At 41.9% G+C, this 113,713-nt stretch overlaps 4 protein-coding genes across 6 annotated transcripts; 2 read left to right on the top strand and 2 right to left on the bottom strand.

The window, feature by feature from the left end:
- Positions 1–22,315: 22,315 nt before the first annotated feature.
- Positions 22,316–28,776, top strand: C15H16orf46 (chromosome 15 C16orf46 homolog). Its single transcript, XM_036909346.2, has 2 exons — positions 22,316–22,603; positions 26,441–28,776. The coding sequence occupies exons 1-2, from the start codon at positions 22,394–22,396 to the stop codon at positions 27,422–27,424; spliced, it is 1,194 nt and encodes a 397-aa protein (XP_036765241.2). The 5' UTR covers positions 22,316–22,393; the 3' UTR covers positions 27,425–28,776.
- Positions 28,777–33,814: 5,038 nt separating this feature from the next.
- On the bottom strand, positions 33,815–47,258 carry ATMIN (ATM interactor). 2 transcript variants are annotated; one of them, XM_036909344.2, is made up of 4 exons: positions 46,906–47,258; positions 40,599–40,724; positions 39,620–39,819; positions 33,815–38,983 (listed from the first exon to the last, which is right to left on the bottom strand). In XM_036909344.2, exons 1-4 carry the CDS (start codon positions 47,233–47,235, stop codon positions 37,171–37,173), a joined length of 2,469 nt encoding a protein of 822 aa, XP_036765239.1. In that variant the 5' UTR covers positions 47,236–47,258; the 3' UTR covers positions 33,815–37,170. The 2 variants fall into 2 exon arrangements, with proteins under 2 accessions (XP_036765239.1, XP_057348940.1); XM_057492957.1 differs by having other exon boundaries at positions 40,599–44,150; positions 46,906–47,043.
- Positions 47,259–50,399: 3,141 nt separating this feature from the next.
- On the bottom strand, positions 50,400–69,778 carry CENPN (centromere protein N). 2 transcript variants are annotated; one of them, XM_036909338.2, is made up of 11 exons: positions 69,634–69,774; positions 66,069–66,249; positions 64,771–64,816; positions 62,684–62,743; positions 62,310–62,386; positions 56,958–57,134; positions 55,353–55,454; positions 54,000–54,063; positions 52,861–52,973; positions 50,724–50,850; positions 50,400–50,501 (listed from the first exon to the last, which is right to left on the bottom strand). In XM_036909338.2, the coding sequence occupies exons 2-11, from the start codon at positions 66,237–66,239 to the stop codon at positions 50,419–50,421; spliced, it is 1,020 nt and encodes a 339-aa protein (XP_036765233.2). In that variant the 5' UTR covers positions 66,240–66,249; positions 69,634–69,774; the 3' UTR covers positions 50,400–50,418. The 2 variants fall into 2 exon arrangements, with proteins under 2 accessions (XP_036765233.2, XP_057348941.1); XM_057492958.1 differs by lacking the exon at positions 55,353–55,454 and having other exon boundaries at positions 69,634–69,778.
- Positions 69,779–69,923: 145 nt separating this feature from the next.
- Positions 69,924–103,862, top strand: CMC2 (C-X9-C motif containing 2). The gene is made up of 4 exons (XM_057492961.1): positions 69,924–70,149; positions 94,929–95,044; positions 100,120–100,191; positions 103,758–103,862. The coding sequence occupies exons 2-4, from the start codon at positions 94,964–94,966 to the stop codon at positions 103,842–103,844; spliced, it is 240 nt and encodes a 79-aa protein (XP_057348944.1). The 5' UTR covers positions 69,924–70,149; positions 94,929–94,963; the 3' UTR covers positions 103,845–103,862.
- The last annotated feature ends 9,851 nt before the right edge of the window (positions 103,863–113,713 follow it).

The following is a 113,713-nucleotide window of genomic DNA, read 5'->3' as shown; positions in this document are numbered from 1 at the left end:
TACTCAGAAGAAACCATTCTTCCCAAGACTCAATGGCCATGTCACTGCTGAGCAATTTCCACTCTTACCAAGAAAATATCAGATATTCTAGATGGTAAACTCCCTGTTTGCATAGTTATTAATTAGGTTAATCAGACTATCTGCTTTGGAAATACGGATGTAAATACATACATTACTCTTGTTTTAAAAATACTCATATCTTTTGATCTCCACAGCAATAGCAAGAGCTAGGTAGGACATATCCATGACTACCATTATTTCACATGTAAGGTGATGGAAAGGAAAAAAGGTTGTTGAGCTGATCGATCATGGTTAGGGTGTTCACATTTCTTGATTCACTCTTAATAAGTACCTCAGCAATCAGTTCCTTAGCAAATATAACTATAAAAATACTTAAAATGGTGATCTTACTTGAGGAGGTGGTGAATGTTCTAAAGGTCAGAATCAGAAATGGCCACTCCAGAGTGAAAGCACATCAGTGACTGGGAGGCAGGAAAAAGAGGGCAGTGTGAGAAGTGAGCAGAAACCTCTCCAAATCATTTAAAAGCAGATACAACTAACTGAAAAAGTGACCCGAGGACTGCAGAACAGACTGCCTACATCTGGGGAAAAGAGAAGACCTCACAGAAAAGGGTAAAGTAGCAAAGCTGTGATCCAGTGGGATGCAAGCCCTCCCTCAACCCCAGCAGGCAGGCAGGAAGAAGAAAAACAGCGGGGAGGGAGTAGAAGCCCAGGACTGCTGAACACGTAGCCCTGGATATCTGCTACGGGAGCACAAACCCATGTTACATGGTGCTTTGGAGATTAGTGGGGTTGGAAAGCAAAGATGGACAGAATATTCAGAGAGACTGAGATGCCAGCCACTTGTGGAGAAAAGGAACACAACTGCCCCCCTGGGACAATAGAAAAGTGGGCAGTTTGAAAGACCTCCCAGCAGCGAGAGGGGTACTAAAGGGGCAAAGATTACACAGAGCTTGCTGCTCAGGAGAAAGGGCATGTAGACAAAACCTTCCCAGCACGCTCATATCAGCAGGTTGGGAACTCACAGGGGCTTCTGGCGCTCCATTCCCCTGGCTGGCAATGCAGCCCCGAGGCCCTCCAATGCAGTATGCAGCCTGACGCTCCTTCCTCCTGGAAGACACTGGGCACACCTGCTGACCCCGCCATCGTGCCAGGCGAGCCAGAGAGTGGCCCTGCCTATGAAAGCACAGAGGCTCCTCTCTGTGTGCTCAGCCCACTGGACCTGGCAATGGAGGCAGGAAGGAACCCTTTCCTCCCAGCAGGTGCTGGTTCCACTTGCCTGCTACCCCTACATTGCTGCAAGTGCTTGACAGCTCCAGAGAGTAGAGCTTCTGGGCACTGGAGGGTGCCACCTACACAGAGTTATTTCCATAGGAAACACTAAAAAAAAAAAGGCAAAATAATTTGGTTCAAACAAAATTGCAGGAAAAACCTGCAGAAGAAAGATGGCTCAGTGAAATTGAAATCACCAATCTTCCTGAAACTTGAAAAATAAAGTATCTGAAATGAAACATACAATAGAGGGATTTAAAAGATTAGATGAGGTAGAGGAGATGGTAAATGAAATTAGAGAACAGCAAAACAAGCTGAGGCACAGAGAGAAAAAGGATCTCTAGGAATGAGAGAATATAATGGTGTGACCAATCCAAACAATATTCACATTATAAGGATACCAGAAGAAGAAGAGAGAAAAAGGGATAGAAAGGCTCTCTGAAGAAATAATTGCTGAAAACTTCGCCAGTCTTGGGAAGGAAATAGTCTCTGAGGTCATGGAAGTGCAGAGATTTCCCAACAGTAGGAACTCTAGGAAGACAACACCAAGGCATATAATAATTAAAATGGCAAAGATCAAGGATAAGGAGACAGTATTGAATACAACCAGAGAGAGAAAAAAAGGTCACTTATAAAGGAAACCCCATCTGGCTATGAGCACACTTCTCAGCAGAAACCTTACAGGCCATAAGGGGGTGGCATGATATATTTACTGCAGTGAAGCAGAAGGGGCTCCAACCAAGAATACCCAGCAAGATTATCATTTAAATTTGAAGCAGGGATTAAACAATTTCCAGATAAGCAAAAGTTGAGGAAATTCACCACCCACAAACCATCTCTACAGTGTATCTTAAAGGGACTGCTCTAGATAGAAGTGTTCCTTAAGGCTAAATAGCTGTCACCAGAGAAAATAATAATAGCTGCCACCACAGTAAAGGAAGTAGACCAATTAATTACTAAGAAACACAAAGTTAAATCAACTACCCCCAAAGTTAGCCAAGGGATACACAAAGAGTACAGAATATGACACCTAATATATGAAGAGTGGAAGGAGAAGGGGAGAAAAAGAACAAGAACCTTCAGATTGTGTTTGAAATAGCATAATAAGCCAGTTAAGATAGACTGTTAGGTAGTAAGGAAGCTGCCCTTGAACCTTTGGTAACCACAAATCTATAGACTGCAATGGCAATAAGTATATATCTATCAATAATCACCCTAAATGTAAATGGACTGAATGCACCAATCAAAAGACATAGAGTGGCATAATGGATGAAAAAATAAGATCTACCTATATGCTGTCTACAAGAGACTCACTTTAAACACAAAGACATACACAGACTAAAAGTGAAGGGATGGAAAAAGATTTCATTCAAATAATAGGGAGAAAAAAGCAGGAGTACCAGGACTTATATCAGATAAAATAGATTTCAAAACAAAGTAAGAAGAGACAAAGAAGGACATTACAGAATGATAAAGGGGTCAGTCCAACAAGAGGATATAACCTTTATAAATATCTATGCACCCAGTACAGGAGCACCTAAATATGTGAAACAAAAACTAATAGAATTAAAGTAGGAAATAGAATGCAATGCATTCATTCTAGGAGGCTTCAACACACCACTCAGTCCAAAAGACAGATCAACTAGACAGAAAATAAGGAGACAGAGGCACTGAACAATGCATTAGAACAGATGGGTCTAACAGACATCTACAGAACACTCCACCCAAAAGCAGCAGGATATATCTTCCAGAATAGATAACATATTAGGCCACAAAAAGAGCCTCAGTAAAATCAGAAAGACAAATGGTACCAACCAGCTTCTAAGAACACAAAGGTATGAAACTAGAAATAAATTATGCAAAGAAAACAAAAAAGCCCACAAACACATGGAGGCTTAACAACGTGCTCCTAAATAATCAATGGATCAATGACCAAATAAAAACAGAGATCGAGCAATATGTGGAGACAAATGGAAACAACTCAACAACCCAAAACCTGTGGGATGCAGCAAAGCAGTTCTAAGAGGGAAATATATTGCAATACAGGCTTACATCAAGAAAGAAGATCCACCCAAATGAACAGTCTAGATTCACAAGTAATGAAACTAGGAAAAGAAGAACAAATGAGGCCCAAAGTCAGTAGGAGGAGGGACATAATAAAGATTACAGCAGAAATAAATAAAATTGAAAAGAATTAAACAATAGAAAGAATCAATGAAAGGAGCTGTTTCTTTGAGAAAATAAACAAAATAGATAAACCTCCAGGCAGACTTATCAAGAAAAAAAAAAAGAGTACACACATAAACAAAATCACAAATGAGAAAGGAAAAATCACTACAGACACCACGGAAATACAAAGAATTATTAGAGAATACTACGAAAAATTACATGCTAACAAATTGGATAACCTAGAAGAAATGGACAACTTTCTAGAATACAGCCTTCCAAGACTGACCCAGTCAGAAAATCTGATGGAAGAAACAGAAAATCTGAACAGACCAATTAACAGCAATGAAATTGAACTGATAATCAAAAAACTACCTAAGGAAAAAACCCCTGGACCAGATGGCTTACCTGCTGAATTTTATCAAACATTTAGAGAAGACCTAATACCCATCACCCTTAAAGTCTGCCAAAAAGTAGAAGAGGGAATACTCCCCAACTCATTCTATGAGGCCAGCACCACTTTAATACCAAAACCAGACAAACACACCACACACACAAAAAATTACAGACCAATATCCCTGATGAACAAAGATGCAGAAATACTCAACAAAATATTAGGAAACTGAATTCAAAAATACATAAAAAAAGATCATGACTAAGTGGGATTTATTCCAGGGATGCAAGGATGGTACAATATTCGAAAATCAATCAACACCATATGCCACATCAACCAAAAGGACAAAAACCACATGATCATTTCAATACATACTGAAAAAGCGTTTGACAAAATTCAACATCCATTCATGATAAAAACTCACAATAAAATGGGTATAGATGGTACATACCTCAACACAATAAAGCCCATATACGACAAACCCATAGCTAACATCATACCTCAGCGAAAAGCTGAAAGCTTTTCCTCTAAGATCAGGAACAAGACAAGGATGCCCACTCTCACCACTTTAATTCAGTATAGTACTGGAGGTCCTAGCCATGGCAATCAGACAACACAAAAAATAAAATGCATCCAGACTGGTAAGAAAGAAGTTAAACTGTCACTGTTTGCAGATGACATGATGTTGTACATAAAAAACCTTAAAGAATCCATCAAAAAACTACTAGAGGCAGAGAGAACCAAGATGGCGGCATGAGTAGAGCAGCTAAAATCTCCTCCCAAAACCATATATATTTTTGAAAATACAACAAATACAACTAATCCTAAAAGAGAGACCAGAAGACACAGGACAACAGCCAGACTACATCCACACCCATGAGAACCCAGCACCTCGCGAAGGGGGTAAGATACAAGCCGCGGCCCCACGGGAGCCGAGCGCCCCTCCCCCCAGCTCCCGGTGGGAGGAGAGGAGTCAGAGCGGGGAGGGAGAGGGAGCCCAGGACTGCTAATCACCCAGCCCTAGCCATCTGCACCCAGGCGTGGGGTGCTGGATACTAGGGAAACAGGACAGTAAGACCTGTGAGTGGGTCCCCGCAGGCGGCGTGCCTGGGACAAAGAAAAGCGAGTGCTTTTTGAAAGTCTTAAAGGAACAGGGACCCCACAGCTGGATGGAAGCACCCTGGGACACTTAGCCCAGCAGCTGTGAATCCTGGGAAACTCTGGGCGCCCGAACCCCCGCAGCGCAGCTTGGAGGCCCCTCACCGCTATAAACAGCCTCCTGCCTGTTCCCCCTCTGACGCGGCTTCGCCATATTGGAGCAGCAGCCCGAGGCAGGCCACACCCACAGCAACTGCAGAGCTAAATAAACTTCATAGCGGCCGGGCAAGATCAGAAGCCCCATCTGCACGCAGCTGCCCAGCACAAGCCGCTAGAGGCCACTGTTCTCCCAGGAGAGGAAGGGCATAAACTGGCAAGAAGGGACTTTCTCTTACCCAACACATGCGCCAGCTCGCCACAAATATATCTATCGCCATGAAAAGGCAGAAGAAATTGATACAGACCAAGATCACAGAGGCAAACCCTGAGGAGATAGACCTAACCAATCTTCCTGAAAAAGAATTAAAAATAAAGCTCATAACCATGCTGATGGAGCTGCAGAGAAATATGCAAGAGCTAAGGGATGAAGTCTGGAGGGAGATTACAGACGTCCGGAGGGAGATCACAGATTTCCGGAGGGAGATTACAGAAGTGAAACAAACTCTGAAAGGATTTATAAGCAGAATGGATAAGATGCAAGAGGCCATTGATGGAATGGAAACCAGAGAACAGGAACGCATAGAAGCTGATACAGAGAGAGATAAAAGGATCTCCAGGAATGAAACAATATTAAGAGAACTGTGTGACCAATCCAAAAGGAACAATATCCGCATTATAGGGGTACCAGAAGAAGAAGAGAGAGAGAAAGGGATAGAAAGAGTATTTGAAGAAATAATTGCTGAAAACTTCCCCAAACGGAGGGAGGAAATAATCGATCAGACCATGGAAGTGTACAGAACTTACAACAGAAAGGACCCAAGGAGGACAACACCAAGACACATAATAATTAAAATGGCAAAGATCAAGGACAAGGACAGAGTTTTAAAGGCAGCTAGAGAGAGGAAAAAGGTCACCTATAAAGGGAAACCCATCAGGCTCTCATCAGACTTCTCAACAGAAACCTTACAGGCCAGAAGAGAATGGCATGATATATTTAATGCAATGAAACAGAAGGGCCTTGAACCAAGAATACTGTATCCAGCATGACTATCATTTAAATATGAAGGAGGGATTAAACAATTTCCAGACAAGCAAAAGTTGAGGGAATTTGCCTCCCACAAACCACCTCTACAGGGTATTTTAGAGGGACTGCTCTAGATGGGAGCACATCTAAGACTAAATAGATGTCACCAGAGAAAATAAAATCACAGCAAAGAAAGCAGACCAACCAAATACTTAACTAAAGGCAAAAAATAAAATCAACTACCCACAAAAGCAGTTAAAGGAAGCACAAAAGAGCACAGAATAAAACCAACATATTAAGAACGGAGGAGGAGGAATAAGAAGGGAGAAAAATCAAGAATGACCAGACAGTGTTTAAAATAGCTCAATAAGTGAGTTAAGTTAGACAGTAAGATACTAAAGAAGCTAACCTTGAACCTTTGGCAACCATGAATCTAAAGCCTGCAATGGCAATAAGTACATATCTTTCAATAATCACCCTAAATGTAAATGGACTGAATGCACCAATCAAAAGACACAGAATAATAGAATGGATAAAAAAGCAAGACCCATCTCTATGCTGCTTACAAGAGACTCACCTCAAACCCAAAGACTACAGGAACAAAGAAAGAGTGAAGGAACAAAACAGCAGCAGAATCATAGAACCTAAGAATGGACTAACAGTTACCAAAGGGAAAGGGACTGGGGAGAAAGGGAGGGAAGGGAGGGATAAGAGTGGGGGAAAAAAGAAAGGGGACATTACGATTAGCATGTATAATGTGGGGGGGGCATGGGGAGGGCTGTGCAACACAGGGAAGACAAGTAGTGATTCTACAGCACCTTACTACGCTGATGGACAGTATTGTAATGGGGTTTGTGGGGGGGTTTTGGTGAAGGGGGGACCCTAGTAAACATAATACTCTTCATGTAATTGTAGATTAATGACAACAAAATAAATAAATAAATAAATAAGAGAAAAAAGCTACTAGAATAACTGAATTCAGTAAAGTTGCAGGATACAAAATACACAGAAATCTGTTGCATTCCTATATACTAACAACTAACTAGCAGAAAGAGAAACCAGGAAAACAACTCCATTTACAATTGCAAGAATAAACTACCTAGGAATAAACCTAACCAAGGAGGTGAAAGACTTATACCCTGAAAACTACAAGACACTCATGAGAGAAATTAAAGAAGACACCAATAAATGGAAATCTGTCCTGTGCTCATGGATGGAAGAATTAATATTGTCAAAATGGCCATCCTGCCTAAAGCAATCTACAGATTCAATGCAATCCCTATCAAAATATCAACAGCCTTCTTCAATGAACTAGAATAGTTCTAAAATTTATTTGGAACCATGAAATACCCCGAATAGCCAAAGCAATCCTGAGAAGGAAGAACAAAGCTGGGAGGATTATGCTCTCTAACTTCAAGCTCTACTACAAAGCCACAGTAATCAAAACAACTTGGTAGTGGCAGAAGTACAGACCCATATATCAATGGAACAGAATAGAGAGCACAGATATACACCCACACATACAGGGCCAATTAATGTATGATAAAGGAGTCATGGATATACAATGGAGAAATGACAGCCTGTTCAACAAATACTGTTGGCAAAACTGGACAGCTACATGTAAGGGAATGAAACTGGATTACTGTCTAACTCCATAAACAAAAGTAAACTCAAAATGGATCGAAGAACTGAATGTGTGTCATGAAACCATAAAACTCCTAGGCAAAAAATCTCTTGAATATAAGCATGAGCAACTTTTTCCTGAACACATCTCCTCAGGCAAAGGAAACAAAATAAAAAATGAACAAATGGGAGTACATAAAACTAAAATTCTTCTGTACAGTAAAGGACACCATCAGCAGAACAAAAAGGCATCCTATAGTATGGGAGAATATATTAATAAATGACTTATCTGATGAGGTATTAATATCTCAAATATATAAAGGATTCATATACCTCAACATCCAGAAAACAAATAACCTGATCAAAAAATGGGCAGAGGACCTAAACAGACACTTCTCCAAAGAAGAAATACAAATGGCCAACAGGCTCATAAAAAGATGCCCGAAATCACTAGTCATCAGGGAAATGCAAATTAAACCACAATGAAATATCACCTCATATCAGTTAGAATGGCCACTATCCAAAAGATAGGAAACAACAAATGCTGGTAAGGAGGTGGAGAAATGGGAACCTTCCTACACTGTTGGTGGGAATGGAAACTAGTTCAACCATTGTGGAAAGCAATATGGAAGTTCCTCAGAAAACTAAAACTAGCAATACCATTTGACCCAGTAATTCCACTCCTAGGAATTTATCTGAAGAAAACAAGATCCCTGATTCAAAAAGACATAATGCACCCCTATGTTAATAACAGCACTATTTACAATAGCTAAGATATGGAAGCAACCAAAGTGTCCATCAACAGATGAATGGATAAAGAAGATGTGGTACATATACACAATGAAATAATATTCAGCTACAAAAAGAAAAGAAATCCCACCATCTGCAACAACATGGTTGAAGCTAGAAGGTATTGTGCTCAGTGAAATAAGCCAGGCGGAAGAAAGTACTAAATGACTTCACTCATTTGTGGAGTACAACAACAAAGCAAAATCAAGGAACAAAATAGCAGCAGACTCACAGCCTCCAAGAAGGGACTAACAGTTACCAAAGGGAAGGGCTTGGGAAGGGTGGGTGGGGAGGGAGGAAGAAGGGGATTAAGGGGCATTATAATTAGCAATCACCATATAGGTAGACCATGGGGAAGGTAGTACAGCATAGAGAAGACAAGTAATGACTGTACAGCATCTTAGTACACTGACAGATAGTGACTGCAATGGTGGGGTGGGTAAGGATTGATAATATGGGTTAATGTTGAAACCACAATGTTGTTCATGTGAAACCCTAATAAAATTGTATATCGATGATACTTCAATTAAAAAAATATTTCAGAAAAAAAGTACATCAGTGACTGTAGTCTGAAAGAGAGGGGCAGTTTTTGATTCTACCCTTCCTCAAATAAAAACACGCACTTTCTCTGTTACACCTCCTTGAGTTTTTTCAAAAAGCAGAACATTAAGACAACTTGCTCTTTCACTATTTAGAATGTAGAGCCAATTCAGCCCTCATTTCTATTATAGTGCTGCCAAAAATAACAGATGCTGAATGGCCTTCCAAATGCACTAAATCAACAGAATTTCTCTGCCCTCACATTCCTTTTGAATGGTTTTGATCTTATCAGTGCAGCTTAATAAAGGTTTCAAATAATGCTTTCTAATTATTAATATTCAAGAGATGGAACAGATTACCCTGGAGGTGTTAAAAAAAATTTTTATATCACCTCAAAACTTTTTGTGTCAGGTCCCCAGGTAGTTTAAGGAAGTTGACAGCATGAAGTTTTGATAAACCACTAGAGGGCTCTCTGCATGGGTTTGCTAGCATGCAAAGGCAGGATTTTCAATAAACTCTCAGCAAATCAGAAATTCTGAATTTTTCTGAATTTCCACGATTTGAGGGAGCTGCTAAAATGCTAGAGAATCAACTACCTTCAGTTTAAAAAATTACGCTAACTGTAACTGTGCCCTCTGCTCAACAATCAACTGCATTCTTTACAGACCTAATCACACATCTATCTATGCCTTCCTCAGAGAGGGCCCTCAGTTTACAGAGATTACATTCTTTGTCTACAACATGGCTTTGTCTACAACATGTGCTGTCTACACACAGCATCAAACAAAAATTACTGCTCTCATTGCCACATCAGACTGCCCTCTGAAAGGCTGCTCCGAGCCTTTATACCTCCACTTTTCCTCCCTCCACTGAAGTGTTCACTAGCAGCTACCTTTATTCTCCCTACCTCTGCTTCCTCTATGACCAAAAACAAGCCTGTTGCAGGCAATGGCCAGACACCTACAGGGGATGTCCCTACTGGTCTTGCGCCATTCACTACATGGGTAACTCCCGGTACCCACAGTATTACTCCTCCAACCCATTCTCTTCAATACTAACAAACCCCTTCCTTACCTGGCTTTGGCCCATTGCAGGCCCTATAATAATCATTCTCCTTGCCTGTTTCTTCTTGCCTTGTAAAGTTTATCAAATCCCAAGTCGGTAAAATCTCTAATCAAACTTTCAACCAGCTTTTACTCACGAACTACCAGCTTTTAGCCACAGAAGATCCCTCACCCTCATGTAACCTCCTCATCACACGCTGAGATGGACCCCTCTCTCCGCTGGAAACTGTTCCTGGAAACAATGGCCGCAGACGCCTGGCTTCTGGCACCGGTATCCTCTTAGCACCATTAGAATCAACAAGTCCTCGACCTATGGTTACAGGGAACCTTCCAACAGATTTCCAACCTGAAGAAGTCCACATCTACTCGTCCTTACTGTGGGGAGTCCTATCAACCCTTTCCTCCCGGTCCTCAAGCCCTCACTCCCTTCTCCGCCCCCGTTCAGCAGGAAGCAGTCAGAAAGAAAGCAACGTCCACAACCCCATAGAGGAGAAAGGGGGGAATGAAGGGCCCCCACCCATAAGATGGCGAACTTTCTGCTTCTCTTCTGGGTCCTCGGTTCCCGCCGGCGCCACCTGAAGCCCAATCACCCCTCGCTCCCCTCCCAATCCCAGCACCTAGCCAATAGCCACTAGCCCCATAGAAGTAACACCACAATCACCCCATGCCCCTTCTTATATAACCCAGCACCTTTCCCTAATAAAGCGGAATTCTCCGGTGAATTGCTGCTGTGTGTCGCTCCTTTCCTTTCAGTAAGTATGCAAATGTATCATTACTTTCAGACTGAAATACAACACCATCCAAATATGCAGACTTTCCAGACTTCCTAATTCTGTTCTATAAAAAAGAAGTAATACACTGTCCAAACGCCTTTTATCACCGGTGCTGGTCAAGATGTATATTCTAATTATTTTATACAGCAGCAACACTCGTTTTTAAAACTAGAAAGCAGGTGGCGTTGGAAATCAGACCTTAGGTTCTGGCTCTACCACTTCAGGCCTGATCTCGGGCACAGGTTCCCAGCCCCGGCTGCCTCTCGAGGGACTCAAAAGTTCTGGGACCAAAGGTGGGAAGGGAGGAGCGCTGGCCTTGCATTGTCGTTCGCCGGTTGATTTATGGATGAGATGCTACTCTTCTTCAATAACGTGAAAGATCCCAACGCCCACTTCGCAGGTACTGCCACAGGCCGGAAGTGCGAGGGCTGGTACTGCCAACGGAGTCGCACCAGTGCTGCCCGGGCAAGGAAGCCCTGAAAGTTAAAGCCAACGAGAGCCCACTATGACGTCTGGCCTGCATCACCCTGTCACAGTCGTTCTCATGGTACAGGGGCGACTTGCGGACAGCTGGCATCTAGTGGGTGGAGGCCAGGGATGCTGCTAACCAACCGCCCTCCAACGCGCAGGACGGCCCCTTACAACATCCCGCCCGGCGGCAGGAGTGCGGAGGGTGGGACGCCCTGGGTCTCCGAGGGAAGCCGGCCTCACAGGCCCCAGCTTTCTAACTCCGGCGAGCGGCCGGCCTCACAGGCCAGTTCCCCGCCCGCGCTTCGGGCTACACCTTACCTCACAACGCAGCCTTCTGCGCTCACAGCTCTCCGGGGACGCCTGGAGCGCGGACGGACGGAACGCAGAGCGCAGAGCCTGTCGGGAGCACGCGCCACAGCCGTCCGCACGAGTCGCCTCCCGCGCTCAGCTTTGTTGCGCGAGGCGGGTCCTGCGTCACTTCCGCCACGAATCTCGTCCCCCGCCCCGCCCCCGCGGGTCTGTAACCAAGGGCAACTGTCGCCCTAGCCCTCCAGTCGGGACTGAGCTGTCCCGGGGCCTTACACCCGCCTGCGCCCGTGAGTGTGTGGGCAGCCGCGGCCGCTTCCCCGCCTCTGGGGCAAGACCCTAGACCACTCCCCTGGCGGCAGAGCGAGAGGTACCTGCCCGGTTGAAAGGCAGCAGCCCTCGAAGGCGCGGAGGCAAAAAGAAGAGGTAGTCGCGCCTGGGAGGTAATGAGTGGGCGGGGCCTGAGGGGGAGCGGTGCGGAGGGGGTGGGGCTGTGGGAAGGGCCGTTGGAGGGCGGAGCCCTGTGAGGGAGGAGCCACTGGGAGACGTTGGAGGGGCCTGGCGGGAGAGTAGAGACGTTTTGCTGGAGAGGCTAGCTCTTCAAAGAAGGGAGAGGTCTTTTGCGGCAAGGTAGGAGCCGCTGGAGAAAGGGAAGGAGCGAGATGAAGACGAAAGAGGGATCATGGGAGAAGGGGAGGAGCCTTCGGGGAAGGGGCGGGCTATTATAGGAAAGCAGGAGCTGGGCGTCAAGTGCCTGCTCTAGGAGCCACACGTGGAGTGTGTGTTTGATGACTTGCACTTTTGTGTAGACTGTCAGGGGTGTGACAGCTGGGAGGAGAGGCGTTGCTCTACTGTTTTATTCCCAGTGCTAGGCATTTAATTAGTGAATGGACGAATGTGGGTGGAAAAAGCGGGAGAGTTGGAGACTGGGATTGGAGTACAAATGGTCTGACAGGAAAGGATAGTTGTATAAAATGAACTCCTAGGAATTATTCTGTAACTAATCAAAGCTGCTGTGACCACAGAGTAAGCCTAAGACACAAATAGCACGGGGAGATTTATACTCTTGAAAATGTGAAAATTATGCAAGTTCAGTTGTACATGTGTGTGTAACTTTGAGACAAAGTTCGAACTCCCTGCGGAGTTGTGTTTCAAAACTGTAAAGATTGAAGTATCATTTTCTTAGAAACTATATCACCAGTGATCAGCATGCCAAAGGCCAATCTTCAAGCCCTAATTTAACCACTTCCTATGTGTGAAGACTTAGCTCTGTATTAAGAAATTTCACTTCTACTATGGCTGTTTCTATTTATTGATTTCTTTATTCAACACGTTGATAAGGATCTGCAGAAACATCCATTCAGAATTTCAAGTGAGGCTGCCAGAAAACCATCTTTCCTGGCCGAAATTCTGACATTGCTTCAAGATTCTTTTAAACCTGAAATTTTTAGGAAGATAACTGTAGGTGTGACGGCATGGTGTAGAGTCAGAGGTAGCAAGGAGTTTTGAGGGATAAACAGCCTTGGTTTTGACATAGGCAGCCTGTTGTTGACTGAAACACCCAGAGCTTTTCACCTGTCACAGCCCATCAATATTCTCCCCAAGTTAATTGATTAGGAATGTATTAACAAGGTGTAGAAATCTAGGGCAAGGCATTTGTATTTGTAGTTTGGATAGACAGGCAGTGGTAAATAGCGGCACATTAGCATCTGCTCTGCCTTCTTTATTCTCTGGCAGACATCATTAGTCAATTATAGGACTCTTTCCTGTAGTAACCAAGTCTTAAAATCCTCTCAACACAACACTCTAGTTGTGTTGGAACTATTTGGAACTGATATTTTGGGACCTATTCTTCATATCTAATATAGACAATAAATATTTTAAAAATTAATAGACATCACTGTAAATGTAAGTTTCTGTAATTGATAATTTTTTAAAATTAGGATTACCTAAATTGATGGATTGAGAATCCTGTAGATGATATTTAGACATGTAGGCCAGATAATTGTATAGTGAGGTGAACTTGGAGCTGGTTGGATCATTAGTAAACACGCAAGCACAAGGGATATCCACAGGACAGTGTCTTATTACAGGAGGTATGCTTGTTGAATTAATGGAGTTTTAAAATAGGAAGGAACAGGCCAAACTGTAGCATTTCAGAGTTAGATTCAGAATTATCTAAGCACGTTGGGATGATCCAAAAAGAGGAAACTGTAGAAGGATCTGATACAGTTGGAGGTCTAGCTAAAAAGAAGAAAAACAAAAAAATTTTAAAAGAAAATCAATGGCGTGGAGTGAATGATGTTGGAATGAAGAAGGCAGGGATTGTTAACAATTCATGTGAAAAAATTAGTAGTTGACTTTAAGCTCAGTGTCAACCAATCAGGATATAGCTTTTTAAAAACACAGAAGTTTTTGTTCAATTAACAGATGTAGATTTCACATCAAAGGGAGTCAGATTTCAAAACACATTTCTAGCCAGAGCACATTTGAAGTATTGCCCTCATTTCTAGGTACTACGTTTTAAAGACATTTACAAGCGATCGATCGTACATTCTTAAAATAAGGGAGTGTCTGAAGAAATGATAGCTGTCTTCAGGTATTTTTGGGATTATCCTATGTTGCTTTGGGAGGAACACCAAGAACTGAGGAGCAAAATTTTTAGTCTTGCAGATGTCTTGATTTGAAAACATTCTAATTTTCAGAGCTGCCAAAGGAATGAAAAAAAAATAAAGTAATGAATTCTCAGATACTAAAAATACTTAAGCGGAAGTTTTTATGCTGAATTATCACCTTGATTTTCCATTGCTGCCATGTTCTCTGTTTAGGATCTCAGGTTGAAATCAAGGTGTCAGACAGGCTAAGCTCTTTTATCTGGAGAGTCTAGGGAAGATCCACTTACAAGATTATTCAGTTTAGTGGCTGGAGATTCAGTTTCTGTGGTTGTAGGACTGAGGTCTCCATTTAATTCCTGACTATCAGTCAGAGACTGCTCTCAGTTCCTAAATGCTTTCTACATTCCTTGACACATAATCACCTTCAAAGCCAGCAACTTGCCTGGAATTCCTCTGATGCTTCAAATCTCTCACTGCTCTGCTGCAAGCCAGAGAAAACGCCCTTGCTTTTAAAAAGTTTGTATCATTAGATAAGGCCCAACCAGATGATCTAAGATAGTTTTCCTCTCTTCAGGTCAACTGATTAGTAGCCATAAGTACATCTGCAAAGTCCCTTTTGCCGTGTAATATAATATATTCTTGGATGTTATACCTTATATTTATAGTCTCAGGGATTACAATGGGAAAACTTGTGGAAGGAGGATTTACAGAATCCACTTTACATTATTTTTCAGGAATATTATAGAAAAGCTATTGCAACAGGTATTTTTACCCATTTTTTCTCTATTAACATAAATTAAACTTGTATGCTATTAATTCCACCTCTAATCAGAGTTTTGTCTTTGAACTAATTCAATCATACTCCTGGTCTTTCAAAGACATGGAGCTGTATTCCTGATACTTTCAATCTGTTATGTTCATATTTTGCTCTGATACATACTAACCTGACTTTGCACAGTAGAATATCTACAATCTGTTCCTTTCTATAGTGCTAAAATATTTTTATTTTTTATATTTTTCCCACAGAAGAACTATACATTTCTTTTCCTTCCTTACCTGAAGTTAGTTCTCTTTTGCTATCATCACATAGCTTCATATACAGTAGCTACAATTTAGAGGACTAACTAGCCCTATAGTTCCCTTTATCTAATTCACCATCCAGTTATTTAAAAAGCTATAGCTGGTTTCTTTCTTTTGCTTTAGGTATAATGGCAAATGCTCAGTGAAATAAGCCAGGCAGAGAAAGACAAGTACCAAATGATTTCCGTCATTTGTGGAGTATAACAATGATGCAAAACTGAAGGAACAAAACAGCAACAGATTCACAGACTCCAAGAAGGGACTAGCGGTTACCAAAAGGGAAGAGTAGGGGAGGGCAAGTGGGGAGGGAGGGAAAAGGGGACTGAGGGGTATTATGATTGGCACACATGGTGTGTGTGGGGGATCATGGGGAAGACAGTGTGGCACAGAGAAGGCAAATAGTGACTCTGTGGCATCTTGCTATACTGTTGGGCAGTGACTGCAGTGGGATATGGGGGGGACACAACGTGAGTGAATGTAGTAACCACATTGTTTTTTCATGCGAAACCTTCATAAGAGTGTATATCAATGATACCTTAATAAAAAAAAAGCTATATCCCAATCTTGAGTAACACCGAGCTTAAGGTCAGCAATATTAAATTTTCATCTTTAAAGCTAAACTCTTTTCCAAAGTATACCCATTTACTCTACTACAAGCAGCATTTAGATGTATTAACAGGCTTTTAAACCTTTACCAATATGTTGGGCATGTTGTGCTATCTCATTATAATTTTTTTTTAAATTATCACACTGTAAAATTAACTTACTGTTGCTGTAAAGTTCTGTGAATTTTAACATGTATAGATACCAATCTGTCACCATGTTTGGTGTCATGTTTAAGGACACTTTTCCTAACCCTAGGTTGTGAAGATTTTCTCATGTTTTCTTTTAAAAAATACATAGTTTTATGATTTATATTTAGAATTATGATCCATTTTGAGGGGTTTTTTTTGCATATGGATAATCAATTGTTGTAACACCATAGTGAAAAGACTATTCCTTCTGCTTTTAATTATTTCTGCATCTTTGTCAAAAATCCATTTGCCATGTTTGTGTGGGTATATTTCTGGTCTCCTGTTCTACCCCATTGATCTGTATCTCTCTCCATTCACTGATACCAAGCTGTTTTGATTCCTATAGCTTTTAAAATTGGATAGTATAATTCCTCCACTTTATTACTCCTTTTCAAAATTGTTTTAGTTTTTATAGTTCCTTTGCCTTTCCCAACAAATTTTAAAACCAGCCTGTCAGTATGTATAAAAAAATCCTGTCTAGATTCATATCTTAATATTCAGTAGTGTATTCCTCCAATTTCTTCTTAAGATTGTCTATATATTCATGGGCCTTTGTATTTTCACATACATTTTAGAACCTAAAACATTGAAAAAATTTTTAAGTACAGAATTATAATGTTATAGGCACATAATTTTATCTTCCCCAAATCTAACACTTTCTATTCCCAGTGGTCCTGGACTCTTATTTTCAAGGATCATGTGTGTCCACATTTTAGGTAGTGACACTTGTAGTACATAAAGGCCACTTGCTTTATATATCACCTCTTATGATAACAAGCTAGTGTGGTACCAAGACTACTTCTGGTCACCAAAATCTGGCTTCCTTTTCCTTCTGGAGATACAAGAGGAAGTATTATCCCTACTTCTTCTAAAGTTAGGCAATGCCTTGTGATTTGTTCAGATAATGACATGGGGATCGAAGTCATATAAGCTACTTCCAGGCAGAAGCATCTGAGAGCCAGTGTGTGATTCCCCTTGTTTGCCATCACATCTGGCTATGGTTTCCCACGGTGGTGCCTCCATCAATCAGTTCAAGTCCCAGAGCGAGGATAATGGGAGCAGAGTCCCGACACCACAGACATGTAGCCTGCAGCAGAAACTTTTGTTGTTTTTTACCCCTGGGGAGAGAATTAGTTGTACTTGTTATTACAGCATAACTTTGCCTGTCTTGACTAATACTCTATAGCTCAGGCTAACAAACAGTAACCATGCCAAACTAATGTGTACCCTGGCAAGGCTGCCAGGGCAACCTTTTTCAAAAAGAAACTGGCTGCTTGAGTCATACCCAGGGCAAACAAACAAAAAACAAACAAACAAACATTCAGTTTTATGGGGATTTTTTAGGAGATCCATTTTTAACTTCACTTCCATTGAAATAATAACCACATTTTCACCTTGATCAAAGAAATATAAAGAATACAGAGAAACAGAACGGCCTCTTCTATACTGTATGGCATATTTCTGTCACTTCTTGTTTCTTCTGCTATCACTTTTCTTAGTTTCTCTTCAGCTACTTGCCTTTTGGAAATTTCTTTATGTTCTTGGTCAGGTGATCTCTTTTCTTTGGGCAACATTACTTAATATGTTCATTATTCTCAGTTTACATTGATTTCAACCCCTTTCTGCACCATTTTAACTTCTGTGCAACACATGCATGAGTAGCAGAAGAAAATGTGCTCTTTTGCTCCACTCAGTTGAGTTATTTGTGTGCCTTTTATATTGACTAGTGGTGGCCTAATAGAAGTCTTTGTTCATTTCAGGAACAAGACACTTTGTATCCTAGTTGGTTAGGGTGTTAGGTACATTGATTTTGCCAAATGTATAAAAAAGAGGCATGTGCTAGTCTCTGTATACTGCTCAGTTCATTAACAAACTGCAGGGTTGCAATACAGTGTCAGGGATCCAAAAGGTTAATATCTGTTCTTTGCCTGCATTGCTAACCCTTTCTTTTGCAGTTAGTAAATTCAATGAGAAGGCCTTGCATACTTTGACTTAAGAGTAATCGAACAATTATTTATGGAGTTTCTCTAAATAATCTTCACAAACTCGATTATGTGGCTTTTTATGCCTTTGTTATACATCTCTTCTTTTTAACAAGTCCTTGTTGCAGTCTTTACTCCAACCTAAAATTCTACACACCATGTTAGCCACTCTTGATACATTTATTTTACTTTGCTTAAGGACAAAATTCATGGTACTCTTACTTCTACTCTACCATTACCCCACATTCCTTTTCTACAAACATTCTGATAACATGATGGCCTGAAAAACATTCATTATGGAAATGTTCACACTTATGTAAAAGTAGAGAGACTAGAACAGTAAGTCTCCACGTCCTCATACCCATCTACAAGCAGAATTTGTGGCCACTTATGTTTCATCCTTTTCTCTTAAACTCTCTCCACCCGACATCCCCTTGCAGGATTATATTGCAAATCATAATGGTTTATGTTTAATTGGTAAAATGAAATAAGCTATTTTAAAGTTTTTTGGCTGATCACTTCCTTTCCATTGACTTAAGTCAATTCCTTTTTCATTTAATAATATTCCAGTATTGTTTTCTGGGTCATAGTGAATATCCACAGGCTATGTTTCTTAGACTTTCATCCATCTTCTTTATTTCATTTCCAAATAACCTACGTTCCTTGATCAGTTTTTCTTTGGGTTTATTCTTGTTTATTCAAACGTACTTTGGGGCCTTGGAACTTAGTCAACAATTTCTCCTTTAGATATTTCAGTTCTGGTCACTTCAATAGTTTATGCCATGTAGTTTAATACCTTCTGGCCTACATTGCTGTGCCTTCCTGCTTTGTCCTCCAAATACAAATTTCTAGTTGCATCTGAAAATGCATTTTCCCACAGCAACATTTTCAGTGATCTTTATGTTTTCTTGATGTGACTGTCTTGGAAAACATTAGTATAGATTTTAATGTATGCTTTATATAAGTGATTCTCAACCTAAACCAGGTTGTAAAACTCCATGGAAGTAGAATAGCATGAACTAGTTATTTACTTCAAATCCTTAAACTAGATAAGAAAATATGACTGTTATATAGTGCAGATTTCTGCATTCCAACATAAAGGTAAAACTGCATACCATTTGTAAGAAATCACATATCCACTCTTGTAGTTGATCTTTGACTGCTTTTTGTCATCTCTTACATGAGCTGGAGGACATGAGTGGGCAATAAAACTTGAAGGCACATTTATAGGAGGAAAACTTAAAATTAAGACTGTTCTTTCCACTAGTTGAATTTTTTCTCTGATCAGAAACAGACCACCAATATTCTGCTTGAGCAGTGGAGCGTCTTGATCCAGCTTGAGGAACACAGTGTTCCAGGGAGTCCTGGCAATCTGGTACGCAGGAACGCGACCATCTTACTAAGAATATTGCACTTACCCCACTTAGGAGTGATTCTTATTTTGGGGTTGTGAGGAGTCAATATAGTTCCCATGATCCCCCATTAAATAAATAAAGTACTTAACAAAATGCAGTATTTAAAACAAATAGGTAAAGTGCCTATAACAATGCCTAGCACATAGTAAGAGCTATGTAACAGCTCTTATTATTATTAAAGTGTTGCTGTTACCTGGGTTTCTTTTGGTACTTTGTCATAGAATGTGACTGGAACTTCTTCTGGTGCCTTCCTTGGGTCCATCTTCTACTGACTCCAAATTAGGGCTCACCCAATACTGCATCTTTGGCCTCTGCTGTTTCTCTCTCTAGATATACAGCCAGAGTGAGCGATATATAGTCTTCCCCTCAGATGTCACAGAGTCTCATGACATGTGAGAAATTGTTGAAGGGCTGGAGATAGTTAACCTGAAAGAGAGAAAAGTTCATGGAACGTTTTCACAGGGCTGTTGGGAGGCTGGGGCCATGGCCAATTTCTGGGTCAATGACTCTTCAACCTTTCTTAGTGACAGACTGCTCAGTGACTCTGCCAGCCCTTTCCTGAAAGAATGCTTGAGCATTTGCAGAGGTGTCAGATTTCCTGAAGCCCCTGTGCAGATGGGAAGATGTCCCATCGCGGAGCCTTGCTCTGGAGGGCACAGCGAGGACCAGGTGGGAGATGCTGATGGCACGGGGACAGCATCAGGGGTTCAGTGTAAGGAAGGTGGTAATGGAGCAGGCAATTCTCCAGCTTTGCTGGACTGAAGAATCACTGAGGATGAGTTTTAAATCGTGATGGCCAGCCTGTGCCCTGACCACTTAGAATCAGAATTTCTTTGTATAGGACATGTGCATCAGTATTTTTTACAAAGCTGATCCCAAGGCACAGCCAAGTTTGAGAAGCTAAATAGGGGTCCTTTGCCATTGGAACAGGCTCACCAAAGTAGTGAGCACCTGGTCAGTGGAGCTACTTCAAGCACAGAGCTTTTTTCTTATTGATTTGAACATTCTAGCTCTACTTGATCTCTCCTGAACAGTATTTATTTCTTTGCTATATTAAACCTCAATTTTACTTGTATTATTTAATAAATGTCTCTGCTTTTGATTCTCTGCTTTTTTCCTTTTGAACTGTTGTACACTTACTAAGTCTGGGGTTCTGTGGTACAAATGTATTTGTAATTCAGAAGAGAACAGGACTGAGTGTACTTATAGGAGCTCCTTTGGCCTGGGCACTGACTGACGCGAAATTTCACAGTATGAAAGGATCAGGCTGGTTTACACAGTCTGTCTGGTCCGTACTCATGCTTGTTTGTAAACAGAACAGCATTCCTAGTTTTTAGTCACTTATAATTTTTTTCCTTTCAGATTTCATTCATTTCCTCTGATGTCATATGGGAAAAGATTAGGATGTCTAAAGACATTTGACCTTCCATAGGTAAATGGAACCTTAATACCATCAAAATGTCACTTTAAGCTTATGCGATAAAGCCAAAGCAATAATTAAACAGATCCTGTTATGAGAAATTACTGACCTCTATCTCAACAGAAAATGAAAAATCCAGGTTTCTGGCAGGGATCATGTTGTGGCAAGAGAAAGCAAAGTGTGTGGTCCCAGTGGCCTCTGTCTCATTCCCAGTAAGGAATCCTCAAGAATGTACTGGCTTTTCATCAGCATTCAGCTGGAACATTGGAGGTCACTGTTTAGACATTAAGAGCTCATCTATGTAGCTTGTGGGGTCCCCAGGAGAATCCCCCATCTGTGGGAAGGTATCATAATCATACCCAATTTATAGATGAGCAAACAGACCCAGAGAACTAACTTGCCCAAGGTCATACAGCTAGTGATAGGATTGGAACCTGGCTGTGGGGCACCCAGATCTGTGACCCTGGTCAGGATTACAATTTTCTTAACCCTTTGGATGGATCATTACTGCCAAGCCCCATTTTTCAAGCCAGAAAAACATCAACTAAGGGTAGAGTATCAGCAGCAGCAGCAGCATCCCCACCACCTAGTTATCAGTGTGCTAGGGCTGCTATAACAAAAGACCACAGGCTGGGCAGCTTAAACAACAGGAGTTTATTCTGTTATGCCTCTGGAGGCTCAAAGTCCACGTTTCTGCTGGGCTGGTGCCTCCTGAGGGCTGGGAGGGAAGGGTCTGGTCCAGGCTTCTGTCCTTGGCTTGTAGGTGGCCTTCTTCTCCCTGGGCCTCTTCACATCCTTTTCCCTGTATGTGTATTGTTGTCCAAATTTCCCCTTCTTACATAGACACCAGTCGTATAGAGTGGATTAGGGTGACCTGGTTGACTTAGCCACGTGCTCTACCAGCTTCCTCAGAGGCCGACGGATCCTGAAGCTGATATCCAGAGTGGCTGGGAAGGAAAAAGGAGGAGGCTGGGGTGCCTGCGTCATACATATCCACAAGTCCTCTTGATACTGGTGCAGTATCACTTGGACACTTTTAAAGGGAGGGTTATGGATGCTGAAACCTACATTCCTTCCCACCCTCTTACCTGGTTACAAGGGGTAGAGCCTGGGTTAGCATCTTCCTATCCTCTTTTCTTCAATTCCAATTTTGGCCTTTAATTAAACCCATTAGTCTTTAAAATTGGCCTTATCTTTTCTAACATCAATAGTCAACAATGGATGGTTTTGTAATATTTCTCCTCAGTCTATTCTTGAATGTGTCCTGAAGATACTCCACCTGAGTTACTGAATTGTTTTTTAAAAAATCAAAATTGAGAACTAAGTTCACTCTGTATTTCATGTTTCAGGAAGAAGGTGTTAAAAACTTTAAGCAACCATCACAGTAATGGATCTTTGTCAGAAAAATGAGACTGAGTTAGAAAATAGTGAAAATAATGAAATCCAAAGTACAGAAGAAACAGAATTAACCTATACTTGTCCAGATGAAAGAAGTGAAAAGAATCATGTTTGTTGTCTTCTCAATATCAGTGACATTACACGTGAACAAGATGAAGAAGCCCATGAGTCTGCCGTCGGAACCGGGTGGGATGAAGCGGTGAGTATCTCGAACTCTTGTCTCTTGCATGTCACTGCTTTCATGCCAGCTTTTTCTTTTTACTCTTTTCAAAAAGAGTTACTATTACCAAAAAATGCATAAGCAATGTAATGTAGAAACCTTAGGGACAGAGGTCAAATATTAATGATGAAAGTAACAGTCCTTTGAGTATTTATGGCTGCTAGGCTTTGCAAACACAGTCCTGAATGCTTCATGTCCATCCGTTATTCATCCTCTCAGCAGCCCTACCAGGCAGGTATTATGAAGGGCCTCACTATTTGGACAAGGATACTGAGGCATCTGAAAGGTGAAAAAGTATGCTGAAGATCACGCAGCCAGTCGCCAAGGCAGGGCTTGAATCAGCTCTTCTGGACTCCAGAACCTGAGCTCCTTAACTGTTGTACGAGACTCCCCATGAGACCTGAGATGTGTGTCCCAGAGCCCTGTCGGTGTATTCTTAAACTATTCTTAGAATCAAGAGTAGAATCCTAAACTGAGAACTGTAGGGACATTTGGCTAATCTAGTGATTCTCCGAGGACACCTGGCAATGGCCCCACTGGGGGTGTGAGGGAGGGGAAGCTGCTGGCATGCGCTGGGCGGAGCCAGGAATACTGCCTCATACCCTACCGTGCTCAGGTCGGCCCCACCCCAAGGGAGGAGCCAGCCCTGTCTTAGTTCAGGCTGCAGACAATTATTGCTCACGGTTCCGAAGGATGGAAGTCTGAGCTCAGGGTGCCCGCACGCTCAGGTTCTTGGTGAGGGCCCTCTTTCTGGTGATGTCCTCACGGGGCGTCCCTTGGTGCATGCAAGCCAAGAGATTCTTTATTGTCTCCTCTTCTTACAAAGGAGCTAGTCCCATGGGGGCCCCACCCTCTTGGCCTCGTCCAACCCTAATTACCTACCCAAGTCCCCACCTCCAAATACTATCACCTGTGGGGGGTTAGTTTCAACAAAGGAATTTGTTGGGGGACACAATCGTACAGTTCATACCAAGCCCCAAATATTGGTAGTGCTGAGACTGGGAAACCCTGATCTAAGTGTTTTATAAATATGGGCAGTGAAGCCCAGGCAAGGCAGAGCAAGTCACCCACATCCACTAGGCGGCTGGAAGAATCCTCCCTTGCGAAGCCTCCTCAGAACTCTCACTGTGCTGCTCCCCGCCTCCTTAAGTGTTTGCGACCTTCCAGATACACACACTCACGCCAGATAAGTCAGGGTCCTAGGCCGTTCTATTTAAGAATTCAAAATGCTCCAAGTTTAGAAGACTCAGTTTACTATTGAAGGTAACTACTTTGGGAAAGCATTTTCTTTTAATTGGAAAAAGTCCCCCATGAACACCATGCTTAGAGCATGCTTGCTGTCACACTCTGTCTAGGACGATGGTGCCACACCACTGGGCCTGCCTGCTGCCTGCTACCCCTAGCTCTCCCCACCCCACCAGTCCTGCCTGGCTGCTCAGGCGGCCTTGCCGCAGGACGGGTAACAGGGGCTCATCACATCAAAGCCAGCTTCCTGCACTATCTCACTGCCCTTTGATGGTTTCTGTACTGGTGCCAGGGACCCCTGGGCCAGAATTTAAAGGACAGAGAACTTCGCTGGCATGGATCTGTGAGGATTTCCTATGCTTGCAGAGCAAACGGACCTCACAGGAAACAGATGATGGGATGCCTCAGGGCTGTGCATTTTTGACCCATAATGGCCCAAGGGGCCTTTCCTATGACTACCTTTGTTCTTCCCCCTTGTAGCCCTGTGGAGACCCACCCCACTTGGTGGCTATGTGGGGGCTCCTTCAGGAAGGAGGCACAGTCACATTGCATTGCAGCTTGGCCCTTGGTCCCGGCAGATATCTGACCTTTTTGGAAGCGCTCACCTGTGACAGCCCACCTGTAAGGACCCAAAGGGCCAGGTGTTACCCCCCTCCTTGGTGCTTGGATCCCCTGCCAGGCCACCTGAGTATGCCCGAGATACAGATCCTCTGTACCATCCTCGACCCAGGGCTCACGTGGGGTGCTTTTTAAAGTCTATCTTCCCAAGCCCCTCTCCCAAGTACTGGCTGAGTAGGCTAATGGAACCCAGAAGTCTGGAATTTTAAATAGCAGCTCAGGCGACTCTTAGGGTCAGGCAAGTGGAGAGAGTGTGCTGATTCATCAGATGGGTATGTTTAATGGATTCAGAAAGACAAAAGTTCAGGAGTTGCTTCAGAATTTAGATTCTCCTTAACAAATATGCAATTAAGTAAAAGTTGACTTGCTACACAAGTACAGCCTGGAGGCAAATCCCTTTGGACAGAGGTGGGGACCAGGTGACTTGTCTCATCCTATCTGCAGACCTGTTAGCGAACAAGCTGGGACCTTCACTTTTCTACAAAAGTTGGAAAAGCACCCAGGAAGCCAAGGCCCAGAGCAATGATGTTTGAGTAAGCACGTGGTCCTCTTGAAGACCCAGTGGCCATTGGCAGCTCATGAAGGGACAGGAACGGATGCAAAGGGAGTTGGAGGCTGGGGAAGGTGTCTGTCGGCCAACTCAGTGTGCAGTGCAGGGCAGCGGCCTTGCGGCCCCTGTGTATAATTGCATAAATCCAAGAACTGGGACTGAACTGTGTGAAAGAAAATGTGGGTTTTTTTGGTTTGAATATAATCAAGGAATTTTGGAATAAGAAAGGTCCAGATCCCAGGCTGCTGTGTTCCTGCAGTAACCTTGGGGAGAGCACCCATCCCTGAGCTCCCCGTTCCCATCCATGACCTCCAGCCTTAGGGTAAACGCAGTGAGGAGGACACCATGCCTACTTCAGTGGCAAGCACTTAGTAGACTTTTTAAAAAACGTGATGCTTAACACTAGAGGAGTTTGGGGAGCCGAGCAGATGAAGTGAAGGGGGTGTGGAGGAAGAGGAGGAAACCAGGTAAAGGGCTGCTTTTTGTGCAGGGTGACCAGAGGCTGGGTCCCTGCTTGGGTCTGGGAGACACTGCCACCCCTCACAGCCTCTCCTCGTCCTCTGTGTGGAAATGCACAGAACTTCTGAATGTGCCAGAACTTGTCATTGGATTTAATAACATTTCAAGCCTCAGTTTCCACCTTTGTAACTTGGGCGTCAGCATGCCTAATCACAGTGCTGCAATGAGGATTAAACAAACGGATGTCAGTAGATCTTCAGCTCCGTGCCTGGAACGCAATAAAAGCATAGGATGCATTTTTGCTTTTTTTCACAAATAATGGAAACAAAGGGATGCCCTGTTAAACCTGAATTTTGGTAAACAGCACCTAATTTGTTTAGTTTAAGTATATCCCAAATGTGGTCCTGGATCTGGCAGCTCTGGCTACTGGTGCCCTTTGTGGCAAGCCCAGGAGACTCTCCGGGCATGGATGGGAGGCACCGTGCCTGGGCTGGGTGGACCCAGGGCCTGCCCTGCTGGTCCATCCCCCCCCAACCTCTCCAGGCAGCAGCCGCTAGGGCGTGGGAACCAAGAGCCTGGCAGTACAGGAAAGTCTGATAGGGGGACAAGTATGAGCAGTTTTTATTTTATTTTAATAGTTCCGACTTTATTTTAATGTGCATCTGAAGAAATAAATACATCAAGGTGACCGTTTACAGATACTATTGCTTAATATTTTAGCAGTAACAAATCCTGCTTCTAGAATTTCAAATGAACATATTCTGTTACAAATACTATTATTGCTTAGTTTGAGGAGAAAATAGCTATTACAAGTTAAAACAAAACAAAACAAAACAAAGGTCAGTTGAAAAAAAAAAAAATCGGTTCAAATAGGACAGCCCAAATGGGGATGTGGCCTAAGTTGGGGCAGCTCAGCCCAGAGTAACATGCCCCTCTATTTGCAGGTCCGAGGCTGGGGACGGACTTCCCCCACTGCCTGCATCTGGCCTACGAAGAAGTTTAGAAAAACGTGGGTGGGAGAAAGTGCCAGCCGCTGCTTACTCTGCTTCAGTCTCTCCCAAAGGAGCCCCCAGGCCAGGCCTCAGTTGGAGGCAGGGAAGTTGGAATTGGGGGCTCCAGCTGAGGTGGGCCCAGAGAAGGAGCAAGATAGCCCCTCCCAGGCTCAGGCCGTCCACCAAGGCCCTCTCACCGCCTCCAGGGAGATTAGCAAGATCTGCTTTCCCACCTCCAGTCAGGTAGAGAAAAAAAGTCTGCAAATAAAGGAGTTTATTTGGTGCATGGAAGACTGGGCCACTCCTGAGACTGACAGGGGCAAGGACCCCAGCACAGGAGCTGACAGAGGTCCCTCCATTTCGGACTCCTGGATTTCAAAGGCCCTTTTAAATCTACCTCCCCTGAAGCCTTCACCCCAAAATACCTTGGATATTCTGGGTAAGAAGAGTAAGAACATTTTCTTGCAGCCAGAAGAGAAGGTGCTGAGTATGGAAAAGGGTGGGAGTGTGGCTTGTGCCAATGGGTCGAAAACAGTTGACAGGAAAGGTGAAAAGAGACCAGTTGGGCTGGCCAAGCCCCTGAAGGTCCACACCGTGCCGCCTTTCCCCCCGAAGACACTGGCGGCTGATCCACAGTTGTGCTGCTCGCTCTGGTCGCTCCTGCCAAGGAGAAACCTGGGGGGCCGTCCCAGCCACAGCAACGTTCGCTACCTTGCCACCCTGCAGCTTTTGCAGAAACGGGAAGTGCAAAGCTACAGAGCCAAATTCAAAGATAGGCTGCCAAGACCTCCCATGAACATCCAAAAGCGTGTTCTCACGGAGGCCAAGCAGGAAAACGGGCCCCACACATTGGATACCAAAGTGTTCCCAAAGCCTCTCCTGCCGCCCCTCACAGTGAGCAGAGTTATCCCTGGCGCCAGGCACAGGCTCCGCTGAGTTGCTGCAGTGTGATTCCCTGGGAATAAGCACTGTTTGAAATTCATTCATCCTCTCCCCTCTCTCTCTTGCTCCCACTGCATCCTGTGCCCTCCCCTCCCCTCTCCTCTCCTCTCCTCTCTCCTCCCCTCCCTCCCGTCCCCTCTTCCTTCCCTCCCTCTCTCTGTCCCTTTTTGGTACTACAAAGACAGGAAATCAAATCACTGTATGGGCTTTGATTTATTCTCAAAACCCCCATAGTACCTGGTTCTGTTACTTAGCCATTTACAAAATACAGACTGGTAGTGCCAGTCTCAGCGTGGCACTCTCCACTCCCACTAAGCCAACTAATGGTGGGGAATCTGAAGGGCCCCCCTGGGTGAGCTCCCCTGGCCCCATATCCCCTGTCCCACGTCAGCTTTGAGCCTAAGTGCGTGGGCTCTTTCTGCCCCACTCTAGTGCCTTAAGCTAAGTGAACTGGGCTTATTTAGACCACATTATTTCCTTTTAAACCAGGCAGATACCTATCTGTTGTCTCATTTCTCTTGTAACAAAGATCTGATTGCAACAGAGATTGCTTTAATAGAAAACTCATTGTGTCCAAATGAGTATCCTTATGTCCAAGGTGACCTATACTTATACCCCTGGATGTACCATACCCATTGTATCCTGTGTCCAAGGAGACATATCCTTATATCCACAGATAGGCCATACCCATTGTATCTTATGTGTTCAGGATTTCATATACTTACATTGTAGCTTCATGCTAGTTTCTGTGTTGGGGAAGTTCAGCCACAGCTCTACAAAATCCATCCTGGGAAGCAGGTTAGGAATAATTATTTGAAAAAAAACCCCACTGATTATTGTCACCACACATGCTTCCTCCAGCCTTACCTTGCATCTAATATTTGGAAATTCTGCACTCCAGACAGACACATATGGGATGGGGCTGTTCTTTCTCTCTTTTCCTATTCCCCTTCCCCCTCAATTTTCTCCCATGCATATTTCCTTAAGTTGTATATAAATTAAACATTTGTAAATGAGTTACATCTTAATGCCAAGTGACAATGCTTAATGCCAAGAGAAATGCTCCAAAAAATTTTGTAGTATGAGCAGCCAGTTAGCTCCTCTGTAATTGTACAGTTTGCATTTGTTTAAGATAGGTGGGCTGCACTTGAACTCTGGATTTTCCATTCCCTAAATGATGGGCAGATGGAATATATGACTGCATGTGTAAACATCTGCTTTCCACAATTGGTCTTTGTAATGCCTGTTAATTTCGGTTTTTTGTTTTGTAGGTTTCTTTTTATGAAACACCAAAAACACAGGAATGATTATAGTACAGCTGTCATTAAAAGGTATATTTCACCTACTGAGGTTGGACCCTTCTTTACAGTCTAGAAGCAATATTTAGGCCCCTTCTTCTCTGAATGAAGAAACCATCTTGATTCCATCTCCAAGAAGAGGCCCTCATTTCCCATTGTGTCTAGACAGTGGGGGTGTTGGACCCAGTACTGTTTGAGGACCCTTCCGCTCTGGCAGTCTGCCTATAAGTCTGGTTTTCCAAGCTCCCTCTCTAAACAGCAGAATAATGAAAAAGCTCAATACGTAAAGCAGTCAGAAGTGATTGGGAGTGAAGGGTATGTAGCAGTGATGTGTACAGGGCCTACCTACTCAGCCCAGAGGTACTTTCCTTTCCAGGTCTTGAGGCAATTTGAGAACACTGATTTAAGTTACAACAGAGTGTTTTTGTCTTAAGAAAATCTCTTTTTTTTGAGATAAAGGTTATAAATTCTGTAAGATTTGGGGATAAACATAACAACAACTTAGAATTAAGAGGATGGCCAGTCTGAACAAAGCAAGGGACCAAAAATTTAAAGATTTGTAGTATCCTTTTTTGAGCAAATAATTTGCTAGAAGATTCCTCTGTGAATAGGTAAGAATGTTTTGCATTGAGTTCTCTTTGTTTAGGTAATTATGCAAGTACCTGATCAAGTCCCTCTGGGATCTTCTTTGCATTAGCCCAGGTTTGGCTTGTTCTCTATGGATAGTCACTCTAGGCCTTGTCCAATTTCCATTCATATTGAATGAGGATGTCCAAACTGGTCTTAGATGTCCCAGTCTAGGCAGAGGCTAAATGTTTGCTAGAAGGCACTCTCCATTAGCGTTCTAGGTCACCGACAAAACTTCCAAGGAGAGCCTGCCCTTTCACGGAGGTAAGCCTGTTGCACGCAGGTGACCTCAGTTAGGTGCTGGTTCTCTCAGGCCTCTCCAAACCGAGCATGGGGGGCTCTGTGTTTCCTCCTTCATTCTCTCATTTTTTGACATCTCATTAGTAAAACTTCCCAAACTCTTGTGTTTCCTTAAACTCTAAAAATCACCAAGTGGAACCATGGTAGCATGTGACCCAAGGCTCCTGCAGGGCCTGAGGTCACCTACTGGGTGGGGCCAGGCGAAGGCCTGGAGGTGGTACTGAGGGTCTGGGTGAGGTAAGGGAGGGCCCGGAGGGTGGGAAACTTTGGAGAGAATGCCTACCCGACAGAGAGATGAAGGGGTGGCACTTTTGAAGGACAAGAGGAAGACTTTAAATTAGAATAAGGCCTGGCTACATTTGGAACATGTATGTAGGATTTCGTCTGCTCAGGGAGACTTTCCCTAATTTTTAGCTTTATTTTTTAAATTCTGGACTTTGTCCCCTATTGTGAAATTTACCTGTACTTCAAAGACCATGCTAAATGATTTGAACCCAGAATCAAATTTGCTTTCACTCTCCCTGCAAGTTGAGGAGACTCACTACCCAGGGAGACCACAGAAGCCCAGCCTATTTCTCTGTGGGCGCCTCTGGCTAAGCTGGCCAAGCTGCAAGTCTGGAGGCCTCATATCTGGGGCTTTCTGGGGGTGTCTGGGCTTGGGTCTTGCACAACCTTGGTGCCACAGTTTAGGAGCTACTGAGAAGCATGGTGGCAAAGAAACAAGAGGGGCCCCTGTGGCCTGACCAAGAGCAGATACCAAGGGTATCACTGGTGCCACAGGCCACTCTCTCCCACTGTCTGCCAGGCTCCGTTGGGACCCTGCAGCCAGGAGGGATGCAAAGCCGTGTTCCCCAATGCCTGGGCTGAACTCTGCCCTGAGTTCCACTGCCAGTAATTTCGCTTGAACTTACCAGGCGCTGTTCTTTCTAAGAGCTTAAAGCCCCTTCTGGGTATTCTCTCTATACTGAGCAAATGCATGAGGGTCAGGGATCGTTTTCTCCTGAGACCCAAGGAGAATCTGATCAACAGGGTAACTGTGCTCCATCAGGCCAGGGTAGGGTCTGTAGTCTGGGTGTCCAAAGGCTCCAATGTATCACCCAGGTGAGGGACAGGTGGACAACTGGGTGGAAAACATCACCTATAAGGCAGTAAGGAGAGCTTGAGCATGTCATTCCTACCTGAAAGATGGGAACAATTACAGATACAGGATGTGGTGAAGATGAGGAGGTAAGGCATGTAAAATGCTAGCAGAGATGTGTGGTTTTCCTGAATGTAATGATCAGATCAAATGAAATAGCCTGGGTCAATTCTCTTTAATGAATGATGGGCTGTTCAAAACTGTATAGAAATCCTGTGGGCATGGTGAGTAGTAATTTGGTGACTGGTGGGTCTTCACTCTTTGTTTTCAAAACTCAGTTTTGTAACCTGTGGCCTGGGACCCCTGTTAATCAGTCCATGGGCTAGCTTCATGCCCTGGCCTTTCTCCTCATCCTGTTTTGCCTGAATTTCCACTGCACTAGTCTAAGCACCACTGCTCGGCAGATTAATACCATTGCCTTTTATACTGATTTTGTGTCCTTCTGAGGTACTGCAGCAAAACGTTTACTTTTCAAGTTTAATCTCCCAGATCAAAGCTACCATATATCTTCTGGAACATAGTGTTAGTTTCACTCTAGCATCCAGTGCTGCAAGTAGAACGGGATCCATCTTTTTCCTAGAATCTGAGAAGTAGGCATTTGGAGCCTTCTTTTAATACCTTCTTTGTCACTAGACATTGCAGCCTTTGCCCTATAAAATGAGGGGATTAATACCTAAGGTCCTTCCTGTCATTTTAGTGCAGGTCAGTTGCCTGCAAAGGTTATTAGAGACTCAATATGGTAAACAGTTTTATCACAGATATCCCATCAGATTTGCTCTGGATCTTGACCTTTGTGGTATGAAAAACAAAAACTAAGTGAATTTCAATTTGTACATTTCAAAAGCTGCTCTAGTAAAAATCATTAATTTTTTTTCTACATAAGACTATGAGGACCCAACCTTCTCCAACACATACTTCCTAAACAACATACATACTTCTTAAAGGATCTGTTGGCCTAGCCTAATACTGCATTTACAGCAATACATAAAGCTCCACCCAACCAACCGGCTCAGTCCCTGAGGCAGGGTTTCTCAGCCCCTGGCACTGACCCCATTTGGGGTTAGGTAATTCTGTGTTGTGGGGGCTGTTCTGTGTGTACGAGGAGGTTTAACAGCATTCCTGACCTCTAGCCACTAGATGCCAGTAGTACCTCCACTTTTGTGACAATCAAGAATGCAGACATTGCCAAGAGCCGAGGGCTATATCAGCCCAGCTGGAGAGCCTCTGCTTTAGGGAATTAGTAACTCTATAATCTAAAATGCCTTTGTTTGCAGCTTCTCTGACAGCTTTACCTGCTTTTGAGCAAGAAGAACCTTGGCACAGGGGCAAAGGAAATATGGAAGATGGCTTGCTTGCTTTATCCTGGAAAGCATAGATGTCCCGGATAGAAAGCCCTATGGTTCTTGGTTTTGTCCTGGTTCTTCAGTCTTCTGGAAGCACTTGCCCAGATCCTCCAGAAGGAAGTGACCACAGCTTGCTTTTCTGAGACAGTATCTCTCATAGTAACAGTCGGGCCCTTCAGCCAGTGCCAGGAAGAGCTGCTGGCATTCTCTTTCAGAATTATTGTTTTGGCAAGGTTTTCAAGAAAATTCCAAGATGTTAATATATTTACATATAATGCCATTATTCAAAATTCTCTACTGTTTAAGCAATACTCTCTTTACATTCACTACCTGTGCTAAATCAGTGTGACTATTAAGAGGCAGCCAACACTTCTTATGTATGTATGACACTCCTTGGTAACCCTGGCAAATTGATACTTCACATGTTATATGAAAATGTTTCTTTTCCCCCTCTCAGCTCCAACTTCAAAACTTTGTTCCCTGTGTTATCTTTTAAAATGAAAGCTTCTCTGCTTATTAAAATTCAAGGACTGCTAACTTGAAAACATACCACAAACTAGCCTTATCTTCAGCCCCACAGGCAGGTTTTGACTAAGCCTCTAAATGTGAAAGAACTGTTAGCAAATTCATTTGTTTTAATCTGCATGTCTAGTTTCTTCAGAGCACCTGCAGATTCTGAAGAAAACTAGAAACCCACATTTAATTTGAGATAAATAGTAATGGTCCTGATGCTGCTAATGACTCTGCCACAGCTTAGTTTCTGTGCCAGTTTTGCCCAAATCCTCATGACTGATTTCTCTAATTTCAGAAAATGGAATGTCAGAGAGATACTTGTCAATATGGTAGCTATTTACAGAACTTTAAATCTGAAGACTTACTACGTAGGTACATACCTCCTCAGAGAATAGTGGTTTTAATGGTTTTAAAATATATGTCTTAGGAAACAAGAAGGTGGAAAAGGAAAAAAAAACCAACACCAGCTTACAATTCATTAATAGTGCTAGACTCTCAAATACAGCTAACAAAAAAGTGAAAAATCGTTTCCATGAACCGAGGTAAGACAACAGGGAGTAAACAATTCCTAAAACATAATCAGCCAAAGTTTGGATGGTCTCTCAAAAGTGTACTAGAAAATCTTAATTTTTGAAGGCTGACTTTTTAAATAGGTAAAGCTATTGAGAAGCCCTTTAAATATCCTTCTGTGAGGAGTTCATTCAGATGCATTGACTTCTGCCAATTTTTTATTGCAGCACAAGTTCTACATTTTCTGAAACCACTAAACTTTTCATTACAGTGCAGGAAAAAAGATAAGGTAAGAGAGGGATCAGTTTCATATTCAGTCTTAAGCAGCAACCTTTTTCAGATGCAATCATAAAACCAAATATGTCACCCAGGGCATGGAAAAAGCAGTGGACCACTGGAAAGCAGAGTAAGAAGCTGCCAGAAGCAGTTACGGTGTCACACTTGGAACAAGGTCTTACTGCCACATACCATGCTAATAAGCTCACTTCTTTAGGCCAAAAAAATGGTCTTTATTCACCTTGAGGTAACCTATGCACTTTTGAGAGTAACAAAATTGCCACAGACATATATTTTTAAAAAATCTTTTTTTTCATTTCTTCAAATGTTGACTGATTCACTGATTAAAAAAAGAGTATCATTTGTTTCAATTTTGTTGTTTCTTTTCTGCAGCCTCAAGTCCTGTAGTACAGTAACTTGCCTGAGCATAAGGGACCAAAAGTTAATGGAAGGGCCTGGGCAGTAAGTTTCTCCTATGCCTACCTTCACTATTTTTGAATTTGCAGATTTAGAACAAAGCTAACAAATGTGTTTGCTACTCATTAGTAAGGCAATATAAAATTGTTTTTTTTCTGAAATTTGTTGAAAGAACTGACTGAATATTGGTACTTTTCCAGTTCTAGTATTAGATAATGCTTTTATTTCATTCACATAGTTTGGTCATTTGCTCCTTTCAAACGTCTATTTTCGTGCCCACATTTGTTAATGTTTGAGAACATGGACCACCAGAGAATTCTCTCCATTTGCTCTTTAGCCTTTCCTGACATATAAACCAACATATCAGTGCATCTGCTGACAAATACAGTTCATGTAACTGAGAGAACACTTTGGATTTAAACTTTGCAAAACAATGGCATTTAGTTGACTATCTTCTTGGTCATAACACTGTGGTAGCCAACATCTTGCTGAAGAAATTAGATTAAAATTCATGTCATTTAGATGTTGGGAGTGAGTATGAAGCCAGAAGATTGATGACATGTCCTCTCCTAGTGTCAAATCTAATCAGTGGCACTTTAACATACTTCAAGCGACAACACACACATATATTTTGAGACATAAGGAAAATAAACCTGCATAATACTTGACACTTCAAAGACTTCATCTCTAAATCCCCCAAAGTTACATGTTCCTCCTCTTAAGAGCTTTCTGAGGACATGTTGGCCTGGAATTAATAAACATTCTAAAATTGAGGCCACAAAGGATTACATGAAAAAAAAAATCACCCTTTTCTATTAATAAATCAACTTAATGTCACAACTGGACTGATACTGATATATTTTCTTCTGCTCCAAAGTAGCTTCAAACCTTACTGAGCACCTTTCAGGCACATCTACAAAACTTTCCTGCTTTTATTTTCCTTATCTCAAGGGATCAGAAACACACTGATTTGGCTTTCCAGCAAACTAGTGACTGAGCAAAAAATGACTCATATTTTAACCCTCTTATTTTTGCTGTTAAGCCAGAGCCACATTATTTACAAAGATAAAGGCCCTCCCATTATAAAATGGTCGCATTTGGCAAATGTATGGAGTAATTTCTCTTGAATAAATTTTCCAGAAACTTAAACCTTAAGGTGTATACTTTTTATCAAAACAAAACCTGTATTTCAAAATAGAAACTTTGACTATGGAGTGTCTTTTCATTTTCTATTAGGAAAATTTTTAGTATATTTTCATGAACAAAGGTAAAATAGTAATGAAAATAACTAGGCACAATCATTTCATCATACAACTTTCAGATGATGATTTTGCAAAAAACTAAGGCAATAAAGTAAGTCACATTGTGTGTCTCGAAAAACTCACAAAGAAGGTATATTTCTCACTTTAATTACCGAATCTCAGTTTTTACAAATACTCTTAGAACAACTCAGGTAACTAAGGTTTTGGGGGCAAACCAGTTCTTACTTATACTTGAAGAACTATGACATGCTCCATTTCTCTGTAAATAAGTCTATTAGCTGGATTGACAATCACTGTCCCAGCAACAAAACTTTTTTTAAAGCCATAGATCACTGCATTTATATTTACAAAAAGCCATAAACAAACATGCATTTCTCCTTTATTTGGAGGACTTAGATGTTTGAACATTAAGGCAGTGACAATCCTACAACATAATGAATTCTAAGTTAAGGCTTTGTTTTGAAACCCACATTCATACTAAACTGTGACCAAAGCAAATGCTTATGTACAAGGTTGAGTTCATCTGCCAGGTTGTTTGTCCATTACCAACAGTTCTTCTTGGGACAGGAATCTGTAGTAATACCATCGATTTACTTTGATGATAATTAGTCCTCTCCTAGGTCTTATATTGAAGATTTTGCCTTTAGCAGCACAAACATGTGCTACAGAAGGAACAGAAACTTAGAAAACTTATGGGCTGCACTGATTTTTACTTGTCTGAAAGTTGGCCAACAATTAAGACTTCAGGATCTCCTAAGTACAGAAAACCCAAAAGTGTAATTGTCCATGCTCCCATGTCAAAACATAGATGTTCTTAATTACTGAACCAATCTGTCTTCACCTTTTCTTTGAAGACTAGTATTACTTCCGCTAAACAAATAAAGCAACCAATAAATGCAAAGTACCATACTTTACATGGATCTATTCTATAATTGCCATCTTCAAGGCACAAACAGTATCCCTGTTAGACCAATGTCTTCCCTTATTCAAAGAAGAGATGAGAGGGGGATGAAAAGACGACCCACTTGAAATTACTGATTGCACTCTTGCCGTATCAGTCTCATGGAAAGTATTGGAATATAGGGGGGAATAGCCTTTTCTATTTTTTTTTAACATTCAGGGAGACAAAACTCATATCCAGCTTGTGGGTGCACTTCCAGACACAGCTCTGGAGCTCCACCCCGGCCTGCAGTAGTGAGCAGTAAGGATATTTGTAGGGCACACTCCGGGACTCCGGTATGAGCTAACAGACACAATGCGATTCCACAACCCAGCATTACAACAGTTGGGGTGACTCATCCTTATTTAGCCTCGAAGGATCACCGTTTACATCAAGTGCTTGCCGCTACTCTGCTAGTTAATTTTACAGCAACATGGGGCTTGTGAGGAAAGCACTGCACAGGTACATTGGTTATCAACAGTAACAGTTCACGTAGAGAAGGGATGGCATTGATTACATAAAAATTGTTTCAAAAGCGAAAGTCAGCTGTCATTTTCCTTTGTGTCTTCACATCAGAAGAGATGTCAAAGCTGGTGAAGCACAGGCATGAGCCACAAGGCATGGTGTTGAAACCTGATGGTACAGCAACGGGTCTCTTTAGATGTTATTATCAGGAAACAGGAATTTGTAACAAGCACTATCAAAAATATTTTAGGTGCAATTTAAGTTAAGCTAGTCACACTTCCACTAAAATGTTTTGAAGACTTGAAAAGTTGTACCTAGTACCTGGTAAGCTTGGCTTCAGCTAAATGGCTGGATGGGTTTTAAAGGTATGGAATACTTTTTCTTTTTTTTTTGATGGGAAGACTAGCTGTGAAAGGGCAAATGTAGGCAACACAAAAACAACTGTTTTTAGGTCAACATCTTACACTTTATAATACACTCACATTTAAACACAGATTTCATGTTTACATACAAAAGGCAAAGACCCTCAAAGAATCGAAGTAATGGCAACACCAACTAAATTCGATGGAGTGAATACACTTGTCTCCACTCTCCATTTTCTAAAGCCAGGAGGAAGGTGTCAATGCTCCCCACCCTGCGTGGCCTCTGCTTCTAGAAGTTGGAGACTGTGTGTAGTTCTGCACACGTCTGGGTTTCTACAGAGCTGAACTGAGATTCCATCGTGTTCCAGGCCAAATCGGCCAGAAGAAAGTCATCCATTGCTGTTTGAGTTTCATTGCTGGTGAAGAACAAGCTCCCCAGGGTTTCAAAGCCAGAGTTCATGGTCTGTGTTTCCGTACTGTTCAACTGAACTTTGCTCTCCACGGCAGGCATGTTTTTAGCAGTGCAGAGTCCTTCAGTTTGGGTCTCTGTGTCAGAAGAATCAGTACTCATGGAAAAGCTGGAGTGTTTCAGAATACTTCCCAGAGGCAGATGAGGGCTACTGTCTAAAAAGAAGTTTAAGTCTGTCTGTGTTTGCGTGTCAAACATTTCAAGGCCTAAGAAGTTAGAATTTCCCCTATAGCTGTAGGACTGGGCAGAGGTGTCTGCAAGGAGAAAGTCGGTTTGAGTCTCTATGTCCAGCGATTCCAAGACTGGCTCTGCAGTCATGGTGTTAAGCTCACTCTCTTCAGTTTGAGTCTGGATATTTGAGGCTGAAAAGAACTCTTCAATATCAAAATCGATTGCGGGATTCTGGGCTGGGCCAGATGGGAGCTGGGTGTCAGGTCCAGGATGTGTATCCGACAAAAGACTCCGACTATCCAGTGTCTGACTAGGAAGATTACTTGACAAGATATTTTCTAAATCACTTAGTAAGTCTATGGTTTGGGTCTGATTATCTGTCATGTTCTGTGAAGGAAGCATACTATTCTGGGCACTGAAGTTCATCACTGGTGCAGATTTCTCAATTTCTTGATCTAAAGTCTTAGGGTGGTTCTGAGGTAATAAACTGTGAGTTACAGTCTCTGCTACTAAACTGCTGCTTATCATACTGTCTGTAGAAACATCGTATGATGAATGGACACTCTCAAAAATGTCCCCACACATTACAGCTTGGTCCATCTGTACTCGGTCATCCGTCGGACCCTGCATCCCACTGGTTTGAGTTTCTCTGGAGATCCCACCTGACTGGAAACAGGCATCCAGGTATGCATCAGTCTGAGCAGCTGTTGATGAGGTTACTTTAGAACTGGGCAAAAATGTTTGAGTATGAACACTTATGGGAAGGGAAATTTGAGAACCAAACGTCAGATCAGTTTGAGAACAAGATGATACAGAGGAATCCGGGCTATCCCACGGAGCAGAAGGTATAAAGCGTGGTGCGGCATGAGACAGATCGGTCTGCACGTTGACTGAAGAAAGGCTGTTCTTTTGACATGTGTTCCCAAGTTCTTGTAAAGGATTAGACAGACTTTTCCCCAAGTTCACTTGAATATCTGTACTAATGGGCTCAACAGCAACAGGACTTACAATTATTGAAAGAGGGAGGGTCTCCTTAAGAGAGCGAGCCTCTGAATCTAGGCCAAGGATCAGAGTTCCTACTGACAAGGGCAGTAAGTGCACAGCCCACGGGGCGGAGCCCTGGTGGTCAACCCCGAACACCACAGGCGGGGCAGAGGAGTCGGCCGTGGGCACAAAGACAGGCACGGAGGACAGCTGCATCACCGGGAGTTTCACCAAGGCCGCCTTGGGCTTTGGTAACAGCAGCTTCTGAGGGTGTCTTGGAGGTGCTGTAAGGGTCTGTTTTCTGGCATTAGAGCTGCAGGAGTCTTCAAAAGAAGTAACTAGCTTAATTTCTGAAGTTTCCAGGTCTTGAGTGTCTGGTGTGGGGGTTGGCTGGTTACGCAGTGACTCAGTGGTCTTACTGGACAACTTCTGGTTGTGCAGGCAGTTCTCCATCTTCCTTTTCTTACTGGGTGGATCTCTGAGAACAACGACAGAGTAAAGAGAGAAAAACAATTTTAAACTGCAGTTTTCTTCAACTCTGCACTGTATCTTCACTTATGTACAAATGCTGTTTCCCACATTTACAGCAGAGGTCAGAGTGACCCTTCTTCAGATGGCAGGTAGAAGTTCAGAAACATGCAACCAGGGAAGGAGGAAGTGTGTGTGCTTTTGGGTAAAGTCCTAAGTACTAGAACTCAACTGAGATCTGTAGGCAGAAGGTAGATAAAAAACTATTCAAAGCAACTTTTATCATTTCTGGAATAGGAAGCTATCGCTCCAAATATACATTTGACCTTTAAAATGAAGTACAGTTTCATAACAGAATTTAACTCCTCAACAATCTGACATCATTCTTACAGAAAATGCTGAAGGCTGAGATTTCCAATTGGGAATAACAAGGGACCCTCAAAAGGAGTTAGCGGAAGAATAAGGAAGAACTTGGTTGGGCAGACATGGGCCTTTTGCTACTGCAGCTGTCACCTCTGAAAGTTCCTTCTTTCAGTCATGTTTTTCCCCTATTAGTCCTCCTTTGTCCCCATGCCATCAGCGATCCAGCAAGTTTCCCCTGAACGTGCCCACGGTTCCTGACTCCGGCCTCCGCTGCTCCCCTTACCTGTGCTCTGCGGGGATCTCATGGCCAGTGCGGTAGACGTGGGACTGCAGTGCCGTCCTGCTGGCGTAGGGGCAGCCGCACGTGCACTGGAAGGTCTTGCCGCAGTCCTCTGCGTGCCTCTTCAAGTCCCACTTCGTGCCGTACGAGTTGCTGCACTTACTGCATTTGTGCTTCTTTTCCGCATGCATTTTCATAAAGTGCTGGAATGACACAAAAGGCACGAAGGTGAAAAAGTGCACCTGCTCAAGACATTTCAACACATCCAAACTAGCCATGATTTTACATGGCAGAATAGAACAGTCCAAACTGGAAGAACGAGAAAGCAGGCGAATCACAGTTTATTACGGGCCTCTTCTCCCCATCGCTTTGCTTTCTGACAAGTGAGGAGACTGTTCAGGAAACAATCCACGATCCCCACCACTTAGGTTCTGATCTATGAATAGGTGGGGCAGGCAGGGAGAAGGTCTGCAGTGCTTGTTGGAGGCACTGCCTGCCCCCCACCCCCCTGCAGGGATGTCTGTCAGCCGCCAATCTCTCCCAGGCGCCAATCGTCTCTTCCCCCAGTCACTTGGCCCCTCCCTCCTTTTAAGACAGCTGTTCCGGGAATTCTTTCCCTAATTCTGCAGTTTCTTGCTCCCTTGGAAGAACATTTCCGTTGTGCCCTTGCTCGTCTGACCCTGGAGGCACATGGATTCGCACTAGAGATCTGGAAGTGCACATGTTCTCGTTCTTTGCTGAACTGGTCTTTTCTTTCTCTCCGAATCCACTTCTGGACATCTGCCCCTCCAGAAAAGCCATGTCTCCTTCACCTGCATTACATCCTACTCACTTTTTCCCCAACTGGGGGTCTCCTGGGGGGCTCTCCTCACAAACAGCTTACTGCTCAATGCTGCAGTTATGTTTGGTAAGTAATCAGAATCCACATTAGGTTTATACCATCTGCATTTTATCTTCAGAGAAGTATACTTAAGTAAAATACCTGTTTGACGAGAGAAAATTGAGAAAATGGTCTGTCAGGGCCTCTAGGGCATCCTTCAATTGGACAACAGTAGAACTTCGGTACAGTTTTCAAATCTTTTCTTACTGTTGGATTTATTATGCCATCCTGTAAAAGAAAAACTAAATAATTACTTAAAAAACCCCAATAGAACAGGCTGGGAGTAGAAACAAGGAATGGCTAAATATGGGCCCGAGGGATCTTTATAGGGTGATGAAAATGTTCTAAAATTGGATTATGATGATGGTCCCACAATTATGTAAATCTTCTGAAAATAATTGAATTATTCACTTAAAATGGGTAAATGTTGTGTTGTATAGGCTATATAGCTCAAAGTCTGTTAAAATTTAAAAAAACCTTCTATCAATTCCTTTAAAATTCCTCCTTCTAAACATAAACTCTCTGTCCTTAAGGCTGGCTTCTCTGTAGGTAACTAGTATATTTACAGTGTCCTGGGCTCAAGGTTTTGGTATCATCCTCAAGTCTTCTCTTCCCTTTGTCCTATTCCCAGTGAATAAGTGTGAGCCCCTGAAAAACCTCCTTTGACCATCATTTAGGCCTTCTTGATAAACAGCATTGTGATTTTCTCTGATCTTCACACTGCCCCCTAATGTGGCCATAGCAGCTTAAATACAGGTACTATGCTACACTGAAAATTTAATAATCATTAAAATGGCCAATACTACCACAGCTTTTACTACTGGGTCAGGCACTGTTCTGAGCACTTAATACTCATGGAATCCTAATAACCCTTTGTTAATAAGAATGTGATCGACTCTTGTGGGGAATTTTAAAATAACTGGTGAGTTAATTTAGCTTGAAGTGCTCTGTCTCCTTGCCCTTGATGAGCCCGCATGCCTCAGGCGTGAGACACCCATGACCTCCTGCATAGTTCTTGTCTGGCCACTCCCTGCTGGCCCTAAAGGAAGGTTTGGGGGTAGTGGTGACAGACTTCTCTAGAGGTCAACAGAAACAACACGACAAGTGTTCTGGCTTTTGCTGTGTTGCAGCGTGGAGATACTTGGTCCTCCGGTGCTCTGATGAGAAAGGGTTCACTACTCTGGGAACACGCCTGCCTCCTTCTCCACCATCAGTGTGGATCTAGAGAAGTGAGAGATTATAACCATGCGGCAAAGACTCCTTCCCTTTGCTTTCCCACTGGATCTCAAGAGGAGTACGTGGACTGCACTGAATTTGTTTCCATTCATTTAGAGGGGAAAGAAGCTATTCTTGTTTTATTTTTAAACAACAGAATTTATGTCTCAATGATATCAAATTCAGTCCCTTAATTCTACATGTCTTCCACACTGGTCTTTCCTTTTATAATACTACTGCACTACACTGTTTAGATACTCACATGAATTATTTGAATGGTCTAAATAATTTTCCTTCCTCTTCAGTATAACAAATTGACATTCCAAAAAATTATTTGTATATATCATGTAATGCTGTTTTTAAAAAAGGGTGTGTAAAGTAAAATCCCAACTCCTCATTAATCCTCTGATCTAGATTTATAACTATCTTTTTCTGTTCTTCTTTCTTATACCACCCTACTTGGCCTAATACTCTTCCACATTCTATCTCCATTCTTAGATGACTGTCCATTGAAGGCCCCATCTGTTGCGAATCCTCCTGTCTCCCTTGGGGCATAACAAAATGGAGGAATGAGCACTTGGCACGGAGAGACCTGTAAGCCCAGTATTCACCACTGATTAGGGGTGTGGCCTCTCTGGGCCAGTTTACTCATTTCTAAAATGGAGAGACTAGCTAACTCAGGATTATCTGGTACTGGATAAGCATAGGGCCTCACATTCTCAACCAACAGCACTCCCTTGTTCCGCTTACCACCCAAGCCAAAAGACTTGATCTTTGTCTGAATTCGAAGATAGCACCTACCTTAGGCCGTGTTAAATACCATCATTTTCTTCTAGAGTTCTTGTCTTCCAAATGAATTTCTTAAGGATGGAAACTATTTTATCACCTCTTGATATTGTCTTCATGCTTGAAGGGAGTAATTGCATGCTAAAATGCAGAGTGTTTTTAGAAAGGCAGTCTAGTGCAGGGAAGTGTTTCTCAACGGTGGTGGCCTGTGAAGAATCACTTGAGGCACTTAAAAAAAAATTACCCATGCCTGGTCCCAATCCCAGGTATTCTGACAAATACCAAGTTTTGGGTTGGGATTAGGGATCCACACTTAGTTTTAAAATCTCCCCAGAACCACTGGCATAGTGGTTAAAGCCATGGTTCTGGAATATGGACTGCCATAGTTTGAGTTCTCTTATCTTGCCATTTTCTGTGACTTTGAGAAAATTAACTGTCTTGTCTGTAAAGTAGGCATATTAATAGGTTTGTTGTAAGGGTGCAGTTAATAATGTGCAGGGTCTGAAAACAGTGCTTATCATATATAATTACTCAATTAATCATTATAGCTATTAGTTATTGGCTGTGGAGATTTGTTTCTTCTTTTGCTTTTTGCCATCAACTTACGGCCAGTAAGCCATCTAAACTAGTACTTTACAGTAAATACTGTCCTTGTGAAAAGTATGATTGGAATGATGCTTTTGCTAAAACGCTGGCATCTGCTAGCTTCAGTGACAAGTGACAAGCACCACCTAGTCATCACACCCTTCTCCTTAAACCCTGGCACCCAGCAGCCTTTTTACTGTCACCAGAGCTTTGCCTTTTCCAGAGGGTCATACAGCTAAAATCACACAGCATGCAGCCTTTTCAGAGTGGCTTCTTCCACTTAGTAATATGATTTTAAGTTTCTTCTGTCTTTTCATGGCCTGCTAGCTCATTTCTTTTTAGCACTGAATAGTATTCTATTGTCGGAGGTACCACCTTTATTTATCCATTCACCTGCTGAAGGACATCTTGGCTGCTTCCAAGTTATGGCAATTATGCACTTCTAGAAGCTTCTACCACCTCCTTGCCTCCCTTTCCCATTGCTACCATCGTTAGCTCGAGTCATCCTGTTTGAACTTTGTCATTAACCTTTTAACTCATTTCTAGACCTTCAATCTTTTTCATTCATGCTTTGCCAGATTCCTTTTCCTGAAGCATAGCTCTGATGGTATCACTACCTCACTTAAACATTTTCAATACCACTCCAATACTACCCAAGTCCAAATTTCTTTAGCCTGGGACATTTGAAGTCCCTTACCATATAGCTTCAAACCACCTTTCTCTTCTGTCATTTCTCTTGTTATATTGAATGGAACTATTTAAAATTCCCCAAACCTTTTCAAGGGGAGGAATATATTTGCATCTTCTGTTGCATTTGATAATGTTTTAAACAGAGTATATGGACAAAAACACCCTTGTGGTATTACACTGAATTAACGTTCAAAATTGTATCATGAACCAGACACTAAAGACAGCCATCCCTGACAGCAACAATCTCCTCGCTGCAGTTGCTGCAGACACAGCAGCAACCGGGCTCTGCTCACGCCCCTGCTTTTTGAGGGCCAGCCCCTCAGCCGCCCAGTCACCGTCTCTCCTGCCGAGCTCCTGGGCCTTCTTCCCATTCTGGGCCTGAGACAATAAACCCAAAGGGTGGTTTGGCTGAGATGAGAATGGGGGAGATCAGAAATGGAGATGGCGCATTAAACACGAATTGCACTGAGAAAGTGATGCTTTTGTTCTCAAGTTCTACTTCAAGAACAAAATTTACCAGACTTTCTGTTCTTCATCTCTGGTGTGCCTAACTGCAAAAAACATAACTAAAAAATACTCCATGTTTTGTGTACCCTTTCAGTACCTGTTTACAAACCATTTTAAGGTAGAAAATATTTCATAAAATGTTTCAAGTTAAAGGATTAGAAAAGGAACCCCTGAGAGCACACAATCAAAAAACAAGACGGAAGAAAGTAAACTTACAGAAGAGAGAAGCAGGAGGAAGGACCCACTGGAGAAGAAAGGCGAAAAGGACTGCAAGAATCAAAGAAAAACCAGGGAAGAAACTAGAATTATGAACGTAGGTGTAACCAAGAGAACAAAAGGGACAATTTCCACTGAATATTAAGCAAATTTGTCAAACAGATATACTCAGACTAGCTTCAGGGAAGAAAGTAGTTGCCTATTCAACTGGTGGCAGAGTCTGGGGTCCAAACAGAGATGCTTTAGAAACCACAGGGAGCTCCTGGTCAGCTCTTGGTCTCAGTCGCCCTGCTCGCTCCCCCCTTCCAGTACTTGGAAACACTGTGTTAAGAGTAATGTCTGAACTCAAGAGCCTTCTCCTGGGATGCAGGCAGGGGATACAATTCAAAGCAGCGGGGCACCACCATTCAGCTTTGGCTACTTTTGTCGCATTGGCTACCCACATTAAAGAAGACTTAACACCCTTGCCACTGCCACAGAGGATGCTCTGGGGCTGCCTGGGGACCCCGTGGTTAGAATGGCAGAGCAAGACAGTCAAGTGAGCCTCTTTGACAAGAGAAAAACAGTGATGGTTCTGGGGGAGGTTTCTTGAATTCCTGCTGAAACAGACCTCCCATAACCTGGGGAGGAGACTCAGCAGAGCTGAGTTTTTCATTGCTCAGTGTTTTCAGTTCAGAAAGGGATCCTGAAGGGCACTGTGCTGTCTTTATACAGGAGAAATCTGAAAAATGACTAGAAATGGAAGGACAACCTCCTGTATGTTCTAAGCAAGGGACAAACCGATACTCTGAAATGCTGAAGTCCAAGTAAAGGTTTGACTGTCAAAATCTGTGTGTGCCTCAAACATATTCCTTCTTCTTAGGCTTACTTTAGGTATTGGTATTTTTGGAATTCTTGAACTTTACGTCTCTTAAAAGCATAATTCAAAATAAACCTACTGGTCTTGACGCTTAACAGAATCTTCACAAAGTCTTACTAGAGCTCCCGACAGCAATCCAGAGAAAAGAATAATGAAACTGTTAAGAGGTGTTTGTTGGAGTGAGGTTTTGGCCATCGCAAGGAGGGGCCTGCTCTGACTGGCAGCCTCGTTTGTGCTCGGACAGTAATGTCTGCCTTTGCTGTCTTTCAGTGAGGGGATGGTACCACAGGTGGGCGAAAGAGAACTAAGGGACTAGCTGTAGATATCCTACAAAATATAGTTCATCGACTCAAGTTAAAATATGGTTAAGAAAAGGAAGGATTTAAAGGTTAGTACGAAAGAAAAAACAGGAGATAGGACACCATTCCCAGTTACTGCACTTGTATCCTGGAAGAATCCCACAATAGTTCTGAAGAAAAGGGCAGCCGCACCTGCAGCGTCGTCTTCAGCATGCCGCCAAGTCCATTTCCTGACTGGGGTCCCTCTTCAAATGAGACGGGGGTGGCATCTCCATTCAGCTGGGTGCCAGAAGGGGCGTGCCCTTCATGGGCAACACATCTGCTCTACTGGAGGCTATAACCTCAAACCTTTTGCTGTTAAACTCCTATCAGAAGTCTGATTCTAAGAAAGTTTCCAAGGAGGACGAACAGAACATGCAATACACTAGGTATTCATACTTACTCCTGAATCAAGGCACACCATCAAAAGCTACAAAACTGCTTAGCGACATGCTTTGGAATTATGCCACCGTGGGCATAGAAAAACTCTGAGAAGCGGTGGAAGAAACTTCCAATTGTAATGTCTGAGAATTAGAATTTAACAGGGCTGGGGTGGGGCTACACATCTGGATTTTTAATAAGCCTTCCACAGATGTCGTATAGGTTGAAGACAGCCCCCCCACCCCACGTTTTACTTAAAGTGGAATGATGTTCAGACTATTGCCCTGTTACTGCCCTATATACTGTGTCCCATCTTAAAGATCCACAGAGAGATTTCTTAGGTCTCATTCTGGAGCAAAGCTGATGTTACCAACTGTGAAACTTGTAACTGACGGTGCTCGGAGCCAAACAGCTCCCTTTCAACAACCAGCAGGACCTAAAGGCCTGGGGAGCCTTGTGGGTGTGGTGTTAGGGACACGGGCTTGGGAACCCAGACCAGGTTTAAAACCCAGCACTAGTCGGCTTGCGTGACCTGCTCATCCACAGACCGAGGACGACGCGGCCCTCACGAACTTGCTGTGAGAACTAACGACAGAAACGCGTAAAACGCCGGGCCGCGAAGTCCGAGGCCGTTGGCGGATCGTCCGAGCCCGATTGCCTAGCGGCATGACACAGTTTTCCGATTATCACGCATCCCCGCGTCCAGCCCCGCGTCCCGCCGGGGCGCGCGCGGAGGCCCCGAGGACGCCGGGGCGCAGGCTGGGCGCCCAGCGCGCCCCGCCCGCCCGGCCCGCGCCCCCGCCCCGGGAGGCGCCGACCGCGGCGGGCTCACCTGCAGGCGGTGGCTCTTGACCAGGTGCATGTTGAGCGCGGGGCTGTTGGGCAGGATCTTGCCGCAGCCGCGCACGGTGCACAGGATGTTGGTCCGCACCGCCCGGGACAGCTCGCTTACCGACGGCTGGATCAGCTCCCGGGCCGGAGGGGCCGGACCCGCAGGCTGCTGCCTCGCCGTCGCAGGCCGCGGCCGGCTGCCTCTCAGCCGTCCGGGCGGCACCCACGGGCCCGAGGCGGCGGCGGCTCCCCTCGCGGCCGCCGGGACAGCCGGGGCGCCCGAGGCCAAAGCCGCGGACACCGCCGCCGCCGCCGCCTCAGATGCTGCCATGTTTTCCCCAAGGCAGCAGGTCCCGCCCCCGGCAGCAGCTACTTCCGGCAGAGGGCGGAGCCTCTCGGCTCATTAGCACCCGGCGGGGCAGGGACTGCAGCAGCGCCCCCTGTCGGCCACTGCGGGGTGGTAGTGGGGAGAGTCTCATGGGGTGGCCGCCAGGTGAGGGAGGGTTGAAAAATCTCACTGGGGTCTGAGAAGGGCAAAGTATTGGCCCCGCTGATCCATTCCTCACCTTCCCAGAAACGACCTCGGCCAGTAATTGGATAGAGGAAAAAGTAAGGTCGTTCAGAAACCGGAAAGCTCAAAGGCAGGAGGCAATAATAGTACGTTAACTACAGCTTTTATTGAGGGGTAACCCTGTGCCAGACAATGAGGAATGCACTTTTCATTAGCATCACATTTTATCCTCAGAACAGCCGTAGCAGACATGTACTGTTCTCCTCCATCTTGCAGTTAACTTGCCCTAGATCACATCATGCAAACGAATGCTTGTCTTAAATGTCAAGAGCTAATCATTTTAGAGAGGTTGGATTTACTCGCCTGTATTTTTTTTTTTAATTAAAAAATGCTTTATTGATAAAAATGCCAATCATCATCTGAGCTTTCAGTGAGTTGTAATCGCCTGTATTTTAACTACTGAAATTGATTACTCTTTGGGAGACGGTGTAGGTCAGGGCAGGGTTCCAAAACCTAGGTACCTTGAGGAGCTAAATAGGTCATATAAATGAACATAGGACAGGTGTAGACAATGAGTGAGGACTTTAGTGAAATGGGAAATACATCCTTTGTCTAAAGGGGGCAGCTGCTACTCACCTTTGAATCTTTAGATCTTCCAAGATTTTTATGTGAAAACTTCCAACTTTCATGTATTAGCAGCTGTGTTAGTTTTTATAGTTGCACTAAAGAATTACAATCCTAGTGGGCTTAAAACAACAGATTTATCTTACAATTCTGGAAGCCACAAGTTTGAAATGTCTACTAGGCTAAGATCAAGGTTTCAGCAGGCTGCATTTCTTCTGGAGATCTGAATAACCTGCTTGTTTGCCTTTTCCAGCCTCTCAAAGTCATTAAGGGTGAGTCGAATCTTCACCTCCTCACTTTGATTTCTTCAGTAGTCACATCTCTTCTCCACTCTCTTTTCCTCTTCCACTTTTGAGGGCCCTTGTGAGTTCCATCCAGGAAATGCAGGATAATCCCATGTGCAAATTCCCTTTGTCAGGTAACATATTTACAGATTCCAGGGATTAGGACATGGACATCTTTGACAAAGGGGATGTTATTCTGCCCACCACAGGTACTAATTCTGATTTAAAGTATTATGAGCCAAAATAACCCCTACATCTATGTGTGGGATAGCATCCGTTGGCTATTAATTTTTTTTAGACATGGTGTCTAAGAGTACAGACTCTGGAGTCTGACTGCCTGGGGTTATGTGGGCTCAGCCACTTTTAGCCTAAGCTTTGGTATTCACTTCAGTAGAACAAGACTAGCAATGCTGCCTGCCTTGTACAATTGTTATGAAGATAATGCACATAAAATAGCACAATCCTCCCACATAGTAAGTGCACAATAAATGTTAGCTATTATTCATTTCTGGAGACCGTACCTAATGTGCAGTAAATTCCTTTGGCCAGAGATGTCATTGGATTTGCCTTTTCTGCTCCATCTGTTGCCAGGACTACATGTGATTGTAGCATGTATCTCTAGACCATCAAGTACGTAATGGGTAGGAGTTCTATGTAGTTTCATTCTCTAAACCCGTCTGGGAGGGCAGCAGAGTACAGTCTCAAGGGATTCCGCTATACGCAGGCCATGATTAGCATCTTTATCATTCAGGCTCCAGTTGCACCTCCCTGCCAAGCACCAGTGAGGGCTGTGGGCCTGTGAGAAACCACCGTGGGATGCAGCAGGGCCTCTGTGCAGACCTAATACAGGCATTCTGCACCTAGCAGAAGTGCCTACCATGTATGTGCACAAATGGAGAGATGCTCTAAACCATGACTATAGTCTACAGGGAAACTAGCATTATTAAGCCCCTACAGACTCAGGGCCTTACTCTGAGATAAGTGCCTATGTCATTTGCTAATTAAATCTAAAAACATTTTTCACATAAGATACCTATTATCTGTAGACAATACCATGGCATTATAAAGCATTGTTCAGCCCTGTTTTTCTGACTGTATTTATCTACCTGTGTATTAAGCCCCTTTCTGATTTCATCAAAGGTAACTGATGCACCAATTTTTAAATATCTTTATTCACAAACTGGCGTTTTCTCTGCTCTGGCCACTGGTTAAATTACCGCTCCAAATTTTTCAATATTCTGGCAACTGGAGAGACACTTGTATGTTCTTACATGGTAATCCTATCCTTAGGTTTATTCTATCCTCCTATTCTTTTTGGCCTCCCATTTGCTCAGATTGCCTCACCTTTTAATTTTATTATAATTGTAACGTATTTTTATGACCCCAAATCCTTTGTAGAACAAGATATGTACTAGATTTTAAAATATTATAAAGGAACATGCTGAAATTTAGTGATGATCACAGAAGGCTTTTCATCAATACTAACTGATGTACCAGCTTTTAAATATCTTTCTTCACAAATCAGTGTAATATTGGTCAATTTGAATGCTGTACGTAATGTATGATAAAACTGATATGAATACATGAACTGATAAAATGTGAAAAGTTTTACAATGAAACCATTATTTTTTATAACTGAATCATCTGATATGCTACCTCTGAAATAGTAACTTAATGGACTCAACTCTACCCTTTGAATGAACCAATTTTATGATTCTCCTAGAAAGTTTTGAGTGGTGTATAGTTTCTTGGTGCTTGTTGCCATGATCCAAGGTTTAAGAGAAAATCCTTGGAAACCAGCGATTAGAACCAGGCCTCTTTAAGATAGAAGGGAGACAGGAGTGAGAAAAAGGACATCCTGCCACATGTTAAAGGCCCACAACTGCTATACTCTGTCCAATATGGGGGAAAGGGGAAACAACAGTGGAGGAAAGGATTGGTCCCAATAATTACAATGAACATTTCTAAACTGTCAATATCAAGGATTAATTTCTTAACACAAGTTTACCTATAAGAAGCTATTCAGCTAGCTGTTAACTGAAATGCTTATGCAGTATGGTCAAGGAGATGCTGTGCTTACAAAACCACATACATTTTATTTATCTCTAATTTTAAAATAATTCATTCCTTTGTTGGGTATGCAGGTGAGCAGTGGAGAAAGTGGGGCATCTGCAAGACCTGAAATTTAAAAAAAAAGAAGAAAATGAAAATAATCAGAGGGACAAGAGTCAGTTTAAAAATGGTGAAGATTAGAGGGTGGATCATGGATCCCCATTCTGCAGAACAGAATATGCAGACCACGGCGTGATGGTATAGCAGCCTGGAGCCATGAGAAAGCTCAGAGGAAAGCAGTCAGCAAAGAGCAGTTAATTCTTCTAGCTCGTAATACAGACTACTTACCGGCTGGTGCTAAGGACTTCAACGCTTCCAGAAGATGTGGGCTAGAGAACTTTATTAGACACCGGAGGGGTTCTTCTCTCTCAGCCAAGATGCCCCCATTTAAGTCACTTTTGAATTTTGTTTCAAGCTGTCAACAAATATATTTATAAATGACTATTAAATAAATCAGTTCAAATGGCAAATTATAATGAAATCAGACCATGCATTTTATTAATTCTCGTCAACAAATATAGGGATTAATGGGGGTGGGAACCATTTAATTTGCTAATTGCAAATGTAAAGGGCAGCCTGTATCTCGAACAATATTGCACGCAAACTGCCAGGCTTACACAGTGCCTGACAAACAGGAGGCCCTGGATGTCAGCTCCTCTCCCAGGTGACATTTACCTGAGTATTTAGTTTGCACTGTTTTTTTTTTTTTTTTTTTTAGTTTGCATTCTTAATGGAAAATTAACACTATCTTTTGTAATCTGTCATTTCAATGTAAAAATGTCATGTCTTTTGTCACTACCGTGATTTCCTTTCATGTTATTATGGAAGATTTTTAGAAATATGCAAAATTAAGAGGCACAGTATAACAAGTCCCCGTGTGTACATCACCCAGCAGAAACAATGATCAGCTTGTAGCTGGTGTTGTTTCATCTATTGACCCACCTCCCATTCCCTGCTGCCCACACTCCACTGGAATATTCTGGAGCATATCCAAGACAGTATTCCATCAGTAAATATTTTAGTATGTATCTAAAAGACTTCAAAAACTTCACCCAAAGAACATTACTATACCAGAAAGATTAGGAACAATTCTTAATATCATCAAATATCCAAATACTGCTATTTTAATAGGTACTTGAATCTTAGGTTCTAATTTCAAAATTTTTTACTTACAGTGATCCTTAAAATTTTGAGGCAGTATGATTAAATATTCAGAGGGTGAGTAATGTCTGCAAGTGACTCAAATGGTGCAGAATTAAGACAGAAAAAGCAAGCAAATGGGTGAAATGTTAACAAATAGTGAATTGAAACAGGAGAAATGGATGCTCTTTGTAATGGTCTTGCAAGTTTTCTGAAGATTTGATGTTTTTCAAAATAGAAAAGGTAGGGAAAAGTTAGTAGCAGCTAGGTATTAAGGTGTACCTTGACTCAGCACTCTAAAATGTGTATAAGGGCAGTTTTGTGGATTAACTCTTACTTTGATCAGCGGTTCTTTAACTTCAGTGTGCAGAATCAGCTAGGGGGCTTGTTAAAACAGATGGCTGGCTGGGTCCCACTTCCATAGTCCTGACCTAGCAGGATTAGGGTGGGGCCAAGGATCTGCATCTCTGACCCACTCCCAGATGATGCTGATACCGGTGGTCCAGGGACCACGCTTTGTCAAGCAGAGTCCTAGAGTAGGAGCTGTTTACAAAGGAACTGGGCTAAAACTGCCATTCGGGGAACATAACTTGAAAGGTGTCCATCAGCTTTTCCCACTAAAAACAAACCAAACCAGACAGGTGTTGGGTCTTAGTGAGCAGATCAATGGCACATTTAAAATGTGGCCTGTAGCTGTAACTGTGCTAAACATCAAGAATTTTATTGGAGGATTTTCAGGGAGGTGGGTGAGCATGAGTATTAGATTAGGGTGATCACATATTAACCCTGAATTCCTCTAATGGTGGCAAGGGGCTTGCCTCTGACCTGGCCTTCCCGGTGGGCAGTGACACACTTCTGGAATGAGCTAGGTTTGCAGTACTGACTAAGCTACTGGTTTTTCTCCATGTGACAGCAACTGGGCTACGTAATGACTTGCTTACTTTCTTTTATTCCACAAGTATTTATGGGCACCAACTACATGTAAGTACTGTTCTTGGTGTGGATGGGCTACAATTTCTTTTTTCTCAAAATTACAGATCATAGTCAGTTACACATACTGAATTAATATGTAAGGTGAAAAGAGCAAATTCAGAATTTTCAGAAGTCTCCTTTGTCAATAGAACTTACTAAATATGATATAGAAGCCTATTTTTACTCAAATTTATTACACAAAATTAAAGTGATAAATGAACAAGAAAGTTTCTTAGAACTGCTTTCCACTTGAAATTTTTGCTCTTTTAAAAATTATTGATGACTATAGTCCCTTTTTATAGCAATGTCCTACCTTATACTGTGCAAATTCTAATCTTGGCTGAGGACAGTCTCCAAAAGTCTCCTGAGTCACTCTCTGGACTCTCTCTTTTTCTATTCCGTTTTCATGAATGATCCTTGAATCCGCTATAGATGAAAGATTTTAAAAGCACTTGTTAGGAATACATTTCATCCATAAACTATCCTTTCATTCCTAACCTTTCAACTTGCTTGTATAAGTCATAATGCTTACTGTTTCTTGTCTTGATTATAAAATTTCTTACTGTAGAAAAGTTGGAATATACAGCCTGATAAAGAAAAAAATCACCCAAAATTCTACCACGCAGAGAAAAGCACTATTAACATTTTAATATATTTCTATTTAACCCTTGTTTTAGTGAATAAAAGATATGCGTATTTTTTAAGCTGGGATTATAATATAAACACAATTTTGTGTCCTGCTTTCTTTATTTAACATGAAGTCAATGGCAATCCCTATGCCGTTGTTAAGTCATTAAAATGCAGTTCATAATGGCTGTACCATTTTATTGCCAAGTCGCTGCTAAGGTAGGACATTTTTAATTTTTATACATTTATATCATACCCCACCATTTTTCTGAACTTTCTGATCCACATTAGTAGTTTTTTACTCCTGGGTTTTCTAGGGAGAGATCCAGGTCATTTGTGAGTAGTGATATGATCACGATCCTGATGATTCAAGAAATAGCTTATCCAGTGCATTAAGAGCCTGCGCTCCAGACTCAGATTTGGATTTAATGCCTGGTTTTGACAATTCCTGGCTGTACGACTTCACCTAGCAAGTTACCAAGTCTCTCTGAACCCAGTTCCCTGATGAATGGAGCTTGTTCATGGGACTACAATGGTGGTTAGAGAAATAATACATCTAAACATCTTAGTATTGTACTTGTCACAGAAGAAATGCTTGACTATTAGTTAATTTTAGTTTTTGTTACTATTAGGGGCCATCCTGGTAAATTCTAAAAGGAAATCTGTGGCAGCTTAGCTTTTCTTCAACAGAAATTTAATTTTCAATTTTTCTGAAAGTAGTAAATAGTTTTGAATCAGGCTCCTAGTAGATAAATGTTTTATTGAGTGACGGAAATCTAAAAAGGAATGACACACTTCCAAATTTCAGTTTCAAAACACACATACTATTTATATCTAGCCCAAGGCTTCTTTCCTGTAGAGGTGTAGTAGAGTTGTGAGTTTCAATAGTCTAAAAAAAAAAAAAAAAAAAAGAGAAAAAAGTGATTATTTTCCTGATTTTAACAACTTAAAAGTATTGATATGAATTGGCTTTAGTACATAAAAGTATGTCACATCTTATCTTCATTTTTTTCCAACAAAAAGAGATTTGAGCCATACTAGGTTGAGCTGAACATTTCTCCTAGAGCAGAGACTGCTGGGGCCAGCAACATGGCTGTTTTGACTGAGAAGCTCTATACTTTGTTAACATAAAAATGGATCTGAAAGACATACAGGTGGTGAGTCCAGAAGCCAGAGGAATCAAAGACAGTATCTGCAATGTGCTTAAAGCTGTGTCTTCGTAAGCATAAAAAACTCACTGTGATTCCTTTTGGAAAAATAACTTTCCTACTGTAAGTCTGAATCTCTCAAACCACTTCTCTCACTTTCCCCACTGACTGTTGTTTATAATTAAGTATTTGAAAACGTGAATTTTCACTGAAATGCAACTGTCCCAACAGAATAGCAGCTATCAATTTGGTGATAGCAGCTATCAGTTTGGTGGGAGGGTGGTGGGTAAGGGGGCTGCTGCTATGGGAGAAATCAGTATCTAACTTCTTAATGTTAGCTTTTTCCCTTAAAGAGGGGTTTGCGGAGAACCACCACTGCTTTCCACTTAGAACAGATGAAAATACTCAAGTATGACATATCTAAGGGCTTAAAGATACACACAGAGGATTAACAATCCACCCACAGGAGTCTGAACATATGAGCACACAGATGCCACGCAGAGGAAAAAATAACCCTGGGCCTATAAGCAAGGCCAGATCCATTTTTATTATTAAAGGGAAAGAATGCATTCAAATAATTTTAACAAATAAATTGTGGGACTTAGTGAACCAATGCTTTCTCCTTTTTTTCCAACCCCAGTATCACCTGCCTGATTGATGGGACAAAAAGTTAATTTTACTTCTCTCTTGCACTATAAGAATAATATAATTATATTGTATCGATAAAAGACAGTGTCATGTTACTCCAAAGAGAAAATGAATTCTAACTGGAACAGTTGATTTGGAAACTGGGATCTGTAACTGACTTAACATCAGTGTAAAACACAATATAGTTACAAAAAAGATTACAGGGAGCTATTATTTTGTTTCCTTTCACATTAACTAACTGAAAGCTTTCTCCACTTCAGTGACACCTGAAGTGAGCTCCTTTTGTTGGAGGTGAACTTTCCCACCTGTTCAATGGCTTCTAAGTCACCTGTGAAAAGGGAAAATGAGACATAACTTTAAGGTGAGTCACTGATGGGCTCACCTGATTATACTGTTTAAAGACAATAGCCTTCAGAGAGTCCAGATACCGGCTTCTGAGGTCCATTTTCATAATCTGATGATGTTTGCTAGCAATTGTCAGTGCCTTGAAGTGAAAATTAACAAGACTGTTAGGATTACTGTTTTGTCCCTATTCTTTTAATACCTGTTAAAGGAAAATGTAGGAGCTGCGGTCACTGAATAGTTTCCACTGAAGTGAAAGCAAGTCCAGAAAAATTTAATCTCATGACTTGTTAACCAGCTTTAAAAAACAAAAAGTTGCTAATGGCATTAAGAGTCTCACAAATGTAGATCTTTTTTGAAAAATGATCCTATTAAAATTAGGAAATACAATAAAGTAAGTTCAACCTTAGGAATAAACAATGAATACTCAAATGCTACTGTTTTATAGTATCAGTCATCTAATATTACGAATGATACTGCCACATGAAAATGTAAATACGTATGCTTTAGGACTAATATTTTTAAGAAAAAAAGCACATATTAATTGCAGTTTAGAAAAGCCTCCCATCATCTGGGAAACAAGTTAGAAGACTGAAACAGAATTAATAGAATAAGATATTTATCTGGGACTAGAGTGGAGATAAGTTTGCCTTAGGATACATAATGGAAATGAACATTGGCTTTTGGGGTAATGTTTAAACTAGCTGTGGTGGGGTGGACTCACGTGGCTGTCAGTGGATGAATGACCGCTGTGTATTTATGAAGGAAGAGACGGCAAATGTAAAAAGTACAGTTAAGTATTAAAGGGAAGTAGAAGTGAGCAGCAGTAGAAAACTGTCATTTCAGTAACAGCAAAGGGAGTTTAAATGACAAGAAACTTTGCCTGGTAGGATGCTACGGCTGTGGTTCAGTCCACTACCTGACAGTGCTCCACTCGGCACTAGAGCCGAGGCGGCCAGGGTGGTGGCGCTGCTTACCTAGAGCCAGCTGAAGGGGTGCCACTGTAGCTGGGGGTGCTACTAGAGAGTGGGAGCTGCAGCAGTCGCCAGGCCAATTCAGGGACAGCTTACTCTGGGGAAAGAAGCTAGGAGGCCTGGGATCCCAAGAACCATTAAGAAAAGGCGGCCTTTTGTATTAAAGGAGTTTTCTTGTGCACAGAACGTGGGGAAAATAGTTACAAGTGAATATGTTCATTAATAGGCAAATCATGCAGTCCTGAAAAAGTAGTCAGATTTATATGTAACTACATGGAAATGTGAAAAAAGCAACTTACAGATGCTATGTGCTACCCTGTTTTCTGTAGGAAAACATTCTGTAAGGAAATGAAGCTGTTAACAGTGGCTATTTTGGACGATGGGATTGGGAAGGGGTATGAAGTCTTAATGGCCGTTCTCTTTAGAGACTTCATGAATTTTTATACAAAGCATGTACTTCTAGATTAAAAGACAATAAGGAAGAGCTCCAAACCAGTGCTCTTGCCACGCTTCCACTTGGAGTCCAACACCACTTTCTGCTCCTTATTTTAGGAAATCAAGAATTACATGGGATATTTTATGTGAAATGCTTATTGAACCGTTTAAACCTACACAGACCTCTGGGATAAAGAGTAAGAAAATATTAGATCTTGTAGTAATTGGTTCCATACCTGACCCAGAAGGGAAACATTGGTCTTCAGCTGGGAGGAAGAAACGAAGGCATATGGAGTCTGGGAGTGGTACACCACGTAGGTAGGTTTGTACTGGTTTGGCTTTTTATACTGGGTTCCCCATGCAATCCGGATCCACACTGCATTCTCCTCGGCATCCCTGAAGCTGACTGTGACCTTATTCAAAAAAAGATTTGTTTCCTAATTAAAATCTTGTGGCATCAACAAAAGGTGCTTTTTAGGGGTAAAAGGCGTTACTGTGGTCCTGCCCACAGGCTGACTGATACAGGAAACTTGACTTGGTTTCTATTTCATGGATAAAACACAGATCTTTTAAATATGATTGCCAGTTGCTCTGGAATTTAATAGCTCATTCCTAGATTATTAAGGCTCCCCTTGATTCAGCTCCCATTGGAGTTCAGACCCTGGAAGGAGGTTTTGAGACAGGTGCCCTCAGCTTGCCCATGTCTCTTTATTTCCTCCCTCTTGTATCTCACTCCAGGGAAAGCAGGCTACAACATCGCAAAGATGGCAGCTACTCTAGCCCTGCCCACTCTTTTATCTGGCTGCTTCCCCAAGTTGCCTCAGTGATCAGACAAGGAACTCTTTGCAGTCTGGGGCGTGGAGGGTACACAGCTGTCTGACCTTGCCCTGAGTGAACAACACAGTGCTTGGTGCCCAGAGGCATCCAGAGACCTCTGCTGCCCTGAATGGAAGAGGACAGGGTCTTATTCTGAATAGCCTGGGTCACATTACAAAAGCAAAAAACACCTGTAAAATCCAGATTAAATGCAGTATATGGAGGGCACACTTTTACTACAAGGAAAAAAATTGGTAGTGCTGTTTTATAGTGGCCTCTCTAGTCTAGAATGACATTAATTTGAGGGATCTGGGGGGTGCTTGCAGAGGTCGGTAGCCTCCCTGAACTGGATGCACAGTCAGGTGGACATGCCTAAGCCTATGCTTTTCTGGAGAGGAGCCATAATAGTGATCACAATTTCCATAAGGGTCTATGATCCAGAAAAGGTTAAAAATCAATGGGCTAAGAGAAAAGGACGCCCACAAAGTCAGAACAATCCTGGCCCAGATGGCTTTCAGATGTTCCATTTCATATTCTTACAGTAAAGAAGATACGCAGATACCTGAAGAGGTAGGGCCCAAATGGAGACCTTCATTGTTTTCCCAAGAAACTACCTCAATAGATATCCTGTAATAGCTGGGATTAGCATTTTTCAGAGGATAGCTTGGATTAACATTGCTTAAGCTTAACTAGGTGACTAGTCCAGCCACGGGTCCTGAGTGGTTTGGCTAACCTAGGTCTGTACTGCTGGCCATGGTGTCCCCTAATAGCCACAAATTGTCAATAACTGTCCAAGACCCACAAACACTGAACATACAGAAAAAAGTTTAGTGGGGGAATCAAACGAAGCTTACAACACATAGACTGCATATACTTAACTATATTTAATACAGATTATCATTATTAACACAGGCTCCCTGCTCCTCGCACACCAGCTTCTCTGCCTGACTGCTTCAAGGGCAGGAGTTCTCAACCTGAGGTCCATGGTTAGAATTCAAGGTATCTGTACTAACTGAAATTCAGCATCTCCTTCAATGTGAAGGCAGGCAGCAAGACAGTAGCAGTTAGGATCTGCTGCTTTGTTGGTCACAGAAACCCCACATATTCTCTTATCATGGTACAATTCTTGCATATGTCTCAAAAATATCCTTTATACCCCTCACTACTTTGACACTAGTTTTTAGACCCACTGTGAGATTATTTATTGTGCTAATAAAGAAGCACATACATTTATATCACAACTTAGCATTTTAATACATTAATAACTATTTTAATATAACTGGTTTCCCTTATAATTCTATGTATTTTATCTTATAGCATTTAAAAACAATCTTCCAAGAAGTGGTCCAGAAGCTTCATTAACAGCCATAGGGGTCCTTGACACAGAAAGATTAAGATGCCTGTCCTAGAGCCGCAGGTGAGTTACTCTTTGCTCCCAGACACCAGGACTCTACTTGGCATGACGTCACCGTCCTTGGCCTTTGGGAAAGTGGTCACCCAGCTGCTAGTAATGTTACGAGGAGGAAAGCAAAGATGCGTTGGGCGTCCTCAGTCAGTTAAGAAAAGGGGTTAGGGCATGTGGGCCAGTCAGAGTAGGGGGCCAGGGGAGACCGAGAAGACACTGGGGCTTTCCCTCTGCTTTATTGTCATCATCTACACCCTGCAGCATACCCAGCATGCGCCCTCTAGCTGGCCTTTCAGACAGGACAGATATGACCAATGAAAAAGCTCCTTTGTTCCCCTGCTTCCCCCGCTAGTCCCCTGAAACTCTCTCAGGAGGCAAAAGCTTTTTGGAACGTGCTAGTGATAAAAAGAAATCTAACAACTAATCTATATGGGCATTATATTGAAGTAGGAGTAAATACGAGCATTTCAGACTTTTTCCTCCTTGAATGATGGGGCAGGAGGCATGGGGTACAGAGAAAAGAAGTTCCTGGTGCCCAGAGAGAGACAGGAGATCATCAGATGGGAAGAGGACATGGAAAAGGAAGGACGCAGATGAATCCTGAGCTGCAGCCGAGGGCAGCTCGCGGGGAGGTTTCTGGCTGTGAGGGAAGTGGGGTAGAAACACTGCTCCAAGCGTTTTTCAAGACCTGTCAGCCAGTCATGTTCAGCTGCATAAAAAGGCTGGTTCCAGAAGGGTCCAGACCGCATAACCACAGCATTTATGGAAAGTTATGCAGGGATTCTGTGCCAGTGGGACTGTGTTTAAAAAAACAAAAACAAAAACAGGTGCATGTGCCAAACTCACAGTGCAGATGGGAGTCTCCTTTAAACTCTGGTATTATTTGAAAAATATCTTTACCATGAAAGTATAATGAAAAATGACAACTTAGGAACAAGGTAACGTGCTTATTCACAAAAGATAAAAAAAATGGAGAGACATACCTTCTCTTGGCTCATGGTTATCCTTGAATTACTTTACAAATTAAATGGACCCTGACTCAAAAGTTTGAAGATGTTGTTTTGTTGTATCATTTGTCTGATAATGACTCTAAGGATCATCTTGAAGAATATTTTTGATAAAGAGGAGGAATTGGAGGTAGGGGCAGGGTTGACTTGCCTTAACAATTACTGGCATATTTAGAAACGACAGCAATTAAAGGAATAAGGAGTTTGCCAAGAATGTGCCCAACACGCTTATCCCCAGCGCTCTGCTCTTTAAGTCCTTGCCTGGGTCAGCAGGGAGCAGGCTGGTCAGGGGCAGCTCTCAGGGAACCTATGGGCTGGGAGGAAAGCCGGCAGTTAAACCAGAAAACGGAGAGTGTGGTGACTGGGGGATGATACGGGGGCGTGGGGCATCTAGTCCAGGGGCTCGGGAAGGCCTCTTGGAGGGAGCCCTGTTTAGGAGGAAGTCAGAAGGACCGGGAGGAGTGAACTGTGCAAAGGCAGATGGCAGAGGCTGTTCCAGGGAGGGGGATGTTCAAGCACTCAGGGATTACAGTGGTCTGGCTGGAGCGCAGAGTACCGGGGATGGCACCTGAGAGGCTGGCAGAGGGTCCAGGAGGGCACGAGGAGAAACAGATCAAGGAGCAGAACACAGACTCTATGACTGCGACTGAATCTACAGAACCCAAAGGTGATAAAGCAGTAGAAAAAGCTAACTACGTGGTATACTTGAAACCAATAATATATTGCCTATCAACTATACTTCAGTAAAAAAAAAAAAAAAGAAAAGGTTAAATTAGTCAGCAAATGGTGTTGGGACAACTCATTAGCTTCTGAAATAGAAATGATAAATTACTGTATCCCTACCTCCTCTTTTCCTCCAAGAGTGTGATTCCCACGGCTTAGCCCCGGCAGGCGAGGGCTGAGTGCAGAGCCCCGAGGGATGCTCCAGCAAAGGGCAGAACTGAAGGGAAGGAGGTGGGCAGTCATGGAAGCCAGACAGGAGTTCAGGACGGGGGGAGATGAACAGGAGAGGACAGAGATTCTGGGACAAGAGGGCGCCCTGCCCACATAGTGCTGATGCTTCTGGTCTGAGGACCCCACTGTCAGGGACACTGCCTTTCAGAACAGCATCTGTATGCTGGTGAGAGCAACAGCCAGAATGCAGGCGGCATAGGCACGACGCTGGCAGGATATATTACCTTTTCAGACTTGAAGACGACCAATAAATAGCACCGTTTTTCTGGACCAACTGAGAAATAAGGTAAAAGAGTGGGCAGATGGAGGTCAAAATATAACTTGGATTACCAAGAAACTAGTGACTGGCTCCTATCTTTAGGCAGGTGGGCTTCAGGATAACAAAATCCAGGGTCAGGCAGAGTTGCCTACATGGTCACTGGCAGAACCACTCTGGGTGGCCTCGCTCGCAGGGGTAGAGACAGAGGAACAGGCCAGAACAAAGGACACAACAGGAGCAAGAAGTATTTCCCTCCATGAGTGTGCGGTGGGAAGGACAGAGCACGAGGTGGAGCAGGGGAGTGGATGCACCTTTACTGAGACCTGAGCATGTTCCTAGGCAGTAGAGCGGGAATCAGTAGAGGGAGAGATTAGAACATGACAGAGAAGAGAGAGAAAACACAGAGCAGGCATGCTCTCCGAGGATGTAGGGGATGGACTTCAAGCACAAACACAAGGGTCATCATTGGAAAGGAGACAAGAGAGTATATTCAGTGACAAGTGGGTAAGTAGGCATTGTGACAGAAGTTACAGAGGAAAAGGTAGAGATGGAAAAACATGTTAAGGAGGAGCTTGTGTACGAAAGGAGAGGGAACGCCACTTTCCTAGGGGGACAGTCACAGCTGTCACATGTGACGGATATTTTGGTCATGTTTTTTTATATGCAACGACTAAGACACATGAAGGAGGGGGAGGCTGATAAAAAAAAAGGTTCTTCTCAACTGAAGGTCAGATAGTAGGTGGTGCTGGCAGAAACCAAACTGTAGCTGACGATTCTGGGGGTGCTCCAGAGCTGCCCTGACCAGCACCGCACCCACTGACCCCCGGGGTGACCTGCCTGAGAATTGTTAGGACATGTGGCTACAAGCTAGTGTGCTGCCTGAGAGCCCTTGCAGACCCTTTCCAGCACCCCAGGGTCCTGCTGGCTGGCATTGCTCTGGAAAGAGAAGCACTTGGCTCTGAATTGAGAGGTGAGAGGGAGGTTTTATAGTAAGTAGCATTTATCTTTGATATGGACCAGAATAGTATGCAATATTACTAATGGAAATTCTTACTGAAAACAAAACCAAAAACAAGGTAGTAGCAAATTTTAAGTGCAGAGATGCCATGAAATTCAATTTCATGGGAATTCAGATACATTTTCTTACATTTTTTAATGCTCTCTGAAGAATTTTCTTAAATGAACCTTTGAATTGTCCCATATCAAAAAGGTCAGTGTCTTCACCTGTCAAAGTGAAAAGAAAAATCAAGAAAAAAATCAAAGGAACTAGTGTTCAGTAAGCACATTTTCAAAGACCTCCAAGGTCACCGTTTTCCGTGGCCTCAGGAACCCTAATGATCAGATCAAATGCTGCTGGCGCTTCCCACACAGCAACACCAAATAGATTTCTCATCTTCCCACAAATGAGTAATTTTGAAATTACTCATTTTGAAAGAAAAGAGATCTAAGAGGAACGTGTTGCTACTCATTTTAAAATTGCCGAAATAACAACAAATGTTCAATTTAAAATGGAAACATTACCTGGTCCTTTGTGCATCTGAAAAACATCCCAAACTTTTTGGTGCTGATGAAACTGAGTATCTGAGAGAGGGAAGAAGAGGTTATTACTACTGTACCAGAGAACATTCAGCCTTGTGCTTACAAATACGTATTTTCAATAATATGAGTCAGAAAATAACAGAAGTGTATAAATTAGATCTAGATTTTTATTCAAAATAAGTTTTATAATACGGATTAAATATACTCCAGACACTAGAACAAATCCTGAGGAAGGGCTCAACATAGTGGCGATTCAGCACTGACTCAGTCAGACCCCTTGCTCCACGTCCACCCAGGTCTGCTCCACAGAATGCCGCGTTTCTCCAGCAGCACAGGAATGACGTGCTCCCGACTGCCTGCTCGTGGCGGCAGCCTTTGCCTGGAGTGCTCTCCTGCTTGCTGCACACCTGCCTCTGGCCTCTGCTGAAATGCTACCTATGCAGTGGCCTGTCCTGACCGTCCTACCCGAACCCACCCTCCATCCTGCCCTGCTTGAGTTTCCTTCCTAGCACCTGTCACTCCGCTGGAACCATGTGTGCTCCTCCCACATGCCCCCCTTGGCCACCCAAGTGCAAGTCCAGGCTCTTCTCTCCATCTCCCCCAGACAACCATCCTCTCTTGCTTGGACTACTCCCACTCTGGTTGGCCTCTCCCCATCCTCCCTGGCCTCTCTCTCTGCACTACAACCAGAGTGATCTTTGAAGAAAACAAGAACCTTATTCTTTCTTGCTCATCTTTGAAAGGCTTTGCCTTATTCTTAGAATAAAGAAATCCTTCAAATGGCCTCTAAGTCTCTGTATTGCCCCCACCTAAGCCTCAGTTAGTTTGCCCCCCTCCTCCATCGCTGCGCTGCCATCACCGCCTTCTCCCTGCTCCTGGCTGTCCTCCCTCCCCCGCCAAGACTCCCCAGAGCTGTGCCCTCCTGTCTCCCCTGGGCCTCACCAGTGCCACCTCATCCTTTCGTTCCCAGGTCAGGTGTCATCTCCTCAAGGAAGTCTTTCCTACTGTCAGCACAGCAGGTTTGCTTGGCTCTCTCAGAGGCCCTTTTCTCCATAACCCTTATTACGATCTGCATGAACACATCTTGGTGACCAACTACTCTGTCTCCTTGGTAAGACTGACCTCTTACGGCACATGACTCAACCTCTTTTGGCTCATCAGTGCCTACCATATAGCCTGGCACAAAGTATGTGCTTAATGACCATCTGAACAAATGCATGAGAAATGGGAACTATGTGGATCTACCTTTTATGGTCTAGAGAGAATCCAATCACTGAAAATTAGGTGAGTTCAGCAATTTTATACCTGGAGCACAGTATAAATAAAGATGACTTTTGTTATACTCCAGGACATTTAATATATAGCCAGTTAATATATACTGTTAACAGTTAATTAATAAACTCCAGGCTTTGTCCTAAGAACCTGACGTGCACTCTTATAATCCTCACCATAACCTTACGTGACATTATCATTATTATACAGATTGGTCAAATGATAACACTGAGGCACAGAGATAGATGCTAACTGCCTCCCTCCAGGACTCACAGGGAGGCAATGACAGAACCATGACTCGAATATCAAAAACTGTGCTCTTGGCCCCTATGTTATGTTGCCTCCTAATGAGGAAAATAGACATCTTACATACAGAGGAAAACTAGGCTATACAAAGGAAAAAAATTACAGAAATGGAAGGGACGAGAGGTGACAAGCTGCACTGCAGTAAGAACAAATTCTCTGAAATATAATTCCAAAGTGTTAATAAAACATCTAACAGACATTTATTATGTGTTTATCATATGCCAGTTACTGTGCTAAGATCTTTTGAAGCATTATCTTATTTAATTGTCACAGCAATCCTGTGGTGTAGGTGCTAACATTTCCATTTTACTCAGGAGAAGCCCAAGGCTTGGAGAGATGATATGACATGGCAAAGGACCCAAGACTCAAGTGATGAAGCTGGGATTTGAACCCAGGCCAACCTAACTCTAGAATCGGAGCCCTTACATACAAAATTGGCTCTCTGATGAAAGTGGATTGGTTAAGTGTAAATACAAGTCACCAAAACTTACAAATGATATCTAAAAGGGCTGCATCGTTGAGACTTGCATGCTTCTCCTGAAAAAGAAGATAAGGTACTTAGTAAACATGGTAATAGGTGTGGTTCCAGCCCATTTAGAGCACATTTTAGGACCTCTTACAACAGAGTATGTATGAGTGCCTTCTGAGTACTCTGCTGGCAACCTGTCTCTGAGCTCTGCTCTCTATTAAGTAACATACACCTTCTGACCCATGTCTCCCACAGATACTCAACAACTGTTCTCCCACAATTTATTCCTAACTTTAAACTTTTTGTGTTTTCATCAGCTGTATCCTTCCACACTTCCTCTATACCAGGACTTCTCAACTGCACAGAACTGACATTTCAAGTCAGGTATTTTGTCCTAGGATGTTGAGGGCACAACTGCCCTCTACCCACTGTAAACCAGTATCACTATCACAGTGGTGCCCATCAAAAATGTCTTCAGTGTGTCCTCTGGGAATCAAAATTGTTCCAATTGAGAACCCTGCTCTACACACACACATGCATACATATGCGTATTATGTAATTCCTTTCAATGTTGTATATAAAGATATATTTTACTCATTTTAATGGCTGAAGAACATTTTATGTGGCTGTATTATCATCTAATCTATGTAGTTGTTCCCAATTTTGTTTTCTAAGCAATGCTAGTTAATGCCTTTATATGTGAATGTTTTTATTTGTGTTTTATGTGTAATTTGTTTATATATACATTTGAATTATATATAAATGTATATTTACAACTAAATATATAAATGTTTATCAATTATTATATTTATATATACCTCATTCTTTATTATTTTACACATAAATGTCCAGAAGTGGAATTGCTGGATCATACATTATATCTATTTAAAGTGAACAGGAATATGGGAATTCTTTGTACTACACTTGCAACTCTTCTGAAAGTCTGAAATCATTTTAAAACAAAAAGCAAGTAAATAAATACACGTGAAAGAGTACACACAAGTTTACCAACATATTTGACTAGAATTATCTTTTCTTCTTTGATAATCTCATAGGTAAAAAAAGAATAGTGATCATTATTTTAACTTGAATTGATTGTTTTTTTCTCCCGTGATGTTCACTTTTTTCCTTATTGATTTGAGCATTCTTCATCAGTTGGAAAAAAGACAATTAAAAATTGGTTTCTTCTGAGCTATAGTATAGTACATGGTCCATACCACTTCACAGCTGAGCAGTGCCTTAAATTTCTTCTGGATTAAGGAAAAGAAGAAAGAAAACACCAAAGGGGTAGCATGATGTTCAGTTATTTTGAACAGTTACCTCACAAAGAACAACCAAGTCCCGAACAACAGATTCCTTTCTCTGCCGGAAGTTTACGGTCTGCAGTTGATTTTGAGACAAAAAATCCCAGGCTTTGAGAACTGTCATCATTTTAGTCATTGGGATTTTCAAGATGGTCCTCTTGATAAATTCAGCAAGGGTTTCATCCATCTCTTTGGCACTTAAATAAAAACAAAACCAGCACTACAAAACAGTAACCAAATGCAAAAGGTTTAACTTAACTGTTATATTTTCAGCATCATATTCTTAGCCAGGATTTTGATTTGTGGGTCAAATATCTAAATGCTCATCATTCTTCAGGCACTCTGCAAGAGCACTTGAACAGGACTTAATTATTTTCTCCTTAAGCTACATATTTAAATATGGTTTAGAGTTTTTAAAAATCAGTGCTCTCCTTTCTTGGCTAGAGTATTTTGATCTTTTGATGGCAATGATATATAAGTCATTCATTCATTTACTAATTCATGTAACAAAATCTGAGCACCGGTGCCTGCCCAGCACTTTTCTAGGCACTGGAGAGATACTTCTTTAGCCAAAAAGACAAAAATCCTTGCCAGTATGAGCAACCATTCTAGCAGGGAGAGGCAATGGGAAAATGACAGAATGTGTCAGATGTGATAAGTGCTGCACAGAAAATGGAGTAGGTTGGGTGTGAGATGGGGATGGTGGGGGAGGGCAGAGGAGGCCTAGAGAAGGTGACATGGTAGCCAATTCTTGGAGGAGAGAAAGTGAGCCGCATGGAAAAGCTTTCCAGGGAGAGGGAACAGCAAGTGCAAAAGCCCTGAGGCCTTCAAGGAACAGGGAGGAGAGGGCCTCCTGGCAGGCTACAGTGGAGAGACAGGAGGAGGCATGTTAGAGGAAATGAGGTCAGAGATCATGGAGGGCACAGAGGTACACTGCAAGGATTATGGCTTTTACTCTGGCAGAAACTTGCACTAGAGGGTCTTGAAAAGAGGCAGGATTTGCTCTCATGTAGGTTTTCTATCATTATCAATCTTGCTACTGGTCTAGAAAGAAGGGTGGAAGTAGGGGGCCAGCTAGGAGGTTATTCTACTAATGTCAGAAAGAGATGCTGGGGGACCAAGGTGGAGGTGGTGGGAAGAGGACAGGTTCTGGAACACTTCTAAGACAGAGCCCACGGGATTTCCTAAAGGACTAGATGTGGGGGTGGGAGAGGAGGAATCAAAGATGACACCAAGGTTTTGTCCAGGCAACTGAAAGAACAGAGTTGCTATTACCTGGGATGTACAAGACAGCAGTGGGGGCTGGGAGGGCAGAGGAAAACTAGAGAATACCGCTTTGCACATGTAAGTTTTAAGGTTAATTGTTAGACTCCAACTGCAGATACTGTGTCAACAGCTGGATATATGGGTCTAGAGGACATAGGAAGAGCTGGGTGGTGACAGGATTGTAGTCTCCTTCTCCTTTAGGATGTCTCCAGTTAACACAGAGCTATTACACCTCTCTTTTCTGGCTCCATGCTTCAACTGTCCAAAAGGTCTTGGGCTCTAAGTCTGGTGTGGCGCCTTCAAGACAAACAAGGGCAATGATTTCTGGAGCATAACTGAGTGGTTGTCTTAAAGCTTTGGCAGTAGGAAAGGGGCCTCTGAGCCCTTTTATTACTTTCCTCAGGGCAGAAGCCACGGGCCAAGCATGATGGCAGATCTCAGCTCTGCTACCTGATTTGGGGAGACTGATGGGCATTTTTCTCTGTCTCTGTTCTTTAAAACATAGAACATAAAAAGCAAGCAAGCATGACTTTTAATCAAAGATTCAGTGGGATAGCTACAGACTTTAAATTCCCTTAATGGCCTGTCTTCCAGGAAAGAGCATACACACCTTGGTGTTCATGTTTAAGACAGGAGGTAGAAGTCAATCAATCTCACCTGCTCCTACCATGACTACAGGATTTCCAAAAAAAAGAGGGGCCCCCTTTTTAACAGAATGTATTTATAGTCAACAGGTTAGCAGATTAATGAAGCATTTAAGTTTCTTTACTTAAAACCAATATTCAAGAAAGATGAACCTAAAATATATCCTCCTATACTGACCAACATGACTAAGCACAAACGAAGTCAATGGTGTACGCCTTTGTTGTATTCTCTCTACAAGAAAGAATCCTGGCTGTGACTCATTTCTGCCATTGGAGTGTTTTTAACAGTGCATGTAACTTATTATCATTATCCACTTCTAAAAAGATATGGGTGGCAGACTGTATATTAAAAGGATACTGAAAATAATAGTTAAAAATAAAGAACTATTAGTTGTTTAGAAAAAAACACAAATAAGAACATAACAGAATCAGGATCATGAAAACAGAGCCTGATTTGTTTCCTTGTCCAGATACCTTGCTTTTCTTAGCTCCTCTAATACAAGATGCTTCCTCTGGGGAAGGGCCACTATGCCCCCGCCTAGAAGGTTCTTTCTGCTTGGGTGGCTCCTGTTGTAATTCAAGTCTCAGGTGGTTTCTACTTAGACAGACTCAGTCTGACTACCCATTCTCGTTATTTTCCCACCTTCCCCCTCCACTGCTTATTGTCTTTACAGAACTATCTGAATTACTTGCTTATTGATTACTTAATTGCTTTACAATATTTTGAGCCACTAGGGTAGGAATCACGTTTGTCTTATTTACAGCTGTATTCCTCGATGATAAATACCTGTGGGATCAAGTATTAGATACTATCTAAGCAGTGTGCCTGGTGAGACAGAAAACCTGGGAAAGATTAGGGTCCAACAGTCAGCGATGTTATCAAACCAATGTCTCCTACCCGAAAACACTGGAGGTGGGCTTGTAAAAATGAAGACTCCTGGGCCCCATAATTTACACCGGGGAGTAGGGAGAAACCGAGTGGGGCTTGAGATTTTGCATTTTCAGAGAGCCTCAGAAGATGTCTCATTCTGGGTAAAGTTTGCATAATGCTAAAGAATTCTGGTATAAAGAGCACGCTCAATCTCCCCAATTAAGCTGGAAAACCTTTTGGTAAACTCTTGCGATTCCCTGTGATATAATTTCTTCTTCCTAGCGCTTTGTACGATTGGGCCGGGCATACAGTAGCGCTCAAGATGTATTTGCTGAATGAAGTCATGACAAAAAAGCCCTTTTAGGTAACTTTCCCGTAGATCTACACCGCAGAAGAGCTGCCAGAGAAGCATAAGGAGTAATGCGCGGGGCTGCACAGGCGAAAAGGCCCCATTAACTAAAAACTCACAACACCCGACTCTTGCAGAGCGGGAACCGCAAGCTGGGAGAGTCCAGCGGCCAAGCACGTGACACCTCTTGGCGGTTCCCGCGCTGACGCACGCCCTACGAACGGGCCCGCCCCACTGCGGGCGGATGTGACGCCACTGTTAAGCTTCCTTGCCCTCAATCACCTCAGCCTCAACGGCAGTACCCCGCGTACACCCGAGACAAGGCTCCAATCTTTCACCCTGGGACGCGCGGTATTCGCGAAGAAGCCGCCCCACAGGCCTGAGATGCCGCTTCCTCAAGGTTCCCGCCACACTCGGGGGCCTGATCCCACGCCACGAGAGGCTCTCTTACCCTCCGACATCGCCAGCCGTGTCTCTGCTCTGCAGCTGTTTCCGCCCACTGCGCCTTCAAAACCACCAATTGGAATTCCCGGCGCCCTCGAGCCCCGCCCACCGGCTCCAACTTGGGCTGTACCCTTGGCACAGGGGGCCGCGTGTGTGGGGGCGGCTGAAGTGGGACTCGTCGGTCCCCCGCATCACTCGTTAGCAGAGAACACTGTTTAAATGCAGCTAATGTCAGCTACGAGTCCGGCCTGTTGGTTCGGCTTGCTGTTTAGGCTGTGCCGTGCCTCCGTGGGCTCGCTCCCCCTCTCCCCATGGAGTCGGAGAATGGGCCCGTCCGGGCCGGGTGGCGCATGCGCCTCAAGAGCCGTCAGCGGCGGGGGCTGGCCGAGCGGGGTGAGCTGCGGAGGGCGCGGTGGCCTCGCGCCCTAGCGCTGGCCGGGTTCTGGCGCGCAGCCCTCGGCCTTCGAGTGGCAAGTCTTCGCGGGTGAATACCCCTTCAGCCGTCGGGTGTGGCCGCGAGTCGGTGAGTCCAGAACGTTTTGAGGGGCGCTCTCTTCCTGTTCGCGGCATTCGGGGCACCCTCCTGCCCCTTCTCGCGTCCCCGCTCGCGCGCACCCCGCTGTCTGTGTCCCGTCCTGCCGTGACTTACTGCCACCCTCGACGATTGGGACCTGGAAGGTCCGGTGGCCGGTGTTATGCCCGAAGTCGCAAATTCCAGGAGACCACCAGGGAGCCAACACGGATGCAAAAGCAAAGAGCCTTTATTCGAGCCAGCTCAAGCTCAATCTCACACTCACGCCAACGCAGTGGCCAGGTACCAGAGAGAGAGCGAGTTTCAGGAAACAAAGGTTTTATGGGTTTCTAAGGAGGTTTGTGGGGTGAGGGTCGTGGCTGTGGCTGATTGGCTGGACTTGGGGGTAGTTGGTGGGGTGATAGGTCATGGCTCTGGTCAATTGGCAGGGTCTAGGGGAGGTGGGTATACTCCTTGCTAACTGGAGGGGAGAGAGAGACCAAGCTCCGATTGGCTGAAAATAGGATCGATTGGCCAAAATAGGATCCGGGTCCCGATTGGCTCAAATAGGATCCAGGTCCTGATTGGCTCAAATAGGATCTGGGTCCTGATTGGCTCAAATAGGATCTGGGTCCTGATTGGCTGAGGTAGTATCCAGGATCTTGCCCATTCATTCCCCCCTCTCTTTGGATCTTAACGAAGGGACCCAATCATGGGTCTAATGAGGTTTCACAGTTGTAAGGAGATAAAGGCTCTTACTGTTGTCTTAGCACGACTGTATTGATTCTATTTTTGACAAAAGTCATCAGTCTATTGAGGATACATGGTCCAAAAGTAAGTAGCAGCAACAGAATTATTAGAGGGCTTATTAGGGTGGAAACTAAGGTGGTTAACCACGGGGAAGTGTTAAATAAAGATTCAAACCATCTCTGTGGTTGTTCCCGTTCTCTTTTGTGTTTGGCTAAGCCTTCCCGGACTTTGGCCATAGATTCTTTTACTACTCCTGAATGATCAGTGTAAAAACAGCACTCTTCTCCTAGTGCAGCACATAGTCCCCCTTGTTGGAGGAACAATAAATCAAGCCCCCTTCTATTTTGGAGTACAACTTCGGATAGGGAGGTGAGAGATTTTTCTAAATGACTAACGGAGGCCCGTATTCTTTCTATATCTTCATCTATGGCCGTTCTCAGGGATGTCATACTTGCTTGTTGAGTGGCCAGGGAGGTTATGCCGGTTCCGGCCCCAGCCACTCTAAAAGTGAATAGAGTGGCAATGGTTAGGGCAGTGATGGGTTCCCTCTTATTTCTTTCTTGGCTTGTGCCTTCGCTCCAGTGAGAATACATGCTTTCCTCGGGGTGGTAGAGGATACGGGGTACCACAGTCACTAGGATACAGAATTCTCTAGAGGCGTTAAAGATGGAGGTTGAGAGGCATGGGGTGAGGCCAGTCTTGGAACATATCCACCATCTATTACTTCCTGGAACTAGCCACTTTATGTCATCTCAACTAGGGGTGGCATCTATGGAAGTGCATAAACTTTGTTTATATTGTGGCACCTTTCCTTGGCAGGTTCTTTTACCACTTATATGTTGTAGTGTCAAGCCTATTTTACGGTCTCCCCATGAACACTGAGAGGGTTTTTCACTAGTTGATAAATTATAGGTGGCATTCAGACCTATGGCTTCATAAAATGGAGGTTTTATATCATAACATAGCCAGCATGAGACCGTGAGGCCAGGGCTGGTAGCGTTAAGGGTCTCATACATAGCGTGCATCAGTTTCCATAGGGGGTCTTTACCGGCCTGCACAGCAGGTGCCGGGGGGGTTCATAGAGGTAGTCATCTGGGGTTCTGTCATTTCTTTCAAGGTTTTCTTGTTATTTGGGTTTTTAGTAGGGGCGGGAAGAGCTAATACCTGGTTTGGACTCATAGGGGCTGTTTTTGTCTGAGACTTATGGATAATTAGTTTAATGGTTAAAAGTCCACTTGGGTAAGGGCCGACCCAGGTGAACTGGCCCATATCAAGCTGAAAACCCCAAGTTATTCCAGATATCCAGGATTTCTCATTTTTAGCTCATTCTTGGTTAAACTGTACACGCACTTGGGGTACCCTATTGTCAGGGTCTCTGAGGGTGAATTTAACTAAATCCCGATTCCCGACTGCCTACTTCTGGGGCCCATAATTAGAAGTTACACTACTCCAGTTTTTGCAGTAAGCACTTTCTAGGCCCCCACAGGTCTTCCAGTTATTTCCTTGGTTGCCAGGGCAGGCCCAGAACCCTTGTGCTCGTCCTTGAGCAGTGTCAATAAATGCCCGTTTTTGCAGGACATGATAATTGTGTTCCCTCCCCCGCCTAAGTTCGAAAAGCTCCCTGAGATCAAAATATAAATCTGGCCACCATGTGTTTAGTGGGGCTGTGTGTGCAGTTTCGTTGAGGGTTTTACCAGTTTGTCCATCTGTCAGGATCTATGTCTGCCTATAAGATTGATGGGGGTTAGGGTCGTCTGGTTTGACATGAGGAAGGCATAGTATAAGCAACATTAGTGGGGTAAGTGAGAAGGGCGCAGTCTTAGCTTTAGAGGATTGTCTTTGTCCGGCTGGCTTTTCTATTCTGGAACAAAGTCTTTGAGAACGGCGTGTGGGTCAGCTGGTCGGACGTGGGTGCAGTGTACCTAAGGAGTAATCCTGTCGACCTTGAGAGCAGTGGGAGTGGTCAGGATCACGATGTAGGGTCCCTTCCAGCGTGGTTGAAGTGTCTGGTGTTGGTGTCTCCGGACGTACACTCAGTTACCTGGACGATAGCGGTGCGGTTCTGGAGGGGGTCCGGTCTCATAATGAGCTTTCAGCTTAGGCCAGATCTGCTCATGGGTTCGTTGCAACACTTGGAGGGAGAAAAGGAGTTGGTGATCATCAAATTCAGCAAGTACTTTGGGTTTGAGGGTGGGAATAATAGGTGGAGGGATGCCATACATGATTTCAAAGGGAGTAAGTCCTATTTTATATGGGGAGTTACGCACCCGATAAAGGGCAAAGGGAAGGAGAGTTACCCAGTCTCCTCCAGTCTCTAGGGCTAATTTAGTCAAGGTCTCTTTTAAAGTACTGTTCATTCTTTCTACCTGTCCTGAACTTTGGGGTCTATACGCACAATGTAATTTCCAATCTGCCCCAAGAATCTGTGCTACTCCCTGAGTTACCTTGGAAGCAAATCCTGGTCCATTGTCTGAGCTTATCCTGGCAGGAAAACCATACCTTGGCAGGATGTCTTCTAACAATTTCTTGGCCACGGTCTGCGTGGTCTCATGTTTGGTGGGAAATGCCTCGATCCAACCTGAAAAAGTGTCTACAAACACTAGCAAATACCTGTACCCGTATTTTCCGGGCTTTACTTCTGTAAAATCCACTTCCCAATAGGTGCCTGGTCTGTTTCCTCGGAGTCTGGTACCAGGGTTGGGCGCCTGGGCAGTCACATTTGTCAGTTGGCAAGCCTTGCAGCTTGCTACGATTTGCCCAATTTTTTTTTTTTTAGTAGAAAATTTAGATTTATTTGTCATTAAATGAGCTGTATAAATTATGTAAATTAACTTAGAAACACTGTTTTTTTTTTTTGAGAGGGCATCTCTCATATTTATTGATCAAATGGTTTTTAACAACAATAAAGTTCTGTATAGGGGACTCAATGCACAGTCATTAATCAACCCCAAGCCTATTTCTCAACAGTCTCCAATCTTCTGAAGCATAACGAACAGGTTCTTACATGGTGAACAAATTCTTACATAGTGAATAAGTTCGTACATGGTGAACAGTGCAAGGGCAGTCATATCACAAAAACTTTCGGTTTTGATCACACATCATGAACTAAAAACAATCAAGTCAGGTATGATTATTCGTTTGATTTTTATACTTGATTTATATGTGAATCCCATATTTCTCCCTTATTATTATTATTATTATTATTATTATTTAAATAAAATACTGAAGTGGTAGGTAGATGCAAGATAAAGGTAGAAAACATAATTTAGTGCTGTAAGAGGGATTTGCCCAATTTTTGATCGAGAGTCTCTGATAGTGATGTGAGCATGTCGCACCAAGTCTTCCATTTTTCTCGTCCCCATGTGTGTAGCCCGATGCATTTTGGTTAGGACCTAACTTTTCCGGTAGAATGATACAGTCAGCAGCTCTCTACCACCCATTTAGGTAGTTGGTCATGGGTAGCTGCTTGATCTATTTTGTGTCTTCATCAGTGTAGGAGGGGGTGTCTGGAAGGTTAGGGGCCCCTGGGTCTGGCAATGTGGTCAGTAGGGCATGGTCTACTGAAAGGGCTGCCAGTCTGGCGCATTGGTCTGCTAATCTGTTTCCTTTGGCGATCGGGGTGTCAGATTTTTGATGGCCTGGGCAATGAATTATAGCCAGGGTTTTGGGTAGCCAAAGGGCCCATAGGAGGCCAAGAATTTCTTCTTTATTTTTGATGGTTTTTCCCTCTGCAGTTAACAGCCCCCTCTCTCTATAGATGGCACTATGTATGTGGGCAGTGGCAAATGCATACTTACTGTTCGTATAGACATTAAGGCGTTTGCCTTTGGCCATAGTCAATGCTTTAGTCAGCGCGATCAGCTCTGCCCGCTGGGCTGAAGACCCTGGAGCCAGTGGCTCAGCCCAGACAGCTTCTGTCTCGGTTGTTACAGCTGCCCCTGCATACCTTACTCCATCCTGCATGAAGCTGCTTCCATCGGTGTACCATGTGGCATCTGCTTCTGCCAGTGGCTGATCTCGCAGGTCGGTTCTGACTACGTGAACATGAGCCAGGATTTCTCCCCAGTCATGGAGTGGTGCCTCCCAGTCTGGGTCAGGGAGGAGGGTGGCTGGATTCAGTGAGGCGGGTGTCTGGAACAGAATTCTAGAGGGATTTAAAAGCAGTCCTTGATGCGTTTAGTCGGGCATTACTTATCTGTCTTGTGGCTGTTTGAGCACCCCTTCGATTGCATATGGGGTAGTGACATTTAATTCTTGTCTTAGTGTTAGTTTGTCTGCATCTTTGACCATGGAAGCCACCACAGCAGTGATTCGCAGACAGGGGGTCCATCCAGTGGCGTGGCGACAGTGTCTAGCCGCTTTGAGAAATAAGCTATGGGCCTTTTCCAAGGGCCAATGTACTGTATCAGCACTCCTTTAGCTACTCCTTTACTTTCATCTATGTATAGGTAAAAAGGTTTGGTTAAATCAGGGAGCCCCAGTGCAGGTGCAGAGAGTAAGGCTTGCTTCAGTCTAGTGAATGAGTTCTCTACAGTCTCTGTCCATGTAAACTCCTGTTTTTCTTTGGTGGCTTCATAAAGGGGTCTAGCTATTTCCGCAAAACCTGGGATCCACAATCGGCAGTATCCTGCTGGTCTTAGGAATTCACGCATTTGGCGGACATTTTGTGGGCGTGGTATTCTTAAGACAGTCTCTTTTCTTGCTTCCATGAGCCAACTCTGTCCTCCTTTTAATTTATAGCCTAAGTAGCTTACCTCTGTCTTGCAGATTTGGGACTTTTTGGCCGAGGCTTGGTAACCCAAGGCTCCTAGTGTAGAAAGCAGGTCCTTGGTGCCTTGCAGGCACCTTTCCTGGTCTTCAGTGGCTACCAGGATATCATCTACATACTGTAAAAGAGTTAATTCTGGGTGTTTAGATCGGAACTCACTTCATGTAGGGCCTCATCGAAGATGGTGGGCGAGTTTTTGAATCCTTGAGGGAGCCTGGTCCAGGTGAGTTGGCTGCTAATTCCTTTTTCCGGGTCCCTCCACTCAAAGGCAAAGATGTTCTGGCTTTTAGGTGCTGGGGCAAGATGAAAAAGGCATCTTTTAAATCTAAGACTGTATACCAGGTTCGGGTAGGAGGCAATGAGCTGAGGAGGGTGTACGGATTGGGGACCGTTGGGTGTACATCCATCACCCACTTGTTTACCTCCCGCAAGTCTTGGACTGGTCGATAGTCAGTTGAATTTGGCTTTCGGAGTGGTAATAGTGGGGTATTCCATGCTGACTGGCAAGGTCTCAGTATGCTTAACTCGAGTAACCTTCTAATGTGTGGAGTGATTCCAGCTCTTGCTTCGAGTGGCTTCGGGTATTGCTGGACACTGACTGGGTCTGTGCCCGATTTTAATTCTATAAATATTTCCGGTCTATTTTGAGCTAATCCTACTCTCCCTGTCTCGGCCCAGTCTTGGGGAAATGTCTGTAACCAATATTCTAAGTCATACATTGGTGATAACGGTGTCTGGTGCATGCGGTACTCATCTTCGAGGCTTATAGTGAGCACCTGTATTGGATGTCTGTCTTTATTCAGAATTTTTGTCCCTTCTGGTTGGAAGCTGATTTGTGCTCCCACCTTGGTGAGCAAGTCTTGGCCTAATAAGGGGTAGGGGCATTCTGGGATGACCATGAACGAGTGGGATACCCGGCCCACGCCGAGGTCCACTGTCCTTCGGGTAGTCCATGAATATTGTTTCATCCCAGTAGCTCCCTGTACCCGTGAGGTTTTATCTGCCAATTTTCCCTGGGGTTGTAATAGGACAGAGTGCTGAGCTCTGGTGTCCACAAGGAATTCTATAGGTTGCCCCTCCACTTTTAGGTTACTCCACTTTAGGCTCGGGGAGGGGTGCCGAACCCCGTCGCCCCTAGTCATCATTGCCTTCAGTGCTTAGGATAGTAACGGGGGCCTTTTTGGGTCTTTTGTTGGGACAGTCTTTGACCCAGTGGCCTTCTTCTTTGCAATATGCACACTGGTTCTTTAACTTGGGGCGGTTCCCTCGGGTGAGGTCTTCCTTACCTTGTCCCGTGGCCAGTTTCTTAAGGTGTCTCTGTCGCTCCTGAGGGCTATCTGCAGTTGTAGCCAGCAGTATTTTGGCCAAGTTTCGAGTTTGGCGGTCGCTTATTCTTGTCTGTAGTTCTTCTGGGCTCTCTCAATTATTAAAAACTCTTTCTGCCACTACTACCAGGTCCTGCAGACTCCTTTCTCCTAATCTCTCTACTCTTTGTAACTTTTTCTTTATGTCTGGAGCGGCTTGGTTGACAAAAGCCATAACTATAGCGGCTCTATTCTCTGGAACTTCAGGATCCATGGGGGTGTACTGTCTAAAGGCCTCTATGATCTTCTCTAGAAATGCCGCTGGGCTTTCGTCCCTGCCTGTTGAACATTATATACCTTAGCCAAATTGGTGGGCTTTTGTGCAGCCGCCCTGAGACCTGCCAACAGAGTCTGGCGATAGACCTGGAGTCTCTCCTTACCTTCTGCTGAATTGTAGTCCCAGTTTGGACGAGAGAGGGGAAAGGCAGCATTTATGAGGTCCGGGTTCTGGGTGGGCTGTCTATTGTCACCCAGAACTGACTTCCGGGCTTCTACCTGGATCCTTTCTCTCTCTTCAGTGGTAAAAAGAACCTGTAAGAGCTGTTGACAATCATCTCAAGTGGGCTGATGGGTAAAAAGAACAGTGTCTAAGAGGTTAATAAGATCTTTGGGGTTTTCTGAGAATTTAGCATTCTGAGTTCTCTAGTTACAGAGGTCGCTAGTGGAGAACGGCCAATAGTGTATTGGCCGTTCTCCTGTTTCATCGGGGGCCCTGCGGCATGCAGGGGAAGGACAGTTGAGTCAGCAGGTCCCTGACTGAGGGCCGCTCGATGGACCCGGACCCGCGTCCCCGCCGCAGGTCCATGCACAGGCGCTCCTCCTTCAGGAACAGGAACCGGTTCTTCCGGAACTGGTTCCCCTTCATCTGGTTCTGCTGGCTCCGCTGGCGGGGCAGTTGGGAGGGGCTGATAGAGTGGTGGAAAGATCAACTCCTCTGAGCTGGTGTCCTGCAGGACTGGGTAGAGGGATGGTTTGGTTTCTTTAGGTCCCGAGGAGTCTCTCCGAGACTTTGGGACCAGACCTTGTAGGGCCAAGACTTTGGGCGTGGGGTCTGCCCTGGATGGAAGGAAAGGTTTAAGCCATGAGGGAGGGTTTTTAATTAGGTCCTGCCAGACTAAGATGTAGGGAATTTGGCCTGGACGGTGGCCCGGGCTCCTTTCCTGAAGATAACACCTTTCACCTGTAAAAGGGTGGTTAGATTAAAAGTTCCCTCCAGCGGCCATCCAACATTAAAGGACGGCCACTCAGAGGTGCAGAAAACACGAAATTTTCCTTTCCTAACGTCTGTGCTCAAATTGTGAGCTCTCTCCCTAACATCTGAAAAATGGTCTGTCATGAGAGATAAAGGAGTCGTCTGCGTCTGTCCCATTTCTTCCGTCAACAACAAGACTAAGATAAACACAATAGCCAACAAACAGGCGCCTACAGATAAGAATCTGCCCTGGCCGTGGAGGCAAAACTGAAAGTAGGTTGAGGACCTGTCGGACTGCAGCTGCAGCCGACTTTCCTCACAGATGAGGACCTCGTCTTCCAGACTGGGGCAAGGGATGCCTCCCAAGACCCCTGGTCAGTGACCCGCCAGTGCGTCCGCCTAAGTTAATGCTGACCCAGATACAGATTGGAGCTCCTACAGGCTTATACAGGCTTGTTCGCGAACAAAAACAGTGAGACACAGATAAAGACAGAGTGGGACACATATAGACAAGGACAGACAGATAACTGAGTACACTCACCAGCTGACACTGGGCCCTCTGGGTTGGGAGTCCTGGGGGTCTCTGGGATCCTGGACGAGCCCCCAAAATGTTATGCCCGAAGTCGCAAATCCCAGGAGACCACCAGGGAACCAACACGGTTGCAAAAGCAAAGAGCCTTTATTCGAGCCAGCTCAAGCTCAATCTCACACTCACGCCAATGCAGTGGCCAGGTGCCAGAGAGAGAGCGAGTTTCAGGAAACACAAAGGTTTTATGTGTTTCTAGGGCGGTTTGTTGGGTGAGGGTCGTGGCTCTGGCTGATTGGCTGGGCTTGGGGGTAGTTGGTGGGGTGATAGGTCCTGGCTCTGGTCAGTTGGCAGGGTCTACGGGAGGTGGGTTTACTTCTTGCTAACTGGAGGGGAGAGAGAGAGACCAAGCTCCGATTGGCTGAAAATAGAATCTGGGTCCCGATTGGCCAAAATAGGATCCGGGTCCCGATTGGCTCAAATAAGATCCGGGTCCTGATTGGCTCAAATAGGATCTGGGTCCTGATTGGCTCAAATAGGATCCGGGTCCTGATTGGCTGAGGTAGTATCCAGGAGCTTGCCCTTTCAACCGGTCCTCCCAGCGGCTCTTGCGGCTCTTGCCCCAGTGGCTGCCCACCATGCTGGGGATTTTTCCGGGGTGGCTGGAGGTGCGTCCTAGCCCCTCCCTCCCCTGGCATTTGCTGACGACGCGCTGGTGGCTGATAGCAGGGTTTGGCTTAGACCTTTTACTCTCCGCCACCATCTGTGCCGCCGCTCACGGGCCTTGTGACCTTGGGCGAGCTGGGCTCTTACCTGCACGGAGCCTTGGCTTCCTCAAGCCTGTAAAGTGGGTATAACCCATTTCATTGATTGTGAAAAGGGAAGCCTTTAACACGGTGTTTGACACGCTGAAAACTCACTAAGTTGTCTGGTTGTTATTGTTTATATAGTTATATGGAGTTTAGAATTTGCACGTAGAAGACGGGGGTCTGTTAGGGTGCATCTCAGGTGCAGGGAAAGTTTGTCAACAATTCATTTTGCGATCTGCGGATCCAGTAACATCCACCTCAGTAAATTTCTCAAGGAAAGTAGACATTCAGATCCCTTTTATTGTTTTGAAAACTTACTGTGCTTGTAGTTTCACAGTAGGTGTGTTACGAAGAGTGTTCATCAAATTCGAGTCCTGGAACGTTTCATTAAAAACTTAAATGCATAGGAAAATTTGCTCTGGCAAAGTAATTCTGTTGTGTATCACATACAATCCTTTGTATCTCCTATAATACAGACTTGTGTATTTTTTTAGTTGATTTAAAATGAGCCGCATTTCATCCTTTTTAAAACTATGTTGAGGTCTGAACCGATTCTCAAATCTGTGATAATCCTAAATTTGACACTCGGCAAACATTTATTGAGCATTTACTATGTGCATTTATATACAAGAACACCCCCTGACTAGCCTGTGCGTTCTTTGAGGTGTAGTTCTTTTGCTCTGAAATTCATGTGATTGGCAGAATGCTCAGCACCTAGTAAGTGGTGATAAACGTTCAGGGAAAACTTGGTGCATTCCTTCAGAGACTGTGGTGGAAGTTAGAGTCCTACAGTTAATCCTTCTCCCAGCTGTGGGGTGTGATCTCTACTCTGGGAGCAGTAGTCACTCTCTCAATGGCATCTGTTGAGGTTTGGTCACTTTGCAACTGTGATAAGTAGAAGTGAAAAGGGCAGGTGGTCCCCTGCTAGGTCAGTAACCTCTGCTGAATGTAGTGCATAGTCTGAAATAGAGGGGGAAATGTTAATTTAACAAATTCCAATGCTTTCTGAAATGTGGGCTTTTAAAATAAGATATGTTTTACAAAGCATTAAATATTTACAGATTTTTTTTCACATTCTGAACAAGAGACTTTTCCCAATGTGTTTTTTGTTTGCTTTAAAATGACATTAAAAATTGCAGCTGTAGTATAAATTTCTTTCTGGTGCAGCCACCCAACAGCACAACCTTTCTCCAGAATATCCAAGTGGCATTAAAATAAAGGGTTTCCTCCTTGTGATGACAGATTTGCTGAAGTGTGTTATTAGAATACTTATTCCCTTTTCTTTACTAGAGTTAATGTATTACTCTTGGTTTATTTATTTTCCAAAACTGTGCCACCTGGTGGTTGAAATCTGTCTATCAAAATACTCATTAGGAAAATTGCACCTCAGAGCCCTGGTAGAGTGAGGTGAAGGAGTGAAAAAAGTAAGGCAATAATGTTTATATCTTTAACTAGAGTACCCTATTGCTTCTACCCTCCCAGCTTGCCCCCAAGTGAAGTTAAAATTGCTCTTCTGGGACCTGTTAACCAATTATCAATACATCAGGTTGTCACAGCTGAACATTTTTTTTTTAATTAAGGTATCATTGATATACAATCTTATGAAGGTTTCACATGAGCAACATTATGGTTTCAACATTCACCCATATTATCAAGTCCTACCCCAACCCCATTGCAGTCACTGACTGTCCATCAGCATAGTAAGATGCTATAGAGTCATTACTTGCCTTCCCTGTGCCATACTGCCTTCCCCATGACCCCCCTACATTCTGTGTGCTAATCATAACGCCTCTTAATCCCCTTCACCCTCCCTCCCCAAACGCCTCCCCACCCCCTTTCCTTTGGTAACCGCTAGTCCTTTCTTGGAGGCTGTAAGTCTGCTGCTGTTTTGTTCCTTCAGTTTTGTTTTGTTGTTATACTTCACAAATGAGTGAAATCATTTGGTACTTGTCTTTTTCTGCAGCGGACTTATTTCACTGAACATACTACCCTCTAGCAACATGTATGGTGTTGCAACACAGCTGAACATTTTGAAGAGCTTCAGTGGACTGTGTTGGTAACAATGTGTGCCTACGTAAAGAAGCAGCTGCGTTAGGCATGGGGAGGGAAGTGTTGTAATTGTGACCCTTTTGATGTTTTCTAAATGCCAGTATAAAGGTGGGACTGAAGCTTTGCATTTACCTAAACAATAACAGTTGGAATAGAATTTATCCCTTTTTTTGCTGCAAACACCCATGCACAAAGTCTTAATCACAAACACACTTTTCCTTCACTTCTGTTTTAACAGTGTGGCTGATGTTCATAATTACCTTGGCACTACCCTTTTAAAATTGTTTCCTGCAAGTTTATCTTTTGAGTGTGGATTTTATTTTTGGAAATTAAAGTCATTTCATTGTGACCTAAGATTTGAGAAGATGCAGTGCAAGAATGTCCTCTGTGACAACCTGAACTGATGTAAGCAGTCTCTTTTGGGCACATTAGGACAGTTAGCAGAGAACTTGACGTAGCAGCCTCTTTCATTGTCGGACGACTCCATGGAGATGCCTTCTGCCTCCAACTTCCACCCGTTAGTTTCCAGTCCTGTCCTCAGAAGCAACTCAGAGTAAAATCAGTTCAGCCTTTCCCTTCATGTGGCAGAGCATTTCAAACAATCAAATAATACTTTGGCACAGTGAGTGGTGAGGGTGACATCTGCAGACACTCTTGCGTAAGTTATTTTAAACCTCAGGACAACGCAGAGATACAGGTCAAGGGCTAACTAGGTCTCAGATTAAGTAACCAAAGTGATAACAACTTGTGAATAGATGAGTCCACAACTTTTCCCTCCAGGTCCACATCTGTTCCCTTCAAATCCATCGCTCATCCTACTTAACTATGTAGTTCCTTTTATCAGTCTCTTCTGTTGTAGGCTTCCGTACCTTGGTAAGTATTCCCAGTTTCATTAATGGCTTCTTGTTTAAACAGAGAGTCAAGGCCATCTCCGTCCGGAGTGCTCCCCCCAGGAGTATGCAGATTGTCCATATTCTTGGACCTGGCTGATTGGTGAGGGGGGACACAGCACTGTTCTTTTTCCTGATGTAGACAGACCCCCTATTTCCAGTAACACAGGATAATATTACACTGAATTTTTGGAACCTAGGCCTAGAATTAGTGCTTGTTGAACTTGTAGCCAACCAGAGAAATAGTTGTATATGAATTTATATTGTTGACAAACTACTGGGAAGGCATGTCTTTTTTTGCACATGAGAAGAATCTGTCATAGTGAGAGATTACATTGGGTATTAGCTCTGCCACTTAACTCTGTGACCTGGGGCTTAGTTTAGCTATGAAAATGTGAGTAATGCACGTTTTGAACTATAAAAAGGCAATTTTTTATGGTTCAACTAAATTTTAAAAAGAACCTATGTCCTTCAGTTACTGGGAGGATTGTAAGACTTGTGTTTAGCACATGGTAAGTGCTCAACAGATTTTCTACACTAATAATGTAGATATATTCTTCTGGCTTTGAAGAAATTTAAAAAATAGGAATATGCAATATATAGCTTTTATTCCACTCATAAAAAATTACTTTGAGTTATAATAATATTGTTAGAATTGACTTTTAAAGGTGACTACTGGAAAGTATCAGCACTTGTTTAAATGTGTCTAAGAACGGTGCCATTGTTTTATAGTTAGGTTTTGTGTGAGTAGAGCAGTACCTCTGTGTGTGCACCAACAGTTAGGCAAAGCCAGATGACGCAGGGTGTGTGACAGCGAGCATAGGCAAAGGGTGTATACCTAACTGAAAAGATAGGGCAGAGGAAAGAGGGGAATGACTGGTACAGCAAGGAGTTTGTTAGATAAAGGATAGGTAAGTGTTTAGAGCTTTAGGTTAAGTGGAAGCCTTTTTTAATCCAGAGGAATAGAAAAAGGAAACTATATGAAACCATTTTCTATGTTGGCTTAGTCATCTAGGATAAGTAAGTAGAAGAGAAGACTTACTAGTACCTTGCTTGGGAATCTACAGTAACACTCATGTTTGAAGTACACTTTTGTTACGGAGGGAGGAAAAATATATGTCATGATTGCATTTATGTTTGTATACACAGTGTGCATATAGGTATTTATCTCAGCAGTCAAGTGTGTTCTCAGGTATTTATTTTCCCAATTAAAGAGGTCCTTTCACTACATCATAAGCTTGATTCTGAACTGTACAAGCACAAATCTGAGGGCTGCCTGATAGAAAAATGCAAAAACATTTTGTTAAATGTATTTACAAAAGAAAATGTTAAAGACATTTTCTAGGTGACTGAACCAGTGTACATCTTCCATCAGTAAAAATATGTGAGGCAGAAACCAGGTAACCAATGCTATACGTAGATGTTGGTATGTAATATTGGTACAATATCAGATGACTTAAGTTACTGAACTGTATGAGACTTCATTGTCTGAGGCAAAAAATTTATATCATCAAAAAGACTTTGTAGTTGGAGGCAGGCAAATAAAACTTCAACTTTGCTGGATTTCCAGTTCCAATTTCAAATACTTAGCTGGGCACAACGGCAGACAGCATGATTTGTGATCTTCAGCTGTGGTGTGTGTGTGTGTGTGTGTGTGTGTGTGTGTGTGTGTGTGTGTGTGTTTAGTAGTCAGTAGAACAGTGATCTACTGGTATTTTTATAATTGAAATCTGAAACACTAGGTATACTATAATTTGCTGGAATTAATTATTTAGACAGTTTTGAGGATTTTATTTATTGGGAATAGGTGGATGGGCTGTTTGAATTTCTCAGAACTTTTTAAAACAGCTTTATTTCTATTTTTAAAAAACTTTCTGTTATCAAATGTACATCACAGTCCCCCTACCCCAAACCCCACACATTATGAGTCTAATGCTGTTTTGTTCCTTCTGTTTTTCTTTTTCTTTTTTTTATTAAGGTATCATTGATATACATGCTTATGAAGGTTTCACAAGAAAAACAGTGTGGTTACTACATTCACCCTTATTATCGAGTCCTCCCTGATACTCGTTATAGTCACTGTCCATCACTGTAGTAAAATTGTTTTGCTTTGTTTTTATATTCCACCAATAAGGGAAATCGTATGGTATTAGTCTTTCTCTATGTGGCTTATTTCACTGACCATAATACCTTCTAGATCCATCCATGTTGTTGCAAATGGCAGGATTTCTTTTCTTTATATGACTGAATAATATTCCATTGTGTATATGTACCACATCTTCTGTATCTATTCATCCATTGATGAACACTTAGGTTGCTTCCATATTTTGACTTGCAAATACTGTGGCAGTAAACATAGGGGTGCATATGCCTTTTCGAATCGGATTTTCTTTTCTTTGGGTAAATTCCTAGGAGTAGAATTACTGGATCAAATGGTATTTCTATTTTTAGTTTTTTGAGGAACCTGCATATTGCTTTCCACAGTGGTTGAACTAATTTACATTCCCACCAGCAGTGTAGGAAGGTTCCTATTTCTCCACATCCTTGCCACCATTTGTTGTTTCCTGACTTTTGTATAGTGGCCATTCTAACTGGTATGAGGTAATATCTCATTGTGGTTTAATTTGCATTTCCCTGATGACTAGTGATATGGGGCATCTTTTCATGAGCCTGTTGGCCATTTGTAATTCTTTGGAGAAGTGTCTGTTTAAATCCTCTGCCCATTTTTTGATTGGGTTATTTGTTTATTGGGTGTTGAGGTGTATGAATTCTTCATATATTTTGGTTGTTAACCCGTTATCAAATGAGTCATGTATGAATATATTCTCCCATACTGTAGGATGCCTCTTTATTCTACTGATGGTGTCCTTTGCTGTACAGTAGTTCCACTTGTTCATATTTTATTTCTCCTGTTTCCCTTGCCTGAGGAGATGTGTCCACGAAAAACTTGCTGATGTTCAAGAGATTTTTGCCTATGTTTTCTTCTCCGAGTTTTATGGTTTCATGACTTACATTCAGGTCTTTGATCCATTTCAAGTTTACTTTTATGTGTGAAGTTAGACAATAATTCAGTTTCATTCTCTTGCATGTAGCTGTCCAGTTTTGCCAACATCAGTTGTTGAACAGGCTGTCTTTTCCCCAGTGTATATTCATGGCTCCTTTATCATATAGTAATTGACCATATATGCCTGGGTTTATATTTAGGCCCTCTGTTCTGTTCCATTGATCTATGGGTCTGTTCTTGTGCCAGTGTTAAATTGTTTTGGTTATTGTGGCTTTGTAGTAGAGCTTGAAGTTGGGGAGCATAATCCCCCAGCTTTGTTCTTCCTTCTCATCATTACTTTGGCTATATTCTTTTGTAGTTCCATATGAATTTTAGAACTATTTGTTCTAGTTCGTTGAAGAATGCTGTTGGTATTTTGATAGGGATTGCACTGAATCTGTAAATTCCATTGGGCAGGATGGCCATTTTCACAATATTAATTCTTCCTATACATAAGCACTGGATAGATTTCCATTTTTTGGTGTCTTCTTTAATTTCTCTCTTGAGTATCTTGTAATTTTCAGGTCTTTCACCTCCTTGGTTAGGTTTATTCCTAGGTATTTTATTCTTTTGGCTGCAATTGTAAGTGGAGTTGTTTTCCTGATTTCTCTTTCTGTTCCTTTGTTGTTAGTATATAGGAATGCAACAGATTTCTGTATTATTACTTTTGAATCCTGCAACTTTGCTGAATTCAGGTATTAGTTCCAATAGTTTTTTGGTGGATTCTTTAGGGTTTTTTGTGTATAATATGTTATCTGCAAATAGAGTTTAGCTTCTTTCTTACCAGTTTGGACACCTTTTATCTCTTTGTGTTGACTGATTGCTGTGGGTAGGATCTTCAGTACTATGTTGAATAAATGTGGTAAGAGTTGGTATCCTTGTCTTGTTCCCAATCTTAGAGGGAAAGCTTTCAGCTTTTCCCTATTAACGATGTTCACTGTGGGTTTGTTGTATATGGCCTTTATTGTGTTGAAGTATGTACCCTCCCTCTACCCATTTTGTTAAAAGTTTTTATCATGAATAGATGTTGAATTGAGATGATCATGTGGTTTTTATCCTTCTTTTTGTTAATATGGTATGTAATATTGATTGGTTTACTAATATTTTACCATCCTTGCATTGCTGGAATAAATCCCTCTTGGTCATGATGGATGATCTTTTTCATGTACTTTTGAATACGGTTTGCTAATATTTTGTTGAATATTTTTACATCTCTGTTCATTAGGGATATTAGTCTGTAATTTTCATTTTTTTATGGTATCTTTGTCTGGTTTTGGTATTAGAGTGATGCTGGCCTCATAGAATAAGTTTGGAAGTACTCCCTCTTCTACTTTTTTGAATGCTTTTAGAAGGATGGGTATTAGCTCTTCTTTAAATGTTGAGTAGAGTTCAGCTGTGAAGCTGTCTGGAATGTGAACTTTGTTTTTTGATTACCAGTATGATTTCATTTCTGGTAATTGGTCTGCTCCAGATTTTCTGTTTCTTCCCGGGTCGGTTTTGGAAGATTGTATTTTTCTAGGAAACTGTCCATTTCTTCTAAGTTGTCCAATTTACTGGCATATGATTTTTCACAGTATTCTCTAATGATTCTTTGTATTTCTGTGGCATCTGTTGTGACTTTTCCTTCTTTGTTTCTGATCCTGTTTATGTGTGTATACTCTCTTTTTTTTCTTGATGGGTCTGGCTAAGGGTTTATCTATTTTGTTTATTTTCTCAAAGAACCAACTCCTGGTTTCATTGATTTTTTTTTCTATTGTTTTGTTCTTCTCTATTTTATTTATTTCTGCTCTGATCTTTATTATGTCCCTCTTTCTACTAACTTTGGGTTTCATTTGTTCTTTTTCTAGTTTCTTTAATTGTGATTTTAGACTGTTAATTTGGGATTGTTTTTGTTTCTTGAGGTAAGCCTGTATTGCCATATACTTTCCTCTTAGAACTGCCTTTGCTGCATCCCACAGATTTTGGGCTGTTGTGTTTTTGTTTTCATTTGTCTCCATGTAGTGCTCGATTTCTGCTTTAATTTGTTCATTGATCCATTGATTATTTAGAAGCATGTTGTTTAGCCTCCATGTGTTTGTAAGTCTTTGTTTTCTTTGCATATTTTATTTCTAGTGTCATACTGTGTGGTCTAAGAAGCTGCTTGATATAATTTCAATCTTTCTGAATTTATTGGTGCTTTTCTTTGGTGTAGTAGGTGATCTATTATTCTGGAGAACATACCATATACACTTGAGAAAATGTATATCCTGCTGCTTTTGGTTGGAGTGTTCTACAGACATCTGTTAAGTCCATTTGACCTAATGTATTGTTCATTGCCTCTGTTTCCTTACTTACTTTCTGTCTGGTTGATCTGTTGGTGTGAGTGGTATGTTAAAGTCTCCTAAAATGAATGTGTTGCAGTCTATTTCCCGTTTTAATGCTGTTACTTTGTTTTACATATTTAGGTGCCCTTATATTGGGTTCATAGATTTTTATAATTGTGATATCCTCTTGTTGGACTGACCCCTTTATCATTATGTAATGTCTTTCTTTGTCTCTTGTTATTTTGTTTTGAAATCTATTTTGTTTGGTGTATGTGTTTGGGTCAGAAATGAGTCTCTTGTAGGTAGCTTATAGATGGGTCTTTTTTTTTTTTATCCATTCTGCCACTCTGTGTCTTTTGATTGGTACATCCAGTCCATTTACATTTAAGGTGATTATTAATAGATATGTACTTATTGCCATTTTATTGTTTTCTGGCTGTTCTTCATATCTCCTCTCTGTTCCTTTCCTTCTCCCTTATACTCTTGTTGTTGGTGGTTTTCTTTAGTGTTGAAATTGGATTTCTCTTTTTCTAATATATTTATTTTTGTGTGTGCATATTTGTTGTAGGCTTTAGTTTTGTGGTTACCACAAGTTCAAGGATAGCTTCTTTACTATACAATACAATAATCTATCTCAAATTTCTGATTACTCTATTTCAAACACAATCTTTTTTTTCTTCTTCCTCCTCCTCTTCGACATTTTTCATATGGGGTGTCATAATCTGCACTTTCGTGTATCCCTTGACTGATTTTCTATATAGTTGTTATTGCTTCTTTTGTTTTGTTTTAATTTTGTACTTACTTGGTAATTAATTGGTCTGCTACCTTTGCTGTGGTTTGTTTTCACTGGTGGTTTAGCCTTAGGGTCATTTCCATCTATAGCAGTTCCTGTAACATATCTTGTACGACTGGCTTAGTGGTGGTGAATTCTTCCAACTTTTGTTTATCTGGAAATTGTTTAATACCTGCTTCAAATTTAAATGATAATCTTGCCAGGTAGAGGATTCTTTGTTGGAGGTCCTTCTGTTTCAGTACATTAAATACATCATGCCTCTCCTTCTGGCCTGTAGAGTTTCTGTTAAGAAGTCAGCTGGTAGCCTGATGGGAATTCCTTTATAAGTAATCTTTTCTTCTCTTTCTGGCTGCTTTCAACACATTCTCCATATCTTTGATCTTTGCCATTTTAATTACTATATGTCTTGATGTTGTCTTCCTTGGGTTCCTTTTGTTAGGAGATCTCTGTGCTTCCATGACCTGAGTGTCTTTTTCTTTCCCCATATTGGGGAAGTTTTCAACAGTTATTTCCTTAAAGAGGCTTTCCATCCCTTTTTCTCTCTTCTTCTATTACCCCTATTATGTGACTATTGTTTTACTTGGATTGGTCATGTAGCTCTCATCATTCTTTCATTCCTAGAGATCCTTTTTTCTCTCTGTTCCTCAGCTTCTTTGTTTTCCTGTTCTCTAATTTCTGTTTCATTTCTGTCTCCTTTACATGATCTAATCTACTTTTAAATTCCTCCATTGTATTTTTCATTTCAGATACTGTATTCTTCAGCTCTGAGTGGCTCTTTTTCAGGTTTTCTATCTCTATTGAAGTCTTCCCTGAGATCTTGAATACTTTTCTGTAAATCCGTGAGCATATTTGACTTTTATTTGGAAATCTTTATCAACAAGATTGGTGATCTCTCTTGCATTTAGCCCTCCGTCTGGGGTTCTGTCTTGTAGTTTTGTTTGGATCAAATTCTTCTGCTTGCTCATTTTGTCAGGAATTCTGTGTTTCTTCCTTTGTATTAGATGTCTCTGCTGTGCTTTCTGGTCCTTTCCTGCGTGGTCCTCTCTTGTTCCTCAGGTGTAGGGAGGTCTGTTCTGAAGTCCTCAGGTATTTTCAGGTCTAGTTGCATTTGCTGTATTTTCCTCTTATGTGTTTTTAGGAGGAGGTTTCCATCTTGCCTTCATGTGCCACCATCTTTAATCCATTAATCCCCTTAAACAACTTTATTGAGATATAATTTACATACCATAAAATTCAGCCATTGTAAGTGGATGATTTTGGTAAACTTCCATAATTGTGCAACCATTACCGCAATCCTATTTTAGAAAATTTTCATCACCCAAAAAGATTCCTTTGTGCCTATTTGCAAATTAATCCTCACTCTCACCTTCAGGCCTAGGCAATAAACTATCAGCTTTCTGTCTCTACAAATTTGCCATTTCTAGACATTGCATATAAATGGAATCATACACTGTAGTCTTTTGAATCTGCTTCTTTCATTTTCCTTAGTGCTTTTGAGGTTCATCCATGTTGGTGCATTTATCAGTTCATTCCTTCAAATTGCTGAGTCTTACTCCATTGTACAGATATGCCACATGTTTATCTAGTTACCTGGTTATTGGTCATTTGTATTGTTTCCTGTATTGGCTGTTATGAATAATGCTATAAACGTTATCAGACATAGCTTGTGTGGATGTGTTTTCATTTCTTTTGGGTAGGTTCTTAGGAGTGCAATTTCCAGATCATATGGTAAGTTTGTGTTAACTTAAGACAGTTGCAAGTTGTTTTCCTAAATGTCTGTACTATTTTACATTCCCAGTAGCAACCCATGAGCTCCATTTTCTCCACATTGTAACCAATGCTTGGTATTGTCTGACTTTTTTTTTAGATAATTATTTTTTATTGAAGGGTAGTTGACGCACAGTATTACATTACATTAGTTTCAAGTGTACAACACAGTGATAAAACATTTATATACATAATTCTAGGTTCCAGCTATCACCATACCAAGCTGTTACAATATCTTGACTATATTCCTTATGCTATACATTACATCCCGGTTACTTATTTATTTTACCATTGGAAGTCTGTCCTTTTTTTTTTTTTTTTTTTTTTTTTTTGTGAGGGCATCTCTCATATTTATTGATCAAATGGTTGTTAACGACAATAAAATTCTGTATAGGGGAGTCAATGCTCAATGCACAATCATTAATCCACCCCAAGCCTAATTTTCGTCAGTCTCCAATCTTCTGAGGCATAACAAACAAGTTCTTACATGGAGAACAAATTCTTACATAGTGAATAAGTTACATGGTGAACAGTACAAGGGCAGTCATCACAGAAACTTTCGGTTTTGCTCATGCATTATGAACTATAAACAGTTCAAATATGAATACTCATTTGGTTTTTATACTTGATTTATATGTGGATACCACATTTCTCTCTTTATTATTATTATTTTTAATAAAATGCTGAAGTGGTAGGTAGATGCAAGATAAAGGTAGAAAACATAGTTTAGTGTTGTAAGAGAGCAAATGTAGATGATCAGGTGTGTGCCTGTAGACTATGTGTTAATCCGAGCTAGACAAGGGCAATAAAACATCCACGTATGCAGAAGATTTCTCTCAGAACGGGGGGGTGGGGAGGTTCTAAGCCTCACCTCTGTTGATCCCCCTTTTTCTCACCTGATGGCCCCCCTGCGACTGTGCCTGTCTTAGGTTGTTCCTCCCTTGAGGAATCTTACCCGTCTCTGGCTAACCAGTCATCTTCCGGGGCCATACAGGGAAATGTAAAGTTGGTAAGTGAGAGAGAAGCCTTATTGTTTGAAAAGGTTAGCTTTTTACTTCTTTGCATATTTATGCCCTGTGGCTTCTATGCCCAGCATTTGTCTTGAGGTATCTTTACCACTTGGAAGAATTATGATACTCGGTAAATTTGATATGAGGCACGAATTCTATTTAAGGGTTGTAATTAGGAAGGAAGAAGAAAAGCTATAGAAGTAGCAGGCGGAAGAAAACATGGGAAGATTGATTATTTCTTTGACATATCTTCTTGTAGAGTAACTTCAGCATGTATAGGTTTTAAGCTACTACTTAAATTGCGCACACACATTAACATAATAGGAGTATAGTTACATAACCAAAGCATATCTGTAATTACCAGCCATCTCCAGTGAAACCAAGAAAACCAGTTAGGCACCTTAGGCATTTGTGAAAACTTATCTCTGATATGGTGGATATTGTCCAACTGAACTTGAACAGTCTGAGAGAAATCAGACAAATTAAAACAACCCATTCCTGGGGAATGTTCACATCCCTTATGTTCTTTTAACAGTAAATAGTCTGTAGTTGTAAGATTTTGAAGCGCTACAATTTGCACTTCTCCTAATTCTTGGTTGAGTTCCAACAGTATAGATCCAGTCAAATTTGTTGTTTTACTGTATGCACAGGCCAGCTTAGATATCTCCTTCATTCCCATGGCAAGTCCAGGAGCTGGTGGGATGGGTGCATCTACAGCTGTAGCAGTGCGTGGATCTTTGTTGGGGTTTTTTGATGATCATCTTCTGGCATGAGTCTTCCAGAGAGTGCTGATGTTGGAAGTTCTCTTTCATATCGTATCTTAGTTCATTTTCGGGGTAGCCCAATTAGGCTTTGATCTTCTGTATAAACGCAAACAGACCTTTGCCTACACTTTTATATGCCCTTTATACCCTTGTGTAGAACTCATTGGAGGTTACCACACAGGAACTGCCCTTTTTTTTTTTTTTTTTTTTTTTTGTTTTGTTTTTGATATCACTAATCTACACTTACATGACGGATATTATGTTTACTAGGCTCTCCCCTATACCAGGTCTCCCCTATAAACCCCTTTACAGTCACTGTCCATCAGCATAGCAAAATGTTGTAGAATCACTATTTGCCTTCTCTTTGTTTTACAGCCCTCCCTTTTCTCCTAACCCCCCATGCATGCTAATCTTAATACCCCCTACTTCTCCCCCCCTCTTATCCCTCCCTACCCACCCATCCTCCCCAGTCCCTTTCCCTTTGGTACCTGTTAATCCATTCTTGAGTTCTGTGATTCTGCTGCTGTTTTGTTCCTTCAGTTTTTCCTTTGTTCTTATATTCCACAGATAAGTGAAATCATTTGGTATTTCTCTTTCTCCGCTTGGCTTGTTTCACTGAGCATAATACCCTCCAGCTCCATCCATGTTGCTGCAAATGATTGGATTTTCCCTTTTCTTATGGCTGAGTAGTATTCCATTGTGTATATGTACCACATCTTCTTTATCCATTCATCTATCGATGGACATTTAGGTTGCTTCCAATTCTTGGCTATTGTAAATAGTACTGCGATAAACATAGGGGTGCACTGATCTTTCTCATACTTGATTGCTGCATTCTTAGGGTAAATTCCTAGGAGTGCAATTCCTGGGTCAAATGATAAGTCTGTTTTGAGCATTTTGATGTACCTCCATACTGCTTTCCACAATGGTTGAACTAACTTACATTCCCACCAGCTGTGTAGTGACTTTTTGATTATGGCTATTCTAACAGATGTGCAGCAGTAGCTCATTGTTTTTTTAATTTGCATTTCCCTAATTACTTATGGTGTTCAGCATTTTTTCATGTGTGTAATTAACCATTCCTGTATCATTTCCAGTGAAATATCTATTCAAATCTTTTGCCCATTTTGGGGGTCCATTTTAAACATTGGATTGTTTGTAAGCATTCTTTATATTGTATATAAAAGTCCTTTACCATGTATGATTTGCAGAAATCTTTTTCTGGTCTGTAGCTTGCAGTAGATTTTATTGTTCAGGAGAGTTTTAGGTTCAGAGCAAAACAGCAGATAGTATGTCCCCTGTCCCCACACATGCACAGCTTCCCCCACTGTTGACATCCCCCACCAGATTGATAGGCTTATTACAATTGATGAAGCTACATTAGCACATAATTATCACCCAAAATGTGGCTTATCTTTTCATTTTCTTAGTGATGTTTTCTGAAGTGGGAAAGTTCTTAATTTTGATGAGATTTTACCAATTTTTTCTTTTATGGGTTGTGCTTTTGATGTATCTGAGAACTCTATGCCACCAAAGTTCATTATTTTCTCCTGTTTTCTTTCTTGAAACTTTTAAAAGATTAAAGCAATAAATTGGTTCTTTCTTTTGGTAATCTTTTCTGAGTTTAAAAAGAATAGGCTAAAAAAAAAGGTAGGTGAATAGTGCTACTTAACAGTAGCAGACACTTCAAAATAATGTTTTTCCTTTGACCTTGGATGATAATTTTCTACTGTGAATTAACCTTAAACTTAATTTCAGGGATTTCAGCTCCTTCTTTTCATTGTAATACTAGCATTTTTGGGTATGTAGCTCTGGGAGGAAGAGGGTTCATGGCCTGGGACAAGTTCCTCGTGAATCTGGTGAAAATGAAGTAAGGCAAGGGGAAAGGCAGGTTGGGTTAAAGGAGTTTCTTTCTCACAGCTTGCTCGGGTTTGCTGGCCAGGCCTGAAACTGTCCACCCCCTCCGGCCATGGTGCCTGCGCCCTTTCCCTGCCTGCCCCTTCCAGGAGGAACTCCATGGGTGGGTCCCTAGTGACTGGCAAACACCAGACTAATTACGTACCAGGAGCAGAGGGAAGGAGGAAATGGCCGTTTTCTCTCTGTCCCTTGCTGTGGGTGGACGGGAGGCTGTGCCATGGTAAACATCCGTTGGGATGTAATGGACTAAGGCCAGGTGGGAGATTCTGGAATTTCTGGGTGAAAACTGCCATTTACCCTACAGGGTGTATCTGTTAAGTTTGAAAATAATTTTCACATCTGCTTTTTGTTTATCTTCATTGTTTAGTTAGATTTTCTGTAAGATGTTAGGAAAAAGGCAGTACATGTTCATACTAATGCGAGCCTGGCTAATGGCTCTTTAACCCTCTCAGAGGGGGATATACATTTTAAAAGGATTCATAAGCTAATTTTCTTAATTGGTAGAACTTCACCTGAACAAAATTAGTTGTAATGTGGGGAAAATAATTGAGGTTAGGCTTATTAATATATAGGCATGCTGTTTCTGCTTGAGCCCTTATTTCCAGGATTGGGTCTTTTGAGGAGTCCTGCTTTTTTCTGAACTTCCAGGTTCTCTAAAACAACTCCTCATAACTTGTTAAATCTGTTAAATCATAGGATAAGGAAGCAGAGGCTCAAGTTTAATAATCTACCTAATACATTCAACCTTTTCTGATAAAGGTCAATGCAGGTTCTTACCGAAAATAGTTTTAGGTTGCATTAACAAATATGTAGTCACACATATTCAAGACACTCTTGTATCCACAGGTTGCTCTGCTGTGCTCCATCTCCTTCTCCTAAAGATGCATCCTGACTTATCTCCACACTTGCACACTGAAGAATGCAACGTCTTGATTAACTTGCTTAAGGAATGTCACAAAAATGTAAGAGTTCAGAAAAATGACCATAAAGCAACAACAACCCTTAGCACAATACACTGATGTAAAGTGTTCTCTCCATTAATGGAAGGGAATAGTTGTATCTCAGTAATTGGTCTAAGCTAATCTTGCATGTGATGCTTGTGATTTTTCGGAAACCATCTCCTTTCATGATTAGTAAAAATCGAGAATGATCATTTGTTAGGGAACTTCTGAAATAATATATAAAGGTTAGAATCTATGTTCTTAAAATACTTTCCCTTTCCTAATTATGGGGTTGCTAGAACAAAATTATGTTCTGCTCTGACTCTTCCAATCATAATGGAATTATTCTAAGAATTTTCTCTTTCTTGCTGTTTGCAATTCTGTGTTTAAAGGAAATTGAAACATTTTTATAATTAGATATTAAATAGATTTAAATTATGATGGGCCTAATTTGACAGATTTATTTAATACTGTGGAATGGAAATAAATTCCATGGTTAAAATCAAAATAGAAAAGAAGCCCATTTTGGGAATTTATTAAATTAAGCTGATATTTTTACAGATATCAAATATTTACCTTTTTTATATATTTGATTCATGATACAGTTATAAGGAGCGTTTGTGTTTTTAACTTTGCATGATACATTACTTCATAATATTCATAAACTGTAGATATATCAAATTACAGTAATAGTAAACATCATTTAAATGAGTAAAATTTTAAGACTTAAAGTAAGGTAGTAATAACCATGACCTGTGAAGTCAGGTATTGATGACAATATACTTTAGGCAAACTGTTTTCACCATACATGTAGATCAAGAATTAATTTAAGTCTTTTTAACTTTAGCCATTTTATGAGTGTGTAGCAGTGTCTTATTTGATTTTGAATTGTATTTCCCTGATGGTTGGTGATTTTGAGCATCTTTTCATGTACTTCTTGGCCATTCACATAAAGTCTTTTGCATGTATTTAAAAGTTGGGTTGTTTGTCTTACTCGTTGTAAGGATTCTTTTTATTATTTGGCTAACGAGTCCTTTTTCTGATAAGTGTATTGTGAATATTTTCTCCTAGTCTGTGGCATCCTTCTTCATTTTCCTAAGGATTGTGTGTCAAAGAGCAGTTTGTAGGTTTGATGAAGTCTAATATACCAGTTTTTTCTTTTACTGTTTGTGTTTTTCATGGTCTAAGGGTCTTTGTGTACTTCTCAGTCGCAAAGATTCTCTCCTGTTTTTTCTTCTGGAAGTTTTCTAGCTTTTACATTTAGGCCTGTGATTCATTTCATTGAATTTTTGTGTATGGTGTGAGGTGTGAGTCAAGGTTTCTTTCTTTGCCTCTGGATACTCAATTATGCCAACACCATTTGTTCAAGAGGCTATCCTTTCCCCACTAAGTGACCTGGATGCCTTTGTCACAGTTGGACCAGGTGTGAGGGGTTCTAATTCTGGACTCTCTACTCTGTCCTACTGATTTATATGTCTGTTCTCAATTTTCTGGTTAATTCCAGTGTTATCTTACTGAGGCCAACCTAGTCCCATGACCAGTTTGTCTTCCTCTCTGTTCTTATTTACTTCCCACATTGCATCTAGAGTGATCTCTAAACATAAGTTTAATAGTTGTTCCCTTTTAATGGCTCCATTTGTCTAGAGAATAAAATAGACATTTTTTACTTTGTGTTTCAAGGCCTTCATGTCTTCTTACCTGTGGGACTTACCACTCTCCTTCAGCTCCGTCCTCCTTCTGCTTGTTCCTGCATGTTCTTTTTTTTTTTTTTTTTTTTAAATAATTATTTTTTATTGAAGGGTAGTTGACGCACAGTATTACATTACATTAGTTTCAAGTGTACAACACAGTGGTAGAACATTTATATACATAATTCTAGGTTCCAGCTATCACCCTACCAAGCTGTTACAATATCTTGACTATATTCCTTATGCTATACATTACATCCCAGTTACTTATTTATTTTACCCTTGGAAGTCTGTCCTTTTTTTTTTTTTTTTTTTTTTTGTGAGGGCATCTCTCATATTTATTGATCAAATGGTTGTTAACGACAATAAAATTCTGTATAGGGGAGTCAATGCTCAATGCACAATCATTAATCCACCCCAAGCCTAATTTTCGTCAGTCTCCAATCTTCTGAGGCATAACAAACAAGTTCTTACATGTAGAACAAATTCTTACATAATGAATAAGTTACATAGTGAACAGTACAAGGGCAGTCATCACAGAAACTTTCGGTTTTGCTCATGCATTATGAACTCTAAACAGTCAGTTCAAATATGAATACTCATTTGGTTTTTATACTTGATTTATATGTGGATACCACATTTCTCTCTTTATTATTATTATTTTTAATAAAATGCTGAAGTGGTAGGTAGATACAAGATAAAGGTAGAAAACATAGTTTAGTGTTGTAAGAGAGCAAATGTAGATGATCAGGTGTGTGCCTGTAGACTATGTGTTAATCCAAGCTAGACCAGGGCAATAAAACATCCACGTGTGCAGAAGATTTCTCTCAGAACAGGGGGGGTGAGGTTCTAAGCCTCACCTCTGTTGATCCCCAATTTCTCACCTGATGGCCCCCCTGCGACTGTGCCTGTCTTAGGTTGTTCCTCCCTTGAGGAATCTTACCCGTCTCTGGCTAACCAGTCATCTTCCGGGGCCATACAGGGAAATGTAAAGTTGGTAAGTGAGAGAGAAGCCTTATTGTTTGAAATGGTTAGCTTTTTACTTCTTTGCATATTTATGCCCTGTGGCTTCTATGCCCAGCATTTGTCTTGAGGTATCTTTACCACTTGGAGGAGTTATGATACTCGGTAAATTTGATATGAGGCACGAATCCTGCATGTTCTTTTCTTCAGTTGTACTGGAGCATTTTTCTCCCTTCTAATCCTTTGTACTTGCTGGTTCCTTTGCTTAACTTAGAACCTTCCTCGCTGTCTCCACTTCGATCTGCTAGCCCAGGTTTTACCCTGCAGGTTTATTCAGCCTAATATGTCATGTCATCTTCCTTTTCTCCTTTCCTGACCTGGATTCTCTTGGTATAGTCACTCTGTACTCCAATAATGTCATACGTAAAACATTTCCTACCTTATGGCCACTGTTTTCACCCCTTTTTGGTCTCAGGGCTCCTTTGTACTCAACAATTATTGAGGACCCCAAGAGCATTTGTTCCTGTGGGCTTTATCTGCCAGTATTTACTGAATTAGAACTTAAAACTGAGAAATTTTAAAGTATTAAATTACTTAAAAAATACAATAATAAGCCCATTACAGGTGAAGAGTGACATTGCTTTTGCATTTTTGACAGTCTTTTTAATGTCTGGCTTCATAGAATATACTGGGTTCTCATATCTGTTTCCATATTCAATCTGTGGTGATATTATACTTTGGAAAATTTTACTGTATCCCTGTGAAGGGATGAAAGTGAGTGAAACAAATGAGATCTTTGATTATTGGGGAAATAGTTTTTACTTTGTGTGTACCCAGGAAAGGTCTTGGGAGCTCTTGGGTGTCCCTGGACTACACTTTGAGAATCACTGCTTTATAATAACCACTTCACTGTTCCCTCTGTGAGAGTAGGGCCCAGGTCCATCTTGCTTGCTACTGTATCCTTCGTGCCTGGGACATTGCCGTCAAGACTTGGATTAGTTGATTCATTTATTCACTCAATTGTCAGCCAATTTGGTTCTCAAGAAACAGACATCAGGCACTAGAGGCTTATGCAGGAGAATTGCAGTCCATTGGCATTTCTTTGATCAGTTCCACTGGGGCATTTTGCGTCTGTTCGCATATAAAGTCACAAGAGTATAATTCTCATTTGTGCCTAATGTTGAGGTGAAAGCAAAATACAAATTAGTTTTTATCTTGAATTTAAAAATATATATGTATATGGGATGATATAAATAAGTATAAACTAAACTATGAAATGCCACTTTGTATTCTAAAAGTCTAATCCTTTCTGTTAATTTCCCTTGACGAGAACGTGTGTGAAAACTCATAGTCCCTGTTTGTTTGTTGTCAAGGGGTGTATTTAAGAAAAATACCCAGGAAATATTTATCCTGAAAGGGTCATTGGGTAACCAGTAGGAGATTTTAGTCTACCTGAAATGCTTGCCAGAAAAACTGACAATTTATTTGACGTGGCCAGAAAAGTACATATAAAGTGGCAGAAAAAAAAAGAAATAGCATGAGGCATAGCTTACCAATTATGTGTTGTCTGGTTTCCATGAAAGCCTTAATTAGAAAAAGAAGAGATATGCTTATTATTACAACTACAAGTTCAGCGTTTATGGCATGTCATTATAAGACGTGCTTTCTGACCACCCTTAAAAATCAGGGTGTGCAAATGCACTAATGAAGCCCTACCAAGATTCCCATTCTTGACTTGGTCTTCATCTTCATCTGCTTTGGAGCTCACACAGTTTTTGCCATGAGAATAGTCATAGAACTTGAAACCACTTAAGACACTTTAATTTTTGCTTTTCAAACAAAGCAGACTTTGAACTTCAGAAATAGATTTCCTGATATTGTGAATTAATGGCTTATTTATATGGCCCATATAGGCTATCTAATAATAGTGTTAATGTGTTTCTGATGTATTTTGATGACATTTTGAATGGAGGCAAATGAGAAAATGGCTTTGACACCCATTTATTAAGTAACTCTTCTACGGGACAGAGTGCTCTTGAAAGAAGTTACTGGCCATGCTAGTGTGGTTGTCTTGCACTTTGATATCACTTCCTGTGATAGAGGATAGGCTGTGCTGTGACTTTTAACATGCCCTCAAAGAAAGGGGTGTTTTGGAAATAAAATTGTTTGCACTCTTTCATTGTGGGCTTTTGGCAGGTTAAATGGCTTCCCTATTACCAAACAAGTTTTTTTATTTTTCATTTCTACTTACAGAACATTCATCCCTCCTTTGTAGGAAGGCTTGGAGAAGCCTGTTTATTTTTATGTTTTAAACTTGTGATTTAACTATTTGCCTATTAATAAGGTAACACATTAAACCCATTTCTATAGGAATAAGTACTTCTGTGTGCCAGAGACCTTAGCATATTATGGGATGAAATATTTTACCTCTTTTCTTCCTTTTAGCACAGCTTTCTGAAATTTTTTGGTCATTGCAATGATCTAGATCGGGAGATGAGAAAATGTTTGAAGAATGAGGTAAGAAAAAATGTTAGCTGAAATGGTCGAACAAAAGAACAAAACATTTTGGAACAATATTATATATCATTAAATTTTTTTCCAGATTTTAGTATGACAGAGAAAACTGATGTTATATTTATATGTCCTCCCCTAAAACCAAGAGGAGAAATGAAAGCTGCTTCTGGGGACAGTTTCAGACATTACCATTATTTTGCATGCACATAAATGAAACAAATTCCTTATTATAATCACTGTAACTCCTCTGGATGAACTGTGATGAGAAATTGAATCTCTGTTCAGTAGAAAGATTAATGTCAGTCAGCTATTAGCTGTAGCAGGTACCTGAAACTGTTGGCCTCAGTTTTCCTTACATAACCTGGGGAAGCTACGCTTAGGCTCTTACCAGCTTTAAAATTTCGAATTTCTTTATAACTATGGTATGTTCAAGCCATAGGGATCTAGTTTGACTTGTTTGGGAAGACTCATTTCCTGAGCCCAGGTTTAGGTATGACTTCGAGTTGGGCAAATAGCCAAAGTACCTACTACTCCATTGTCTTCTTACAGATACTGCTTATCAAGCAGAGTGCATTTTAAATTTTGAAAAGAAAATTCCATTTCTGTTCCCTACATCAGAAGTTTTATGTCCCGAACCGTTAAAAATAGATAGCTACTAAAAATCTGTTTTCCAGTTTTCTTTCACGTTCTGTACTTTTGAACATTTTTTCCCTGTTAGCTTCATATTGAAAGGTATTAGGTACAATATTTGAAGCTGTCCTTTTTTGTATTTTTCACTTAGGGTTTTTATTTTTCTTCCTAGAAACCCTTTCCAGTGTCTTTACTGTTTGAAGAACTTTCTGTGGTTTTGAATTAAGGGTGATAATTTTCTTTGTGAGCACAAGCGTGTATGTGTATAAGGGTTTTAAACTGATTTTTGAAGAGAGTTTTTCCTTCATAAGATAAGGCTAGTTTATATGGAAACCAAACCTGGGGCTTTGGTCCTGTTTTCATAAGAGTATGGGAAAGAAAAACCCGTATGATATTATTCGGCATAGCTTTTTATTTCTCACAAGCTTTTGGTTGTGTAAGATAGCTTTTTTCCTAGGTTTAGATTTTTTTCTCCTTATAGTTCAATAATTGTGCCATTGGTTTGGTGATTAGATTGTCATGAAATTTTCTTCCCAGGTGTTCCTGAGCTGTTAGTGACTATTTGGCAGAATATTGTAGATGTTTTTCTTATTTTGTCTGAGTTTGTTTTCATGTAAATTTCACATTTTCTCCCTGACTTATTTTCTAAGTCCTCTCTGTGGTTTTATGTTGCTTCATTACCTGATTTATAGATGCTTCTCTTTGTTCTTTCATCCTCAATCTTCTGACTGTGCTCATTTATTTCCTCTCTGCTTTTAATGCTTTCTAGTTTACCATTTCTTGCTTCTAACGCTGTCGTCTCTACCATTTCCTCCCTATGTCATATGAGTATTTCATTCCTTGAAGCTTTTAACTATAAGAAGTACTTAATTGCTTGAAGCTTTTAACTATACGAAGGGTCTCACCAATTCTGTGGAGCCTCTTTTGCTGCTGCGTTTCTGCTTTTGTTCTTTTTATTGAAATGATCACTAATACTGCTTTTGCAACATCCTCTTTTATCCCTCTTAATTGTTTTGTTTGGTTCAGCTTTTGGTTAATTGACCTTCCATTCCATCTGCATTGTTGGTGAAGTTTGGGGAATAACAACATAGTCATCCTTTTTTTTCCTTTTTTTTTAGGGGCCATCTTGATTCCCTTTGGTGATATCTTAACAGATATTTTAATGGAGACTATGTCTTAATGTACTCTGTGGCCTATATTTTTGGTCTCCTATAAAGTATTATCTTCTGAAGACTTACCCCTCAGACCCTCTGCCACCCAGATGGCTGGGGGTAGTGCAATTTATGTGATTAAGGATCAGTTCAGTATTTTTATTGAAAATAAAATCAAATATTTTTCTCAGAGCAGGTATCTCTCCATATTCTGGAATGGTGGCTTTTTGTTTCTTTTGAATCATTTTTAAGGCAATGAAATACCCTTTCCCCTAACAATTTTAAGAGGAAAATTAATGTATGACAGATAAAAGGGATGATTTTTGTTAAAGGGATCTGGTGTTTCATCTGCAATTTGAAGTGGACCTTTGATGAGGAAGGAAAGAAAAGCTGAGCAACTGCTATTCTGGAATATGCATTAGAACCCTTCAATCAAAACTTTAAACCTAGAAGACTTTTTGAGGACTCTCTGACCCAACTCTTCCTATTTGAGCTTATTGGACCAGAAGATAAAGTGACTCAAAGTCATGAATCTCCACACCATTGTCTCAGGGGATCCTGTGAAGTCCCTGGTTAGCTCTCTACCACCCCTCTTTCGTTTCTGTGGCCGCCTTGCATATCTCTGGCTTCTAAACAGTGTTGATGTTCACCTGTTCACATACACTGTTTTTTCAGCTTCAGTTCACTTTTACTTTTTCTTTCCCCTTTGCCTGGGAATCCTTGATTCACCTTTAAGTATCTGTATTTGTGTATATAAGTCTGTAAACACATACATATAAAGACACAGTCAAGTTTCTCTGCTTTAAACAAGTGCTTTTTCTAAGTGCCAAGTTCTGTATTTCCTGTTACTTGTAATCTACTGGCCAGATCAGAATACTAGGCTGAAAACCTCCAAGGTGAAGACTACATTTAGATCCAACTGACTACAGACATACAGGATTTGGGGAGAGTCAGGTTTGGTAACTGTTCATGATGAAAACATCCCGGAAATTCAGCTGACTAAGTTTCCATATGAATGAATAGGATAATATGGTTGCTAAGAGCCAGTTACTCTTTTGAAAGTATTTATGGAAATGAATGTGTCTAGGTCACATCTGTGAGACCATGCCAGGAGCACTGTGATTCTGATTGTGATATTTTTTTGTGAGGGTCATTGATTTTGTGATATAAAGCATTGAAGTGCTTTATAAAAAGCGATTTATAGTATATTAGAAAACAGAAGCCATGTTCTGTGAACAGTTGTAGAAACCAACGGTATTCAGCCTGAAAAAGTGGGTTTTCTGTAATCAGGTAATTGGAAAATTATAGTAGGCAAGAAGAAATAGAGGGCAGTAGCAGAATTTGTAGGGAAACACTGAATTCAACATAAAAAACTTAAGGGCAAGTAGAAGTGTCCAGTTATTAAGCAGGTATTAATCTTAAGGTAATGAGCACCTCATATCTAGAAGTGTTCAAGCAGAAGTTGGAGGACTTGATAGATTGTGAGCTCCTGGAGAATAGGCACAAAACTCGACCCTTTTAAATATTTACTGAGTTCAGATATTGGGAGGAAATTAATTCAGTAAATACTTGTGTACAGGTTAGGGTGTAGGTGCTGTGTTGTATGAATGAAATTGTACTAGATAGCATTGTTCCTCTTAGATTCCACGAAATAAAAGACAAATAAGAATTTTGTTGGAAAAAAACATTTTTATTTTGCAAATTAAAAAAAAAAAACTTTAACCTAACTGGTATAAATGATGAAATAACCTGCTGTCTCTTTTCTCTCCCCTTCCTTTTTTCTTCCAGTACATTGAAAAGAGGACCAAGAGCAGGGAGCATGGCAGTGCAATGAGAAAGAGACTTTTTAATCCTGCAGAGGAATCTGAAAAATAAATTAAAGACATACCTCGTTTTGTTGCATTTTGTTTATTGCGCTTTGCAGATACCGTGTTCTTTACAAACTGAAGGTTTGTGGCAACCTTGTGCGAGCAAGTCTATTGGTGCCATTTTCCCAGCAGCATTTGTTCATGTTTGTGTCACATTTTGGTAATTCTTGCATTAATTAAACCTTTTCATTATATTATACTTGTTACGGCGATCTCTTATCAGTGATCTCTGATGTCACTGTTGTAATTGTTTTGGGGTGCCAGGAACTGTGCCGATATAAAACAGTGATTTTAATTGATAAATGTTTGTGTCTGGTCCACTGACCAGCCTTTCCCCTTCTCTCTCCTTCTTCTCTGGCCATCCTAATTTCTGAGACGTAATAATACCAAAATTAGTCCAATTAAAAGCCCTTCAATAGCCTCTAAGTGTCCGGGTGAAAGGAAGAGTCACACGTCTCTCACTTTAAATCAAAAGCTACAAATGATTAAACTTAGTGAGGAAAGGCATGCTGAAAGCCAAGATAGGCCAAAAGCTAAGTTTCTTCTGCCAAACCGTTTGCCAAGTTAATGCAGAGGAAAAGTTCTTGAAGGAAATTAAAAGTGCTGTCCCAGTGAGCACATGGATGTGTGAAGAAAATGAAACAGCCTTATTGCCAATATGGAGAAGCCTTTAATGGTCTAGATAGCCACAGCATTCCCTTGAAACCAGAGTAAGGCCCTAACTTTCCTCAATTCTGTGGAGGCTGAGAGAGGTGAGGAAGCTACTGAAGAGAAGTTGGAAGCTAGCAGAGGTTGGTTCATGAGAGTTAAGGAAAGAAGCCGTTTCCATAACATTCAAGTGCAAGGTGAAGCAGCAGTGCTGATGGAGAGGCTGTAGCAACATTGAGGCAAGACCTTCCACCAGCAGATCATAACTCACTGAAAGCTCAGTTGATGGTTAGCACTTTTTAGCAATAAAGTGTTCTTAAATTAAGGTGTGTACACTGTTTTTTAGATATGCATGGCACACTGAATAAACTGCAGTATAAACAATAACTTTCATATGTACTGGGAAACCAAAAGATTGATGTGACTTGCTTTATTGCAGTATTCGCCTTACTATGGTGGTTTGGAACTGAGCCCACAGTATCTCCCAGGGATGCCTGCCTATTGTCACTGGATGCCTTGGCCCAGAGAAGACCTCAAGACTCTTGGTTAACAACTGAAAGAATCATATCTCCTTTGGTCTCCGGAATCCCTTGAATGGAAAGTGACCCATGAGAAAAAGAGACATGGAGAAATATGGAAAAACCCTGGATTCTGAATATTTGCTGGGCAGAGCCTTTAGTAGTACCCTCTCCTCTACCAACACACCTGACTTCTAACATGTTTCTTCCCTTTGCCTACAACCAGTTAACAGTCAGGTAACTTACCTCTCGCAATAAAAGAACTCTCCTGGAATCAAGGCAAAATGGTCACAAAAGACTCTCCTTTTTGATAGTGTGGTGGTTCTGGAGCTGAAACATTGGAGACACAAGCTAGGGCAAAAAGAGTTTGGGGAAGTCCCACCTGTGTTCCCTATATGAAAATGTTCAACGTAATTGTTTTTAAAGAGCTGTTTTCTAAAAGTTTAAACATAATGTTTAACATTGATAAAATTGCACCTGGTTAAGATATGAGTCTTTGCTGACTTCGCTTCCCCATGTGGTTGAATGTGCCCGCCACCTGGGCGTTAGCCTCCTGGGCATTAGCCTTAGGGCAGCATGTCCTCTGCTGGTACAGAGATTTTGTTCCTAGACTCATTTCTAGCAGTCATTCTGCCAGTGCTCTTTCTGCTGGGTGTTTTTGAGACCTGTGACAATCTGGAAGTCAGCAGGTGCCAGCCAGGGTCACAGCCGAGACCTTGTCAGATAAGATGTCAACTGACTGCTCTGTGAGCTCCTAGTGAATTCTGTGTACATATCCGGCCTGAGGCTTGTTGTTGTCAGTGTTTTGTAAGTGATTGCCCCATCACCATAGGTGTTGAAGAGGCTGGACATTCATTTAGCAAGGTGGTTACAGAGGGTAACAACTGACGAAAGGGTGGAGGAAGAAGCAGAATGAATTCTGAGGCCCCGTTCAAGACGGAGATTCATGAATATTTATTCAGTCCCTCTCCCCTCTCCCCGAGTGTCAGGCAGTACAGGTACAGAAATGAGAAATTTGGCACTGGGAGCTTGTAGTAAACTGACAAGTGGATATTATAACAGTGTAGTAGTGCCACAATTAGGAAGTTGTTAGAGAAAACATAGTAGGGGCATCCATGCCCAGCCTTCAGGAACAAGGGGCTACCCCAAGAAGGCTACTTAGTGAAGGGGACCTTTGACAAATGAAGTGAAAAAGGGGAGCTTCAAGTTGAGCATGACTAGAATATGAGAACTATTGACGGCAGAGGCTCAGAAACAGCTTTGAATTCTGTTGGGATTTTTTTCTTCAATGCTGTAGGGATCAGTTGGAGATTTTAATACGGTGACAAGGAATATGTGGAGGGGCCTTAGTTGGAAGGGTGATGTGTCTACATTTGTATTTTAGTGAGATTTTTCTGGTTATAGTTGGGAGGTAAATTGGAGGGGAAGAGAGATTATACCCAGAGGTGCCAGTTCAGTTTTTGCCCTAACTTAGGTGACACATGAGCTGAATTCGAGAAGTGGCATGGGGGTCAAGAGGGGTGAAGATCTGAGAGGAATTTGGGCGTGGAATCGTGTGGGGTTAAGGAGAGCCTAGGAGCTCTCAGACATTTGAATGGAGTCTGGTGCTGACGGTGCCCTAGGGCAAGGGCAGGGAGCTCAGGAGGGGTGTGGTGTGAAGGGCTGAGTTTGGGGTGAGTATGGCAGAGCCTGGGTGGAGGCGGCTTTTAGGTTTCTGAGTGTTCAGATCTGGAGCCTGTTAGTCACCTGCTCTAGCACAGAATTGGGAGACAGCAGCATGCGGATGGTAGCGGACGCTCTGTGGGCCGATGTTGATAGTGGAGCAAGAGACTTGTGTTTTAGAGCAGAATGAAACTTTGGAGTCACTTGATGTTTTAAATTATATAAGCACATTTTTTTATGGAACATTCAAGCAATTTAGAAGTTTTACAATATAAGTTATCTTTCTGTACACCCTAGTGCCACTTGACTCCCTAGAGTTGACAGTTGGATGGGCCTTCTATGTATTTACATCAGTATTTCGGGGCAGGAGAGGCAGCCCCATATATGGAGAAGGAGTAGGCATACAGGGAGAGAGCAAACCAGAGGATGGTGCCACAGATGCCTGGGGGTCCTAGAGGAGGGAGTGTCATGGGATCAAAGTAAGGGCTGTAGGGCCAGTTGATTGAGTTCCTGTGTCCTCTGTGACCTTAGCCTTTGGTGTGGTAGAGGGGGTTGAACCGAGTGTGTAAGCACATTTGAAAAAGTTTGGCTCTGGAGGGAAGGACAGGGTAGGGTCAAGAGAGGGTCTTATAAAGTCAAAAGAAAATGGTGGGTGATACTTTAGAATGGGTATATGTTGAAAAGAATGCCAGAAAAGAGGGAGGGATGAGTTTATGGAGTGAAATCTTGTAGGATGCAGAAATGGGTGAGATTCAGGGCCCATGCTGGCAGTGATAATGTTTTTTTTCCTAGAAAACAAACTAGAAACAAAACTTGAAGCACTATAGGAAATGTAAAATATGCCTTTCAGAGAGCAATAAATGCCTGTTTGTGCAGGATGCACTGGTGTTAGCCCTACGAAGAACTAAGAACACAGGCTCTATTTCTGCTCTCTGAGGACCAAAATCTCAGACACAACAACATGGTCACCAATATCCAGTGATATGCAGGTAAATGTTTAGTAACTGGCTCTCAGAAGAAATAAGTAAATAAATAAAACACACTGCTTTGTAGCATTTGCATTTTCTGTGCTATAAATACACCTGCCGTGGCAGATTTCAAGCTCCCAAGCTGACATTGCTGAAGGTGGAGTTGGGAAGAAGTGCACACAGTGGACTCTCCCCAGCTGGTACCAGCTCACTTCAGCCTCCCAAAGCATACTGCTGCTTTGCAGAGGGAACCACAAAGAATCAGTCTTTTCTTGGTGTTGAGCTGTATGAGTTCTTTATATTTTGGATATTAGCTCCTCAATATCATTTGCAAGTAGAGTCTCCCATAGAATAGGTTGCCTTTTGTTTTGTTGATGGTTCGTCTGCTGTGCAGATGTAGTCCCACTTGTTTTTGCTTCTCTCTCCCTTGCCTAAGGACATGTATCCAGAAAAAAATTACTCATGCTGATGTCCATGAGATTCTTGCCTGTGTTTTCCTCCCAGAGTTTTATGGTTTCTTGTCTTACATTTAGGTCTTTAGCCCATTTAGAGTTTACTTATGTGTGTGGTGTAAGACAGTGATCTAGATTCATTCTCTTGCATGTAGCTGTCCAGTTTTCCCAACACCATTATTGAAGAGGCTGTCTTTTTCCCCTTGTATATTCATGGCTCCTTTGTCCTATACTAATCAACTATATATGCCTGGGTTTATTTCTGGGCTCTCTCTTCTGTTCTATTGGTCTGTGTGTCTGTTCTTGTGCTAGTGCCATACAGTTTTAATCACTGAGCTCTGTAGTATAGCTTGAAATCAGGGAGCTGATTTGTGCAGCCACTGTGGCAAACAATATGGAGGTTCCTCAAAAAACTAAAAATAGAAATACCATATGACCCAGCAATTCCACTTCTGAGAATTTACCCAAAGAAAGCAAAATCGCTAATTTGAAAAGATATATACATTGTACCCGTGTTTATTGCAGCATTATTTACAATAGCCAAGGTATGGAAGCAACCCAAGTGCCTATCAGTAGGTGAATGGAGAAATAAGGTGTGCATATGTATACAAAGGAATATCACTCAGCCATAAAAAAAAAAGGAAATCTTGCCATTTGCAACAACATGGGTGGACCTAGAGGGTATAAGTCAGAGCAAGATAAATACCATGAGATTTCACTTATATGTGGAGTCATAAAAACAAAAAAGAAATGGGCCCGTACGTACTGATACCAGACTTGGTTACCATAAGAGTGGGGGATGGGTAAAACAGGTGAAGAGGAAATAAGGTCATACAAACTTAAAATTAGAGAATAGATTAGTCCCAGGAATGGAAGTACACCATAGGGAATGTAGCCAATAATGTAATGTTTTCATATAGTGACAGGATAACTGCACTTACTGTGGTGAGCGTATAGTAATGGACATAATTATCAACTGACTATGAAGCACGTCAGAAACCAAAATAATACTGTATATCAACTACATTCCAAAAACAAAATAAGCGAGTCCACTGATTGCCTAATGATTGTCACTTTTCACACCTTGAGCATCTTGTCACTTGAAAGTACGTGTAACCTAAGGTGCACACTAAATCAGGACTCTTGTGTCTTCTGTAACAGAGCAGCGTAGTCCAGAACCCCTAGGTTCAGTCTCTAGGGGCAAGTAATTTTGTAGACAGTAGATAACCATATGCCAGGTGGATTGGGAAGGGAATGAGACCCACTTATGCTATGATGGCCTGATGTGTGCCCCCGTGCTTGGCTGTCTGCATCTCTATGTTCTCACATCGTGACTTGGTTTAGGTCTCCAGTCTTACCGACTTCCCCAGTCTTCCCCAGCCTTCTGGGGAAATCTTAAGAGTTTTCTCCTCTCTAGAGCAAGCATACTTTGCTCCTGGAGATTTCTGTGGTTTCTTTTTTGTTTGTTTTTGTTTTTGTTTTTTAGTTTGTTTTATTGCCACTTGAAGTAGAAGCCTGAGAGGCTGGAGGGAGATGGGGTGGGGAGGAGCAGAGCTCCTATGTCCTCTTGCCTTTATCAAGCCCCTGGTGCTGCACTGAGTACTGGTGATAAGTGAGCAACAAGCTAGACATGGTCAGGTAAGGGCTCATGTCAGGAAGGACCACCTATGTCCTGGTAAGGAGTTTGACTTTCTTTTTGAGTGCACTGGGAAGACATTGTAGGGTCTGTGCAGGACACGAAGTAATCGTTTTATCTCATTCAGTATCAAATTCCAGTGCCTTTAGGCCACAAAGGACTGTCTTGATGTTGAAGAGCTCAGGCCAAACTGTTCCTGGGAAATTTTGCAGAGTGCTGTGAACCTTCATGCTGTGGTCATGACAAATTTATTAATGCTTTACTGCAAGAAGCACTACACAATTTTACTTGAGTCACGGTAGAAAGTTGAGCTATTTCTGACCCTTTGTAAATGGAGTTTAAAATCATGTTAATCTCCATGGAGTTTTTAGCTCAAAGCACAGAGTTAGCTTTCTGAGACTGAATAAGAAGTAATGTGGCCTGCCAGGTGGACATACTAGAGCTCATTCTGTGCTTAGCAATAGAGCAAGTGTCCAATCCCCAAGTGAGCTGCCTTTTTCCACTACACTCTGAGGTGGAAATTGATGCCCTTTAAGTATCATATTCAGGACTTCAGATCTACCTATCCTTCCCCAATCCATAGTCATGCCTACGCCCCCAGTGAGGTCCCTGAGGGAGATGTGACCGTAGTGGGGAGTGCAAGGGAAGGCAAAGGGATGCTTGGTCATTACCAGTGTCCTGCCTTTCAGGCATTAGAGATGGCGCAGGCAGTCCAGGCTGGAGGCCCGTCGGCGGTTTCTTTTCTCTAAGTTCAAGTCCGACATTGCTGGCAGCTGGTCACACGGGAAGATAGGAGGCTGAGAACAGGACTGATGGTAGAGAGAGGGAGGGTGGGAGAGTGAGTCGGTTGAGCTCTTCTCACTAATGGAAGAAAGCAGCTCAGTATGTGCCACCTCTGACATGACAGCGAGAGTGCCACATCCCCAGGAATGACCTTATGCCAATATTGCCATTCTTTTTGTAAAGGAAATATTTTGGGTTTACCGAAAAGTATACATGCTATATGAACACCCCTGTAACCACTATTTAGCTTTATTAATTTTAATATTTTGCCATATTTGTTTCAGGTTTTTTTGAAATAATATATTACAAATGTAAGTGAAATCTTCTGTGCATCTTTCCCAATCCCGTTCCCTTTTTCCTTTATCAGAGGTAGTGACTCTTGACTTTGATATATATGTATCCATAAACTGTATTATTTTGTATGTCTAAACATTTTCCTTAGATGTTGTCATGTGTGTAGCTTTCATTAGCTTACTTTTTACACAAAATATTGTGCTGAAGTTTTTTCCTTAATCATTTAACTACTATTCCATGGTATGACTATAGCACAGTTTGTTTATGCATTTTCCTGCTGATTGTCATTTAGATAACACATTTTTGCTATTATTAAAATGCTTTAATTAGTCTTGTGCAATCTGTCAGAGTGTCTCTTGGGTATAAACCTGGGATTTTAATTGTTGAGCTGTATGTTAAGCACCTTCAACTTTACCAGAAGTTTCTAAATTATGACTCAAATATTTAAAAGACATTTAATTAACATGTCTTAATGATACTAAGTTTTTCTGTCTATGAACATAGTATATCTCTCAATTTATTCTGACATATTAAAAAATTTTTTTTGAATAATTGGAAAATAACAATCTTATGCATCTTTTGCTAGATTTGTTCTTAAGTGGTACTTTAAAAATTACATATCCTATTTTACTGGTATATAGGAATGCAATTTATTTCCTTATATTGATCTTATACCCAGAAAGCTTGCTGAAGTTTCCTATTAGTTCAGTGGCTTACTTTTTTTTTTAAATTGCAGTTAGGGCATCTTGTTCAGTCTTCAATAGAAGTGATTAGACTTTTCTTGTTACTGACATTAAACCCTAACATTTCACTAATAAATAACATGTTTGCAGTAGGTTTTTGGAAGACACCTATGCCTGGCTAAGGAAGTTCCTTTTGTGTTAGATAGACTTGCTCAACCTCAGTTTCACGTGCCTCCCCATACTGCTGAAATCGGAAAACTAAACACAGTATTTTCTCAGATAACTTAATAGTTAGGCTTTCAGATATGAATTAGTATCCATTAATCAGTGCAGCTTGAATCTGAATTGATTTAAATTGGGAGAGAGGCAGGGTATAAGGTGTCCATTTTGCTGGTGTGGATCATAAGCAGACACACAGCGGCTATCGGGCCTGCAATTTTTGTTGCAGTTTTCCTCTTTTCTTGCAGGTAGCTTCCTAATTATGTCAGGACCATATACCCACGCTGTACTGTGGCTTTGAGAAGCTTTGTCCTTAAAAGTTTCTTCATCCCCCCCAATAGGTGTGTAGGTTTTTTTAGTACCATGTAGTAAATGCCTTTCTGCCATTACATACTACATTCTTTCCTTTTTCATTTACTTTGTGTGAATTATATCTTTAATGCTCATCACTAGTCTTACATTAATATCTCTAGTCATTTTAGTTGTCTGAAGCTCGTTCTCCAGATTCTTCAGGAAAGTCTCATGCAAAGGGTATTCCCTGGGGTTGTGCATGTCAATAACAGTTTGTGCCCTTATAGTTTCAGATCTTGGAGGTAGGAGTATTGATTCAGATCATTTTTCTGACTTTACAGAGCTCCCTCTTCTATTGCTTTTGTGTTATATTAAAAAGAATAGAGCTGCTTACTTACTGAGATTTCTTGGCTTTGTTTTCCTCTTCTTTTACCTGGACCATCATTTTTCTTAGTCTCTGCTCTCCTTATTCTGACCAACTTCTATTGTTTCCCCCAGTTCCTCCCCAGGAGGGTATCTGAGATGAGCTCTAATGAACCTTACGATGTGGGTTTTCAGAGTTCATAGAGGTTCCAGCTTTTTTACACCCATGGGCCCCTTTTCCTCACCCACTATTGAAGTGGGCAAAACTCCCCATTTCAACTGCTGGTCTCAGGTTGTCAGGCTTCTCAGTGAGTATCTGTTGGTGTCTCCAGTATGGGGTGTTCCAGATGTCCCATTGCTTCTCTGCTTGCTTCCACGTAGGTGCCGGACCTCACAACTCTCATAGCTCTTGATGATTTGTCTTCGCTTGTATTTTGGGGTTTGTATGTTACCTTTTTACCTAGTTTTGCTGTATTCTTCACATTTTTTGTTTTGTTGTCTAGTTTCTCTGTTCTTATGTAGGGGTTTGGGAAGATCCAAAATATTTGGTTCCATAGTCACAATCATCTTAACAGAACTTTCCACCAACATTTTTTTTTTTGAGAGGGCATCTCTCATTTATTGATCAAATGGTTGTTAACAACAATAAAATTCTGTATAGGGGACTCAATGCACAATCATTAATCCACCCCAAGCCTAATTCTCATCAGTCTCTGATCTTCTGAAGCATAACAGACAAGTTCTTACTTGGTGAACAAATTGTTACATAGTGAACAAGTTCTTACATGGTGAACAGTACAAGGGCAGTCATCACAGAAATTTTCGGTCTTGATCAAGCATTATGAACTATAAACAGGTCAAATATGAATATTCGTTTGATTTTTATACTTGATTTATATGTGAATCCCACATTTCTCCCTTATTATTATTATTATTATTATTATTATTATTATTATTATTATTTTTAAATAAAATGCTGAAGTGGTAGGTAGGTGCAAGATAAAGGTAGAAAACATAGTTTAGTGCTGTAAGAGGGCAAATATAGATGATCAGGTGTGTGCCTACAGACTAAGTATTAATCCAAGCTAGACAAGGGCAACAAAACATCCACGGATACAGAAGATTTCTCTCAAAACGGGGGGTGACGTTCTAAGTCTCACCTCTGTTGATCCCCAATTTCTCACCTGATGGCCTCCCTGCGACTGTGCCTGTCTTAGGTTGTTCCTCCCTTGAGGAATCTTACCCGTCTCTGGCTAACCAGTCATCTTCTGGGGCCATGCAGGGAAATGTAGAGTTGGTAAGTGAGAGAAAAGCAATATTGTTTGAAAAGGTTAGCTTTTTACTTCGTTGCATATTTAT

The sequence above is a fragment of the Manis pentadactyla genome, chromosome 15 (assembly GCF_030020395.1).
Source record: "Manis pentadactyla isolate mManPen7 chromosome 15, mManPen7.hap1, whole genome shotgun sequence".
NCBI classification, from domain to species: Eukaryota; Metazoa; Chordata; class Mammalia; order Pholidota; family Manidae; genus Manis; species Manis pentadactyla.
The sequence above is the reverse complement of the archived record's forward strand: the minus strand, read 5'-3'. Positions and strand labels throughout refer to the sequence as shown.

Excerpts from the sequence above, each read along its gene's own strand:
- C15H16orf46 (XM_036909346.2), top strand. The coding sequence starts at position 22,394 with ATGGATCTTTGTCAGAAAAATGAGACTGAGTTAGAAAATAGTGAAAAT. Across the intron at positions 22,604-26,440 it reads GAACCGGGTGGGATGAAGCG|GTCCGAGGCTGGGGACGGAC; the intron begins GTGAGTATCTCG and ends CTCTATTTGCAG.
- CENPN (XM_036909338.2), bottom strand. The coding sequence starts at position 66,239 with ATGGATGAAACCCTTGCTGAATTTATCAAGAGGACCATCTTGAAAATC. Across the intron at positions 52,974-53,999 it reads CCTTGGGCTAGATATAAATA|CGGATTCAAGGATCATTCAT; the intron begins GTATGTGTGTTT and ends TTTCATCTATAG. Across the intron at positions 50,502-50,723 it reads GAAGTCCTTAGCACCAGCCG|GTCTTGCAGATGCCCCACTT; the intron begins GTAAGTAGTCTG and ends TTTAAATTTCAG.
- ATMIN (XM_036909344.2), bottom strand. The coding sequence starts at position 47,235 with ATGGCAGCATCTGAGGCGGCGGCGGCGGCGGTGTCCGCGGCTTTGGCC. Across the intron at positions 39,820-40,598 it reads AATTTTCTCTCGTCAAACAG|CACTTTATGAAAATGCATGC; the intron begins GTATTTTACTTA and ends GTGTCATTCCAG. Across the intron at positions 38,984-39,619 it reads GAGATCCCCGCAGAGCACAG|AGATCCACCCAGTAAGAAAA; the intron begins GTAAGGGGAGCA and ends CGTTGTTCTCAG.
- CMC2 (XM_057492961.1), top strand. The coding sequence starts at position 94,964 with ATGCATCCTGACTTATCTCCACACTTGCACACTGAAGAATGCAACGTC. Across the intron at positions 95,045-100,119 it reads TTAAGGAATGTCACAAAAAT|CACAGCTTTCTGAAATTTTT; the intron begins GTAAGAGTTCAG and ends TCTTCCTTTTAG. Across the intron at positions 100,192-103,757 it reads GAAAATGTTTGAAGAATGAG|TACATTGAAAAGAGGACCAA; the intron begins GTAAGAAAAAAT and ends TTTTTCTTCCAG.